The 120,183-nt window shown below is 32.3% G+C and overlaps 4 protein-coding genes across 10 annotated transcripts in view; 2 read left to right on the top strand and 2 right to left on the bottom strand.

The window, feature by feature from the left end:
* Positions 1 to 3,260: 3,260 nt before the first annotated feature.
* LOC124352809 (ferrochelatase, mitochondrial-like) lies at positions 3,261 to 32,597 on the bottom strand. The gene is given in 10 exon segments (XM_046802496.1): positions 3,261 to 5,955; positions 6,964 to 7,079; positions 8,562 to 8,718; positions 16,451 to 16,513; positions 16,515 to 16,617; positions 19,076 to 19,177; positions 20,619 to 20,737; positions 22,691 to 22,793; positions 25,104 to 25,281; positions 32,337 to 32,597. Coding segments are annotated over 10 exon segments (1,149 nt in total). The 5' UTR covers positions 32,350 to 32,597; the 3' UTR covers positions 3,261 to 5,760.
* A 2,107-nt stretch (positions 32,598 to 34,704) lies between these two features.
* Positions 34,705 to 46,734, top strand: LOC124352808 (adenosine 5'-monophosphoramidase HINT3-like). Of its 2 annotated transcripts, none has more exons than XM_046802495.1 (6): positions 34,705 to 35,129; positions 38,195 to 38,312; positions 39,502 to 39,568; positions 42,367 to 42,493; positions 45,398 to 45,499; positions 46,527 to 46,734. In XM_046802495.1, the coding sequence occupies exons 1-5, from the start codon at positions 35,052 to 35,054 to the stop codon at positions 45,422 to 45,424; spliced, it is 417 nt and encodes a 138-aa protein (XP_046658451.1). In that variant the 5' UTR covers positions 34,705 to 35,051; the 3' UTR covers positions 45,425 to 45,499; positions 46,527 to 46,734. The 2 variants fall into 2 exon arrangements, with proteins under 2 accessions (XP_046658451.1, XP_046658450.1); XM_046802494.1 differs by lacking the exon at positions 34,705 to 35,129 and adding an exon at positions 36,381 to 36,484.
* Positions 46,476 to 100,412, bottom strand: LOC124352807 (mitochondrial enolase superfamily member 1-like). 6 transcript variants are annotated; one of them, XM_046802489.1, is made up of 11 exons: positions 100,337 to 100,412; positions 78,912 to 79,014; positions 75,385 to 75,487; positions 70,370 to 70,485; positions 67,589 to 67,743; positions 65,143 to 65,261; positions 60,190 to 60,347; positions 59,915 to 60,049; positions 57,843 to 58,014; positions 53,102 to 53,283; positions 46,476 to 46,633 (listed from the first exon to the last, which is right to left on the bottom strand). In XM_046802489.1, the coding sequence occupies exons 1-11, from the start codon at positions 100,345 to 100,347 to the stop codon at positions 46,523 to 46,525; spliced, it is 1,365 nt and encodes a 454-aa protein (XP_046658445.1). In that variant the 5' UTR covers positions 100,348 to 100,412; the 3' UTR covers positions 46,476 to 46,522. The 6 variants fall into 6 exon arrangements, with proteins under 6 accessions (XP_046658445.1, XP_046658447.1, XP_046658449.1 ...); XM_046802491.1 differs by lacking the exon at positions 100,337 to 100,412 and adding an exon at positions 92,901 to 93,010; XM_046802493.1 differs by lacking the exon at positions 100,337 to 100,412 and adding an exon at positions 87,423 to 87,442.
* A 6,885-nt stretch (positions 100,413 to 107,297) lies between these two features.
* Positions 107,298 to 120,183, top strand: part of LOC124352806 (PC-esterase domain-containing protein 1A-like) — a 29,374-nt gene continuing 16,488 nt past the window's right edge. The window contains exons 1-3 of the mRNA XM_046802487.1: positions 107,298 to 107,565; positions 115,411 to 115,490; positions 118,149 to 118,235. Coding sequence (XP_046658443.1) covers positions 107,490 to 107,565; positions 115,411 to 115,490; positions 118,149 to 118,235 — 243 coding nt within the window. The 5' untranslated portion in view covers positions 107,298 to 107,489. The remainder of the gene's footprint in view (positions 107,566 to 115,410; positions 115,491 to 118,148; positions 118,236 to 120,183) is intronic.

The following is a 120,183-nucleotide window of genomic DNA, read 5'->3' as shown; positions in this document are numbered from 1 at the left end:
AAATATTCTTGTCCTAATTTTCTTCCTGTTTTAGATATATTGATTTTTCCAATCTTCTGGTTTTACTTGGTGCCGCTTCTTGCGTGTTTTTAACTGCGGATCATTCTCTAATATTCTGTCATCCCGATCTTCTTCTAGATCACTCTCATTTGGTTGGTAATCATCGGTCTGTGTATCTTCGATTTCCATTTGATCATCAGAATAACCAAGCTTATTTGTCAAATCCTCTAAATATCCATCAACTCCAGACATAGGTTTTTTTTTCTTGTATTTTTTTCAACAATTTTTTCTTCACAAATTATTTCTGCATATTTTTGATTCATCATTGACATTATATTGCTCCTCATCTTAATTTTCAATGTGATCCACACAAACCACTGATATTTTGTATCGTATCAGGGTCAATAGAGATATTACCAGTAGTAGCAATGTCCATTAAAAAATCATCGGGTTCATTTGGGAGAGGAGAAGGAACGATATTAATATATCACTACTTAGTAAGTTCAAATGAATGTCATTATTACTTAGGCCTAAGTTGGTTTCAGCATCATCTACATTTGAAGTTACATCTAAAATCAACTGTTTATTATCGTGTTCAAAATTTGAAAGTGATCCATCACTATTAAACCACGAAAGTCCCCCCTTCACAATGTTTCACGTTTGTAGCTAATTTCACTAGTCTTTCCCCTCTTGACAAAGTAGATAGGTCAATAATCGAGGATGACGAAGAAGTTTCACCGTCTTCTTGATGTTCTGTAAGATAAATACAGTTGTTGAAGATAATGTTTTTTTAATTTTTAAACCTATCTCCAATACAAAAAGTAGTTATTGACCTTTGCTTTTGTATTTAGTCCTGGGAATAATATATAGTAGGCCTACCTAGTCGAGGTTAACGATTAGCTAAATATAATTTAGATTATTCATTCACTAATAATGAATTATACAAGAATTATTTTGGGGAGTAATACTTATTAGCCAAATAATAAGGTTAAACAACATACTGATGTCAAACAGAAAACCTCTTAACTCCATAAAGTCAACTGGCATAAACCTACATTCTGAATATTAGCATACCTCCTAAGTCCCAGACAAAAGTTTACACCATTTAAGTAAGTAATGTAAAAAATAACTACTATACTACAGTAAATAAATAAAATTTAATACTTACATTTTGTAAATCTCTCCATGTGAGTAGTGAATTAACACAGGAACACATTAACAATTAATGTTAAACACAGCACCACGTTTCCTGGGTCACCAACAAATGGATCAACTGGGAGTTAGCAGGTGTGCCAATTCACAAAATGGAATCATGGACTTAGGAGGTTTTCTGTATTCACTTTTATTATTTAAAGGGGATTTTTCTCACATAGGAGGTTTGCATTACAGAAAAAGATATTTTTTTCTTGAAATGTTGGTATTAAAAGTCAAAATAACAAAAAAATGGACTTAGGAGGTTTGCTAATTAGTACGACGATATATCTATTAAAGGTTATTTAAAAAATGTAATTGTAAGTTACCAGATACATTGCTAAATGTTTAATACTTATAATCAATGGACTTGGTTGATTTATATGGCTTTGATTTATCATAAGTAAGGTTATTCCCTACAAATGGGGAGACTCCCTAGTCCCCCTGTTGAATTATACGATTACGGTTTTATTCTTAATCTCTTAGCAGTGAACGAATGTAACGACTGAAACAATTTTGAGGACCTAGTGTAACCTAATGCATAAAACTCTATAGTTTTAGTTAGTTCCATATGATGTTAAGCTGTTTTTCATGGATAAGTTTTTAAATGAACTAATATAATAATATTATAAGTTTTAACGATGATTAAAAAATAACATATCTGGTTTGAAAAAAATATCAAACTCATTCAGTTGGCAGGTGAAAGCGAATGAATCGTTCTAGGTGAACGTGTCTTTTGAAACACTCTGATCTGGATCACTTGTTCACTTGACTGACCCGTTCGAATTGAACGACACATCTGTAATGGCCACTGCCACTGCACGGCTAACCTCAAAACAAAATGCAAGCTTCCTGGATACATCTATAGCTACATTAATCTGTTCAATTAATAAATTACGCTTATACTGCGACACTTATATACACCTACACACAAAAAATATATAGTTATAGAACAGGTAAAGTATGTAGTTGCAGTGTAAACAAAACTGTGAGAGCGAGACACGATCCACACAGCTGACAAACAGATACAAGAAGGTGCTGGTCCACTCCCCACCCCAACTCCTCGAGGGGGGCCCCTCCTACACAATACTGCTAATAAATTTGCTTCTGCGCAGATTTCTTTAATAGTGGTTGACCTATAGTAAAAAACTAATTGCCAACTTTTAACCCTCGAACTAGTGGAGCCTGGTATCTGATAGATACTGTACCAGCACTCTTTTTTCAGCCATTTGTGAGTTTTAAATTAAACTATAATATACCTCTCCAAATCCTTCAAATATGCAACTTATCATATATCATTGTTTTCAAAATATTACAAATAATAATAAATGATCTTCATTAATAAAATTATTTTGATGTTTGAATGTGCTTGGTATGATTTTTAAATTTTTATAACTTTGCAATATTTTATCATATATGTGTGGAAGAATTATAAAAATTCCAAAATATATAAATAAAGCATAATTTTATACTTACCCAAAATATATATAGTTTTAATTCATTTACTGAAAAAGTGTACTTTTTTAACAATTTTTGAACTTTTGAGCAAAGTACGCTAACAATGTATTTTCAGCCTTTTTTTACTGATTTCAAAAAACTTTGCTATTTGAGGTTTTTATATTGTTTATTTTTTATCATACAATACTCAGAGTTTTGGCTATAAATAGGTACTACTCAATAATACATAAACCAGCTAAGAAACCATTTACCTGGTGCATAAAACCCAGTAAGATGTAATGATACACCAATATCATATCGTATCAATCATTTGGGTGTGTATATAAAGATAAATCTGCACGGTAACAATGTTTAGCTTTTCGCTATATTCTTTACTCATATAATATCACTGATCCCAAATGTTGTCTTTACTGTGTTTATCTATATTTAAATCTCTACTTAAATTAGAATGGATTTAAATCTCTATCTTCACACCACTAAACAATTAAAAATTTAGAAATATTTGATTTCATGCGAAAAGTGAAGTGGGAGCCAACAAATTATACCACTTATTATTAAGTTTTACTCTAAAGAACAATATTTCTTATGGGAGTAAAAATATCACATTGAAACTTAATTAAAAACAATTTATTAAAACCTTTGTCCACAACATAACTCAGAGCTAATCTAACACATAAAATAAATATTTCAAAAGTAACAAAATTATATTATTAGGTGTAAAATTCTTGTATCATTGCTTATCTTTAAATTATAATTTGTTACTGCAAAAAAATCTCAAGTTTAATTTGTATACAAAGTAAAAAAAGATCAATAGGTACCAGAAAGCAGTAGCCACAACGTAAATTTTGCTTTTAGAACAGAAAAAGCAACTGCTGAATCATAAACATTGTAAACAATGTTTTTATTATTTTAAAGTTGACTCTTAAAACTTTTGCTCAACTCCTGTGCTCTCTTATGCTACCAGGATCGTCAGTGTGACATACTGAAAAGCTGCCACAGCCTATTCCTGTCTAATTGATTATTATTTTTTATTGAAGTTGACTTTGTTTTTGTTAATAATTTAATTTTTTTGTTTTATTCATCCCATACCAAATGGCCTTCAGGAATGTTATCTATAAAATCAGTTTATTGATTTTGAGTTTCTGTTAATGCACAATGAAGTAAGGCAAAAATGTCAGATAAATTCTAACCTTATAGAACTAACCGGTATGGTACTGTAATGTTGGGTCAAGCAACAGTAGAAATTTAACTTAAGAAACTTACAAGATAGATATTTTTAATGAGAGCAGATAATGGTTACTACTGATTGCAGAGTTCATTTATTAAGAAAAAAGGAAAGGACCAGCCACTGTACCTTCAGTCAGCAATTCATAACTCAATCTTTAGATAGTTAATTAAATTATTAATATACAAAAAATGGTAATAGATAACAAAATAATCCTTTCATTGCAATGTTTATAGTAACATTTCCATTATAAAATATGTCTGCCATGTGTATAATTATTATTACTATGTAAATAAATTGTAAAATTTATGTATTTAAATATACACATAAAAAGCAAAGGTGAGAATTTAGCAGAAAAAAAAAACGGTATTGTCAATCCATACGTACAAATTATTTCCATTTGCAAGACTCAAATTCATAATACGAATTCATCATAAGACGTTACAGTCTGTTATGGTATAGTACAGCCAAATACAATGTTCATTACATTGAAAAACTTCTTATGGAAAAATTTGTTAAAAGGCAAAACGTATATAATAAAACAAAATAACCTGTTAAAAAAATTCATGGGCTGTATTTGTTAATTAATGTTACAAAAAATATGCAAGCGCTCTAGTGAATTTTCAATAAGTGCATTTCTAACTACTATGTGGCTTAGTGATGCTATAAGGCTCTATGAATGAGTCCTATACGTTGGATTTTAATCCTGCCAACTTTTAAATGTCTTTCTAAGTTTGCACACTCGCCGTGCAGTGTTATTTCCTGTAAAACTGTTTTTACATAGAAAGCATTAATATGCAATCTATTGGCACCAGTCACAACTATTTTAAGCAATTATTTGTCTCACTACTAAGACAGATCTTTTGTCTTTACTAAAACGTTTTGTTTGTTTTATTCAGCTGGCTTAAGTATACATTGCTCAGTGTTAAAATATTAATGTTTTAGTCAATACAGATAACAGTTCATAACGATGTCAAATTATAAAACTTTAGGTGAGCTATGGAAGATACTACAAAGCAAGAGTGCACTGAAATCGAATCTTTTCACCAATTTATTTACTGTCCACTCTTCTATGAATAAAAAATGTTTCATGCTGAAACCTCATATGGTAGTATTCGGTCTGTTTACAAATGTATTTATTCTGCTATTTTCCCATTGCTATCAAGGTTGACCAGTGTAAAAGTATTCACTAACACTCAGCCAAATCTCTTGACATGCACCAGCACCATCATCAAACTCAGTATTTCTCATATAAAAAAGAAGCTTCATGCAAAATTTCACGTATATAGGTCAGTTCAAGTGATAGGCTTCGCTAATGCTCAGCCAATACATTTTATAATTTTCAACTCATCTGCTTTTAACATGTATATTTAGTCCTTTACTCTTCTGAATTCTTTTATGTTTTGTAAATATTTCAACTCTTTAATTTTGACATTGGTTAACTTAATTACTTCTTAATTTTTCATACCATATACTTTATGCTTTACAGTGCCATGAGCCAATGGCTCATGTCTGAGAACAAGTTGCTAGTTGTCATGTTTATGCCACAGGCTTATAATTATAATTATTAAAACTTACTCATACTAGCCATCTTTACATATTAAATGTCAACATAGTACTCAAAAGGTTATAATATTGACAAAACCTTAAAAATATGAATCACAAAATAGCTGATTTTTTATGCTGAGGTAAAACACACATTATTTCACAGAAACGTGTCCATCAAGCTTTTACAACCTCATAGGAGTAACATTTTGTTTTGCATATTGATTTTCCATTTCATGAAAGTATCATAAGTCTTCTTGGTTCTTACAGATTGAACCACTTGAGATGAAAACTCCACCACCCTAACATTGAATCTATTGTATGGCCGGCCCTGCATAATGTCAGGCACACAGTTCAGCAAAGAACTTTTTGGATTCATGGCATCGGGCACTGGAGCAGTGAGGACACCTGATCAGAAACTTTGGGCTGACTCCTCGATCACCCTTCAGATGTGTGGCGACGATGTCTGTCAATGCAGAAATGAAGAGAGGGTGGTCGTTGGGGGCCGCAGCTCTTCTCATGTTCTCTACACACAGCTGAACAAAGAGAGACAAGTTAAACAAATTATAAAATCAAACAAAAGTACAAATTTATTTAATGCATAAATCTGTTGTATGTATTGTAAGAGAGTGTGTATTACAAAGTTTTCAGTTATACTTTTCATAGATTTAACAGATTTCTTTCATAGATTTCTTGTAAATTTAATTAAATTTATCATGCAAGATTGTACTATAATTGCATTTTAGTAATGCAAAGTTTTAATAATTCATTATATTAATTCTTAGTTCAAAACATGTCCATTAATAAAGAAATATTGGAAGTATGGCAAAATATTCAGTAATATAATAATAACAAAAACAATAAATAATACTACTAATATTAGCATAAGTGTAATATTATATTTATATTACAATAATATGATGTGAAACATAGTGTTGCTTTATTATCGATAAATAAAAAACACAAATACACTAGGGACACGATTATCTGGATTGCACTTAGTTATCCAAAGTACATTACATTAAAGGAAATACATTTTTCCATAATCCAGTCGTCATTGGTATTACAATAGAAAGTTATGTAACTCAAAGTTTTGTAAGGACTTTATTACCATACTGTGAAAATCACTCTGTCTTGAACTACAAAATGTCTGTTGTGAATGTTATGGCAGTGAACACTTGCTAGAAGTGACTGCTGCTAGAAGCAAGATATTGTTGGCAGTTGTAACAGTATTTCCATGTACACAATGGAATTTTGTAACATTTTAACCAAATAATGTGTGTTTTTTTGTAAACTTTCCTATAAAAAAAAGTGCTTTCTATCAGGAATTGATTACTTTCTCATATTATAAACAGCGAATCCCGATGCTAGCTGAAGGTGTGTAAGTGTGTACACAGCACTCCTTCTCAATTTAAAGATATCAATACCAACCAAAGCAAGTTTATAATTGGGGTCCGACTTTTCCGAAATTTTGATTAACTGACATAAGCTTGACCCTGTCGACTTTGTACAATTACATCCCTAGTGTCTTGTTTTCACCTTACCTCTTTTCCAAGATCATTGCAGTACTCAATGTCCATTTCATGAAGTGTTTCAATATGTTCGTTTACAAAAGCAATTGGCACAAGTATAAAATTCTTCTTTCCTTGCTTCACGTAACCTGAAGAAACAAGAAAAACATTAAAACTAATAATCTAAAAACAACGCTTATGGAAACTAACCATAGGTGAAATGTAGGAGTTCAAAATAGTTTCCAACACTGCAAGTCTTTTAACCCTTTGCACGCCACTAATAAATCCGTTAACTTTCTTATAACTCCAAGACAAGTAAAAAATTTTTGTTTCTTTAAATTCAAAGCTTATGTTTATTATAGCAAAATTATAACAGGTGAAAGCAGAAAAAGTATAAAAAAGGGAATTTTACTTAAAATTAGCATATTTATTGATAAAAATAAAAAAGAGCTATTTACAAAATTGTTTATTTAAAATAAATTTTAATTTAATTGTAAATTGTAATTAAACTGAAACGAATTCCATTTTGCTATAAAACAAGATTATACACACTAATCACAACACTACCACACTTTGAAGAATAATAAAAAAAACTTAGTAGATGCGCGCTCATGATGACTGAGAAACCAGTAATACTCGCCATCGATATGTTTGGTTATGGCTCTGTAGAAGACAAGAACTGATAAGCAAGTGGTCCGAGATAGACAAAGGGTGCTCCCCTCCCCCTGCTGCAGAGTGAAGGTCGTTTATAAATACTACTTCCTTGGCAACCAAGATAAGCATGGAGCGTGCACCGAGGGCCTTTTGTGAACTAAATAAAACTCACAATCTATAGTATCAAATATAAATGTATTTGGCATTTTGGTCAAAGCCTACCATTCTAATATATCCGTTTACAGTGTGGGAAAGGTTAATATCCTAAAACATACATACACACTTTTACTATGAAGAATTTAAACTATAATTAACACAGAAAATATTTGTAGACAGCAAAATTACTCTCTTCTAAAGAGACATAATTACTTTATGTACAAACAAATCTTTTATCTACGTCTAAAAATAAAGACACACGACAATTTGCTCATGTGTAAACTTTCGCGTAGTCTAATTTTATGGCAAATGTTAGTTACAGTACTTGTAATGTCAGTCTACATTTTATGGCAAATGTTGCACTACTTGTAATGTCTTTTTACTGACAAAGTTTTATAACAGAAAATTTAAAGTAGTATATTCTGAGATACAGTTAAGTCAAGCTAACTTAAACTGTAACATGGATACACAAGAATCAGATACACATCTACAGGCCATATCTACTTTAAGACCATATCTTGTCTTATTATTTTTGTAAGATAAGCAATGGTTTAATTGCTTGGGGTTGGCAATTTTACTTTATATTCATTTATCTATGAATGGCTACTGTGTGGCCATTCGTAGTTTGTTGAATGGTACAGTAATGTCAATAACATTACTTGAAAATAATAACAAGTGAGTGTGAGCAAATTGCCTTCAGGAGACTTCTCGCTTGCAGAACAAAGGTGCGACCTCTTACATGTTAATGGATATTCTTTTATACAGTGTGCGAATAGCAAATTACTTTTTGAAACTGAAAGCAATCTTAGTGCTATACTCACTTTTTATGGCATCATCAGTGTACGGCTCGAGCCATGGCAATGGGCCAACTTTGGACTGCCATACTAAGGAATAGGGGTTACAGTGACCCAACTCCTGCATCACCAACTGTACAGTAGCTCCTACCTCCCCTGGGTATGGGTCCCCTCTGTTGACAGCCTGCAATACAATATTGGTACTTTGACACAAACAAGTGGTGTACTTGAAAATTAAAGCATAAAAGTCATACTATCAGACTGCACTACAACATGAGAAGATAGAGCTTATAATGTGTAGTCTGAGCTTAGTCATGGCCATAGTAAAAGTGAATGTGGTCACAACCATTTAAAAGTTGCTGTAATCTTCAGTACAATAAAAGATCCTGGAAAGTTAGAAATGCACATTGACATTCTCAACTGATAAGGTATGGCAAACTCAATAAACCTGCAGAGTCAATAGAGACTAGAACCAGAAAAGTGGAAGAAAGGATTCTTTAATTAGATTTTTGACTCTTATTACGAATTAAAATTTAAAAACTTTTATGTACATTATGACCATCTTCAGTTCTTGTTCGTACTAGGTGCAACTACCACTTTCGGAGTTAAAACCCCATCTTCATGTTGAAAAATAATATATCTTACTTTTTGTTAAAATACTAAATGTATTCATGGTATTGTAATCATACCATAGATACAACTTAAAAATGCATTTTGTGATTTCGTCATTCTTTACGAGACAATTTACTTATATTTAGGATACAAAATGCTGTTTCTTCAATCGATGAAAATTGATAAAAGGATTTCCATGAAATTCCTTATTTATTATTTGCCATACAGCTTGTACGACATGAATTGAAACATTTTGATGAGATGTTCTGACCCATCCATCTCACATTATTTCTAGGAATTCAGAAATTTACTCCCAGATAAAACAGATTGGTTGGGCTTGATGATCAATCACTAAGTGGAAAAATAGATAATGACTTAAAATAGAACTTCATGTACTCCAAAATGTTTACCAAGCCTGTTATCCTTACTTTTCGAATAAGCTACATAGAATAGCAGCTATAACAACATTTAACTTCTTAAAGCGATTAGGTCTGATGTTCTAAGTAGACATGGGCATACCAAAGTAGGTTAACTGGAATAACTAAAAAAAAAAACACACATGAAGACCAATAACTGATTCAAAATCCTTGTTGATTTGTACTTACTGGTTTCTCTTATCATAAATACTTCAGGACCAGTTTAACTTTTATAACTTATAAGAAGGATATAAATAATGTTCTAACCTATAAGACTATGAATCAACTTCATGCTGATGATTCAATTCTAAATATAATACCAAACAGAATAGAACAAATTGTAATACAGTCTTTTGTGAAACTAGAAAATAATGATAAATACAGTAAAACCTTGATTATCGGGAATAATAGTGACTGAACATGTTTCAGACAACCATGATAACACTATGCATGTTATAATATACTAGGTTATGTTAATATGAAGAACTTCCGAGATATACACGAGGCATGTTTTCAAAGTAAGTACTGTTTTGATATAAAAAATCAACACGTAAATTTTTCAAACAAAACTTTATTTATCTGAAAGAGCATTCTTTCCTCTACTTCTCTACATAATTTCCATTATTATTAAGGCACTTGTCGTATCTTGGGACCAGCTTTTGTATGCCGTCGTCAAAGAAGCTTGCCGCCAGACTGGACAACCACTGTTGCACAGACGTTTTTACTTCTTCATCATTGGAATGACGCTTCCCCGCCAAATGCGTCTTCAAGTGCAGAAACAAATGGTAGTCACTAGGCGCTAGATCGGGACTGTATGGAGGATGGTTTAATTGTTCCCAGCCAAATGAAGTGATGAGCTCTTGCGTTCCGATTTGTTGAATGTGGACGAGCATTATCGTGGAACAAAATGACGCCTGCACTCAGCATGCCACGCCTTCTGTTTTGAATTGCGCAGCGCACTTTTTTTTAAGTTTCACAGTACGCGGCTGCATTAATTGTTTTCACCGCAAGGCAAAAATTTTACCAACAACATACCTTGTCTGTCCCAAAAGACAGTGCACATGATTTTCTAGGCAGAAATTGTTTGCTTGAATTTAACTTTCCTAGGGGATGTTGAATTTCAGCCGTCTGTCTTTCACTTTACAGTCCACTTTTTGAATGACATAATCGGTAATGACTGAAGGTCGCCCACTTTGTTCCTCATTATGAACGTTTGTGCTGCCATCTTTGAAAGCCCTAACCCATGTCCGCAACATTCCTTCATTCATAATGTTTTCACCATAAACTTCACTGATTTGACGATGAATGTCAATTGCTTTTAAGCCTTTAACACAGAGAAAACAAATCACAGCATGCACTTCACAGTCGGCCGGATTCTCGATAGTCAGCGGTTTTTTAAAACCACGTAAACAAATGAAGACTCGATCAAACGGCATCTGTGGCTTCCCAACTGATGTAGCTACACTACGCGCATGCGCTAAATGGCAACTGCAGCGCTGCGGCGGTGTAATTTAAAAATGGTACTTACTTTAAAAACATGCCTCGTATTTAGGTATACTAAAAATTAGTGTTATAATATATACAGATCAAGAAAAATATTTTACGGAATGTTTGCAATCAACTGAATATAAAACTATTTTTTCTTGAAACAAAATCAGTGATAAAGGTAAACAACACTGAACTCACCGCCATTGCAAGACAAGTGTTGGAGAAACATGCTTTGCTCTGAAATATATACACTTAACACGATGTCCTATTAATGTGGAATGGAGACACTGAGGCAATTTATTTAGATTGTAAAACAACCAAAAGAGGCAATAGGAATATACTCAAACTAAAATATGACCAATCAGCTAAAGGACATTTTGTAAATGTAAAATATCTACTGTGTATGAACAGTTTATTTTTCCAATGTAATACACTTCAGATTTTTCCATCCATGCACGTAATACTAAATATAAAGATAAAATTATTTTAAGTCATCACAGATAACAATTTTATAAAACAGCCAAAATACATGGAGAAACCTGCTAGATAATATTAAATCTTAAAGTAATATTTAAAAATAAAAAAAAAAATATATATACTCAAGGACTTTATAATCAATAATCCAATTTATTTTTTGATTAATTTTACACCTCTTCTGATCTCAAATCAGGGTAGGTAAGATTATTACGTTGTAAGAATTGTATGATAGTTAAATTTATTACTTTATATAACTGACATTATTAACAAAATTTATTACTTTATATGACTGACACTATTAACCCTTTTAGTGCCAACGTCCGAATTTTTGGACGTTGGATTATTGTGCGTAGTTTGCCAGCGTCCGTATTTTCGGACGTTTTGTAAAAAAAAAAAAATTACTTTAATTAGTTTAAATAAACATACTTGCAATGTTTTAGAATCGCAATACAACGATCTTTTTGATAATTACATTACCCAGTTTATAAGTCATACTAGGTAGCCATATTTTGATTTTAAAGTTGGCTATTCTGTGCATTTCGTTTCTCAACTTTCAACATTAGACAGCATTGTAGTTGTTGTTTACAGTTGTACTTTAGTTGTTCGTGAGTGTTTTGAGTGAAGTGAAATGTGCTAATGACTTCTTTCTATCAAAATGAAACGTTCTCATTCACCTGTTAGTGATAATACCATCCCTAGATTAGTAGAAAGTGAATATCTTTCTGATGGTTTCGTGAGTGAAATTTCAGAAAATGAAAACGTGTCGAGTTCAAGTTCGGTTGTTGACGTCGATACAGATAATGACCCGACCTACGATCCCGTTGGACCGACAACTTCCTCAGGTAATGAAGGTTTAGGACTGAATCGACTAAACTTGGTAATTGATACAAATTCAGATGAATCTAACAATGATTCATCTGATAGTGAACCATCACGTTGTCATAGGGCTAGGCCTAACTAACAAGGCCGTAGAGTGATACCTCAAAGATCTAGGCCTAACGATAGGGATAGCAGTAGTAGCTCTGCAGAAGACTCTGAGAATGAACCTGACTGGGTGGACAGTGAATGAAACCAATGATATTGAACACAGGCCTAACCATTCCATACACTTTCAGGAACAGCCAGGAGTCAAGCACTGTCCTCCAATGAACTTCTCCTCCATATGCTTATTTCAAAAATTTTCTTTTACCATTCCTTTGATTGAAATAATGGTTCGGTTTACATTACAAGTACGCCAGGAACTTTACTGATAAAATCGCAATAGAATGAAAGAACACAGTAGGCTAAAATCTTGGAGACCTGTGACTGTAAACGAAATGCAAGCTTCCCTTCTGGTGTTGATAAATATGGCTATCAAAAGACAAAAACACTATTTGCTTCTTTTGGTCTACTCTTAAAAGTCAATTGATTCCTTGGTTCCCTAGAATGATGACGAGGAACCGTTTTCAGGCAATACTGAAAATTTTTTCACTTGGTGGATACTACAAAATTTACCTAAGTCAGGCCAACCAAACTACGATCCTTGTGCTAGGTTCGAACCACTGATTGATCACATGAACCGGATTTCCCAAATTGCATTTTACACCCAGATAAAAATTTATCTATTGACGAAAGCATGATTGCAACCAAAACACATTTCACAGCTTCTTCTCCAGTACATGCCTAAAAAAACATTACCGGTGGGGGTGTGAAGTTATGGATGTTGGTTGATGCTTACCACTCATTATTGTGTAAGTTTTTTTGTATACAAAGGAGCCAAAGGCAATGAGAAGACATTGATGAAAGAAAAAGATTTAGGCTTTACAGTAGTGGATAAACTAATGAGTATGTCTAATTTGTACAATAAGGGGATACCACGTGTTTGTGGACAATTTTTTCACCTCCCTGACATTGGCAACACATCTACATTCTAAGGAATCCTTTATAACTGGCACTCTAAGGCACGTAAAGGTATCCCTGCTCAAATGATACAAAAATGTAAAGTTGGAGAAACAAAATACATGAGGAAAAGTGAAATGATTATTCTTGGCTACAGACAAAAGCAGGCCACAAAAAAAGAAGGTTCTGCTGTTGTCTACAAATGATGTCGCTGCTTCAGAGCGTAAAGTAAAACGCAGAGAAAATTTTACTGTCATATCTAACAAACCAAAAATGATATGTAATTACAATGCTTAATATGGGTGGGGTTGACGGATCAGACCAAATGCTATAACCAATACCTGGACGATAGGAGAAGTTTTAAATTTTGGAAAAAAAAATTACCTTCAATCTCTTATCCAGAATGCTTTTGAAGGCCTATATATTATACAAGCAAAACACTACAAAGCCTATATTACATCTAGAATTTTTCTGGTATCGATTGTTGACGAGCTAGGTGATCAGTGGCTTCATTTGCAGGAAAGTGCCACCAGACCCTATGGCAAGCATCCGTGGGTGGTGGTGGTAATGCTCACGTCAGAAACTTTTTTGAAAAAATTGGAGAAAAAAAGAAAAAAAAACTGTTTGTGTTATGTAGCGTAGCAAGCACTAAATCAGGAGGAAAACAAAAAAAAATCATCCTATATGTGTGTTAAATGTAAGAGAGGAATGCACACCAAGTGTTACCCTCTACACTTCTGCAGAACGTTCTCTTCAAATTTTCTATTTTGTACATTTTTATGTAAATAGTTACTTGTTATTTTAAGTGATCCCTAGAGAACAATTTTTATTTATTTCAAGAGAGTTACTAGCCTATTGATCTGTGAATATTTTAACTCTTGTGTTAAGACCTTCAAGAAAACAAGAAGACATTTAACAGATTAGGCAAAACGGAGTGTTTTTCCAGGTTAGCACACTTTTGGATATTCATTTTGTACTTTCACAAATTTTTTAATTTATCAGTTTGAAAGTTTTGTAAAATTTCAATAGAATAAAATTAGGACTTCAGTGATGTAATCAATGTTTTTCCAATGTTCTTTTTACTGTTGTGTATCACAAGTTAAAGTAAAAAATAAAAAATTTTAAATACTAATAATTTAATTTTTTTTTAAGTAATAAAACACAATTTTTTGTCAAATAAAGTGCAGGACACAAAATACAACAATGTAAGTTTAAAAACAAAAAAAAAACAAACCCATGAATTTATCTTAAAAAATAGTGTAGTTTGCAATTTGTTTAAAGAATTACTTGTACATTTTGGCTAAACGTGGCTGGCAATCTTGGTACAAACATGCATGTGTACGCCTGGCATTCCTGGTACAAATTTCAAAAAATTTTTGTTTGACACTAAAAGGGTTAATGACATGAAAACAACTTTATTTGAGCACATATTACATAGTAAATAACATACATGGAAAACAATAAGTATTACATTAATTACTAATATTACCCTTATATTTTCAATAATGAATGTTCAATATGTACGAGGGGTATCCAAAAAGTAAGTTTCCATTAATTATGAAAAAGTTAAAAAGACTCAAAAAATAACTGAAACACATTTATTCAACTTTTTACATCATACCTTATTTTTTTCTACATAGTTACCATCCCTTTTTTAAGCACTCTTGGTATCTAGGAAGTAGTTTTTTTTATTCCAGCTCATCACAAAATTCACCCGCCAATTTTTAAGCCAAGTATCCACCTCATTTTGAAGGTCATCGCTGTTGGCAAATCGCTGACCGCCAAGGTGTCTTTTCAGCTCCGGAAACAGATGAAAATCGCTAGGTGCAAGATCTGGTGAGTATGGAGGATTGACCAAAAACATCCCACTTAAATTTCCTCAAAAGTTCCATTGTTGCACGAGCAGCGTGTGGTCGGGCGTTATCTTGAATAAGCAGAACCGTGCGCGACAAAAGTCCGCGCCGTTTATTCTGTATTGCCCACCGAAGTCTGGTGAGAACTTCACAATACCTTTCTGCATTTATGGTTTCGCCACGAGGAAGATAGTCAATCAATAACACTCCACGGCAGTCCCAAAAAAACTGTAGCCATACCTTTCCTGCCGACTCAAAAACTTTGGCTTTTTGAGGAGCTGCCTCTCCTTTTTTTTTTGCCACACCATACTCTGGCGTTTGGTCTCTGGAGTTGAGTGGTGAAATCCATGTTTCATCACCAGTGACTATTTCTACTGAAAAGGTTTTCATCTTCATCGTCAAACAATCGCAAGAAAGACTGGGCAGCAGCCATTCGTTGTTGTTTATGGGCATTGCTCAATAAGCGAGGCACCCATCTTGCACACACTTTTGCAAGCTGAAGATCTTCTGTCATGATATTGTGCACAGATGACCGGCTAACTTCAACACTTGACGGCAGTTTTATCCATAATTTCATCGAGAGTCACTCGCTTATCATTGTCAATAACTGCTCGTACAGCATTAATGGACGTCAGGTTGCCGAGAATTGGCCGGTCGGCCACTAAGCTCATCGTCATGAACATTTTCTCTTCCTTCCAAAAAACATTGCACGCCAACGACGGACCATCTGAACGGACATAACATGTTCACCATACACTTGACACAACTGACGATGAATTTCAACGGCACAGTTTCGTTTTTGGCGGTCAAGAAACGAATAACACTACGGACTTCGCAACTGGCGGCAGAACGCAGTGGAGTCTCCATGATGTTTGGGCAGCAACTGACTGAGAAGTGTGACAATGGGCCAGTGACCGGCGCACACCTGTTGCCAACCGAACCGCGCTACATATCCCCGCCACAGCTGCACGCTGTGTTACGTACGCGTCTTTTTACAGAACAGGGAAACTTACTTTTTGGATACCCCTCGTAAGTACAAAACTTTTTTTCTATATTTGACTTATAGCCAACTCATAAATGTTCACAAAACAAACTTCCTCTCTTCTAACAACTTTGTCCTCCCTCTACTAACTTTAATTACTTAACTGTAGCATTTCAGCCAAAGCACTAAAAAATAGCTATTTCAACTTACCTTCAGTGGTAGAGAATGAGCTGAGAACAAAATGACAACATCCTTCTGTTTTTTCAGCAGGAAACTGTTTTAGCTCGGTCAGAATACGATCAGCAAACGTTTTTGCTAATAGAGGATGTACAGGCCATCTGTCAATTACACTCCATTTAACGTTCTTTGGTCGAGATCTAATGAAATGAAAACAAACAATAAACAAACTCAATCTTTTATTAGTGTTTCAATGACAACCGCATACCCCAAGCTTTGTTTGAAAACAATACAGAGATGAAATTATTAAAATCATGTTCATTTTTTCTAAGCTTTTAACTATTAATTCTGTTTTACATACACAAAGTTCACAATACTCGTTTCAAGCATAGTTCTAAATCAATGATCAAAATAAAAAGTAAAATGCATATCTAACATTTCGGGACTACTGTATAAAATATATTTAACTAATGGTTAACATGCAGGTTTACTTTTCAAATGATGGTACATTCAATCATTAATATTTAAAACCTCTTCATTTACAACAGTGTAGTTGTTACCTTTTCTTTTAATTTTTTTGAGATTTTTGTTTGTAATAGGTTATTTTTAAATGAAAATTGGGAGTCTGAAGGCCATATTTTTTTTATTTCATTAAAAAAAATAAAAATATGTTTTCTAAATTGGGAATTCTGACAACAATTTAGGAGACACTTATAATAGTTAAAACAATTATGCAAGGTTTCCTTTATTAGGTCAAAACCATAACCAGGCAATTGAGTCAACCAGCTATACCTGAGCATAATTAATATTTTTATAAATAAAAAACTTTTATGCTACAGTACATTTTATTTAAAAACTTCCTTTTGACATAAGTTAATGAAAATTAGTAATATTAAGACTTGCAAATTTAACTTGAAGTACTACTTAATTAGAAAGTCACTTTATTCATTTGATGAACTTTTTACATGATAATCAGCAATATATATTGTTCATGTGTTGTTTTATAGTTATATAATTTACATTGTTAGTATGTTTGAATTTAAATGAACTTACAATCGTTTATAAAATAAAAGAATACATTAACAGCTTTTACTTATTTCCAACAATTCTTCAATGAGAGCACACTTCATTCATGGCACACATCCAGTTAACACGTTCGCTGCGGCAAGAGCGGCCAATGATGTACCCGATATGCGGCAAAATTCAAACTTGCAATTTTCGTTGAATTGGCGTTATTTTGGTTTGATGCGCTATAAAATAATGATATTCGATTATATTACGTTCTTATGCGTTCGTAATCATCGGGACTGTCCGGACAGTGGCCCGCATTTTTGGCATGGCATCATTTATGTTAACATATGACGGGCTATATAAAATTTAACTATAACTAACCAAATGTGTTGTGTGATGTCCAAAAGTAGCAAGAATACTTCAATCGACTTTGATATGCATCAGGTCCCGTTGCTAGACAACGCTACTGTCCGGACAGTAGTCCCGCACATAGCGTAAAACACCCACAGAGCCCGCGGTGCAGATCGCCGCCGCGTGCTGTCCGCACAGTAAAACAAATAAAAGTATCGTTTGAATGAATTTACTAAGGAGACAATAGCCTACATACTGTATACAAAAAAGCAAAATATGTGTATACTATGTACAAGAAAAATATTGACACCACACATATAGATAAAATCGCAATACCGGTAAAAGATTACCTTACTTTTAATTTAGTAGTAATAACCTATCCAATTTGCAAACAAGCCTAGCTGCTGATACGTCTACTCACGAAAACAATAACACAAGGGAAAAGAAATTAGGAACACGTGTTTTATTGCTTTCCTACTGGTTCATAATAGCAATAAACATGTGAAATTTCAGCTGTTTCGCTGGCACTGTCGGGACAGTAGGTCCGCATTTCCAGGACGAACTGACGTATCAGAAAGTAAGTATACTTCATCTAGAACAAGCTTGAAAAGTTTCCGACAATTCCTGCAAGATCGCAGCACGTGACAAGCGAAACGAATAAGCAATGCATTGTGCGTATCAGCACTGTCCGGACAGTGCCTCGCAGTTTTGGCGAGGGTCACGGGACTGTCCGGACAGTGGCCCGCAGCGAACGTGTTAATGGAACAGGTTTTCCTAGACCTTAATCAGTGTTATGCAGTAATTATTGCAGCAACCGCTTCATTATATTTTTAAAATTGGTTATATTTATAAGCTGTATGTATAGCTTGTAATAAATGTGAACAACAAGAACGTAGTTGTAAGCATCCACTTAACCCTTCTGAGAATAAGACAAAAATATCTGCAAACCCTTCCTTAGCGAGTGGTGAACAGAAATATCCATTACTCGATGTTAAACTAAGAAGAATTGGATAATTACATCTGCTAAAACTCATAAATTTCATTTCATTGTTGTAAAGTAATTTCTGTAATTTATATGCAGTTTTAATAACATAATTGTAGGGTGGTTAAATAAAGTTCAACAAAAAAATGTTATTTATTAGTTGCAAATCTTTCTGATAAGAACATCAGAAAGAGAATCATTCCATACAATTTGGTTGACCAAATATGATACTACTCCTAGTCAGATCTCTTTATATCACTGAAAAACATTTGTCATCAAGTTTGATTTTGGAATTTAATAAAACTGTTACTTACTTATTCTTGAAGTATGTAAAGATAGCATTCAGGCTTGAACCTGTAGTGGCACAACTGTACTGAGGGTATTGAGAGAATACTACAACTCGTTCTGCTCCTTCTCTGAAAAATAAGCATGGAGTGAAGTAAATGTAACAGACATATCTGGCTATTGTATTCATCGCAATAACCATGATTAAATATATTTTTAACTTTGACCATATAATTGTAAGCCTATAGTTACAAGGTTCATAATTCTATCCATTCTTGATTAGGATTTTATTAATTTACTAACAAAATGTATTTTAATAAATGTTAAAAATTATATTGAACTTAAACTAAACATTTATGGTAAAGCGACCACAAGTTACCTAAAACCTCAGGAGGATTTGCTTCTGGCTGATTTATATTAATGATGGGACAAGTCGAATAATTTTATGATTCGAGTAATTCACATACGAGTACCTAATTGATGACTCGTACTTTGATGACTCAAGTAACTTGCATTTGAATATTTAGCCAACTTGAGTCATCTGACTAGTTTCTGTTCAAGTGACACCACCAAGTCATGTGCATTCCTGATTCTACCAGACTCGGATTTATTACTTAAGTTATATGCAAATTTGAAGTGTATGACTCCCTTCTGACTCACTCTCAACCTGATAGTATTTGAGTTGACACTTAGTCAACTTGGTTTTCTATAACAAGGTTGTGAGAAAATAATAATGCCTTGCTACAGAAATTAATATGTATTTCCTATGAAATATATTTCTAAATAAGACTAATTGTCTTTAATTTATTATTTGGATTTACATTGGTTGAACAATACTGAAAAAGTAATAATGTAATATAAGAAATGTAAAATATGAAAGTAAAAGAAAAATTCTAAGAGCTTAGATGCGTATTAATAATTTAAATTAATAATACAAAGTAACAAATCCTATAACCAGTAATAGTAATCCTAATAGCACAAAAATAGTATAAATTCCCTAAAGTTCAGAACAAGTCGGGCAATTTCAATACAAGCTGGGCGAATTTGTGCCGATTCAGGTGAATTCATACCGAGTCATATATGAATTCGTCTAACGAGTTGGGCAAGTTCATTTTGAGTCGTCAGACCTCAGGCTGACCTAGCAACAAATCTTTATTACAACTCGAGTAGGAACAAATAATGACCTTAGTCAACTCACAGAAGTATTTAACTTGTCCCATTACTAGTTTATACTTGCCAGTAAACCCAAACTGGGTACAGGAAGTATCAATGTGTCACATGTTCTAAACTAGCTATTTCAGTACGTAATTAATTTTTCATGTGTAATAATTTATCATAACAATATTCTCAGAAAAATAATATAATAGCCTGTCTTTACATATATTTCAAGGTCATTTTTATAGTCTTAATTCGCCTCTCAGTAAAGCCATTACCACGACATATCATTACATTTTCTGACATTCTATCATCCTATGTTCGGATCCTACATACAACTGTGAAATGATTTAATGTCTCCTACTTGGAAACTTTAAAAACTCTCCAATACTTCTCTAACTTGTTTCAAGCACTTACTTCTGTATCTGGTCCAGTGTCTGGTCTGTGAGAGGATCCACGTATCTGAAGGCCACATAATGTTTATGAGGTGCAGTCTGAGGTGAAACCTGGTCCAGTTTCTGACACATCAACTCTCCCTGGAATGGAATAGGACTTTAAGACATAAGTTTAAACTAGGACTTTAAGACAGTTTTATAAAGAACAACAAATTGAGTTGAAAATTACCGAATTAAATTATTTACTACACGCCTTCTGGAACTGAACAGAGATTTTGAAAACTTTTTTTAAACATAAGCTACACTATCACCTAGAACTACAGAACATACTTGATTTGTTAATCCACTGACACCTCAACGTGAAAAGGTTCCATAATGATCTGTTAACAATTCCACGCTAAGGAACTATGTGTAATAGCTACTTTTAGAAATATTTTTGTGACATAATTATACGTATGTGTAATTAGTGTATTTATTACTTAATTTAAAAAATTAATTTTAGCATCATTATATACAAAAATGCATAAAAATAATTCTTAATGTAGTTATATAGTTATATTTTGATATTTTTTTATCTCTTTATCTCATGTACATACAAATTTCATTGATTTATTACTCTCTTAACAATTAATTGGTGACCGATATATTAGTGATGGTCAAACATCGCTGCGAAATATCCAATTTGTAAATAAACAACAAAGTTTCTTAATGAATGTAATGGTATCATTGTATAATGGACAAAACAATCTATCAATTAGTGTCCATTTCGATGATTATATGTTTTTTTGAACAAGTTGGAGAAAGAGAAAAATTCTGTATCATCGTTATTGTTTTGTTATCACATTAGTAGTTTGATTGCTTACTTTCTTGTTTTGAATAAAGTACATTACAGTACAACCCTGATAAGTCGGCCCCCGTTAACCCGGAAGTCCGGCTAACCCGGACCGATTTTCAATTAAAAAATTGAAAATCAAACAAACATTTCAATAATAAAAACGTAATATTTTTGAGTGGTATAGTATCCGTGAATCGATGTTGCATCAGTATTTGATGGGACTGTACGACAGTGAGTGTGTGACTCATGGCACACTGCGGCCGAGTGGCGTCATTGTCCCGGATTCTCGGAAACAATAACAGGCAGACAACATTGGTACAACCAAAGCTGACAGTTTTTTACCAGGAAAGGAACAGTTATAAATGTACTGTAAGGATTAATAACAATTAAATGTGCAAATGTTTGATGTTTTTACAATTATAATGGAGTTTATCTGTAAGTATACCGTATTTTATTAATTTTTACCTAATTCTCCGGCTAACTCGGATTTTCGTTAACCCGGATCGGCCGCGGTCCCGATTAATCCGACTTATCGAGGTTCCACTGTATTTGTGATTATTATGTAATGAGGTGAAAATTAGACACTTTACAGACAGAATTGCCTCTAACATTTTAAATTCTAATATTACATATTACCAGGATAATACTAACTTTAAGTGAAAGGTCCATAAAAGCATGAATCAGAATCCTTTATTGTTATCAAACACAGACAGTGCTATAAACAAAAACTATTCTACTACACCCGTGGGATCAGACCTTAAGAACCGGCTGTATTGAAATGACATATTCGAATTTTTTTCCTATAAGAACAAAGTTAAACCTTAGTCATTCACTTCTACATCCTTATTTTTTATTGCAGCATTATGGAAGATGTCACACTTAAAAAGATATAAGATATAATTAATAGACATCCAAATAGGACTTCCCATGTTTAACACGAGAACTGATGTTTTTGTATTAGCTGACTCAAACAAAATGCCGTAGAAAATAATTTCCTCCTGAAAAAAAATCCATGCATAATAACTCACTAAAAGATAAAAAGTTTTTTTTTTTTTTTGTACAGTATATACTTTTATAATGCTGAAAAAATCAGGTACAACTTTTGTTTGAGATTTTTTTTAATAACCTATAAAATTATAGAAAACCAAAAAGGATTTGGATGATATTAATAACATCTATAAAGTGAGACATCTCCTATAAATTTATGACTGATTACTCGTAATGGCTAGTTTTCCTTAGAATCTATTTAATGTTGTCACCTGTAAATTTGTCCATTTAAAAATTGGAGACCCTCCACCAATCTCGGCATACTTCTTTTGCACTTCAGGTGTCCTTCGTTTTGCTATGTATGGCCCAAGAGTTCTAAAATACAAGGAAATATTATTTACTTAAAAATCTGTTTTGGAATATGAACAAACAAAAAGAAACACTCCTAACATATGGCACAAACTGTTTCCACATTACATACAAGGCATTGTATTTATATTGTATTTTAATATAATGAAACGTCTTATAAATTCCTCTTTTTTCTGGATACTTCTCCAACTTACTCATAATTTCAAAAATAATTCAAATCCTTCAAAAGAATTACAAAACCAAAAGATAAAATTATAGACCTATATCATTATTATCTACTTTTTCCAAAATATTTGTAAAACTAGTCTACAATCAAATGTTGGCTTTCTTAGAAAAACAGAATCTAATTGATTACATTACATAGTTTTTGTGCAGAAAATCTATTATAAGCCCCACAGTTTAATTTATAGAATCCATCATTAATTCCATTGGCAAAGGAAAAGCAACAGTAAGAATTTCTATAGATCTAACCATGACTTTTGACAGTGGTAATCATTTAGTATTTATTATTGAAAAATTAAAATTATTAGGTTATATAAAACACAGTTTAGAACGTTTTAATTCATATTATTTAGTTAAAACTATACAAAATGTGAAAGCAGATAACCCAAAAATAGCATTTGATAGCAAACAATTCAAATAAAATCAACAATAACTTTTTTGGCCTAACTACAGATTGACATTTGACGTGGAATTAACATGTAATTTTTATCAAAGATTAAACTGGAATATTTGTTAACCAAACTGCATTAAAAACAATTAACTATGTATACATACATTCCTAAATAGAATACACAATTTTTTTCAAATGAGTCAATAAGCAAACAAAATTTAGATAAAATATTGAGCAATAAAAGAGAGCAATTAAAACTGTTAAAAGAATATAAACCAGTCCAATCTACAAAAGAACACTTTAGTTTAGTACTCTTGAAATTTTAACAGGTTACAGACACTATGTGTGTATATAAATATATATATATAAAGTCCCGGCGGAGCAAGTACTTTTTGCGATTCAATGTTTAATATATATATATATATATATATATATATTCATTTACAAAAAACAATTCTCTAAACCATGGTAATCTTACAGTTCACCCATACAATACAAGAAAGAAATAATATAACACCTACACATAATAACATTAAGCTACATACTCATTAAGTTTAATACAAATATGCATCATACAAAGGGACATGGACATGTTTTTTCTTTAATTCTTTTGTAAACAATTCCCATTTACAGTGTTTATAAAAGATTGTTTGTAAAAGATTAGGTTCTATGGACAAGTGGAATTCTTTGGCAGAAATACATCAAAATTGTATACAATTCGTGTATACCTGTTGGTCTTACTTAGTCAGGGGGTTTTACTTTCTATCCTAAAAGGGTTCAATTTTAAATTTCCCATAACTTTTAAGCAATTTTATTTAAATAGAGAGATTCAGTTTGTTGCATTTTATTAACCATCTCATTCACTATCATTATAAAAAGGTTCACTAAAATCTTAATACCACATCTTAATAGGCAATTTTAATGAAGCAAAACACTGTAACATTATAAATTAGGATTACACAATCTCATAATACAATATAATTTTACTACTGTATTTACAAGAATTCTATAAAAGGCATAAGGGCTATCTTTAATGAGTTAATATCCATATTAATTTAATATAATATAAAATAATTAAGCAAAAACAATTATGGAATTTATAAAACTTCATACGTTAAAGAGCAGCGTAAAATATTAAGCAGAGCTGAATTTTATTTTTTCTATTTATTACAAGTTTTTATAGTTGAGATCACTGCAAATACGTTCAAATTGTCATCAAATGTGTTCATAGAATTTAAGTTAATTGGTTTATGAAATACCTCAAACAACATTATCAGATATGAAGAATTACTTTATATGTAAAAAAGTTGTGAATACATTTTTTTTAAGAAATTATGATGATTACTCTATGAATTTAGAAGGAATTCCAAGACTAACCTTGACCATAGAATTAAAGATGAAAAATGAGCAGAACTGAAGGTAGACTATTGCTGGCATAGAATAAAACAACTAATCCAAACTTATACTATAACTTCAAAACATACAAAATTAAAATGAGAGATTTTTATAATATTCATCAAACCCCAAGGCAAGAGACTCGTCACACTACAAATTATTACACTTGTTATAAAAATTACATCATAGAAAGTCCACTATTATTATTTCAGGACAGTTGTTATTTTATGCTTTAATGCTTAGGCTATTACAAACAGACTGCACAAAGAAAATCCTATATAAAAAAATCACTATATTACAACTCTTACCCTTGAACTGGAAGTTGGATCATGTCTCGATCAGTCATAATTCTTAAGAGATAGTCATGCACTTGGTCTGTGTTCTGAGGGCCTCCCATGTTTAACATGAGAATTGCTGTTTTTGGATTAGCTGACTTGGAGGAAGATACAGAAAATTGTCGAACAAAATGCCGTAGAATGTTTCCTCCTGAAAACAAAACCATGCAAACATGTAATATAAATAAAAATAGTAATAATAAAATCACTTTAAATATTAAAAGTTTTTAAACTTCATTACTTTAACTCTTTTAGTACCAACATCCAGGTAACTTCAATTCACATTAAAAATAAACGATCTTTCTGTTAAACATGTTATATGCTGCATAAAAACAGCTGATCAACCAGTAGCAGTGATGATATCCAATAATCAGAATGGTCTTGCAAAACTTTTTTTTACAAATGAATGCTTTAAATATTTTATTTTTTGGGATAAATTGATATAAATTGGTAGATATATTGAAAATTGTAGTGTAAGTTTGTTTAATTTAGGGTTATATTTTTTACTATTTCTTTGATATTTAATCCTAAAAACATTTCTTTTTAATTTCAGGGTTTATTTTCAGAGATTTAAGCTTTATTTTTGTATTTATCATATATCTGAAAAAGGTTTTAGTATCATAAAATGTCCATACACATATTATTGACAAATAAAACTGGTCAATAAATTGGTGGAGATATATGGATGATACCTAAGTAGTTTTTCCTCATGATCACACTAAATTGAATGAGTTTTTGGATCACATTAATAGTATTTCTCAGTCCATCTGCCTCACAATGAAAGTGGAAGTCCAAAACAAGCTTCCTTTTTTGGATGTGTATATATTAAGAGATAAGAATGTTCTTAAGATTATTGTTTTTCAAAAGAAATCATACACAGAAAAATATTTAAACTATGAAACAAACCATAAAAAATCTGTGGCCACCGAAGTAGTGGCCTATGTTTTATCTGATAAAGCAAAGATCTTTTACTGAGTAAGAGATGGATTAAAAAAGAAATTTGTAAAGTTCAATCGGATCATGGACGCAATAGATACCCTCTATCAGTAATAAACAAGTGCAAACGAAACAGAAGACCTGTTCTATTCATTTTGTTGACTAATGACTTCCCAGCTCTAATTCACAACTACAGTACCAGCTGCATAATGTATGCAGACGATACAACCCTCCTTTTAAAAAATGACACAGCTCAAGAATTGTACGACAACTCTGTTGCATCTCTTCAAAAAGCCATAGCCTACAGTAAACATAATGATTTAGCAATAAACCCTGACAAGACAACACAAGTACATTTTAGCAGAAAAAAAATTCTACCCACTAGTATCCCCAATGTAGCAGTGGCTGATCAGATTAAGTTTCTAGGAATAACTCTAGATAATGGACTCACATGGGCAAACCATGTAAAGCACATCTGCAATAAGATCAGCACTGGTGTCTATGTTGTTAAACGCATTAAATGGGTTGGCACTCAGGAAGCGGCAAAAATGGCATACTGCGCTCTAGTAGAATCTCATATTAGATATGCTCTTACAATCTGGGGAAGCTCCTCGGGAAATCTGAAGAGAGTACTTGTACTACAAAAGAAGGCAATTAGGACAATTGCAAACCTGGAGTCCCAGCAAAGCTGTCGTCAAGCCTATCAGACCCTAGGCATACTAACAGTACCTGCGCTCTACATCTATGAAGCCATTTTATATGCAGACACACTAAACCTGCAGACTCACATGGACCTTCACAGCTACCCCACACGCCATGCCTCTAGATTCGTCCTACCCCAACATAGAACAGCCCTCTTCGAGAAAAAAACCGTCATACGTAGGCCAAAAACTGAAAAACCTCCTTCCAGACCACCTCCGGACCCTGACTGGCAACAGACTGAAGAGCTTGCTTAAAGAATTCCTGTTAGAGAATCCTGTGTACAAGATAGAAGAGTTCCTGGAATTAATGAACACATCTCCTTAATTCTACTTATTGTAACTTGACAAATTACTGTTCTTAATGTTCATGTAATAAATAAATAAAATTAAAAAAAAAATAAAATAAAATAGTCATTCCTGAGTCAGTAAATCAGAATAAAGATAAATTTGTATTTATGTCAATCCCTTATGTGCCAGAATTATTGGAGAAAATTAGGAGATTAGGTAAAAGTAATACATTAAAACCGTGTTTAAACACACAACACTCTTAGACAGTTTCGTTAAATAAAACGAAAAAAATAGCACCAAATTCCAAAAACTGTGTTTATAATATAAACACAAAAAGACCATTAACCGTTAGCGTAAAAGAACAAAGAAATCATGAGAAAGGACCTACAGAAAAGTAAAAAATTGCACATCATTGTTGGCCTGAAGACATCATATGAATTGGGATGAAGGCAACATAATATTTCAGGAATCTCATTTCTTTAAAATTAAATTAATCAAGGCTTCAGACAATTAGCAGACCAATCGGTCAGTTAAATATCAGTTGAAATTAGGCCGCTTTGGTTGCCAATTCTAAAAAAGGACCAAACAAGGCAAACTAAAGTATCAAACAAGATTACAGATTTGTAATAAATCAATGCAGAGTCACAGTATGGTTTTGAGAAGTTCATCGAGAATGTAACCAATAATGTAAAGACCCTCTTCTGTTTCCTTTTTTACCACCATCTTGTTTTTGCAGTGAAAATCACCATTTACTATTCACATCTTGTTAGTTCTCTGTGGTTGTTAGGTTAGTGCAGACCTATTAGAAAATTTATCCATGTTATATAATTCTGTTATTGTAATTTCTGAGGCTGTGTTTTACTTGTTGTTGTTATTTGTTTATTTGTTACATACCTGTTTTAATTTGTTATTTATTTATTTATATTTTAAAATAATTTAAATTGTGGCGTGACTGTTTTGGCAACTTCATGTTTTGGGTACCAAATTTTCCTTGTCTGGACTTATGCTAGTTTTTATATTTGTGTCGATGCTATAATTACTGTTTTGTTTTGATTAGACACATGTTTTAGAGATAGTCTGTATGGAGTTGACACACAACATGGTTGTTGTGATTCCTGACTTATGCATATCACAATCCTCCTGAATGATTTCTTTATGATATGCATTAGGTTAGTTATTAATCTGAGGAAGAGATCAGATTGCTGATCTTGAAACAGTATTACTGATTTTTGTATTACTGAACAATGGCAAATGTCCTCAAAAATCATATTTCCTTCAAAATCCTTCCATTTTTCAAAAACAAACTCCAAACAAAGAATAATAGTCTAGTATAAAGTGCACTGACGAAACTAACTTGTATACTGAATATGCAGAAAAACATCACTCACTATTCTCTACCACTACAAAAGAGAAAGAACAGCATCAGCCTCTTGAAATTAACCATGCAACAAAATGTAACCGATCAAGAAATGTAAACAATGAATCAACTTGGAGATGCCCAAAGAAATTAGGCAATGGCAAACAAAACTGAAATAACAGAGGAAAAATCAATGAAAAGCCAACAACCGTTAATTTAAGGTGGATCCTCCCACTGGCTTTACCAATGACAAGTGACTCGTACAAGTGTACACCTGACCGCAAAAATACCAACGTAAGGTGCGGGAATCTAATCCGCGGCTCCAAAACTATCTCCCACATCTGAGAGTAGCATCTTAAACCACACAGCAATCCTGACTTGATGTCTTGAATGTGCAGATAGCTCATCTAGGATACCAGTTGTTCCTGTTCGAGTCAACTGTATTCCATGCCAGTTCTAAGGTTAAACGCAGTTGGTAGACCTCTTCCCCTACTCAAATTCCCTGTCCTTTTTCACATGAATGTTGATAACCGCTGTTGACCCAACTCTTATACCTGCCCCTCCTTAGTTTGTTATCATCCCAAGTAAATGTGAAATTAATGGCCCGAGTAACAAAAGACGAGTTTCACATTATGTTTCTATCGCTATTGTTCTCCTAAACAAAAAATAAATAAGGTTTTAAGAGGTAGGAATAACAAATAAGATGTTATAGAACACTAAAAGTAGAACTACTTTTCTCACGTGGAGTAATAATTCCTTTTTTTAAATCTATGCCAGGCATCACTTGGTCTTGTTATGACCATGAGTTAACCTCGTATTGGTTTCTACTGAAGTCAGAGCCGTTGCACTATCTTTCGATATGCAAAGACAATAACAATAGTGCTAAAATCAGAGGAATTTGATCTAAATAAAAGACGTTTTGGTTAACTTTGACTTTCTAAGAATAAAACTTCATATCTGCCTGACACAAGTGTTTCTGGCCATGGGGCAGCAAAGAAGGCAACAAACAAAAAACATCCCGTGAGGTGGCACCTATCACTATTGATCAAATTCTAGAGGGTCTGATCATGAACACCTCTGGCCATTACTGCCAGCTAGGAAACACAACATAAAAAAAGCAAACAAATATTTATTGTGAATTCACCTAATCATACCGTCCTACTATTTTGCAAGAAAAGTAGTTCCACTTTTAAAGATATAAAATTCATCAATTTTCATTTTCTTCCCCTAAAACCTTATATTGTTTTGTTCAAACAAACAAGGTACATAACTATATGTGTATACAGAGTGTTCATTTGAAAACTTCAAACTCGTATTAAAAGACTTATAGTCCAAGTATCAAAAATCTGTAAATGGGAGTGTATAATTCTAATTGTAGGAACAAACAAATTATTTTCACAATGGGGTGCTCACCCCATGCCTCGTGTACCCAAAGCCAAAATTTTGAAATGGCAACTAATACCTTGTGACACCTCAAATTGAAGCTCATAAAAAATGCTGCTCTCACTAAAACAACAGTAGGGGAGACTTTAATAAGCGGCCTAAACTCGTTATTCGATTGCTATTATTGAACAATTCGATATATTATTCAACTTCGATGTATGTAATCGTACACAATAAGAGTTATAATAAAGTACCATTACTAGAAGAATCTCGTACATTACAATTTTAAATACACAAACTTTACAATAACATTACAAAACAACAAAACCAACTATGGTCTAGACTTAGATATCAAAGAAACCTTACAATATTTATAACTTGCCAGCTCGATATCAATAAGTAACCCCTTTGGTGAAATGGAGGAAAGAATTCTCCCCATGTGTTACTAGGAGCCAAATCCACATAGTGAAGCTACTTAAACAAATCTCGTCATTTATGAGAAATATCTAACATATTTTCTCATATTCATCGCCATTTCCAAAGTCTCAAAATATTAGCTACTTCTTGTTTATTATTTACATTAAAATAGCTAATAAGCTGAAATCATATTTATAAGTTAAATAAATTGTAATATTGAATTATCCTTTGGATAAAAACAATCGAACCATTCGATAATAGCAATCGAATAACGAGTGTAGGCCACTTATTAAAGTTTACCCCAACAGTATCCTGGTAATAGGCTACCAATGAATTACCTGTTACTGACACTAATACCATTTGCAGAACTGTAATGGCAGCAAGTGCAGTGGTTTTGCACATGTTTTATTTGTATCAGACACGTTTATCCGTCAAAATAGTAAAAAGTAAGTCATTGTTATACTATTTTGTTTGTTATATTTTATAAACACATATTCTAGGTTGTTTTTTATTCACCATGATATTATTACTTTTGGTACTTTGGGATTATACCGACCACACCCAGACATGAATCGTTATTTGACATTTTGCTTCTACTGATTACTAGATTAGCGTAGAACAATATTTCGTCAATATAAAACAGGAATTGTCTTATCGCAAACCCCTCCCCACCCTCAGACAGAGGTCAAAGTCGAGCGGTCTAGTAGATAACGTGATTGCAGAGTCTCGCCGCCCGTTCAGCTGGTACGTCGCTTTGTTGTACTTCCGTGTTTTACCTCTACATTTCTCCAAACACAAAAATTCAACAAAAACAAACATTACCAAACTAAAACTAAACTCTTTATTGAAAAACCACTCAAAACTTGTTTTTATTCTTGATCACACTCCGCCACCCAAAATGCGAGTGCCTCCGGCCATCAGCGCGGGGCAGCACCGAAGGTCGACGAAAGAAAAACATCCCTCGAGATAGTACCTATCAGTAAAATATCAAATTCTAGAGGACGAGCTGATCAGAAATATAAATTGAATTGTAATGGAAAGGCAATTATGTACCGTGCAAATGATGTGATGCCGCGCCCTGCCCTAATCGGGATTCTTCGAGAAAGATAAGGTAACAGCGACAACAATACCGATCACAATACCTGGGAATGCTTTTAGTTTTGTAATTAAACAGTTGTTTTTTCATTCTATCATGTTTGTTTCTATAAATTTATATTTTTGTGTTCTTCATACTGGTGTGGTCGGTATAATCCCAAAGTACCTTACTTTTTATACTGTAATTTAAAATACAATGTAATTTTGTATAAGTAGTTGTAGCGAGGATTCTTTACTCATGAATATTGTAAATTCTATATTATCGATCACTCAAGTGTTGGAAGCTTATTATACTGTGGCCCCTAATAGTTGCTTAATAATGTTGAAATTTTGACTGGCAACTCTGGTCACTAACTTTACTGTTACCTCCTCCTCCCCCAACCAAAAAATCCCGATTTTCCCTGGCCCCCACATCGATGGACTTAATTAAAATACAACCTACAAACTCCTTCCTTTATATATCGAATAACAGAACTATCAATCAATATCAACATATATGAAATACTAAATTAAAGACACAAGATTCAAATTAATAGAAATAGTAAAAACAATATTACATAGGCCTATTGTAATAAATAATTTTAAAAAACCACAACCACTAATCAAACAAAACATTAAGACAGTGACTTAAAAAATTACATTTAAATAATAAAGAAAACGTAACAAACGTCTTGGAACCAAGACACAGTACGTTATCATTTGTGTTATTTTTCAGTTTTCTAAATATAGCCTAACTATTTTTTATTTAATAGCAGTTACTTATAGAATAAATTGTTTTTAGAATATGTAAATGTGTGTACAGATTCTTTTAGTTATTGTTCAAATTAATTACTATTGGTTGAATATAGGCTATCCATGGGTATAATTATAGTTTGATAATTTCGATTTAAAAAAACCGGCCCCCTTATCACACTCTACCCAAGCGTACCTAGTCTAATTATTTTTATATAACCGTTTAGCCCGCTATATTGTATTACAATTCTTTCTATAACTTGAAATTATCTGTTAGCTATAGCCTAATAAACTTACCAGTGGAATGCATTTTTTATATTTTTTTAAACAGAATAACTCAAATACAATGTACAATTATTTCTGTGTTAATTCCTGAACAGAATTTCATCCACTATCAAAATTCTTCACAATTTAGTAGTGATACAACGAACGATACAACTACGATTATATTATATCAGCACGAAGGATACTGCTTCTGCCAATAAGAGCAGAAGCCAAGATTTGAGAAGCGAACTTATCCACCAAATTGATGAGATAACCTCTTGGATGGAGTCAACGAACTCAGTGAACAGATGTTTGTACTGGTCATTGATTCTGTTCACATCGGCTAAATTATAACAACACTTTTTCACATCCAGTGCAGTCATTTATCCTCCATGTGAACATTGAGGGGATAGATGGAAAACAGACATATGCCAGCATAGGCCCTAATTTTGCGTAATTAATAACATGTTTTGCTTCATTATGTTTATGTTTTAGTACAGCCCTGAGACGCTCGTTGGTATGGCCGGCATACATAGTTTTATCTCTTTGTTTGGACTTTTTGCTAGATGTCAAGATCACAGTTGACAACGCAAAAGCATAAATAACCCCAGATGATAGTCATACGTCGAAATTAAAGTGATAAGTTTGGATAGTTTGGCTCAAAATGACTGAATCACATTAACGTCAGCAAAAATGTAGTGTCCTTCATATCGAATCGAGAAAAAGTATAAGACTTTAATCATTTGAAGATAGAGTAAACAATAAAAATGTAAATACTCTGTGTGATAGTAATAGGCCACACAGTGTAATTGAAAATGTATGAGAATTAGTTCAAATCCACCTTCAAACAATATCTAGTCGTGAATCTCATTACTGTAGAGATAAATCAAAATCAGTCCTAAAATGTATGTACCTTTAAGCTTATTTACAAGGAAATATAGCAGAATATTAGAATAAACTCATTTACCGCAAATTGTATATACACAATTACTATGTTTTTTTCTATACTATGCACAGATATGTGTGATACTTGCTCTCAATGTACAGTAAAACTGAAGACCAATCCAAACTACTAATGCAAAACTATCTATAATATTCATAAAAGAAGGTATAAACCATTAAAATTTAAAAGATGGCCTTCTTAACCACGTCGTTGTGGCGATAGTAAAATTTTACTTTTAGAATTTAATTATGCACAAACTTTTCTGTTGCCGAAGACAAAATGAAACTGCATAGTTCTAAAAACGACTATAATGTATGTTCACCTCTTTAATGTACAGTGTCACACTGACACGACGCCGCGGCGGTAGCAGTGTTTTGTTTTACTAACTTAAGTCAAAGAAAAATCCTGATATTGTATTTTCTTTGTGTACAACTTTATTAACAAAAATTGGAAGAAAATTTTGAATTTAAATAAGTAAGGAGTCTTTCTCTCAGACAAAATAAAAAACAAATTACTGTTAAAGTTATGTAGCTGGTTGGCAGTGGATTTTGGTGCATCTGTGACGTTTTATTCTCCGTAAGAGGTCATAGCTTTCGCCAGTGTGACCGATTTTTTTAAATTTGTTGAAGAAATATAAATACATAAAACAATAGGTCCACCTCTTACAAACTATGTTGTTATTCTTTCAAAAACAAAATGAAATAGCTCCTTCATCATAAAAAAGTAATCAGAGGGATTAAAAACAACTGTGAAGAAAAACGATCCCAAACAAAATTCATTTAAGATACAATAGTACTCCAGGTTGAAGTACCCTACCTTAGATTGTGTGTTAGTAACTCCTTCTTTAGACCTTGCCAACCCTTTTTATATAAAATTTCCTGTTACCAAACACGTTTGAAAATCTTCTACTATCGGGCAAGATAATAATGAATCCAACAAAAGTAATCAATGTTAAGAATTTGCTTAGATTTTTTAATAAAGCTTATGTATAGTATTATTAGAGTTTCTTTTAAGGCTGTCATTAACATGAAGATATACGTGTCTCTGAAGTTATCTTTCCATTTATGTCTGTTGAAGTATATACATTTTACTTATATAACGTATTGACTTTTGATGATAGATAAATGTTGGTAAATATATTTTTATGTTGCTTGTCATTTTAAAGTAAATGTATTGCTGGCTAAGAAATTATTGTTGGTTTCACTGTTTTCTTTATTAGGTGTGGAAAATTACTGTTATTTTATTGAGCCCCAATTATTTATGTTTTGAAACTGTTCAATATTAAAAAAACTCGGAAAAAATGTTTATTTTAACTAGAGATTCGAAATCATAAACTATGTAAAAAAGTTTTTACATATTACTACATTAATATTCTGATTTGAAAAATTTATATTGTATGGTAACTGGATTTTGATTTGTTGGCGACACTGTTTGTCACTAGTGTCAGTGTTACTGTCATCGTCTGCCCGACTCAGCCCAGTCGTCGTCTGCTAGAGCTAGTTGTGGCTGTCCAGTGTTTGTGAGCCAGTTTGTTCGTGGACAGTAAAAATTTGGTAGGAAGTATTCGAAAAAAAATATTTCTGTTTATTGATTAGACAGAAAAGGCATAACACATTAAAATAAAATAACATTAATAAGTACAAGAGTTACGGAAGTGGGACATTTTGGACAAATAACATTTGAGTACATTACGTAGTTAGTATAGTCAGCCTGTTCTTAAATTGATTTTTATTCAGTCCATATTGAAGCACATTAAATTTGCAATTAATATTAAAATAAATTGTCCATAGTAATTTAAAAACAAAATGATGAGTAATTCTCAAACTCCGTGTGTCTTCTGTGACATAATACAGACCAATGACAGCTCAAAAATAATATATGCAGTAAGTAGCCCTACTGAAATAAAATGTAATAATTGCAATGTATATGTTATTTATTTCGTATTGTTGATTGACATTACTTCTGTATACGTATTTAGGGACCATTAGTATCTACTTATCATTGAACAAAGTATGATTTGGAGTATAACTGCATCTTTAAATATGTTAGTAACCAGGATGACCGGGCACAAATTTCTAAAAGGAAGATAATAAAGCAAAGAGGACTATATTAAATATTCTTATAAACTTTGTGAAAAACATTTACTTATACGTTACTATAAAAACGCACATTATAAATTAGTACTGTATTGCTTGTAATGCAAATAAAAGAAACTCAAATTGGATTTGGTTTTACATATAAATCGAAAAATAAAGGGATTAATTTTATTAAAGTGTATATTTATGGAAAAAGTCTATTTAGGCTATTATTTTGTATGTGAAATAAGATTTAATGAATTATCAGGCTATCAGAATTTTTCTCTTTAATACTGTAATTATAACTGATTTACCAAAATGTTAAAAATATATTAAAAATAATATTTGTAAAATAGGTTAACTGAAATTAATTCATTTCATTGATTCATTACATTAATAGTAAGCCATAATCACAGACATATATAAGAAATTATCACTATAACAGAAAAATATGTAATGTATTATTAAAATATTAATCTAGGCTATCATTCATAATACATGAAAAGGAAATCAAGGGGTACTAGTGTCAGTGCAGCTGAGCGAATAGAAGCAACAGTGAGTCAGTGACACTATACACACTACTCAATGTACAACTGATGTGTGTGCTGCAATAATGTTTCATGGCCTGTCTTGGGGACTTCGGAAATCGGAAGAATATTTTAACATAATGCTACTATTTTTGAAAATTTATGTTCGCTAAAAAGCTGGACATTTTACATAATTTTCAAAATCTGGGAGGACATGTCCTCCTAAATCCGGACGTATGGTCACCCTGTTTGTAACTTAGACCTATTTACTTCTTGCCCTGCACAATGTCAAGATTTTTCTGAATTCTTAAATTCCTTACTTAAGCTGATTTTAAAATGATGCTTACTTCTCCAAGCCCTGCTTGACTCTGTAATACAAAGTATTTGAAGTAACTTTTCCCTATAGCAGAATTTTTTATTAATAAGATTTTTAAAAAGATTATTATAATTAAAGAGACTTAAAACTCACTTGCTAGTTTGGTAACTAAGGGTATGCACCAAATTGAGTTTCTGCATGACAAATTCATTTATGGATATAAAACAGCTGACATCCGATTTTTCACACACTGGCAGTTTATGTGTAAATTATTTGGTGCCAAAAAATCAGACATTGGCAGTAAAAGGGTAAACATGGCTGTAAGTATCGTTCATTATTGACTCATGCATATTGTGTATAACCAGTATTTTAAATTTTAATCTTATGTGGCTGGTATCATAACTAACATCAAAGTCTTCTGGTTCACATTGTGTTGAAACACTGCTTACACAATTAACTTCATGAAATATTTTTGGCTTCACTATAGAGAACCATCTTCATTTAACAGATGCTAAGCCAAAACTGTTTGTTATGTTGTGATCATGATCTAATAAAACAAAACTGTTTTTATGGCTATCAGTATGATGCATGTTAGCAAATTTGGAACTATTAAGCCTAATAAATATAGATGTTCTAAATTATAAATTAATTTTATATGTGTTTGTGTAGCTTACAAACAGATTACATAGTTTCAGCTTACAAATAATTTGTAATATTTCCTTTGATATCACTAGTGTGGTTTGTAATTTGTAAATTTTTAGGGTTTTATTTTTTTTTCAGGAAAAAAATTTGAGCAATTAACCTACTTTCTAGAATTATTAACCAAACTGTACTGTGAAGTCTTTACAGCTTTTTCTTTAAAGAAGTAATAACGGGGGTGAAACTTTAGTTTTAAAGTTTTTGGGTAGCATACGATGAGCATACCTGCTTTGTTTATATGGAAATTATCAAACTATGTATATTTATTATACCCATTGATATAATCAACCAATAGTAATTACTTTGAACAATAACAAGTCATCTGCACTGACTGTACACACATTTTCACATTATAAACATAATTTGTTTGTTCTATACTTAACGTCTTTTAAATAAATAAAGATACTTAACTTTAGAAAACTAAACAAAATAACACTAATAAAAATTATTTAACATGTTTTTCTCGATTTCAAGGTTTATTTTTCTGTTTAGTTTTCTTTATTATTTAAATGACATTTTTCTTGTCGCCTATCTAAATTTTATCGTTTGATTAATGGTTATGGTTCCTTTATTATTTATGACATTACGTAAATTTTTAAACTATTTTCATAAATTTAAAACATGTGACTTTAATTTAGTATTTTAGATACGTTGATATCGATTTATAGTTCTGGTATTCGATATATAATGTTTTGGTGATTGTAATAATCGATATAAAAACTGGCTCCGCTTATCGTACTCTGCCCAAATTTTTATTATAAATGTAAATATAGAAAAATGTAAATATAAAAATACATTTAACATGTATTCTGGAAAAGTGTTTACCTAGTTTCTTGTATCATTATCATATTCAAAGAACTGTCTATTTAAATTTTAAGGAGTAATTTTACCCCACAATGTGAGGTACAAATAAAAAAAGACCAGGCTATAGTCTCTACTGACGTTCCCTTAGCTGAGGATGATACATCCACCATTTTTAATCTATACATAGACAGACAGTTCCCATCATGTCATTGCCATAGTCTGTCACTGTATTTGGCTTTTTAAAGTATTTTTGTGCAATATTTTTCTGGCTATTTTGAAATTTTATAACCATTGATATATGGTAAAAGTACGAATAAGATTGACAATTAGTTTTAGATTTAGAACTATTGTAATATTGTGGTTAGTAATTATTTTTTGTTTTAAGAATGTTTACTTAAAACACCAAAATCATTATGCAAAAAATAATCAAAACCTCTCAAAATTTGTTCTGAACTCCCAGGTGATTTTAATTCAGGACTTCTTGGAGGCTTCAGAATCGTGCTGCAGGAAACTTGTTTTTATTATAGGATGATGAGCTGGTGGTGTTCCCTGATATAAAACCTGCAGCTCCTCATCACTACTTGGTTGTGCCTAAGAGCCATTTGTTGAATGCCAAACAGCTCGGTCCTGAACATAAGCCGTTGGGTAAGTTACTTGCTTAACATTAATTCAATAAAGTCAAGTCGTACTTTGGATAATAAAATTAAATATGAAATTAAAGATTTACAAATGCTGCTTGTTCCATGTAGTAGTAAAATTTACTAAGGTTAAGATCCAAGTAGTTAAAGAGATCGAATAGACACTCTTAGTTCCAATAGTTCAGGTGCAATTCAACCACAGAGTAAAAAGAAATTCAGAAATAAGCTTTCCAAACTATACAGAAAAATATTTTAAAATATAAGTAATTGAATGTAAAAAGAATTAGATCACACAATGAACAAATAAGGAATGCCAATTTACATCTAAAACAAACATCCGTCAGCTATAAGAAGGATGAACACTTAAAAATTGTGTGATTTAAGGTACTTGAAATGAAAGGAGAATAAGAATTACCACTAATTAAATTGTCATACATCTAAGTATAACTTTGCAATAGATGAATAATGTTCTCTACAAATAAAAAAAATAAAGAAATATATAGTTGATCCTCTACAGACCTACTCAGGATGAAAAATTATGTGTTGAGGGACATGAGGTATATTAAGTAGAATATGTGATGTCTGCTGTGTAATAAATAATAAAAAATCTCTTAGAATTTAAAAATAACGATTATGGTTATGAAGAAGAGGCATATTTTTTAATAGTAAGACACCAAAATTTGAAGTTCAAAGGATAGCATACCACAAACCTGAGTTTCACTCCATTTATTATAATCATGTAAAGCATAGTAAAAAAATACTTTGAAAGTTCAATATGCCAACTGATCTATACTGTATTAAATTAGAACTGTGGCATATGAGATGTTCAAAAGTCAAAGAATCATATATATATATATATATATATATATATATATATATATATATATATAATTATATATATATATATATATATATATATATATATATATGTATATATATATTCATAAATTTGGTTCTCAGCTGGCCAGGCATAACTGTTTTAAAGACTGAACATTTGGTTTTCATTTGGTTTAGCCTTTTTGTCTAATAGTCTAAACGTCTTTTCATTTTTAATTTAAAAATCATAATCATGTAATGAATACAGTAGTAAAAAAGTACCATAAAGGTCATCTGGAGGGGAAAATATAATAATCTTCCAGATACACTTCATCACTCTTATTTGATTTTTATTAATTATCAACACTTCATTTTTACAGTGGAGAATATGATAGAAACAGCAAAACGGATTCTTGAAGAAAAAGGATGTGATCTGGCCAATGCAAGGTATATATGTATTACTATTATTATTTTTAATAGTTTCATAGTTTGTATGCAATTAATAATTGAAGGCAAGAAGAATAATCATGTGAGAGTTGAGCAAGCAGTTTTCTAACACCTTAAAACGCTCTGAGAATATTTGTGTAATTCTTCTTTTTTGTAGCTAAAAACAATTGATTTAAACAGAATGGTTGCGTTAAAAACAAGTAAGATACAGCTTCCTACCTGTACAATATGGGACCGTACAGTTGTGCTTTGTGCTCTGTACTTAGCCAACCGCTTCCCAAACAGTCCAATATAAGCATGCTACTGAACAAGCAATCTGTCCACTTTAAGTGGCATAAGAAAGTGGTGCTATTACATAAGTACACTGATTCTTTATACAAGAGGTAATCTTATTGTCTTTAACTAATTATAGTATATTTTTTAATCTGGGTGTCTCTGATGTTGAAACAATGTAAAGAGTCCATTTTGCGCAACTTTGTCACAGACTTTTTTATCTCTTCAGATGAACCAGATTCCAGGATTTAAGTCCGTGACAGTGTCAGATTTCAGATGCTGCACTAAGAGGAAGGTGAACTGGAGCTAAACTCAACATTCACACCAGTCATGTACTGACTTTAGGACAGCCGGGATAGAATCAGCGACTGTGCACTGCAGTCAACGTGTTAATCTATTGCAACAGTTAGGTTATTTCATCATAATCATGCAGAACATAAACAGGAGGAAAAAACCCTTAGATCGGTTAATATTAAGTATTCATTAAGTTTCAATTGGCTGTATACGGAGTGTTTAATTATATTATATTATTTAATATGATAATTCACTTGTATGAATATTGTATTTTATTAGGTCCAGTTCTAATATCTCCAAGGTAAATAATAATAATATCAACATTACAGTCATCACAAAAGTAACATACGATAATAATAAGTATTAAGTAAATCATATGGTATATTTAATAATAATATTATATTATAATATTATATATAATGTTAGAATAACTAACATTCCTCTCCTTAAGAAAATCTTACAGTTGAGTCTTTCAGGTTTGATAATAATTCTCTTGGGCCTAGATGGAACTGCATAAATGACTCCGGAGTAACAGGCACGTTCTCAACAGGTGACTCAACTTCTGTTGGTTTATTCACTGGCCAATAATAAAACACTTCATTGCGTACCATTTGATTATTGTTTATATTTATTTTTTATTTATGGTTAAGTTATTTTTTTAATTTTCTTATGAAGATTGAATTTTTTCTTTAAATTCTCCCATTAATCTTGTATGAGTGAAATCTCAGTTTTTCTATTGCTTCTCCTTTTTCCCAAATCTTTGAGAACTTATCTAGAACAAGTATCCTATCATTATTATTAAATACATCTTCTGATTTTCAAGATATATTATAATAATACTGCGGGTAAACCTTAGAAATAATCTAATCATCTTGACAATGGAGGGCTTTAGATGAGAAGTTTTAACAGGAAGTTTGGTTCTTAAATGACAGCTCATAAGTAACTGGGATGGCGAGTAGTCCAATCCTGCCACTGGAAAAATCCTGTAGTTTAGTAACTAAAGATCTAAATCCCTTTTTTCATACTGGGCCTTCTTCAACATTGACTTGACAATTCCAACACTTTTTCAACCAGCTCATTGCTTTTAGGATATAAAGGACTTGATGTATTAAACACAAAATTCCATTTATTTCCAAACTCCTTGAAATGGAAAGAGTTAAATGAACTGTTATCAGCTATAACCATATGTGGAATATCGAATCTTGCAAATATAATTTCAGCTTATCAATGATTGTAGCTATAGACTTATTTCTTATGGTTTCTACTTCAATTCATCTTGAGTAGTAATCTACTAGTATTAAGTAATACTTCTAACTGCAAATACTATTATTAAGAGCAGTCCACTGCCAATATGAGCCAGTAATCAAAACTTTCAAAATATATCACTTACATTTGATTTACAACAGTGTTACTGACTGGAAAAAGTCGCTTAAAGATGTTGGATTTTTCAATAGGGTGATCACTGGTAATGAATCGTAGTTCTACAAATCTGACATTAAAATTACAAAGCAAAAAGGGAGAAGCAAAAGATAAACCTCAAACCAAAAAATCAAGAAAAAGCCAATTGAAAATCAAAGTCATGGTCCTAGTTTATTTATGTTGAATGTATAGTTCATAAAATTTCTTCCTGAAATATAAACAATAAATGGTGTCATTCAAATTTGACTCAAGGCGATGGATGTATCCTTCACCGTGACAATGCACCTGCAAATTCAGCATTGAGTGCTCGCCAGTTTCTGGCAAAAAATTAAATCAACCGTCCTTATTCACCAGATCTATCTTGTCCCCTGAAACTTTTTCCTATTCTCAAAGTGGAAAGATGTGATGAGAGTACACCACTGGGAAGATTTCGACTCCCAAGGGTGCTTTAAACAGTGGAAAAGAAGATGGAATAAATACATAGCAATGAATGGAGAGTACTTTGAAGGGGACAAATATTGATGTAGACTAAGTTTTGCAAAATAAAGTTTTTATGGCCTCAGTTCGTGCATTCATTGGACAGACCTCATATTCTGCGCCTACTAATTATAGAGAATAAATGAAAAGTACTGAAAAATAATAACTGTAAATACTGGCTGTTTGATTTTACTGTTGATTGGAAAAATATTTAGTTCAAATTTACACAAATAACTAAGCGTAATCCAAGGAAATTCAGTATTGTTCTTTGAGTTATTGTAATATAAAAATAAACATAGTTCATTTTAATTCTTACTGTGTGTTAATGGTTCCAGTCTAGGATTTCATTGGCCACCCTTCAATATGATATCCCACCTCCACCTCCACGCTATAGCCCCTCAGTCGGAGATGGGGTTTGCAGCCAAACTCATGTTCCGACCTGATTCTTGGTGGTTTGTCACTGTGAGTATACTTTCGAAATTATTGTATTTCACCAATTGTGGGTCACTGATGGAATTTAATATATGTTCTGAGATATGCACATATTATCTAGTGACAAATAATATTTTTACCTTTATGCATAATTTATTTTACATTTTACATTAATAATGCTTTAATGTTACCAAAGAAAATATATAGTTTTTACGTAGAGAAGACATGCTATAGTATTGAGTATGGCTCATTTTCTTGACTGGAAATGGCGTAGTCTTGCTGAACCAAAACAACGCTAGTGTTATGCTATGGTGGGAAGTGATTACTCCACCTAGTAATTCTGGCACAAAACTATCAGAGTCCACTAATTATTAATTTTGGTCATACCATGTAGTGTAACATGCCTTCTCTGTATACAAATAATAACTAAGATTCTCTTAGTGCTTAATGCAACACATGAAGCTTCAATAAATTACTCATGGATTGTAGATGAAACTGTAGCATAAATTATGGATCCATTGGATGAGTTTCAAACCATGAGAGAAATTTCAAAACTGATAAATGAATGTTAAATGTTAAACTAATCTATATTTTACATTATCACAAATTAGTTTAGAAATCTTGCCCACCGATTCAGAAGACTATCTTTTCCTTAGTAAATATATACTCTTACTTTTTGTTATGTTCTAAAAACTCCCAAAAATCTCCTTATTCCAACCCTCTTACTGCAAATAAAAATCGTCTACTAACCATACAATTTACATGTATTTCAGTTTACAACACTATGTTTTTTTTTCTGAAATAATAAATTTTGTAAATTTTATTATTACTGTCTGAAAACATAGGTCATTACAAATAAAATTATACACAACACGTTATGTATTAGTTATAAATATTTATGAATTTTACGAAGAGAGCCTGTAAAACCTCAAAACAAGTGTTCATTTCACAAACATGATTGATATCCAGTGTTAGTTGTATACTTTTTATAGCACTATTCTTTGTATAATTGTATATTTCTAAGGATAAAGGATGATTGAACACAGGAGAAAAAACTAAAACTCATGATATAACTCAGATATAATATTGAAACACGATGCACACACTAAAGCATGCAAGATGATAACTAAACCAGAAATTTCTTAATGATGGCATATCACATACCATTAGGATGGCTTGGTTCAATGGTTCAGCCAATTCATTGATTGGCAACTCTGGAATGGTGTGGTTGGGAAATGGTCAGATACCTATTACTCGTATCTATTACTAGCACATACCTGTGGCTTCACCCGCAATTTTTATGAAACAAACATCCCATGTATTTGATTGAATAGCTCCCACGACTTCAGTAACACTTGACTATTTTTGACCAATTTACAGAAACTCCAAAGTCCAAAGTTCATAGCTTTCTAGTGAAAGTACTTGTAATGTAATATGATAGGATCCTATCATATTTAAAAAATGAAATTAGTCATATATCGTGCGTCAGGTAGTAATTTTTTAGTGTTCATGATTAAGAAGGCCAGAGTTTAAGCAAAATTGTGATTAACTTCATATTTTAGTTTTTGCACTTCTAGTTCTAAATTAATTATATTTCCAACACAAAATTGGAGTTATTTTACCCTGGAGAAAATATAAAAACCTATGTTTAATTTTGAAATAATATTGGATTCAAAATATTACAACTGTCTAAATTGTATGAATGTACAAATTGTTATTGAAAATTAAAAACTAAAATCAAAATCAATAATACTAACACACACATTATACATTTTATCGTACTTACATATGACAGTTGTCATCCATCTTTGAACATGATACACGATACAGTAAAGTAGATGTCCTTGCTTCCCAATCCATGTTTGCTTTATCATACTATTTCCTCTGTCCAGTGTAGTAATTACAGAATTTATATACCTAATCAGTATCGTATACCTCATCAGTGAGAAATGGATGTGAAGTCCCCTCACGATTTTCTGTCATAAAAATTGCATTTAATATCTCGTGTATTGCTTTGTGATTCCACTTGCTGTCTAAGAAAACCAAATTCAATACCTTACATGTACACATTCAAATTTAGTTCAGTGAGGTAAAATAAATTAATTGGTTAGCCTTGTTGCCACAATGTTGAAATAGGAAAATGTTGTTACTTTTGTTATGCTTTCACTCTATAAATGTAAACTAATTCAAAATTGTACTTAAACTAAGTAACATATTATCGTGCTGTACTAATACAATGTCTACACAGAACAGTTTATTACATTTAACAGGCTCTGTTTCGCAACTTTATTGACCAAGATGAGATTTTTAACTGCTTTAGAGACCAGTGGGGGTTAGCCAGAGGAATTTTCGAAATAAGAATACATCTATATTCATCACAGAGACCCTAAGAATGTCCATGTAAAATTTCAGTACAATCGTTGAATAGTTTATGGGTGAAAGTAAAAACAAACAAACAAAGGCACTTTTGCATTTATAATATTAGGATTTTTCTGGATTTCAAGGTAAATTCTGTGTGTTCAAGTTTTATTTGGACAAGGTATATTTTTCATAAAATTTTGGTTTATATCCTAGTAAATACTTTTTTTTATAATTGGTTGTCATAGTGGCTTGATTTCAACAGAAAGTTAACTCAGCAGTTGGCCTGCTAATTTTGTGTATTAAACCTCACTTAGTTTTTGTGTGGAATACTTCTATTCACAACATATTATGCGGGCGTCATGCTATGTCATGTAATGGTTTCCAAACTAGAAATCTTGGACAATTTTAGACGTTTTTCAGTAAGCCTTTCCCCGTAGTTTTTTTGTGTTTTGTTTTTGTAACACACAATGATGGTAAATGTCTGTAATCCTGGTATCCTTTCACAGCCCCAACATTTGACATGGTGTTGGTTAACCGAGATTATTAGTAATTGCTGTATTTCACTTGTTGCAGCCTCAGTACGTGCTGTCTCGGCTGTGATTCTACTCTCTCTGATCTGGTCTTAAGTAGCTGGGAATTATTAATATAGCCTAGACTGTAGACATTAGAGAATAGGTAAGTGGACATTTATCTTTAATATGGAGATAATTTTGGTTAGTTGTTTTATAGTTTGTATGAACACAGTATGTTAGTTTGCTACAAGTGATCTTCAGAAATGATAATTTAGATATTTCAATAAGTAAATATTTAAATAGTATGAAATAAAATCCAGTTAATGTAATGTAGAACTTGATATTTAATCTTTTAAGTCACGTACACGTAAATGGCCTAATTGTTTAAGCACTGCAGTCTGAAGCACAAAATTGTATAAGCAGTCACAACTCATTTTTACTTGTTTTCCACTGGATTTACATAAAGTTGTTGTCACAGTGGATCCTCTGTGCTAAGGAATGGCAGAGTAACCTAGTCCCACCATATACAATCTGCTGAGTAACATTGTTCTTATGGGGCTAAAATCAATATGGTCACCAGTACAGCTAGCTTATAAGTAAGCAAGCTCAGGCTATACACTTAGTGTTTGTAATTGTGTTACTTTATGCTTAAATTTAATCTGCCCAAACTATTAAAATTTCAAACTCGAATTCTGTTTTATAATTATTGAGGATACAGATAACCAGTCATTACTCCCTAGAAATACTGGAAAAAGGCATAAACATGACATCTGCTAGCTGCTGTTCTGCTTCTCCTAGTCTATTCTCCTTGACCCTCATTCTCTTGTCTACCAACAATTTGATGCTAGTTAAACATTTTGAGGTGGAAGAGATGGTCATGTGGCAAAATATTTGTGTAGAAACCCAAGGATGCTTTACCTTCATTTTGATCCGATTAACTATGAATAATCACTATATTTTATTGATTTAATTGTATTTTTGCAGTATAATGGGATTAAAAGGAAGGATGTAAATTCATTAGAACATTTGTTAAGTTTATCAATACTGAAAAATTTGGACCAACATATATGAATAACATAATTTAAGAAAAACTATGGCCAATCACTAATGTAAGGTTATCACAGAATAATTAAACAAAGTTAACATAAAAATAAGATTTATTTTATAATTTTAGTTTCAATGTATTTCAGGGTTTCTTGTAGATGCCCTCCTTGAATAGCTCCTGCCACCTGGCTCCGTACGGGTACTCGAACTCTTCGGTGGCCGAGTACTTCAGGTGCGTGCTGAACCCGATAGTCTACAACAGAGTTTTATATTTTGTTATTCTCAAATATATTGTTTATATTTTGTTACCATTGTTTTTGCTTACTATTCATTAAATATATGTGATATCTCTAACTGACTTTATAATTATCTTCCTAACTAACTCTCAACTAATGAGATTCTATTAGCCTGTAAACTTTGCTTGTTGTAAATTTCACTCGTATTATACAAAGTTTTTTTGATATTTAATCACACTGTTATGTATAGTCAAATTAAGATATAATTTGTTACAGATTTTGGTCATTAGCCTTTAGGCATTTTTTAAATGTTTTTATTATTAATTAAAAGGAATTATTTTAAGTTTAACCAATCCTCTAAATGTAACATTTTATACAATATTCTTTTCAGAATGATTTGTAAAAAGATATTAGAACCCAAAAAGATTCCAAAGTTTGTTTGCAATTTTAAAAATCAAACTATGTATATAAAAATAGTAAAATATAAATTTTGTTTAAAATACTATGCTGATTTCATAAACATAAAATTTGTAATACTTTACTTTAAAAAATAACATGTTTATATCAATTTATGAAAATATACGCACTTATTCTTTTCCTCATTTAGGGAAGGGGCTACAAACAAATAGCAATACTTATAAGTAAGTCTCTTGTTACAATTATTAGTATGATACATGGTATAGAAATTAACTAAATATATGAATGAATTTATATAATCAACCTATATTTAAAATAAGCTAAATTATACAACCATCAGCTGCTTGTTTACAGACTTGAGCGGGAGTAATTTTTTTTTCTTTGTTTTATGGAAAAGATATAATTAGTTTTTCCTTCTTTTAGAGAAAAGATAATAAAAAAATCATACTACCCATGTTTATTTATGAAATATCAAACTCATATTAACATTTTATGAGGTTTATAGCTTACTGCTGTAAAATCAGTTAAGTATGTATTACTACGCATTATAACCAATCAGCTAGCATTGAGTTGGTTAATGGATTGGTAATAACTGTCTGAGCAACACATGTTTAAGTAATCATGTGTTTTAAATTAAATAAAAATAAGCTCATAAGATTTAATTTTAAGTACATTTCATAGACTGATTTAATCCTCATAATGGAATCTCCAGATTTTTTTTACATTGTCATTAAAATCATGGTCCCCAGAACCCTAACTACAAAATTTATATAAAAACAAAGTAGGAGTACGATACATGTGTTGCCTTCTTACCATGCATAGCTGTAATTACAGGTTATAGACAATAGACAATATTCCTTATTCATAAACCTTGAGTTTAGAATTTTTGTCAATACAATACAAAATCAAAAACCAAGTTCTTAACCATTTCATTCTGAGATGTATTGCGGTCAGACAGAAGAGAAAATCTGCCAGCCTACTGAGTTATAATACCAAATATCATGGATAGACATGCACCTTCATCGAACTAATTCTTGTCTATTTAGAAATGGAGTTTCATGCAAAATTTCAAGTCTACAGGTCTGTCCTATTTCAAAAGATCATGCAGACAATAAGAAATGAAATTTTTCTGACTCTGAGTGATTTCTCTGAGTGATAACCTTTGCTAACGCTCAGCTAATGATATAGTGCAATATAATGTAGGATTGTGATCACAATAACTGCCATAATGTTTAATAAATTCAAACTAAACCTGGTACGGAGACAAACCAATACACACCAAGACTGGCAGTACTAATCAATATACACTTAACGTTACTGCTGTTTGCATTGGTGCTAAGTTTTTATCTAGACTATTGCATAGTCTAGTAGTCTGTTCTATTTAGTTTTAATAATATGGTACCTGTTGAATGTTGGCTGGGGGAAGGAGAGGAGGGGTGAATATAGATGGGTTTGACCTTGTACTGACGGACAAAAGACGGAACCAGAACGACGGTGTAATTGTATATGTAAACAAACGCTTATCAGTGACAGCATCACAAATAACCTTAGGAGACGTATACGGAATTTCACTTGACTTTACTTACTATAATAAGCACTTTAACTTTTTAGCAATATATAGAACTTTTGATAGTGATGTAAACAGTTTTATTGAAGCTTTCGACAACTATTATATGAACTTAGAACACAACAAAAAATGCATTATGCTGGGAGACATTAACATAGACCTTTTTACAAATAACGAAATTTTAGATAAATAATACTTGAATTGCCTCACTGGCCACGGACTTGTACAATGCGTGGACAGAGCTACTCGGGTGACAGATCACAGCACGACCTGCTTGAACCATATCTTTGTGAGATACGACGACTGGCAGCAGTGCTACAGACCACTACAGCACCGCACTTAGTATTACACTCGGCAGTACTGCCCAAGACACCCCCTCACTGCCCATCACATACACAGACCGAGCACTGTTCACCGACAATCTTACTAATACTCACTGGGAACCTGTACTGAACTGTTGTGATACAAATGAGTGTGCAAATAGTTTTGCTCATATTGTTTCAGGTGCGTTATCAAGTTCAAAAAAACAAATTAAAAATCCTGTTACACGTAAGAAAAAACTCAAGCCATGGATTTCAACCAACCTAATAAGCACTATACGGAAAAGAGATAAAATAAGCAAAATTCTTAAAAAGCAACTTTTTAATTGTGAATTACGAAACCAATTTAAAAACCTTAGGCAGCATTTGAGCAACACTTTGAAATACGCAAAGCGGCAGTATTACAGGAATAAACTGAATGAATCAAAAAGAGATGCAAAATTGTTTTGGGAAATAGTGAATGAATTGGACGGGAGGGTTAAAATTAGAGACGTGTTTCCAATAAAAAATTTTCTTCCTGGAACGACCACAAATAACAAAGAAATATTAAAACAAGTTAGTAATGATTTCAATACGTTTTTTTCATCTGTTGGTAAAAAGTTAGCAGACGATATCATTGTAAGTGGGAACCCAGTGGTGAGAGACTCTGACTTTAGATTGAACACGGACTTCACAATACACACTGTGACTGAACAAGAGGTTGCACGGCAAATCACTGGACTGAGAGGAGGATCCGCACCTGGATGGGATGGGGTTTCGGCGGACCTGATAAAGTCTAATATGCATATTATTTTGCAGCCTTTAACACACATAATTAATTTAAGCATATCAACTGGCGTATTTCCCCAAAAATTCAAATTGGCTAAAATTTACCCCCTTTATAAATCAAATTGTTTTACCAACAAAAGCAACTACCGCCCTATTTCATTGTTAAGCGTGTTTTCCAAAGTTTTAGAACGTATAGTGAAGAATCAGCTAGTCTCATATTTACAAAACAACAATATATTGAGTGTGTGCCAATATGGATTTAGATCAGACAAGAATATTAATGATGTATTGTTTGACGTAAATAAGGAATTGAACGACAATATCTCAAAAAATAATAGGTGTTTACTCATATTTTTGGATTTAAAAAAAGCGTTTGACTCAGTTGATCGCGCAATCTTGCTACAAAAAATGGAAATGATAGGAATCCGCGGTACTGCTCTAGCATGGTTCACTAGCTACTTGAATGACAGGAAGCAGGTTGTGTCTATATGCGGAGAAACTAGCGATCCACAAAGTGTAGACTACGGGGTAATACAAGGCAGCACATTAGGCCCAATTTTGTTTCTAATATATATCAACAATATTGCAAAAATTCAGTTACAAGGCAAACTTTTTCTGTTCGCAGATGACAGTTTAATATTTATTTCAGGAAGAAGTTGGTTAGAAGCACAGGCCAAGGCATTGAACGATTTGATGAGTATAAAACAGTGGTTGGATCAAAATATTCTGTCATTAAACATCTTAAAAACAAAATTTATGCCTATTTCTTTAAGCATTAACTCAGAATGCCCATTCAATGAATTGAAAATTCATAATTGTGGAACTTACACAAATGTAATATGTGATTGTAAGAGTATAGAGAGTGTAGTGTCCTATAAGTATTTAGGTGTGGTTTTCGATCATCGTTTAAAGTGGACGGAACATGTAGCTTATTTACAAAAAAAAGTCAGAAAATACATTTATGCATTCAGAAGATTAAGTGATATTTTAAGTGACAAAGAAATTAAAACTGCGTATTTTGCTTACGTACAGTCTGTATTATCATTTGGAAACATTGCATGGGGAGAAGCTCTAAAATCGGTCCTTGAACCTCTTTTTGTTATTCAAAAAAGTATTTTAAAAGCAGGGTTTAGGAAAAGTAAGAGATATCCAACTTACAATCTTTTTCATGAAACATCAATTCCTTCCTTACGCCAGTTGTATATAAAAAGTATATTAACCCTTTTAAGGCCAATGACCAATTGAGTTGCACTAGTCTCAAATGCCAGCTCCTGATATTGCTCAGGTACCTTGAAGGCCAGGCTATTTTTGTTCCTTTTTGCATAGTTTTAGTAAATAAGCTGTAACTTCCATATTGCTTAGTAAAAACTGATAAATCTTTTTTTAATTTGTTTGTAAAATTATAGGCTTAGACAGGAACTATAAGGTTGGTGATAAAAAATAAAACATATTTTTACATACATGTTTGTATGTAACATTTGTAAGAGTAATTTACTTTTTTTGGTTTAACACCTCATAAAAAAATACAAAAGATTGTTTTGCACCCAACTAACACTTATTTTCTAAAACTACATATTATTTACAACAAACATGCCAATTTTCAAGTGCTTATCAATAATAAAAGTGAAGTAGGCACGAATTATTCAAAATCTGCAACTGCGGCTTATTTGTGAAAATTGTAGAAAAGCTAGTCTTGTCTTCAGTTTATACACAAAATATCTTTTTTCTTCATACAACTCACAAGAATCCATACAAAATAAACACAAAACACTGTTAGTAATTAAAAAGTTTTAAAATTATTATTATTAGGCATATTTACATTGTTTGGTAAATAAAAAGTTTCTTTAGTAACAAAACTGACCACCGGTACCACTAGCAAGTAAATTGTTTACTAAAGTGTTTTCACTTGTAGGTGATTTGCCTCTCGTTCTTTTGCTCATATTTACACTTAATAGTTCACTGCAAATACTCAGAAATACCTATAACATCGTACACAATTACTGAATTGCATCAACAAATTATAACCACAACAACTTTAACCTATACACCACAACGCCGTTGTAGTAAGACAGACGATTTCATCGAAATGCATAGATGTATAATAATAGAAATGATGCAAGAAACGGCAGTGTTTGCGTTTACTCATGAAGCCCATCTAACCCCAAACAAGAAAATATCATATTTTGGTGGCATTTGGAAAGTTTACTGGCCAGTAAACCGGAAATAATGGACGGCTACCTATTGTAGCCGTCGGCCGCGAACGCCATTATGATCACGGCTACCTATTGTAGCCGCTGGCCTTCAACGCTATTTTAACGACGGCTACAATAGGTAGCCGTCGGTCTTATAAGGGTTAATAAACATATATAAACATTTTTCTACAATTTTCTCTTTAACGTCACATTCTTATAATACCAGGCACTCTAATAGAGTGGGGATCTCTGTCATACCATTAATTAAGTCATATTCAAATACTAACTCATTTTATATATCTCAGACCTTATTTAGAAATATATGTAACAAATTTAGTAATTTTTCTTTATTCGAAACCTTGTCTATTGAAATATTCAAACATAAAGTTACAAGTTTTCTACTGCATATTGGACTTGAGGAGGCAGAGACCTTGTTACTGTCCGGGTGTGGGCGGTCATGACCATTCTCGTACCAACTGTTTGCTCATGATTATGGTTTACCTACGACTAACTGCTACAGTAGACATTACTGAATACTACATTATCCCCCCCTCATTCCCATCTTCGGCTGTGGACTTGAAAAATAACCTGTTGGCAGGTACTGGAATGCACTGATGGCGATGAACATTGTATTAATGGAGACACCTTTGGTTAGAGATATATCAGTGCTACATTCCTGGGAGATAAGTTTGTAAATACATATTAGGTATTAATAATACGACTCTAGCCTACGCACAGGTTGCTTGCCCATGTAGGCTAATTTCCAAACACTATGTTTAATACTTTTAGTTATTTATTGTACATATATTAATTATCAATTTATATATTAATACTAATTGTAATAGTATTGTAATTATACAGGAAATAAACTTTCTTTCATTTCATTTGTTTATCGCCAAATTAACATTGTTTTGTAATATAAATGAAGTTTCTTAACTGAACAATAAAAATGACTTAGTGTGGGTAAAGCAATGTACCTTAAGATTATAGTTTATTTTATATCTCATATTAAATTATGTTACGTGTTTCAATGCAAATATCATCACCACACATTACTGCAATATTTATGAATAATAAGTGACTCTAGTTAGTATACTCCAGTGACACACAACACTATCTTTTTACAAAAAGTTCACAATCTAAAAAAAACATAATTTTTACTAAAACCCATCTAGAAAACCATGCCATTGTAGTATTATAAGTTGAGGAATGTTCACTTACCTTGGGTAGTAGATAGCGAGCTTGCTTCACCTTGACAGGGTCCTCAAACTGGTCATGTTGTTGATCGACATACTCAATCATTCGATGTTCCATTGTACCCGACAGGGAGATGAAGTCAAATATCTGGAGATGTTGTACCATCTCGCACAGTCCTACTCCTCCCGCATGTGGACATACTGGCACTGTAACATCACTCTTTACTATAAATATTTGGAGATGTACCATTTCCCAAAGTCCCACTCCTCCTACATGCGGATGCAACATCACTTACTGATTAGTATTCATTTTGCTATCATCATCTCAATTTTAACTGTACACTTTTAACAGTCTACTATCCCTTCCACTGAGAAACGTTAAAAAGATAGAACTGTGATATAACAATATTTAGTATTTCCGGTTTTCAAGGTTACACTATTTTATTCTATATATCTTGCAATAAATGTTTTATAGAATAAAAAAAGTTTGAAGAACATTTTATTTTACAAATTTTTAGAAAGCAATATTAAATATATAACTTTGTGCAATGTAGGTGTACTGTAAAAAATAAAACACTTTCAAGTAAATAACAAATCATGAATAATTAAAACGTCTAAAAATGTTCAATCTATTTGTTTAATTTACATATTTGAGGCATACAATGTCATTACATTGTAAATTCAATTATTTAGGAAGAAAAAACTCTTCTAGTAGAAATTAAAATAGCTTATACTATTACTTACAACTAATTTATTTTTAATGTATCTAATGCAGTAAAAGGTTCATAACAAATATGTTGAACATTGCAGTTAAATTATGAAAAAGTTACTTGTTTGTGCCTTGTGATGTAAATGCTTAAAATTGTGCAAATGAAAAATGTTAGAGCCCATAGAGTTACCTTGTTTTTAATCTCTAAAAACATGTATTTATTTAATCCAGTGGCGTAGCGAAGGGGGGGGGGGGTCCAGGGGGTCCGGACCCCCCCCCCCCCGAAATTTTAAGACAAATTAAAAAATAAAGCATGGAGCAGGAGAAAAAAGGACAGTTATCATTACTCTTGTCTACAAACATTAAATTGATTGATTTCACTGATTGAAGTGACTGTTGTTAAAAATATAATTGTCCTTTCGTTTAAATCATAAAGTATCAAACGATACTTTTGGGCTCGGTCTTTCGGATAGTGTAGTGTAATCACGGTATTTCTATAGGGCGCGGTCACGTGACGTCGCAAAGTAACCTGAACCGTAACACGGCGAACAGTTTAAATTAGCGACCACTTCGTTCAAATTCGTCGTGGGGACGTAAAGTGACTACATAGAATTAAGTTTAGACGTTGATTTTAGGTGTCATTAAACTGTAAACGTGTATATAATTATCGAAAAAATCACTTTCGGTCGGAAAATACACTTGAAAAACTCTACTGATTAGAACTTCAACTAATTTGGACTTCGATGATTGAGGTAAACGTGGGGTTTTCGATTGAGTTAGGCGACGATTTTTGTTATCATTAAACTGTACACCATACCTATATAATTAATTATCGAGAAAAAAAATCACTTCCGGTCGGTAAATACCGAAGAAAAGCTCTCTACAGATTCAAGTTTTGCCGATTTTGGATTTCATTGGTTGAGTGGTTGAGGTAAAAGTGGTACTTAGGATTATGTTAGGACGGTGATTTTAGGTATAAATTCAACGCCGACTAATACATATATAATTATCGAGAAAAAAAACAATTAAAACATTTTAAATTAGCGACTTTCTTCCTATGGAGTCCCACAGGGATCTATACTTGGACCAGTCTTGTTCCTTGTGTACATCAGCAGGCGGAACTCATCGCTCCTGAGAGGGAAAATGGTCTAGTATGTTGACGATACAACGCTCTGCATTAAAGCTCCAACAAAACATGAATTAGAAATCATTTCCTTTTTATAACTGAATTCATGTATTCAGTTTTTTTCTAAATTAAATCTGAGGACCAACAACTCCAAATCAAATGCACTAAATTTCTGTTTGCGGCAAAGAGAGATTGAGGATCGCGCTGCTGTGATGGCGGACGATGTCCTCATAGAGGAAACTGATTCCACCAAGTTCCTCGGAATGTACCTTAATCGAAGTCTGACTTGAGACAATCACATTGAAAGTACCTGCTCAACGGTTTCTTCAGGCATTTATGCTCTACGGAACCTTTCAAAATTTTGCTCCCGGGATGTACTAAAAATGGCCTACTTCGGCCCTGTACACCCCCATCTAATGTACGAGTTGAGGCTATGGGGCAGCTGTTCTAAATACAAATTTGAGCGAGTATTTAGAAGTCAAAAGAAAGCTGTCCGCATCATTTCAAAATTGAAATCCCGAAATTCATGCAGAGATGCCTTTAGGGAGCTTGGATTGCTAACTTTGCCCTGTCTCTACATCCTCGATGTCGCCCTGTTCTGCCGATTTAAGTGCGAGTTCGTCCGGGGCAGGGACGTATATCAATACGGGACAAGAGGCAGGGACAACCTTCGGTTACATCCGCACAGAACAGCCGCATTTAAACGTTTGCCATCCGAGGTTGGTGTTAAGCTGATCAACAAGCTCCCTGATGAAATCAAAAATTTGAATGAACCAACAAAATTTAAAGCTCGATTGAGACACTTTTTGGTGTCGAGGGTGTTTTATTCAGTGGAAGAGTTTAAGATGAGCCGCTGGGATGAAATTTAAAGTAATTCGATCATCCTCTATTTCTGGTGGTAAAATTTAGAAGATTTTAAAACGTATGGCTGTAAGTATGTATCAGTCTTAGGAATGAGTGTGGACTGTGTATGAACGGGTATGAATGGGGGCAATTTAAAATAGATATACATATTTCTAAATAATTTAATTTGACGATTGTATGCAATTTTTATTATTGTTGACACAATAAAAAGTATTATTATTACCTCCGGTCGGAATATACCGAGGAAAAGCTCTACTGATTCAGATTTTGACGATTTTGGGTTTCACTGGTTGAGTCGTTGAGATAAAAGTGGTACTTAGAATTATGTTAGAACATTGATTTTAGGTATCAATTGAACGCCGACTAATATCTATATAATTATCAAATAAAAATTGAAAAAATCGCTTCCGGTCAGATAATACACCAGAAAAACTCTACTGATAAGAAGTTCCGACTACTTTGGATTTCACTGACTGAGGTATTATTTCATTTTCCTTAGTATATTCCGATCGGAAGTGATTATTTTTGTTTTTTTTTTTCTCGATAATTATATATTTATTAGTCAGCGTTGAATTAATCTCTAAATTCAATGTCCTAACATAATTATAAGTACTACTTTTACCTCAAACACTCAACCAGTGAAATCCAAAATCGTCAAAACGAATCAGTAGAGAGCTTTTCTTTGGTATTTACCGACCGGAAGTGATTTTTTTCTCGATAATTATATAGGTAGTCGAGTACAGTTTAATGATAACAAAAAATCGTCGTCCTAACTCAATAAAAAAATACCACGTTTACCTCAATAACCGAAGTCCGAAGTAGTTGAATTCTTCAGGTGTATTTAATTTCCGACCGAAAGTGATTTTTCCGATAATTATATACTCGTCTACAGTGTATGATACAAAAAATCGTCATTATAACTCATTCATAAATACCCCAATCAGTGAAATCCAAAGTGGCCGAACTTCTAATCAGTAGAGTTTTTCCGGTGCATTTTCCGACCGTTAGTTTGATCTGTACCCGAGCAACGCTCGAAAATCGCCCTTCTTTTCTAAAGGGTTTTCGGCCGTCATCAGTGGCCCAATGTCTCCGAAGGAGTATTTCATTTTCTCCACAGAATATAGTTGAGTCAATTATACGCTTGAGTGAAGCTCTGTTTTGATCTTTTTATTTCTTATCCAGTGAATCCAACATCACTTTGGTGCCTTCTACTCGGCCAGAATCGAACTTCGTAAAGTTTCTGTAGCTATACAAGAAAATTTGTGGTACTAGAGTTTAATTTGCCTATTACTTCTTTCCACTTTCTATAAAGCGTAGTTACTAAAGCTCTATATTTTTGGTATTTACCTTTTACCAGTGAATTCATTGGCAAATAACACACAAAACGTCCCCTGGATCCCCCGGTTTCGGACCCCCCCCCCGAACGAAATTTCTGGCTACGCTACTGATTTAATCCATTCTTAAAAATAATAGCCAAATTTACTGCAGTGTAAAAATGTGACACATACACACACTGGTATTTACATTATGACTTATGTAATAGTTTTATTTCAAAAAACGACTAGGTGCGCCTCTTATATTTTTAATATCCCTAAACAATATAAACTATAACATTTAAAACCCATTGATGATGTTAAATAAATACAGTCATGTCATATAGTAAAAAATGGCACATGTCATTTCATTGTACTCTTTATTTAATTTATCTCCTAAAATCCTAAATGTATTATCCAATTGAAATTGCAATTTTGTTGTTCTTACTAAAAACTAGCTTTTAAAAACACACAGAAAGCTGCAAAATATGTTACACCTAAGATCTGAAACTATTCTAGTTTTTTAACCTATATTTATAACTATCCAAAAAAAGATGCTCTTCAAAACTGAAGAATGGGAAAACGAACCAGAAAAACCTTTGATATGTTTAGAAAAAAGGTACTGTTGGATTAAAAACCACTTTCCATGCCCATATATGGAGGAAACATGCAAACATTGCTGCTAAATTTGATGAATAATTAAAGCTTATCTTGAAGCTAGCATCTTTAAGCTTAAGGTTGAATGTTACTTTACCTTTAAACTTGTGAGCCATGAGGTAAATCGCCAGCAGCTCATTGACCCCACCCACCCTGCAGGCATCTATCTGGCAGTATTGCATGGCTCCAGCCTGTAGGAACTGTTTGAACATAACTCTGTTACAGATCATCTCACCCGTCGCCACACCAATACCCAATGGAGCAAGAGCCTGTGGAACAAACAGCAACGATCACAAGACTTGTGATGTACAGATTTATGTTAACAATCTGTCACTAAAAGAGATCAAATAAAATGTAAAAACAAATATATACACTTTTAATATTCTAAGAGTTTTATGCTTCGCTTACAATACAAAGGAAACCCTCAGTTTTGAACCAGATTTCTGATGGCCCTATGTAGCTGAAAGGTATGGGTGTTGTAAGTGTATTCATAATTACACTTTGAGGTTGGTGTAAGATGTTGCCTTTGCATCCAGTGTGAACCGTGTTAAAACTGACAACAAAGGATTATTGGCATTATCACTGTATTTCCAGTATAAGATGAGTTCCACATGAGATACACTGCTCATAAATTGAGTGTTTCCCAATTCCGTTACAAGGCTGATAAAGATAGGTTACCATTGAATTCAGTAAATTATGAATACCACATAGAGATTGGTTTTAATATGTTGAACGTGTCAGATCGCCATTGGTTTAAGATTAGTGATATAGAGTTGCAGGCAACCTGATATCATCAATACAATCCCGGGGCTGGAGGAAAACGGATTGTTGGCAAACTGATGACTCTCAATGCTGCTAAAAAACTGATGGAGTAACATTATCAAAGAAGCCAATGAAGTGCCTCAGTAATGCTTCAAGGCTGACAAGACAAAGCAGGCTACTGTAAAATATTTTATATAATTGGTTACTGTAGCAGTGGTCATAAACTGTCAAGAAATTTTTTGTGATATTGCTTATGGCATGGGAGAAAGTTTGTGTCAGTAATGAGGCAACATTTATTTTTAATTTCGGTGAGTTTTTCTATTTCCTCAGCTTTCATTCTCATCTCTCCAATATACAGCTTCCTTGTTTCACAACCCTTTTAGTTGTCATTGCTACAGTAAATTCAGGACGTATTAAGAATGATAAGTCACCGACAATATGGCGGCCTCAGGAGTTTTTGGACAGTTGAAAAGTGGATTCAACATGGACTCTAGGTTCCTCAAGATCTAGGTCCATTAAGTTAAGTTCACAAATAGTGCATTTTGTCTTGTCTTTGCAACAGTATGCAATGTTCAATATAGTGTTGCATTTGGGTTTTTCATTCTTTTGCTATTCAATGTTATTCTCTTTTTTTTTTGTAGAATGGAAAATGTCTTATCAAGTAAGAATTGAGTTTTTAGTTAGTACCTACAATTATACACAAAAGTGGGTTCAATTTTATATAAAAATGAATGTTTGTATGTTTGTCCTTTATGGAATCAGAAACTATTTGACTGATCATTATGAAAATTTGTATGTTTATGTATTTCTCCACGGAGAAGGTTTATGTGCTATGCCCATTGATGTAACTAGCCACCAGGCGTCACTGCAAGATAAAAGTTTTCAAAGCACCTGCACATTATAAACTGCAATTATGAGACAGTACGTATATTAAATAGCCAAACACTATTTGAAGGTACTAGGTTGTGATGTATATTTGTCTTTAAAATATATTTCTGGTTGAACTTAAAGCTTGAGTGTTAGAACACTTTAGAATAAAGTACATGTACGTGTACAATGGCTACAAACGTATACTTATGACATATTTTCTTGATCATGGCAACAAGGTAAACTATAAAACGGCGTTGGAAATATAGTTCACTTGAACCAGAAGTGCTCATACACGGGCAAAGCTTATGAAAAGCGTGCGAAGCCGCGGGAAACAGCTAGTTTTATATAAAACTTAAATCTCTTTTATGTTATTAACTCCACATTTTAAATCCCTTTGTTTCCCTGATCACTAGGTAACTTGTTTTCCAAATAACTCGAAGTCTGAGATACTAATCAAGTATAAGGAATTACAATATCCACAAAGCTATTTAAAAAAGTAAATTAAGGTAACCTACCAAATAACAATGGTTTTCGCACCTTAGATATTTGCGCATGACCCAAAATGTCATCAGGAGAAGTTGGCTCTTCTATCCACAATGGCTTGAACTCTGCAAGCTGCTTCATCCAGTCAATAGCCTGATCCACATCCCAGCGCTGATTGGCATCAACCATCTGGCTCAAACACAAGTATGGGTTACAATACATGGCCTCAGAGAACAGATTCAAAAAGAGCGGTTTCTAAGAAACCGAATTCTTATCTTTCCAAATATGTAAAATTTTTATTGGAATGTGTTTTATATACAAAAACTGACCAGTTTCCGATCCCAGCCGATGATTTCCCGCACCAGCTTGCAACGCTTAATATCATCCTGCACATTCTCGCCCACCTTGATCTTGAAGGCGGTGAACCCTAAAGCGATGTACTGCCCCACTAGTGATCTGACCCTGTCTGATGAGTAGCCTAACCACCCTGTTGACACCAACATGCTTCTTTTAGATCTTCTGTATGTACATTAACAAGTCGTGTTCTGTACAAAATGTTACAGAAATATGGTCCTGTTTCATGACCAACTAGGATACTGGGGTCAAGTTTAAGTTTAATAACGGAACAAAACTCTAGAAAGACATATCAAAAATGAGTTAATGCCATATTGTCACGTAAAATCTGTTTTTATTTATTTATTATTATTTTATTTATTTATTTTATTTTATTTAAGCCAACAGAGATGTTGGCTTTTACATTCCAAATTGGAATTCTCACCTATAAATATTCCAAAGAAAAAAAAAACCATTGATTTTTATCATGCAAAATATACAATTTTCTTCGGATGATACAAAATTGCAATATTTAAGTGTATTTGAAAATTTTTGTGCAACTTCACACTAGAGAGTTGGCTTGCATTTTGATTTTAGTTTACCCTTTTAGGACCATGTTCTATGCTAAAAAGACTGTTTGGATTTTACCAAAATTGTAATGGTTTATAAGAATTGCATCTTAAAGACTAGTAAAGACATTCAAATGATATTTAAAACATTTGTATTTGTACGAGGGCCATCCGGAAAGTAATACCCGTTTGTGAAATAAAGACACAGAAGTAAATATTAATAAATATAAACATTTTTATTGAAAAGAGCATATCTTAAACTACTTCTCCACATAATCTCCAAGCAAATTTAAGCATTTGTCATAACGTGAGACGAGTTTTTGTATTCCAGCGTCATATTCCTCCGCCGCCAGCCGATTGAAATATGTAGTCACGCCTTCTTTAAGTTCTTCATCGCTGTCAAAAACTCTTTAAGTTTTGTAAAGAGATGAAAATCTGAAGGGGCCAAGTCCGGGCTATACGGTGGATGGTCGAAAATTTCCCAATTGAATTGCTGCAGAAGTTGTTGTGTTATCCCCGCTGCATGAGGCCTGGCAGTTGTCATGGAGGAGAATGACGCCATCAGACAATAGACCTCTCCGTCGATTTTGTATTGCCCGCCGTAATTTCTTTAATGTTTCACAATACGCATTAGCGTTAATAGTGTCTCCACGGGCCATAAAATCAATAAGCAGTACACCACGTCGATCCCAGAAAATGGTTGCCATAAGTTTCCTGGTGGACAGAACAGTCTTGAATTTTTTTTGGTTTCTTTGGTGAATGAGTATGATGCCACTCCATTGACTGTCGTTTACTCTCAGGTGAAGCATAACAAACCCACGTTTCATCACCAGTAACTATTTGATTCAAGAACGTGTCTGCTTCATCAGAATAACGTTCCAAAAATGTGAATGCAGCAGCCATACGCTTGGTTTTGTGCTCATCTGTAAGCATGCGAGGGACCCACCTTGCACAAATTTTTGAATAATGCAGATGGTCTTTGACAATTTCATGAACAATTGTTCGAAAAACATTAGGGAAATGTTCACAGATGTCATCAATTGTGACGCGCCGATCGTTCCTCACGAATTCGTCTACTGACCTCAGCAGTTGATCTGTAATGACAGATGGTCTCCCTGAACGCTCATCGTTGTGTGTGTTCCCCCTCCCCAAGTTGAAATTACGACACCAGCGCTGAACAGATGACTCTTCCATCACATTGTCTCCATACACTTCCTTTAAATGGCGATGAATATCACAAGGTCGAACGTTTCTTGCGTTAAGAAATTTTATTATAGCCCTCACTTCACAACTGGCGGCGTTTTCAATTTTTTTAAACATTATGAACTGCCACAGAAACAACACAGGCAATGCTAGCGTCACGGAACTTGTAACAGAGAAGGCAGACAAGCCACTGAAGCGATCTGACCTTGACCGGCGGCTACTTGCGTCGTCAGCGCCTCACGCGGCGGAAACGGGTACTACTTTCCGGATGGCCCTCGTATAAAATAAGAGACAATAAAAAAATTAATATTATTTGTGCAAAATATACTTATACTGCCAAAAACAATGTTTATTTCTTAAAAGAACTATTATTTTTGTTTACAAAATTTGGAAAATATAAAAATATATTTGAGTCAGATTGTAAACATATATTTATTTACAGACTAGGTATTAGGAAATTGCAAATTATTTAACAAATTTTATACAAAAATTGGTTGAAATATGAGGAGAAATAATAACAATAAGTCTGCAATTCTGAGCTTATAACGAAAATGTTATCAAGACATTTATAAATGTTTATTTTTGTCTTTTAATGATTGTAAAACATTGTAGTTCAATATAAGTACAATAAACAATGACGTAAACAAACAACATAATATCATGTGCTAGAGCAAGCCAGGATTACTGGAGTTGATCATAGAAAATAAGCGCTGTGGACTGGGTAATTATATTTTCTCACGTTAAGATCTTCGTCATTACAGGATACTTCACTGCCAACATACTAAACTACGAGGGGTATCCAAAAAGTAAGTTTCCCTGTTCTGTAAAAAGACGCGTACGTAACACAGCGTGCAGCTGTGGGCGGGGATATGTAGCGCGGTTCGGTTGGCAACAGGTGCGCCGGTCACTGGCCCATTGTCACGCTTCTCAGTCAGTTGCTGCCCAAACATCATGGAGACTCCACTGCGTTCTGCTGCCAGTTGCGAAGTCCGTAGTGTTATTCGTTTCTTGACCGCCAAAAACGAAACTGCCGTCGAAAATTCATCGTCAGTTGTGTCAAGTGTATGGTGAACATGTTATGTCCGTTCAGATGGTCCGTCGTTGGCGTGCAATGTTTTTGGAAGGAAGAGAAAATATTCATGACGATGAGCGTAGTGGCCGACCGGCCAATTCTCGGCAACCTGACGTCATTAATGCTGTTCGAGCAGTTATTGACAATGATAAGCGAGTGACTCTCGATGAAATTATGGATAAACTGCCGTCAAGTGTTGAAGTTAGCCGGTCATCTGTGCACAATATCATGACAGAAGATCTTCAGCTTGCAAAAGTGTGTGCAAGATGGGTGCCTCGCTTATTGAGCAATGCCCATAAACAACAACGAATGGCTGCTGCCCAGTCTTTCTTGCGATTGTTTGACGATGAAGATGAAAACCTTTTCAGTAGAATAGTCACTGGTGATGAAACATGGATTCACCACTCAACTCCAGAGACCAAACGCCAGAGTATGGTGTGGCAAAAAAAAAAGGAGAGGCAGCTCCTCGAAAAGCCAAAGTTTTTGAGTCGGCAGGAAAGGTAATGGCTACAGTTTTTTGGGACTGCCGTGGAGTGTTATTGATTGACTATCTTCCTCGTGGCGAAACCATAAATGCAGAAAGGTATTGTGAAGTTCTCACCAGACTTCGGCGGGCAATACAGAATAAACGGCGCGGACTTTTGTCGCGCACGGTTCTGCTTATTCAAGATAACGCCCGACCACACGCTGCTCGTGCAACAATGGAACTTTTGAGGAAATTTAAGTGGGATGTTTTTGGTCATCCTCCATACTCACCAGATCTTGCGCCTAGCGATTTTCATCTGTTTCCGGAGCTGAAAAGACACCTTGGCGGTCAGCGATTTGCCAACAGCGATGACCTTCAAAATGAGGTGGATACTTGGCTTAAAAATTTGGCGGGTGAATTTTGTGATGCTGGAATAAAAAACTACTTCCTAGATACCAAGAGTGCTTAGAAAGGGATGGTAACTATGTAGAAAAATAAGGTATGATGTAAAAAGTTGAATAAATGTGTTTCAGTTATTTTTTGAGTCTTTTTAACTTTTTCATAATTAATGGAAACTTACTTTTTAGATACCCCTTGTATTAAGTAAAAAACTCAAATGAATGTTAGACAGCGGGTTATGGGAAGTGGATGTCAATTCCAATTGAGCAATTTCTTTTTCTTACACTACTGCAGATTGGATCATTGCAGAATTCATAATTCACATTTACGATACAAAAACTATTAATAGGTTAATTTTCAAACAAACAGTAGTAATTACCAAACTTTATTTTTGTAAGTTCTTTTATTTTCGATGAAAAACGTTGTCAAACCATATAAATGAAATCAAAATGGTTACAGTAATAATACCATATAAATGAAATCCAAATGGTTACAGTAATAAAAAAAAGCAAATTTGAACTTAAATTTTTTTTAAAATATTAAAAATACAAGGAGATAAAATGTTTTAAAATAAGAAAGTATGTCTAATGTATATGTGAAAAATAAACTTAATATTTAACTAGAAAACGAAAGGCCTCACACAAATAAAATTTAATTATTATTGGAGTGTTTGTTGTTACATTAATTAATAAAATTCAATAACAAATTAACAATATTATTAACTGGTTTGGGATCAAAATTTACCTGAATTATAATTTTTTTAAACTAAAAACCCAAACTACCGATACAATGTTAGTTTGTCCTAAAAGGGATAAATCTATATGTTTACTGTGAATAACGCGTGTTCATCATGTCTGCATCACTTACAAGATATATCCTAGGTTTTTGTAGATATTTGATGTATACAATTTATGCTTAGCGTAATGTCCAACTGATTGCTATTTCTAAGAACTATCTTTTTTTGTGTTGCAAAGAGTACAAAACAAAAATAAAAGAAATGTTTATAAAAAATTGTTATTTGAGTGGTGGCTGAAGGATTAGTTTTGGAATTAGAAATAATCGTATTACCACTATGCAATTTTCACCTTGCTTTCCTACAAAATATTCTAAGATCTTTTTAAACCATTGCTGATAATGTAATCATGGTGAAAGAGAAAAGAAGTTAAAAAAATTATCCTTATGAAAAATGACAACACTTTTTGAAACAAAAGGTAGAACCTATAGGTTCGGGACAACTAACCTGCCTGAGTCGTATATGCTGGGTAGCCTTCCAGCTTGACTTGTTCTTCTCTATGACCCTTGCCTTCCTGTGCCTTGTACAAGATGTCAATAGCCTCTTGTTTAGTCAGCACATCTGATCTGACAACCACAAAAATTACAGCTACCGACAAACAACATCGACCATTGCTTCTTTGCCAACTAAACAATTTAGGATAAAGTTATACATATTGAAGGAATCAGCAAGGATTTGCCATTTAGTTGCCAAATTGCAGTTTTGTTGTGAAGTACAAAAAAATTGTACCTTTTATTGTTCTTCCAATATGAAAACTGAATGTTTTTGTTTGTAAATAATTCACTTTGTGTATTGTTTGCAAATAATTTACTTTTATTTCCAAACGTAGAAATAAACAAGCTAAATTTTAATTTAACTCCTGTTATTTTAGCTCAACTAGGTAGTTTGTGGTTAACGTTCATACGGGTATCTATACTTTTTGATCCGAGAATAGATGGCAACACAAAGCAGAAAAGTACCATTTAGTAAACAAGGAACGCATTACTATGTATGAATAGATTATTTCATAAGAAGTTGAAGAAAAACTGCAGATTGGGAGGTAGCACAAAGCAGAGAGCGCTGATAAAACACATCAAGACAAATTATGGCATTGTGACTTAAACACCAGTCGCCCTGGGAAAGAGTTAATAGTACTGAGAATCTGTAGAATAATTATGAAAAACTTCCTAGTAACATGGTTTGAGGATATCCTTAAACCGTACTTAAAAAAACTTCACAAAATAAAGTACACCAAATATACTTAGACTTCTAAACCATATCAACATTAGATATCTTCTAAAGGATTGCTTGCATTATTACCAAAATAAACAATTTAAATATATATCCTATTTAATTATTTGTATCCCAGTGCTAAGTATTTACAATTTACATTATAGACCTGGTACATATATGTTTTTATGACAAATCAACACCAACAACAAATCAATTTTTAATCACTAAATCAAGTTACCAGACGAACCCCTAATAACAAAACAATATTAAGCTTTTAACCCTGAAACTACAAACATTTTATCTAAAATGCTAAGAAATTTTTTACACTATTGAATACCTTAAACATAACTATTAAAAATATGTCATTTGATATTATATAGTTATGTATATTGTTTTTTAGCAAAAGATATAGATTCTAATGGTGTTTGTCTTATAACTAAAATGTGTAAAAAATATGATTTTTTCCATAAAGGTATAATGTCATTTTTATTCAACAAACTTTTTCAAAGTTTTTGATTACCTCAAGGGTATTAAAAATTGGAGAAAAAAAATCCAAAATAACCAAAATGTAGTAAAATTTGTTTTTTTTTTATTAGTAATACATCAAAAGCATACATAACTACTCTTTTACACTATGCAAATATTTGTCTATTATACATTACTTGGTAACAAAAATGACTTTTAGGAACACATGTGAAACTAATGGAAAAAATAAAAACTATGGCTATTAATACACTTAATTTTGAGCTATAAAAATATAAACATTTTTAATAACAATAATAAGATAGTGTACATAATATTTGGCTTACTTCAGCACTACTAACCTCAAAGTGTGGAATCAAAATTTGATCGAATCTCAGACTAAACAGTGTCACAGCTCATTAACTCGAAACTCAGATCATAGACAGTGGAATAAAAACTTGAGTACCAGTAGGCTGTAAAATATGTATCTGAGAGTTACTACACAAAATTTCATATAAAAATTCTGACTTACATTCGAATGAATAATAACGTGAGTCGGTGTCAGATGATACCGATGGCATTTTAGAAAAGTCAGAGTCGGTACCAACCGGCAGCTCCAGATTAAATTGTAGAAGAAATTGTGTGGAGGTTATTTTTGACGATGGAAGAATTGTGAAGGAAACAGGATTTTTTCCTGACAAGAGGTGCCACAACGCTTTGGTAAGATTTGTTTATTTTAACCTAGTTTGTAATTATTTATTAGGTTAGTTCTTTACCTGAAGAAGAGATCAGATTGCAGATCTCGAAATGTAGTGTTACTGATTTCTTGTTTCACTGAACGATGGCAAATGTCCGGAAAAAATCCTGTTTCCTTCACAAATTGTGTGGGATAATTCACTACTTCAAATTAGTTTTGCCAATTAACATAAATAAAAATGAAACATTTAAATGCCCCAAAGGAGACAATCTAAAATTTATAATATAGGTCTAATCTAAAACTAATCTAACCAACACAAACTGATTGTAAGTATAATGTTTGCTGCAGCTCTGCCAGTCACAGCATGCATTCTATAGGTTCTGAATAGATATAATAAATAAGAACTCTTAAAAACTCAGGAATTTCTCTATAAGCATCCTTTAAAACTCAGGAATTTCTCTATAAGCATCCTTTAAAATCTTTAATAATGAGGCCTGTAGTAAAACAAGAATGTAGACTCACATGTATCTGAAGTCAATAACAGAGACGAGATCCTCAGGATCCAGGTCCACTAGTAACTTCCAGAGAGGTTTATTCTCCATACGAGCCCACAGGTCCCACAGAGCGTTGATTATGGCTGCTGTTGCCAGGTGTATCACACCTTTCTCTGGCCCTATCTGTCTTTCCAGACATGTTTAAAATAAACTTGTTAGTATCATTACTTGACAATTATATTGTAGTTATACATAAACATTGAGTTATTGCAGGATTCTATGAATAAATGCTTAATACAGTGCCAGGATTTAACTTTACGGATTTGATAACAAGGTAATCTGTAAGATTGAGATCTGCCGTTTATTCAGTTTTTTTTATTGTTGGCTGTTTGCAGAGAACCTCAATGTGGGCCATGTCTTGTCACAGTAAATCTGCTCTAAATCAGTTATTTATTATTCGATTTAATAATTTTTGTGTCATTTGATTTGTGATAAAATCTTCTAAAAACTGGTATTCTTGTAGAGAAAAATTATTGATCTTTAAGATATTTAATGTTTAAAAGTTGTAATGGTCGCTTTTTTGAAATTACTGAAGATAATTTCATTATATTTTTTCAGTAACTTGCCTTATTATCATAAAAGTTTGAGCCAAACTCAATATAATTTAATGAATTAGTTTTTGAAGATATTAATTTTTTATAAAAAACACATACAGACAGACAGATGAGAAATTGATGAGCAATAACATGGTATACCTTTGTCCGAAGAGTTACAGTACACCCTGTATATAGAAAGACTGGAAATAACAACATTTTTCACTTTTGTAAATGTTTTCTACCGAGTTCATATTATTTAATCCAAGCGTAATTCCTCAATTTTATGTTGGTAAAACTTAAATATTGTTCTGATTTTGTTTTTATCTAGATCCAAAACCATATGTCAAACATAATATTAGATTAAATATGAGAAAAATAAAGAATTTAAAATATATAATTGACTCAAGTCTTCTCAGGGCTTAAATACCAAAAGAGACTGTTTTACAAAGATTTTACATGGAGTTCCAATTTAGACTTTGTTCTACAGTCGTTCTTAAAAATTTTGTGTTCTCAGTATTCTTTAATGGCTAAAGAATATTCTAGTTTTTCTTATTGTACGTAATATTTGGATAATAAATATTTTTGTTTTGATTAGTGTTGAAATTTATATAATTTATCTTTTTTAAGTCAGAAGAAGATTGTAATGATCAAAATATTCAAATTTTCAACGCCTTTGGCTTGAAATTTTTGGAATTTTAAGACAAATATTTAATTTCACCAATGGATTTTGCAGAAAGTTTGTTATTTGTATCATCTGCATACAGACCATAACGAGCTATTGTTGTCAACTACATTAGGTATTCCTTTTAGGTAACAGAAGAACAAAATTGACACTGAAATAGAGCCTTGTGGAACACAAAATTTTACTTGGAGGAGAGGTACCGGCACATGGATCATTAAGTATTTTTTTAACTACCTCCACAAACAGAAATCTATTTGTAATATACGACTGGATCCAAGATAAGTTAGATCTTTTATGCAAAGTAATCCAAATGTATTTAACAATATATCGGAAGAAATAATTTAAAAAGCATTTTTAAGATAATTTTTCCTATGTGATTAAGTTTTACCTTATATCTCCCTTATTTGACAGTTAATTTTGGTTGTCTAACATTCAACAGAATAAATCTAACAATTGGATAAAAGGTGGATATTTTACAGGTCATTAGGCTAAAATATTGCAAGTGATTATAATAGAGAAATTTTATAATGGTGTCAATAAAGAGGCAATGAACCAGCAAAACTAATATCTAAGCTTGAGGCTATTGTATTAGCAGTGGTATAGTAGTTTTAAAACAATTTGTAAATTAGGTACATGATTGGACGTGCTTTGCATTTATGTATATATATATATATATATATATATATATATATATATACATTCAAAATTAAGAAATTTAGAACAAGCATGTCAAATTGTCACAAAATCTAAATTCCCCTATGGATGAAATCTTCGATAAATTTGAATCATCTGGACACTCATCACATCTTTACACCCACAGTCTGAACATATGTTTATCATTTCAAGAATATTATGCTTATTAATTTATTTATCTGTTTACATGTATGTTTTTGATTATTTTATGTGTTTCGTTATGTTTTTTTTTGACCTGAAGAAGCGTAATGCGAAATATAGTTAATCAATATTAATATGTTGGCCTTTTTCTACATATATATATATAGTTTTATTGCGAATACAATAAAACATCAAACATAAATTTATACATAAATAAATTCATTAACTTCATTTCTCTGTCCACATTCAAACTCTAACACATTTGTGTTAATCCATCATTCATAATGTTTTTTCCGTACAACTTACATATTGTGAAAGTGAATTTCAATTGTTTTCTTTCCAGAATAAGAAAACAAATACATTGCATATTTCACAGTCTAAATGATTCTCAAAAGCCGGAGGCATTTTAAATATGCATAAACAGATGTAAAAATTATAGATTTTTGTCATAAAGACTTCTGTGGCTTGCCAACAGATGCAGGTAAACAGTGTACAAGAATGGAACACTAACCACAGCACTGGAATTTCAAAATGGTACTTATTTTTTTTAAACATGCCTTGTAGCATAATTATTACTGACTACTTATGATTAAATAATTTTTGTAGATTCATGAAATTTTTTCCGGCAATGTCATGTGGAAACAAAGCCCAAAATACGTAATACAGATTGAAATCGATTCTTATAAAAGTAGCTTACCCATCGCAATTGTGACTCACTGGTGAGTTTTCGCCAAAATCCACCAAAGTCTGAGAAAATATTGGTGACGAATTGTCCCACCAGCAGCGGACTGAGAGCTTTAACTGCTGCCACCACTGCAACAGAGTTCCTTCCATAATAAACTGATATAACAGAGTATTAGTGGATTCGACAGAATATAACAAAAGTCTTACCAACCAATCATCACATGTGCTACTATATCACATGATAAAATTTCATGTGATTGTGCTCAGTTGGTTTACACATTTTTTATTTCTACAATTTTCTTGTTGCCAACATGGTTACACATAAGACCAATGTACAAAATTTATAATTTTACTTTTATCTTTAATTTTGATCTTTAAGCCTCCAAATCAATAGTTCTTCCTTGCACCAAGAAGAACCTATGTATCAACTCTTCAGCTTTTCGATTAAGAGTTATCGCAAGGACGGACGGGCAGTCACATGGCCAGACAACAGATAAGATTTTAAGAAAGCCCTGTCAGGTCCTTAATAACATGAAGTATAACATGTTTTGGAACAATCTTTGGTAGATTTCTCACAATATAGTTTGTGTATGAAGTTGTCTTGATATCTAACAATAGGGAGAATAGCTTCTACCTACACAAACCGAGTATTGAAGGACCGTATAGTAGGGTCTTTATTACATTAAAAATTATGATGCCATTGCTTAATGATTGTAAATGTTTGTAACAACCCTATAATGTATTTAAACTTGTCATTGTTAACATACTAAAAGTAATTATGAATTCTATATGCTATATCTAAACATCTATGTAATAATATAAAATTAATAATATAGTTAAGTTTTTGTTTTTTGTTTACTACATCTATTCTATTTATTAAAGGTTAAAGATTCTACCCCACCCCCCTCTTCTATGTCAAGGCAATAATGGGGATACACCATCTCTACACAGAATACACTGTTTTTCTGGCGTTGAGATTGGTGATTAGGAATTCATTCACAAAGTTTGGGAATACACAGGTTTAACTAACTACCAAATCTCATATTTTAAACTTCTAATTCAGTTGTGAAAATAAAATTTTAATCCTAATAATTCCATTGGAATTATGAGCTCTGCATAATGGTCATTAACAAAATTAAGGAAAATTTTTAATAAGTGTAAATTAAGGTTTTTCATGATATATCATTGTAATGTGGGTGAGTACATATTTTGATCATTTATATATTTATATAATTTTTGCTGTTTTTTAAATTGTATTTTTTTTGTAAATTCTATTATTTTCTATACAACTGTTCTATTTCATGTCATTTTTAACAGGGAATTGTAAAACCTCTTAATTTTAAAATGATTTAAGGAATTAAAAATTCTAATTTTTAATTTGTAGCAGGAACAAGGGAGGATTTCGCTAGGTCTTTTCATCCTTCCTTTTTATTAATTACTGGCTACAGTATATTAAACCACAATTTGTTTTCAAAACATATTTTAAGAATAATTTATCAACAAAGATTTGGTTTCTTGTATATTAATATTGTTTATTGATACTAATTCTGTAACTCTACGTTTTCAAGAATACAATCCTTTCTAAATCTGTTTCCTAGTTTTTTGTTAGTTTTCCCATATTAATAATAAAAATTACAAATAATGTTACATCATACAATCAATTTATCGGAACCTTTTATTTCTCTTATTATAAGGATCATGGTTAACAGACATAAATAATAACTTAATTAAAAAGATCTCTTAATTTAAATATAAATTCTTTATAAAAAGAGATTTAAAACATCATGACTACAATAATATTGAATTAAAGTTGGTTTGGGCTTTGGGAAAATAACATTTATATTTCTTTCTTTAAAATGTTATAAAAAACTGAACATTACTTATCAATACTGAAATTACATATCACATACTTTTAAACCCTTCACCACGCGGGCAAATCGAGATAAATCCGTGTCAGGCCTAACTTTGGACTGGTAAACGCGGGGTAAACGGATATATCCTTCAAAAGTAATTTTTGTTTATTTAAATATAAATTTTTAGTTGCCTTGGGAATTCCGCTAGAGTTCAATAAGGGACAATAGACAATTATTCTTTTATTTGTAACATTTCTTAGAGGAACTCTACATTAGCGGTCAAGACAAAATTACATAAGATTTTCATTAATTGGTTTTATTTTAGTCCATTGGAGTTTCTCCAGCTCAGGAAATTTCTTCCAATGATAGAAGGGATGGACTCAGGCAGCCTATCTTTTTAGTTCCTTCTTAAAGTTCAGGCTTTCCTTCTTGGAGGATTTTGATGTTTATCAGGCAGCATGTTGGAATAACTTTGCTCCCCACTTGTAGGAAGGTTTTTTTCTTCAAAACAATTGCTAGCCTGTGTGCTGACGCAAATTGAACGTTTGCAGCGTGAACGGAATGTTTGTGACTGTGTGAGATTAACTGCCTCTTGGGTCCAAGTTTTTGTCTAGTTTGCATACATTATCACTCTTTGAAGAATGAAGAGTGCTACTACGGTAAGGATACCATACTCGGAAAAAAAGCTGTTCGGAACAACCTCTCTCGTGGGGCATTTCCAGCCCAAAATTCCAAGCACCTCTTTTGTAAAAAACAAACGAGGGTCTTTGTAAATTTCCGTAAACTAGAATTTCCCCATAAACAAAAGGACCATATCGGAGGATTGGGAGTCGGGAAACACTGCATAATATGCAACAGTTGCTGTTTTTTCTTGTCACTAATTTCTTTTAGTCTTTTCTCCACCACTTACAGTTCCCAGTACTTAGTTTTTTACACCATTAGGTTGTTCTATGTGCTGAGTTCCAAAACTGGAGGTCATTGTACAATAACCACTTCCTAAATTTACTTGGCTACAATCCACAGGAATCAATATTGGGTTAATAGGCCCTTACTTCCGTGTTTCCTTTCTACCCATTAACTAGTTGATTTTCGATTTAAGCCTCATTTTTAACCACCAGGTTGGTTTATTGTTTGGCAGTATTGGAAATTTGCCATCCTCCATGGGCAAAATGTTGTCGATGAAAACCTCCAATCCTACTAGGCATTTTGTCACTTAGTAGGAGGCACCGTATCATCAGCATAACATTGATGGTAGTTTGAATAATTGTTCCAGAAATCCAGAGAGGTCACTGGTGTGAAAAAGAATTAAACAGTTACAGGGCCAAGAACCGGACCCCTTGTGGTACCCCTCTTGTGGACTGTTCAGGGCTTTTGATCTCACTAATTGTTTTGTACACCTCCTTATCCAAGTTGGTTTCAGTCTCAACACATCTGTTTGTCTGCCTGTCTAAGTAGCTTCGAAACCAAACTAGCCGTAAGTCCTCTCATCCCAAAAATGTGCCATATTCAAATCCAATAATTTTGGTGTGGTCGAGGCAGTCGAATGCCTTACTGAAGGCTAGTAGAATTGAAGTGGTGGTGTCTCCAGCTTTCAAAGGCTTGTCAATAATAGCATTTCTACTAGACTTACTTATTGCTGGTTGTTGTAAGATCTGCCCTTTATTAAAAGCCATGGTTGATTTGTGCTGTTAGTAGAATCGTAGTATTTTCATAATGTTCCCAAAGAGGCGGGGCACCAGGCACAATTTTTTTTCAAAAAACTTTTGGGACCATGTGTTGATTATTAAAAGAATATTGGGCGTGATTAATTACAAATTTTCACAGAGGTGCCTTCCTTGAACAAAGGTATTACTTTGGGCTAAATTTTTTAGGTAACATCTGGGAGATCTTACCCCTCCTTTAATGTGACAAAATTTATGAGAAGAGTCAGTTGGCCTGTGCAAGCTTCATTACAAGCAGGGCCTTAGAGGGGAAATTTTGGAGGGATATGTTCGTTCTATTCCTGCAGATTGTTCCTTGCTTTTTAAAGACATTATAATATGGTTTTTTACTTCCCTAAACTGTAGTAGGTTGTAGGTAGAGGTCTGGAGTGTTTGGAAAAAAACTTACTAATTGCAACAGACTTGATTTGATTGGGGGATTAGCCTTGCAAGTGCTTTAATCAGCCAGCTTTATAAATAGGGATATTCATCCAAATCTTGGCTGCCATCTTCTGAGGGATTAGTAATGCACTTCTCCTGTTGGGCTCATAAGTTCAAGGGATTGTGTTGAAATTACCTTGTTCCGAAAAGCAGATGTTACTGTTTGAACCTCATTGGCGCGTCGCAGTGGTGGGGAGGGCGTGGCTTTATGCCTTCGTGGCGTTGATGTAGTCTCAGGGGTCTGGCAAGCGGAACCATTACACGGTTAAACGGATATATCCACGGCCGCGGCTTATATTATAGGTGTTTAACGCTTGGTTTTGCCATATTTTTTATTCTTTATTTTACTGTTTCGTCGTTCCTTGTTGTTATTTTAGGATTTATACTTATCTTTTTTATTTTGTTTGTTATTTATTTTTTTTTGGTTGTGTCGTTATTGAAAAAAATATTTTTCGAAAATTTCAAGTAAAAAGGTTGTTTTTTCAATTATTTGTTAAAATTTGAAAAACTGTAATTACATAAATAATAGGGGGTCTGATTTTCATTTGTGATACTGGTATTTAATTTTTTTTATTTCCTAATTAGGGTCACCACTAACCTAAAAGAAAAATTAGGAGGTTGGTAAAAATGTAAAAAGATTTTATAGTTAATTACGCGTTTATGAGTCACAAAATTTAAAGATAAGATTCCCGCGTGGGAAAGGGTTAAATTTTGGTGGGAGGGGGCCCCAAATTTGTTCAATTCATCAAACATTACTTTAAGCATTGTATAAAAATTTATGTTGGATTTTGGTTAAAACGTCTCCCACTTTACAAATGAGTGGAACAGCCATTCTAATAAATTCTCGACTTTGAGGAGGAAGTGAGACAAAATAAATAAGGGTCAAATTCATTACTTTTAACTTTGGCCGTAACTTGATATTTTAAAATTTTCCAAATTAATACATTTATTATTCTACTATCAATATAATACAATCTTAAATGTTTAATTTCAATGACAGATAGACAACTTATGGTAATTAAAATTCATGTTACCTATCTCAGTACCCCTTCCTAATGTGAAGGCCAGTCCATGACCTTCTGTATCCTTGTCAGTATATATTACAACATATGCGCAGGAATAATCTGGATCCTTATGCTGAAACAAACCACGATCCATATAAGTAATAATAAAATGCTGTTTGATGGTAATCAGATCTAATCTTTGTAATAATCCAAATTAAGGTTTTAAGAAAAGTAAAATTTAAAAACTTAATATGTAGACTCAACGGAAAAAATAATTTCTGAGCATTTCAAGAGTTATTAGTATACTGCAAACAGCATGACAATTAATTTAGTATTATCTGACTTTCACCATACTAGACACCAGTGATGAATTCAAATCGCTTTTATATTCTGGATATCACTTAAATGTTGCTATAAAATTTAATTTAATAAACAAAATTGTGCTTATGTGTACATAAGGTACTTGAAATTGTGTTTTGACATTGTGGCATGTAATATAAATAGTAGCTGAAGGAATAAAAACAGAGAAACCACACATTAACCCTTTAACCACTACACCCAAGATATATTGTGCAGCTCTAGTTTAGTGAACCACCATGCCCAAGATATGCCGTGCAACTGTAATTGTGAGAACAACCGATACACCTGAGTATACTCGTTTTCATATTATCAACTGTTATATGGTATTACTTAGTGTTCTATTACGTTAGAAATGTCTAGAAGATAGCTGTCCAGTTGGTGTTGATTGCACCATTACTCAAACTAGTTGGACACCACTGCTTTGTATCGTACACAAGTTCGGGAACCACATATATATGTTGATATTTTACAAAGTGTTTTCTGATGTTTATTCATAAATAGTTGTGTGATAGTGGTAATATGTTGTAATTATTTAACAAATTGACATTATTTCAAATTCAAATGACTTTATTTGTATTATATATACAAAAGGGCGAATTATTTGAGAAGTTTGTAAATATTGTTAATTGTTTTCTATATTTATTAAACTTTAAATAACGTGTTTTATGTGTTATGTCAAAAACTCCTAAAAATTGGAAAAATACTCGTCGCTGGGGGATCTTAATATAACTAAGCTCGGTGCTTAGGCTTCGCAGCGTATTTTTCAACAAGGTGGTTAAAGGATTAACTTAACCCATTAAGCCATTCCTCCCATAAGTAAACTTTGACAAAAAAAGTGAGCACAAAGAGCATATACCAAGCAATGCAAATAGAAACACAGAGCAACGAATCGTTTTATTTTTGAAAAGTGGTAGAAACACATCTAAATTTGTTACAATTAAACTAAAAATTTACACTTAAACTTACACACTTTATTCTTTTGAGCACATTCTTTACCTTTATTTACACAAATGACCAATGATCATATATTGCGATATACAAGATGAATATATTCTCGAATATGGATTATCTCTTTATTCTCCTACAGAATGAGCCCCACATTATTACACTTTTATGAAACATTATTTAGGTGGAATGATACGTACATAAACTTTCAGGCATATTTAACATTTTATAATGACAAACGGAAAAGAAATACATTAATAATCCCTCAATCATGAGAAACTGATAAGATAATACTTTTGTAATATGGAAACACCAATTTAATGGAAAAATTTAACAATTATCTTCCTACTTTTTTTGTTTTTACTGAAGTAGTTTTAGTGTTGTCAATGCATATAGGATTTTAAATGAAAGATTCAGAAAACCCTGGTGTAATATACATTGTTTTATGTTATTAACTCCACATTAAAAGGTTATCTTTATATTAGTATATTAAATACAGAACATCAGTGGGAAATGACCTGCAATTTTGCAGGCCTGCAAGGACCAGAAATCCTGCAAACATTGGAAGTGTTTGTACAATAACGAATAAAAACTGTCGGTTGACTGTACAGAATTTCAACACAAATACAAGGTCAGACAGTTAACAAGTAATATTCTCTTGATGCTCTAAATTGACTACAAGATACAGTCTGAAGGAAACAGCCAGAACTGTGGACAGGTCACATGACTGGATCTTGCACAATGACATTGCACCAGCTCATTTATTAAATCTAACTCACCCCCTTGTTAGAACAACACAATATCAACATAGCTTCAACAGCATCCCTACAGTCCTAGCATAGCACCATATGACTTTTAGCTCTTTACAAAATTGAAAATTCCTCTGAAAGGAAAAATATTTGAAGATGAGAACAAATCAGATAAAATAAAATGAGTTCTAGGACTATTTCCAGAAGTGGGACAATGGAAGTAGCTTGTAAACAGGAGTACCGTACTTTGTAGAGGACTGGGTCATGGTTGCAACCAAGTGACTAATGTTCTTGCCAAAAGTTAACGTGGAATAATCTCCAATCTCATACACGCCATATTTCAAGCTTAACAATTAAATGGTTGAGATATTAAATATTTTGTGAAATTATATAGCCTATAGATCAACTCTTTGTAAAAAAATAAGCAATATTTACTTTGGAAAGCAAAGATCTACTTTAAAGACCCAATTTTCCATCACTATTTTTCATTTTTGTAGTACAATGAAATTGTATCCCAAGGGAAAAACTACAGTTACACATTAAAACACTGTGACTTAGCTGTTACCTTCAGTGTCTGAGAAAATTATAGGAAATAACAAAGCTGTAGAAGTGAGGTTGTGCACCTGCTGTTACATAGATTTTGGTGTAGATCTGATAATAACTTGGTGTTAGTTAATATAAACCAAGGAATACTACTGCAAAAAAAGGAGTTAAAATAAGGCAGATAATAAAAAATAGAAAAGTTTAATGATAAGCACAAGGTAGAGTAATTCCAAATTAAGCTAAATTGAGGTAGGAGTTCATCACACTTCATGTAACAAGCTTTCCTGAGGTTGCATGAAAATTTCAAGTTTATAGCTTATTTCATCCTGACGGTTAGTCTACATATGCTACTATGTCATACGATAAAATGTCATGTAACAACATTTTCTCCCATAAGACCATTTGCAACATTTTTACTAACACTCATCCAAATCTCATAATGTGACATGCATCATTATCGAACTTGATGTTACCTTTATAAATAACAAGCTTCATGTCAAATTTCGAGTTTGGTCTTTAGATATTGTGTGGATAGACCGACGGAAGTAAAATTTCCAGCCTCTTAGGTAATAGGCTTCATTAACGCTCTGTCAATAAATTCCTGTTGTTGACAGACTTGGTAGACAAAGAAGAAAACAAATATTCTAACCAATATTAGAATATTTTGGGAAGATAGATACTGTGGTAGAAATCTGTGCCAAAAAGAATTCTTGGTTTGACCATGATTTCGAGCAGACTCTGCATGACAGGAAATCTTTGTATGGTGTTGAGAAATTTATCAAATGGTCTACAACAAATTTATCAAAACTTTTCTTAGTCTTATTTTCTGTAAACCTATAACAATAAATAAATAAACATAAATTATTCTTAATTTTAACAGTTTTAATATTATGAATAAAAATATTGTACTATACTAGTATGTTACAGAACTTAGAACACTAACATACTTAACATGCTTACCATAGCGTCAGAGCCATGTGCCTCTAGGGATGTTGGAAATCTGATGTCTCTAGTATGAACTGAACGAATCATCATTGGGGATGTCACCGATCTTTTCCTATAACTGCACAGTCAATACAGATATGTGAAACACTTCCTGAGATTTTTATAAATTACGGCTTACATAATATAAGAAAACTGATTTAATAGGATAACTTATGCCATTTTTATCAATAACATGAAAATGATCTTTTAATGTGTAGAAAAATGAGTTCTTCTATTTTAACCCTAGTGCTGGTGAAGCAATATGCACGTGTTGCTTATCAATAGGTTTTACTCTCTCTTCGTTTGCATAAAAAGGAATATGATAAATTAAATACTATTACATTACATTTTCCTTACAAAAAAGGTGTATAATCAATAAATAATTTAATTTAGTTGCCTATTTTTTATAGTATTTTTTTAGTGCTAAAATAGCATGACCATTTTGAACTTGTAGTATAGCACCAGATCTAGGGTTAGTGAACATACAAAAATTTAAATTTCCATAGTAGATCATATCAATTCCCAAATTTTGATATAGCACTAAAATTAAAATTATAATAAAATGTACTTTACAAATTGAAACCAACGCAATGAGACTTCCAAAGAGTAAGGGTTCCGAGAGAAATAATATAATATTAAACTGTATAATTTAAAAAAAAAAGATCTAATAGTATCATTCTTAATAATTAACTAAACATCAATAAACGTACAATAAGTTTAGTGTTAATAATAAATGAATAATTTAATACTTTAATTAGTACAAAAATATCTTTGAATGATAATAATATTGTATGACTAAAGATATTTAGTATTCAATTTGAAAATAATTCTCACAATTAAATGTTGTAACAGTTTGAATTAACGTTCAAACCAAAGATCAACAGAACATTGGTCACAATGGTGATAATCACCGTATCATCAGATCATCTGTGGATTTGCACCATTCCCTGTTGTCACTTAATATCTAGGTGAACAATCATATGATTTATATATAATTAGAAACATGATGAATAACCGCGATGCCTTTATTATTCCTTTATTTTAATTAACAGCCATCAACCAATGACAATCAGATCCTCTATCCATACGTTGAAGCTAATTTAATTTTTGTCGGCAGCTTTTCGTCTTGTTTGTGATAAAGTATGTTTTGATAATAAAAGATGTGTTTTATGCTGTGTAATTATATACGCTAAAATATTCTTCACATGATAACAAATTATAAGTTGTACATACTATTTCCAGATTATATACTGTTTTAAGTTATACAGTTAAAACAAATTGATTTCAAATTATACATTTTCTAAAATTATAATAAATTTAGAACATTTAGGCTATCTTGGAATTTTTAATTTAATCAGCCCTTTTTATACAGAACCGGTTATTACTGACTAGCAAAGAAAATTTGATATATTTATATTATGGACAGAAATTATATGTACATCATATTGTTTCCTAACTCATTTTAAGCGTTAAGTGTGATATAAAATTTAGAAAGATTTACAGTAAAAGAGATTTTTGTATACATTATACTACAAAACAGACTGCAAATCACCTAAAAACAACCAGTTACTTACAGAAAAATGCCGGTTTGAAGGTTAAGTAAAATTTAAAAACTGAACTATTTATATAAAAGTTTAAAAAAACTTGGGAATAAAAAATATAAGTAAGTAAGCCCTAGTGTTGTTTTTATAGACAATTTTAACTACAATGAGGTATAATAAATTGAGCCTTAGTGTACAGTCTAGAAAATTGAGTTACGTAAGGCAAATTACCATTCAGATTTAACAAGAAACACCATCTATTAGCCTATATTAATATTATGAGATCCAGGTGACAGTATAATTCCCAATAAGCATTAAAACTATTTGTAGACAACAGTAAAATTATCATTGGGTTCAAGGGGGTTATATGACATTATCAGACCAGCTAAAATATAAAAACATAAACAACATTGCGGTCCTCTGAGCTTCAGACAACAAATTGCCACAAAGCTTCACGTAAAACTAAGTCGAAGAATTATTTTCATGATAAGTATTATAAATATACTTTTCGTTCATCAACGTTTTTTAAATCTCTAAACTTTTTATGGACTACGAAACTTTTTTATACTTTAAATTCTTTGTTTTTTACAACCTAATTTTTACTTGTTGACCTCTACTATATAGCCTATTTGTAGGAAGTGAACTTCTTTCCGGGAGGAAGAGTTTTAGGGGAGTAACTTAATAATAAAAATTGTATCTAAATTTAAATACAGAAATGAAAATGTACTCATGAAACATTGACATAAAATATACTATTAGTAAGATTACATGTTGACCCATTAAAAACTGTAGGGTTTAATACAATAATTAAACAATAGACCTATTCCAGAATATTTTTCTTCTAAATTCATAAATAATTTATTTCCACTCAGCACTACAGTGAATAATATCATATAATAAGACTCTGATGTAGCCTAAATAAATGTATAGCTCTCCAACTCGGAGTTGTTTAATCCAAAATTGAGGTACATAAAAGTGCTAATTAGTTTAGACCAACTAATTTTCAACGTGTAAAACGACTCATTTAAACAACTTGCCAGCTTGCGTTAGTAGTACCTAAAAGGCATTTTTATTAATAATTTATCCCTTGAAAATATTTTGAATAGTCCAATAGAAGTTTAAATTTACTTTGGCCTATATTGAATGCATTTTTAACTCATTGTATGTTATTAGGCATGAAAATGTTGTCCAGAGTAAACATTTATTTAACCCACTTGATGTTAATTGTTGTGTTTTCAAGTGGAAAATACTTTAAAAGACAATAGGAAAGTAACAGAAAACACTTAAATGTGGAAAGCCTTAAGATATAAAACAATCATGATATATTGTATATCAATTGATATCAATTATAGTACATTATAATCAAAGCTAACAGTAAAGAACCGTTATTGTTATAGATATACACTTTCCTGAAAAGTTTTATTTGAATTTTAACAGAATTTGTTTGAAATTTATAAAAAACAAACAATCTGTTCTGTTAAATCCCTAATGGTTGCTATAAAAATATAAGTTACAATTCAGTTCCAACAATATATCCCCTCCCCCTACAGACTCTACAGTTTCTTTTGCTGTACTATTGTATAATGAAAACTTTACCATTCTCTTGAACTTGTATAGTTTATTCGTTTTAGTATAGTAAATAAATTAAAAAGTTCAAACTTAAGTACAAATGTGCCATATACTATTTTATGCATTTAAAGTTTTCTTACAACCACTTTTCCTTCTGAACAAAATATTAAATAAACAAAACAATTGGCCATCTACATACTGAATAAGATAAACCATTTTAACTGATAAAGAATATCTTTTCTTGTATGCTTGCCTGTTCTCCAAAATACTTATTCCGCTTCCGCTGCCTGTTGTGCTCACTCTCAGCTGATTTCACAATCACAGTCCAACGAAGGCATTACTCTAATTAAGCACCGGTTATCACTCAGTTGGTTTACCACAAACCACGAAACTACTGCACTACACCGATTTTGCTCAGCTTATCTGAGTAATGACGAGAGTGACCTTTTCGGCACTAGCGCTCTTGGTTAGTGTAAAAGGGTGGCATTACATTACACAACATAATATATAATTCTAGAACTGTGACATAGAGAATATATAATTCTATAGTCTTTTAAACTTCCATTGGCATTGTGTAAACAAAATGTGCTTTTTGTTTACATTTGATTATATTAACGAGAATTGTATCAAGTAATAACTCTTATGTGTCTGAAATATATTATTTATGGAAATAAGAAATAAAAAAGATTGTTTTAAATCTCCTCCGTAAAAATTATACGTTTTTATTATACAGTTAACGTTCAAGCAAATAAAACAAATCTTAAATTATTTTTATATTGTATATTTTCAAAGTAGTAATAATAAGTAGTCCTAAATAAATAAGAGCTAAATTGTTTTTCAATTAGCAAAATATTCTCACAATTAACAAATAATTAAAATTGTGCGCTAAACTCTACCTACAGTAAGTTAAATGTACAACTCTGAGCGGAAATAAAAGTAATGTGTCTAGATTTTAATTTCAATATTGAGATCACAATCTATAACAAGTCATTTTTATTTTGCCCTCTAATTATTTTACATAATTTTGTTGCGTTATTTCTTCAGTTAGTAAAAAAATTGTAACATGATGTAAAATTAAGCATGTGCTTGTATTGCCGTATATATCAGTATCTGATTTTTTTTAAACGTGTTTGTGATGAAAAATATATACTGCCTGACTCCAATTTACTTTTCAATTTAACAGATTCAAATAAATTCGTTTTTATGACTAGGGGCAAAAGTGCTCAACAGTGGCAGAAATGGAAAAATACAGTTAAGAACTAATAATACCCACTTTTAATTGTATTGTTCTTTGGGATTTTTAATAAAATTGAAATAGATTTTTGTAATTATTGCTACGTTTTTAATATCTATATCAATATTAATTCTCTTATTAATTTATCTGCAATATAGAGAAAAATGAAGAATAAAAATGGTCTTCTATAGCATTGATTACTAGAAGAGTTTAGGAAATATGAGTGGATACAAAACGAATAGGCCTATACCAGATCAATATTTTATATATATTTTCCCAGATCAGGGATTTCCCAGATTTGGAATCAAACCAGATCACTCTCTGAAGATAGCTTATCTGCCACAATAAAACATGTGTATTTGCTGAACTCCACTATACCTCCCTCATTGTAACGTCACGCCAACTTTTGTTCTATATTTAAACTCCGTCCTTTACGCATTAGCTATCGTGATCTGATCCAATGCAAGGTGTGATTAAAAGTAATCCATGTAATAATAATAATAATACTCCATATTCTAACATCATCAAGACGAGAAACCTTCTGAGCATTTTTACAAAGTCCTAGAAATGTCGGTGAAAATTTAAGAATAATATTCTTTTTCTTTACTGAACTTTCACAAATGTATTTTTCAAACATCCTTTATAATATTTAGTTTTTCCTCTTCACAATTTGCATTTACTAGCACTTTTAGTAAAAGTCAATATTAGACTTAAAACACTGAAATCTTTGGATGGAGAGATTAGTTTGGTGTTGGATCCTTGTCTGCAGTTTTCACTAGCTACACAGAGCCCCTGCCATTATCATACACCTAGAAACTAAACTTGCAGGTCTGTAGTCGGAAACTTCACTTCTTGCAGTTCATAATCCAAGGTGTGACGGCCATTCATCTCACTTATTATATGACGCGTCTCATAATCCTGAGGTTGGTAATGATGGTATTATTATATATTTTGATCAAGTTAGCTGTGGCATTTTAAGGGGCTTTGTAGTTTCACACAGATAGGTAGAAATTTGTGTTTGCTGGAATATTCATTGATAGGCAGTTTCTGAAGGAAAAAGACTATAAAAAGTTATTATGCATTATATACTGGGTACATATACATTTGGATACACAGCTGGATCCTAACTACTAACTAATAAGTATTAGTGCTTGATCTAAGGCAATAAATACTCTTGGAAATGAAAATTAAAAGTTATTTCTACAAATGTTAAGAGTCTACAGGCACCAATCCATGCTGACATTGACTGCGCGATAGGCATCGTAATAGAAATACTGAACAGGCCTATCATATCAAACAAGAAAACAATGCTTATAGACAATAAAACATTTGATTGCCTACAATATATGATAACAAGAAAATATTTGGGGAATTTTTGGCGTGCTTCAGTAAGGTAAGACTAAAGCTATTATCATCATTTGTTACTAGCTCTTTTGTACAGTGTAGTTTGTCTACGACTATCTTCATCACAGTCGTGTAGTTTAAAAATTGAAAGATTTAGGCATAACAGGAAATTCAGCAAATTGGTTTCATAGCTATGTGAACTTGTGTAATAACGGGGTACTTCCAATAATGATATAAAGAAACACTTGTAACACGTACAGCGAGGAATTCCACAGTGTTTTGGGTCCTTCTACTACTTAATGATCTGACAATTCACTTAGAAGGGCAATTTTATTTACATAAGAGTATGATGATGATGATGATGATGATGATGATGATGATGATACACTAAGAGAAAACAGCAATGAGCAACTGACTATCATAGAGAAGAATTACAGGGTTTGTCCGGAAAGTAATAGGACTGAGTCAATTAAAAAAAAATGTATTGAGCAAATCGTTACAATTCTTTAAAAACTTTCAAGATAGGCTCCTTCTGCGTCGATGCAGCGCTGCCAGCGCGATTTCCAAGCATTGAAGGCGTCACAGAAGCCATTCTCCGGAATAGCCTTGAGAGCCGCGGTACAAGCTGCTTGGATCTCCTCTGTCGTCTCAAAACGCTTGCCTTTACAGGCGAGAAAACAAAAAAAGTCTGGGGAGGCCACATCTGGGCTGTAGGGCGGCTGTGGAAGAGTTGGGATGCCGGCCTTGGTCAGGTAGCTGTTCACAAGAAAGGCGGTGTGAGCCGCAATTTCTGGTCGCCAGTGAGCACTTTTGGGACCATCTTCGCACACACTTTGCGCACGTTAAAATGCTCCGTCACGATTTCATGAACGACAGATTTCGGTAAATGTAACATCTGGGCAATTAAACGAATACTTAGTCGACGGTCTGAGTTCAAAACTTTGCGCACACGAGTCACATTGTCGGTGTTTGTTGAAGTCGAAGGTCTTCCAGCACGGTCTTCAACAGCGACCTCTTCCCGGCCCTCCAAAAAGGCCTGGTGCCACCGAAACACACCACTTCTTGCTAAAGCAACATCTGGGTAAGCCTGCATGATTATATCAAATGTCTCTGTCACAGATTTACCGAATTTCACACTGAATCTAATCGTGTACCTCTTCTCTAACGAACGCTGCATTTTCAGCTTGCACCACTCACAGAAACACGTCACGTGAAAATGCCTGTCCTGACTCTTCAGGTGCTCGGAGACAACTGACCAGCCGCTTGTTCGTTAGCTAGGAACGCCCTCTACCGAATCCAGTCGTTGCGCGCACGCTCTGAAGTATAGTCTCGGCGAAAGAAAATCAGTCCTATTACTTTCCGGACAAACCCTGTATGTGCTATGGTCAAAGTGTATTGTACTTCTCTAGTTTTTAACACTAATAAAGTCAAGTCGAAAACCATTAATCTATATAAAATAGTCCAAATGTTATAATTCGTCGTCGAAAGTCTTCATATATACAAGATTACTATTTCAGTAATGATGTCTAAAACAATTGGTTTATTTAAAAATACAGACAAATTCGTATACGTTGCCCGTCAACTAGGAGAATTTTAATTTCGTACAAATCAGATTAAAATACAAAACATTGCGGTTCATGTTATTTTAGTGAAGGCGAGTTTGACTCGATATGGCTAATGGTAACCATTTAAGTTTCTTCTGAATAAAAAAAACTATATTGATGAAATGTCAGAATATATTACATTTATAAGCAAGACAAACACTAATAACATTTAAAACTATCCCGTTTACAAAAAACAAATTATAAAATAGACAATGTATTAATGAAAAACGAACGATACTCAAACCTGTACAAGAATTTTTTAGAACTGTTTTAGACCAGTTCAGTATACTTAAAGAAGGCGATTCAACATCCGCCAAGAGACTAAGAAATTCCGCGTAGTTTTGGCTCAATCCACATTGGGAAAACAAAACTGTAGATATAAACACAAGCTTGCGAACGCAGAACACAGTCACAAAAACGAAACAAGCATTATTATAAAAAAGAAACGTCCGCTACTTGCAAAGAAATTCCGTATTATTATCCAAAAATAGAAAGGAAAACCTAAGAAATAATCTAGAAAGGTAACAGCCTCAGCAAAAAGACAGTATTAGACAATGAAAAGGTTGGCAGCCAGTACTACAGAACTCATATTGACCATTGATTGGTTAAGCTGTAGACAATCACGAGATATCTTCGCCCCACTCTACTCACGTGTATAAGCGTACATGCATGACTGGCTCAGCAAGGCTAAGTACTTAGGTATTTAATACACATGTTGTGTTTATTGTAATTTATTTTAAATATAATCGTTTCTTACATATTTAAAATTGAAAAATTTCAACAGCAGCAACTTTGAAACTGAAAACAGATATTTTTATTTTTTTTACGAATATTTAGTTCCTTGATAGGCAAACGGCCATGCACAATTACAATGCTGAAACAGTTTATTAACTATGAATGTTTAAGAAAGAAATTCTAAAACCCAGACAGACGGAAAAATAAACACCGGAGATCCATTATCGTGATTTAAAATATTTTTATCTCATCCCGATGATAACACCGCAACGTCTGTCCAAAGAGTTCAGGAAAACTCTATACCTCGGTATATAGAACAAAATTCTGTGCTCTGTATAAATATAACATGTATGATATAAAGCAACAGCTGTTTGAATCCATCTTGGCTATAGTATTATTTACAAGTTTCATTTCTGCAGTAGAATGGTACAAGATGTGTTTTAATACTGTGTTTACTTACAACGTGAGCACTTGTGAAGAAAGAACACTAATCTTAGTTGAGCGTGTTTAACTCATCAATATCTCGCCGCTTTGATGAGTAGGAATTCGTTTATCACTTCTCTTGCACAAATAGCTTTAAATAAAAGAAGCAAGATAATTTGGTTTACGAGCGTTACTCATAGTTGAAACGCGCAAGGAATCAATAAATTTGTACGGTCGTAATTCTATTCACGAAAACCCACATATATTATAGCTAATATCAGTCCGTATAGTCGTAAATTGAAGTATCTTTTGTTTGATTTACTCTCTAAATGCACCAGTGTACAGTTTCTATTTCTAAAGAAATTTTACATGTTGACACATAACACCATATAACAGTGAACCACATGGCATGTCAGTTTTAAACGCCTATAGTAAATTAATATACGAGTATGTACAAAGTGAGACAGCTAATTTATCCTAAACGTGTTTTAGGAGAACGGTAAGAGCTATAACAAAGAAACAAAATGCAGCCCCTATCTTTTTAACGTAATATTTTTAAAATAATTTCATCATATTTAAGGAACAAGATGTGCCTAAACTCAAGGTCACGGGTTCGAATCTAAAAATTTCAAATCTAAATATTTGGCACGTGGCACATTATTTTAAAGTGCTATTTGACAGAAACATTGTAGGAAAATTTCTTTTCAAAAGTATTTTTCCATTTCAAAATGGTGGACCAAAACATAACAAATTGAGGTTTACATAAAACCCGGTATTTATAAAAATTAAAAAAAAACAATGACACAAATAAGTTCGTAATATGCAATAAATACCCTTTATAATGTCCCTTTAATAATGTGTGTTTTGCCACATGACCATATTTACTAAAATGTTTTAATCCCTTCCCCTCCAAAATTAAGTACTACAGTATTACAAAAAATTTAAAATGGGCATAAACAAAAAAACATTTAAGAGGAAGGTTATATCACGATGTTCCTGTTTTTAAATGTAATCAAAAAATATTTGTTTTTGCATTAAAACCATGTATTAATCTTTATAAGTTTTTTAGTAAAAGGCAAATAAGTTGTTTAATGTTAAAAATTAATAGGTATCCAGTATTATTGGGTTTATTACACTTTATAACGTAACTCTATGGCACATGAAACGTAAAACTCTATGCTTAATAATCTTGTGAAAAGAAACAATTTGCAGCAACTTTTTCAATCAGTATTTAACTATTTTAAAAATGGTGGATAAAAAGTAATAACTTTTGAGTTTAACAAATATCCACTATTTATACGCTTTTCCAGTATAAATAAAGTATGAGACCATTCAAATAGCAATTTTTGGGTTATGGCTATTCAACTTTAAAACATTATAATTTTTAGTGTTATGGGAATTTAAAAAAATATATTCTTGTGTCATGTAGTTTTGAGATAAATTCACTGTAAATTAACTACTGTACATACAATTCTTAAAAGATAGATGCATATATTTACATAGTACATAACATTCTGCTTACTCTAAATCATCAAAGAATAACGAACAAATTACAAACTAATAATAAGTGTTCAGTTCACCTAACGAGTTTAGTAACTGCAATTATTACCATATGAGGGAAAAATTGCACACGGAAGCCAATTCGAGTTGCTATGTTGCCGATATGTACATAAATTTTATATGCATTAAGAGTAACATCTTACTTAATCCAAATTTAGGATATTTTAAAACTAACATTTACTGTTTATACAGTGATTGCGTTTGTGTTAAGGATCATTTAGCAGGTTTGTCGGGTAATGCCCAAGTTTAGTTTAATATTGTTGCCTCATTGATAACATCAACATATTCCAGTCTGTAAATACTGTATATTCTTCTCGTACAAAGTGTCTTTCCTGAACAGTGATATCGATTAGCTTGTTGAAACTTTTACTAATCATAGAACTTTTACTAAACATAGAAGTTCTATAAACGTTTTTCAATGGACGCAACTGTTCATGATGTAATTTCATTGATAATTTCAAACAGAATGATATATCTTTTATTTACTATGTGAAGTTCATGCATAAATACGGTATTATTTTCAATATAAGTTGTAATCTGAAATATGTTATTGCCTGAGCTTTAGCGAAGCCTATTACTCGAGGGGCTGGAGAAATATCATTTATGCCTGTCTGTCTGTCCGCACGATATCTCGAAAACGAACTGACCTACTGAATGTAAATGTTGCATGAAGCTTCATTTCTATATAGAACACTGAGTTCGATGATGATGCATGTCACTCCGTGGAAATCGATTGAGCGTTAGTGAAGCTTACTTAAGGAAATATTTCGATACCTAATTGGTATATTGCATTTTGGATTGGGAGGAAATAAAAATTTCATTTCTGTATGATTGTCTGCCGACATCACAGTTCGCACGACATCTCAAGAATATGAGCTATAGGCTTAAAATTGTGCTTGCAACCTAAGGAAGGCCTTTCATGCGATACCTGGTGTGGAGCTCTCCTATCTTGTTTTTAGTATGTGCCCATAAGGGTTGTTTGACCATTTATGACTTTTAGCTATTTTATTATTCTGAGGTCAACGGAGACACCCGTTTTTAGTTATCAGTTAAAATTGTACCAAGAAAAAATTGCTCAAATCTGTAACTTTTATTTTATTATAGTACAATTATCCAGAATTGAACTATTATGCCAAGTTGCTTCTAAAATACGAAACTTGCATTACGCAACTCTTAAATTTCAAGTGTTTAAATGAAATGGGAGTGTAAGTGAATGTTTAATATTTTTAAACGAATGGGGTCATTTAATCAAATTAATTTGTACTATAATAATATCAAAAGTGTTACATTTTACATTTAGGTAGATAATAATATAAGGGTAGTTGAGGTAAAGTACAAGCTGCTTGTTCTGAAAAGAGACGTTTTATAACATTCTAAAGTGAGGACACTAATTTAAAACGATTATTAGTTTAATTGATGCATAAATAAAACAAATAGCTCATTGTGATTTGACTATGGCAAAGTCAAATTTAAAAAGCAAGTTACTTTTGGAAACTAGAGACATTTCCTGGAATAAAATAAAGTAATTTGTGATACAGGAAAGTGATAAGTGAATTCCTGCTACTGGGACTAAACAAATAAGATAGTGAAAATTTCAATGTACCACAAATTTTCACCTCAATTAGTTGCACAATAAACCACTTACGTAGTGTCCACTTATTTTCATTTTGGTACTTACTACTTCATTGATAAGTTACAATGTCTCAGCCGTAACGAGGAATTATAAGTCAACTTTAAATAACACAGTTATTAGATTCAAAAGTTGCATGTTCAAAATAAATTGTAACGGATTCAGATATGAAAAACTGTTTTCACCATTGAACTAAGGATAAAAAAATAAAATGGTCACACAACCCCATTCGTATTTAAAATATTAAACTTACATCCAAGATGGCCACCAAAACTCTAAACTGGCCAAACAAAAAGTATTTTTTATGACATATACTACAAATTAACGGATAATTTAAGTCATTATTGAGATTTTCCATGATACATTTCATACTTTATGGGCATATTGCATAGTATACTCGTATCTTACGCAGTTCTGGAATATTTGCAGACGTTGCAGTGTACATTTGTCTCAATATTCAATAGAGCTGTGTGTTATGTTCACACAATAAATGCAAACTATAATCTAAAGAATACGTGTAATTGTATAACATTGTAATTACATTTATTAAACGTGTGATATAATTGTTAAATATGCCAATCACAGTTTTAGAGTGTAGTACGCTCAAAACATACCTACGATTTAGTATAATAGCGCTAGTTATGCGTTACGGAACAGTATTAGCTTCATTGATCAAAATGTCTGCAACACAATCTCCATATGGATGGTACGTCTATCCTCTCGAAAGTCAAACCCTCCGTGTCCCAAGGTGCCCAAACTGGTCATTGACTAATAAACTGAACAAAGCAGTATATTTAACCCTTGGTTATACTAGTTACCTATTGTCAAAGCTATAATAGTTGATGAAAAATGACGTAACAGATTGAATAGGTAATCTATATTTAGCGGCGTTCTTATAACAGGTTTTAAGAAATTGTGTTAAGTAGTTTCATAATCATCACATCTCCAGCTAAAGGATAAATAAAAATAATAAAAAATATAATAAATGAAAAAAAAAACAATGAGCACAAGCATAAATCTTGAGAACAAATAATGTTTTATTGTAATTAGTTTATTGGTAGTTATAATATAGCCTATGTCGATTTGTTGGAAATGTCGTTTTTCTTTTTCGTTTAGAAATAACAATCTTTATACATTACAATAAATTACTATAAATCACTCTGTACTTGTAATCTACTAGATTTATATCTGTTAAATATTGAATTTAGAAACGTAGCAGTGAACCTTTGCTTTGCTATTTGGTGATTGCAAAGCACTGAGTGATTCATTGATTGAATTGTATTGTCACTACGTATCGACTAAGACTTGTCTTTTTTAGTTTCTGGTAAAACAATATTCTGTTCAGATTCTACTTTAGGTAATATTTAGTTAAAATCAAGTTCAAAACATGATTCTAAAATTTTATTCCTACACGTGCATTACTAAAATATTTATATTTATTTTCTTTTGTACATAGGTAGATAATTTTATTTCCCCCGAATATAAACCAAACTAAAGTAACGTAGTCTGTAAATATTTAGATGATTAGCCTTAGCTACAATACGATAAATTAAAATTTTAAATATACAAACGAACAAAACAACGTGTTTTCAATCTGTCTTAATAATGAAACAAGATAAACGCATGGACTACAAAAGCTACAACATGATTGCTAACTTGCATTTTATTAGAAATACAGTACAGTTTAATGGTTATTGGCAGTTTGGTTGTGCAACGTACCCTTTTTAATGCTGTTTATGGGTGTTGGAATCGACGTTAGTCTGATATATGTTTTTCTTTATTAAAATTTGACCATGTTTTGTAACCTCCCCATCAAGGAATCAAATCAGTGACTTATGTTTAGATTGTACGGGTAGTTGTATGCTTATTCCTTCTTTAAGTGTAGAAGTAGATTGTTATTGAGGTTTTTTGGATTTTATGAATATTTTTGTGGCAAGTATGTTATAAGAATGCAAAATGGACAGTACTTAGTTTTCAGTATCCTGTTGAAAAGTAGATTTAGATGAACATAAAATACGCGTGTTAAGGAAAATCTCTATTATGAAATAATCCACTAAACACAATTTTCCCTATATTTTTAATCTGATATTTTGTTTTAGTTGAACTCATTTTTCATCTTGCTATCTGTCATACGATACAACACAAATACTAAACAGTGTTTTTTTTAAATGGCTTAGTTTCCCTAATTGTCATTAAAACCTGGAAAAACTTGCACTACTGATACGCAATACATTACTAAAGCTATAATAAACTTAATGAGGCAATAATTAAAGTATTATTCAACAGTGTGGTATTTAGGTGTAAAATCAGGTGATATCTACCTACCTATTTACTTGCAGGCGGCTTACACGCGTCTGACGAGGTAAACCTCGCCTATAACAGATAACATATCAGCAGGTCGGTGTCGCTCTTCGCGCTCTGTTAGCCTTGGCTGATTAGACACTGTACAGTCACAGCCAAGTAACATAGTCTACTCGACTCGGTTGTCGAAAATACGACCATGAAAAATAGTTCGGTGGAGAGAGAATCCTTTATTTAGTAGCAGGTGACATGTTTTCGTATCGATTATAATCCTACATACCCACCGAAGGTAAAAAATTATATTTAGATAGGTATCGGAAGAGTTAAAAATAACATACTATAATATGTTTTATATATATATATATATATATATATATATATATATATATATATATATATATATATATATATATATATATATATATATATATATATATATTCACTTCGAGTGTATAAAAGCAGAATTGCTCTGTTATATCAATTATTACAATTATTAGACTTCTTGATATAAAGTTCCTTTAATATTTCGGTTTTTTTGCCGTTTTCAAAAAGGTATAATAAGGTATAATACAAAATAAAAAACACAGCAACAAAATTTACAAAAGTAAATAAATAAAAACTGACATAAATAAATAAACAAGAATTTTTGAACATGTGGTTAACACCAAAGAGAAATAAATAATATCATGAACAGAGAATGAATTTAGAAAAATAATTTACAAAAATAATATATAATAAAAACAATTGATCATTTCATCTTTTATTCAGACCAAAGGGTACTTTTGATTTTAATATTAACTGATGTGCCTGTTCTAAATTTTCTAAGTTAATTTTGTTTCTATCTTCGGGTACTTTGCAAATACCTGTCAGTGCATAACATTGTTCAAAATTTTGTTGGTGGCCTAATGCGTGTTGTGAAACCAATTTTTCATCCTGTTTTTTAGACGAACAACGATATATTATATATATATATATATATATATATATATATATATATATATATATATATATATATATTTTACCTTAAAGCACAACTTATAAACAAGATATGGAGACTAAAAACTCGACTTCTTTGCAAAATACTCAATCTTCATGTGTTTGGTTGACTCTGATTTTTAAATTTATTTACGTGGTTGACAGTTAATTTGAAGGGTGTGTTTTTTTTTATTTAGATATAGAGCCATAAGGTATCGGAATATGAGTGTATATATTCACAGCAAATATTAACCCTCGAAGTTAACTGGTTAAAAAGTTTTCGTGTACACATACGGACACACACAAAGACAGAAATCTGATTTTGTCATTAACTGGCGGGAAAGATTCCTCAAAGCATTCGTATTGGTTAATTATTAATATAAGAATACGTTTGGGGCGCATATCTATATTTTAATTCTTACATGTATTCTAGCATTCCTTTGTACTCGTACATGTTCTATGTCCAAGTAGATTCAATCCGAGTTCACACGCGTTTGGAAAACTATGCAAATAAATAAAACTGTCTTGTCGAGTGAAAAATCTCTAATGGTTTTGCTATTCCCTTTGTTTTAAGAGAAGCACCATCCTTCACATATGCATACACTTATAATAAATAAATAAGACCTTATTCATATATAAATATAAACACTTATCCGGGTTCGAATCCAGGCGGAGCAAGTACTTTTTGTGATTCATTGTCTATTTAAATTAAATTAGGCTATTGCCATTTATACACATTTTATGAATGTGCATATGAGTAAAACAATTATTTAAATTTTATTTACACTGTATTTTCAAAATATAAAGCTTAAGTTAGTTTCGAAATCACCCGAATTGAATAAATCTGCATTTCAAAACAGAATATAATATTATCTCCATGCGAATGTTGAGTTTAGCTCTAATTCACTTTCCGCTTTGTGTAGCGTATGAAATCTGACGCTATCGCAGACTAGGCTCTGGGATCGTCTCTAAAACATCGTAGTGCACTCAATTGTGCAGCTGAGGAGACAATAAGAATACCTCTTCAACTACATTACACTTGATATTGTAGTCTTGCTGCATCTTATGTCGAAACAATATAAAGAGTTCGTTTTGAGCTGCTTCGTCGATGGCTTTTTTTGGATCTCATCAGACAGACGTGGACTCCAAATTCCAGGAGTCTAGTCTGCAACGTCAGATTTCAGCACGCTGCACTAATTGGAAGGTGAATTTGTGCTGAACTTAAACAGCACACTATTACGTATACAAATATTTGAATGTGCATTCCAAAAAACTATATATTTTAGTGGTTGTTACCCGTGGTTTCGCACGCAATTTTAAAAATAAAAGTCCTTATACTACTTAGGCAAAGAACATATGATGTACTATGATAGCCCTCTGTGATCTTTTTCAAAGGTAAGTAGGCATACGATCGGATACATATTCTTTCAGTGTTCATGGTTACAAGATGAGAGGTTAAGGGATTAACTCTTATATCAATATTTGCGCGTATATGAGAATTTATGGTTCAAATTAATTATATTCGTGATGCCATAGTTCAATCTGCCTTATTGAGTCGATCAAGAATATGTGTGTGTGTGTGTGTGTGCGTGCGTGCGTGCGTGCTCTCTCTCTCTCTCATATATATATATATATATATATATATATATATATATATATATATATATGAGGTGGTGAGAGTCAAAGTGGTATAACTCCATTTTTTTCTAAATTTTCACTTAACAGCTGTTTTCAACCCCCAAAACATGTTTCTGTTTAGTGTAAAAGTGGGATAAATTCTCGTTCATGATTTCTCCTAAAGAGAGCAGCACTGTTTGTTTACACTTACAAAACCTAGTTTTTGTTAGAAACAAAGTGGTATAACTCAGACTTATCCCACTCGGACTGTAACTTTTTGGGCGGTTATATGGCAAATCCCATCAGCTTTTAATGCCTTTCTATCTTGATAAAAAGTTTGAAAGATATTCTGGTAATGGAAGATACAAGTGAAGATAAATATGATAGTGATAAGGATAAAGAATATTAACCAAACTACAGTGATAGCAGCTCTTATTCTGCAGGTAAATGAAATCCATTTATCTTATTCAGCATGAAATCCATTTGCGTAAAGCTGAAAAGGCTAGATCTGCAATGAAGAATGAAGGGGAGACACGGCCAAAGAAAAAAGATGAACTGTTAGCATTAAGTATAGATCTCCAGAAAGCTCTTCCCTTTCCTAAGCTGACAGTGTCTGATGCGTACTACAGGCGAATCATGTATTGTTATAACTTAGGTGTGCATGACCTTGCCAAAAATAATGCTGCATTGTATGTTTGGGATGAATGTACAGCTTCTCGAGGATCTCAAGAAATCGCTTCTGCAATTTTAAAACACTTATCGTTGCATTTTAGCAACCAAAATCATATAATAATTTACAGTGACACTTGCACTGGACATAATTGGAACATAACGGTTGCCCTAGCTCTGATGAAGTTTGTTCAAGACAGCCACCCTCTGTTAATATAGTAGAACAAAAATTTCTTGTATCAGGACACTCCTATTTGCCCAGTGATTCTAATTTTGGTCTCATTGAACAATGTGCAAAAAATGAAATCCATCTACGTTCCTGATGATTGGTACAGCGCAATGGCGTCAGCAAGAAAAACAAATAGTTTTATAGTAGTTCAGATGGCAGCACCAGATTTTCTTTCCGCTGAAAATTTAGAAAAGGCCATTGTTAGGAGGACTAAAAACACAGCTGGAGATAAAATTTGAACGGCGGTATGACAAAAGTAAACCTTTTGAGATCTTGTACAAGACAAGACTAGATGATGACGAACCTTTTAGTACTTTAAACGTACGCCCTAATACATCCGCCAAGAGTCGTGCTAGGTCTCTCTTGCCCGATGAAGACCAACTTTACAAGGAAACCCAGAATAATTAATGCTGTGAAAAAAAGAGACATGATCTTTCTCCTAAAGTATATTCCTCCAATCCACCATGCCTACTTCAGGAGCATAAAAAGTTCGAACACAGCGGAAGACACCAACTTTCTGAATGTCGAAGAGGACATCCTAGAGGACACTCCAGAGGAGGAAGAAAATTTGCGGTGAAGCCAATAAGTTTTCTTCTATTGTAAAATATTTTTTGTAATTTTTGTTTCAATTTTTCATGTAAATACAATCAGCTAAATACAAATTAAACAGGTTTAGTAGTTAAAACTTATTTTTACCTGTTACATTTTGTGAGTTTTATTTAGAGTAAAAGTGGTATAACTCATTTGAACACTATCATTACGGTTATCTGTTAAAGAATTAACAATTTCAACTGTTCCATTAGTTAAAATAGACTTTTGTTCACATCATCCAACAATTAAAAAATTTCTCACATGAAACCTAATTTTTTTGGACCTGACGGGATAAAACGCTCTGTCCTGAAAAGTTGTAGTAAAGTGAGATATACCACTTTGACTCTCAACCACTCATATATATATATATATATATTATATATATAAGAAAACAAAAGAACTATTTTTCACTTCTATATTTCGGGGGATTTAATACCCCCGTCTTCAGGAAGTTTTAAATAAAAAAAATTATGGTTGCCTGTAAAGTCGGTTTTACGGGCGAAGATTTTACGTGACAAACGTCTTTTTCTCGGTAGAATATTTATTGATATGAATATTATTAAATTGCACAATAGGAACAAGGAATTGAATGAAAATAAGAATTGCACAAATTTTAACTATAGAAATATATTTTGTTTACTAAAACATTGTACATAATTTGAAATTAATTAAAATTTGTTATTGTAAATGGTAAAGTTGAATAAAACATTTACTAAAATTGGAATTTGAAATTCTTGCTAAACACAGTTAAATTCTAACTCCGCGCGTGGTGATTGGTCGGTTTAGTTCGTTTGTTTGGTCGCACTGTTATGACAGGTTATAGGTTTATAATTTGTTATTTTAAATGTTTGACTAGCAATACGCGCTGTTTCTTCTCAATCGACTGAATTACGATTGATTGCAGAGTGATTTAAAACTAATAATTTACTTAACACTATCAACATTTGTCAATAGTATGACATAACCTATAACTCAGTTTCTCAACTTTTGTGTCAATCTAACAATTAATCAATCAATCATAGTTTACGATAATGAAATATCAGTGTACAATTATTTTACCTTTATTGTTGTAGTTGTTGTAAATGACGAATCTAAGCACTCCACATTTTCACGAAATAAACATAGTTATCTGCTTTATATCCCGTGCGACGGACCCACAGTTATCTGCTTTATCCCGTGCGGATCCCGTGCGGCGGACCCACTGGACGGGCATCGTAACGTTATCGGGCGTTACACTTTTTACGTGAGTGACTCCGAGCCGCAACCTAATTTAAGACGTTGTCACGTCAAAATGAATTCAGAACTATAACATGTAAACAAAAATTAATAAAACATAAATTTAAACACAGTGCATAACATTTGATAAAGTCCAGCTGACTTGAAATTTTTCTAATTCAATCTTGTTGGAACAGTTGATTTTTATAAAGGGTGGAAATGCAACTTGTAATTTATGGCGAATTTTGGATGTTTTTAAAATTATTTTAAAAAGTTACCTTAAATTTAGACCAAATGGATTTTTTGTCTTCAACATAATTTGATGTGAGCTTGCTCCATGTGCTTTAATTTTAATCTGTTGTTGAAAAAAAAAAACATCGTCTATATAACGTAGCCATTTCAAAGGTATTAAGCGTTGTGTATCTAAAAATTCTTTTTCAAATAAGCCCATAAATAGACTTGCGTAAGATGGGGCATATATATATATATATATATATATATATATATATATATATGAACTTCTGCCAAAAAGCGTCAACTTTAGGCCGTTTAACTTCCTATCTAATGTATTTATGGTGTCATTTATGAGTTTGCTTTACTGTCCCAACCAAGAAAATGCATGTGCATGTTACAGTAAACTACTTCTATCAAAAAGAGTATTTACGTCTCCTGCATTTTGTAGGGGTCTAAGATAATTCAAGTGCAGTAGTTGAGTTTTCCGTGTTGTCAAAATGAAAATGTATACATACATTTAGGACTGAGAAGTCTACTACGGTAAAAAACCACTTGCTTCCAGTATAAGGGAGAAATCCTTAGAACGTATATGCAACATTTCAGTAATAATTTATTATAGGTTTTGAGTTGTAGAAGTTTGGTTTTTTGGAATGCAGTTTGGGAACGAATGGCTTGTTGAAAAATGTTAATGTAAAACTACCACACCGTGTCAAGAAAGCCAACCAGGGCTTGAATATCGAAACATTCACTCTTGTACATAAGCATTCACAATTTTCCTCGTTAACGTGGGTCTTATAAAAGTGTTTTAATAGTATCTAAAAAAATCCAATAGACAGACAATCGTACAGAAAAAGAAGTTGGCACAAAAATGACGTATCATAGAACTCATTCTTCTAGAAATGAAGTTTAATGCGAAATTTAATGAAATCTTTCTTGATGTACGAGTACCTTGCCACACGATACATTTAGATTTTTCTCATAAAGTTGGGTTCCATATCAGTGTTGAAAAAATAAAATTCTACACAGCAGATCACTATAAAAGGATAATGGGATGTTAATTTTCGTGTGTTAATGTGTAAAATGTTTGAATATCTTATGGGTATATTGAGTTAGTTAGGACAATTATTTCTTCCGCATTTTCTGTTGCCATCATGATTACCCATAAGCCCAATATAAAAATATTCGCCAATGCTCAGCCAAATTCCATCGAGTAATATCCATCATCATCGATTCAGTGTTCCTCATGTACGAGTAGAAATGAAGCTTCATGTACAATTGCATGTCTGTAGGTCAGTTCGTTTTCGAGTTATCGTTGTGAAAAGATAGACAGACAGACATTTAATATTTCTAGCCCCACGAGTAATAGGCTTCGCTAAAACAGCCACTTATATAGTAACATATTTATGTATTTGTGTAGTTGCCTCTTATGAAGGCTATAAAAGTTAAATACTCAGCAATTGTTTTCAGTGATCTACCGAATCACCATATAAAAATAGACTTGGCGGCGTGAGGCCGAACGCAATTTGATCACTGGGCTATATAAATAATTAATAGATCATTGCATACTACATCCTTGTTTCTATTTCTGAAATAATGATTTAATTAAAGTAATTTTGATCTAAAATGCCTTACCCCAAAAGTTACCAGTTTTGTTTAAATTTTGTAAAATATAACGATCAAGTTAAACTGTCAAATCTGTCATTGCACTTATTGACGTACATGTTCGTTAGGCTAAATATAATTCCTGATAGATTTGATCAAATTATTTGGCGTAATTTGATAGCAATTTGAATTAATAATTGTTGTCAATAGAACTTTTATTGCAATATATAATCCATTCTTGGACTGTTTTAGTACGTTCATTACATTTCCAGGTGTCATGCTATCTATTCACCAAAGAAGGTCGAGCCGGTTGTATTAACTGACTCACCTGTGTGCCATATTGATCAGCAGTCACGCTGTATTTCCTTCACTGTTGACACGATTGGTTACAACTGAGACCACACAGTGGACTGTTGCCAGGGATGAACCTCACATGCCAACTCCCTCACAGCCTTGACATTTCCTCACTTTAAATTGTTGTCTGTTTTAGTTTCAAGTACAAACGTGTCATTAAGGAATTCAATTTAATTTGTAGCCATTATTCGACACAGAAAAATTAAAACAATCTAATATTAGTAAAGTATAGATTTATAGTACAGTTCTAGGATTTAAAGATTACTGGGCACTAGTACGAGTAAGAGCATTATTAGCATTATTATTAGCATTATTACGATTACTGGGCACTCGTAATAAACAGGCATGTTCAATTATGTTGAATAGAAACAGTTTTCTTCCTATAAAATTATAACTTATCTTTTTCATTTCTAAATAGTCCTTTTTTACAAGAACAGTTTAATTTATGTATTTACTTACTTTTTGCAACAATAGAAGAATTATATTCTATGAATTCTTTTAACTATTTAGTTTTTTTATTTAACAATATTATTGTTTAACTGTTATTATTTGAGTAAAGTTAAATATAAAGATATTTTCAGTATAAAGATTTTTTAATTTTTAATCGTACATAAGGTATTATTAATTTTGTTGATTTTCAAATACTCGTATTAATCTTAACAGTGGTTCAGCCTGAAGTAACCAAATGTTACATAAGTTACCCATATTACGTTGGGTAGTTTATGTATCGTTGGGGAAGAGGGTATACACAGTGGAGCAGTAATATTTCTTTCTGTTCCATTGTGGTTTGTGTGTTTTACCTCAGTGATAATCCGTTTTAAATTAAATGTCAGAAATAAATGTTAATATACAATTTTTCTTTTCTGAACTTGAAAGAGTTCTCCGATTAGAAGTAAAAATATAAATGAATGTGTTGATGCCGTATGTCTGTATATTTTATTTGAAATAATGCAGTAAATTATGAACTAGGGGTAGTAATGTTACCATACAAGCTCAGTAATTGTACCCCTGTTATCTAATATTTAAATTTTTATATCCTTTTTCTAGTTTTTATTTATGTTCTTACTTATCGTTTCTTTGATATTTAGCTTTGAAAATAACATAGAACTTATAGAACTTTTGAATACATTGTTGTCTTAATAATGCTTATTTTGTTATTCAAATTGTATACATGTCTTACGGTACTTTTAGATTAGAAGTGTGTTTTTATATGTGAATGCATATGTACAAAATGAACTTCATCGTGTGTAAACCATGAGTTCTATATTTTTGAGCAGACGGGCTGATACTATTATCATGACAATGATAGTTTTGTCGTACAATAGTAAAATGGTTTGCGTATTGTGTGTGTGTGTGTGGTGTGATGTGTGTATATGCGTGCAAGCATGCGCGCGCACGGAAGAGTGTGTATGTGTGTGCACCATTTTGTCCTCTGGGATCTGCTTCTCGCTAGCTCATCGCTGCGTCTGGTTGGCTGAGCGACCAATGTAACTGCCCTTCGTGGTGATAATTGTAACACTGGAACGGCTCCTTTCTCTTCCTCTACTGCCGATATTTTCTCCTCCCGCCTCGATCCAAATCCAAAACAATTCAAAATAGCTCACATAAATTCCTAATCGCTTATAGGACATACTGATGAGGTCAATTCAATATCCCAATATAATAATTTTGCCTTAATAGGTATTTCAGAGACTTGACTTCAGCCTGCAGTTTTTTCCCATGGCGTAGCGATCCCTAGCTTTTTCACTCTTGCAAAATTATAGGATAAATAAAAAAGACGGAGGTTTTGCGCTTTATGTGTGGGTTGGTTTTAAATATAAACATTTATATTCTTCACCTTCTGATAAGGCTGGATTTATCCTAATTGAAATTATATTTCCAGATTATGAGCATCTTCAGTTAGGCGTCTGCTACCGGCCTCCTAAGGTAGGTTTCATGACTGATTTCGAAAATGCTCTCTTGCGCTAAATGCCGACCTACAGTCGTGTTTTGGTGATGGGAAACTTGAACTCAAACCCTCTAATGACTAGACATAATAACGACTACAATCAACTGACCACTAAGTTTGATTCGTGCAATTTGACTAAACTGCAACTGAATGCCACACATCACACTGCCACGTCCCATACCCTATCTTAAATATAAAATTCTCGTGTCACAATGTTAGTTACCTTACTCCTCCGAAACGGCTTTACCGATTTGTATTACATTTTTATATGCATATCCAGTAGGTCTAAGAATCGGCTACTATCTAATTTTGATATCCCGAAGTGTCCACCAATCAAATTTAGAAGAGCATAGTTTTCAAAACACCTGCATATTGGAGACTGCGAATACGAGACAGTTACGTTTATGAAATAGCCAAACACTATTTGCAGGCGCTAAGTTAAGACTTATATTTGTGTTTTATCTATGGTTGAATTTAAAGCTTGAATTGTATACCACTTTACAATAAAGTACATCTACGTGTACCTTGCGTCTTTTTAATTTTGTTGTTTTTCGCAGGACACCTCAGCCTACAAAATATGTTAATCTTCTATCATTAAATTTTTAAACATGAACAGTAATTACCATCATTAAGTAATTTTAAAAACGTTACTTGAATTATTATGTATCTGTAAAATTAACTTGATTTTGTATTCAACCATAAACTATTCAAACGACTGCGCTGATATTTGACATGGAGATTCTTAGGTCCCTGGATGGAATGTATGCATGTTCTTATTTCTAAAATCCTTCCGGGCTACGCCCCACTGGTCTTTAAAGTAGCAACATAATCCATCTAAAATTCTGAATTATTACGTAATAGAGCATTTCTAATGTTACCAACTGTTCTGTGTAATCATATTTGATTATTTTAAATTTGTATACATTTATAGTGAGTGAAAATATTTTTAACCTCGTTTTAGATTTCAGCGATTAGGTAGGTTAAGTACTTATCTATTTTACAAAATATCTCAAAACATTAGATGGTCAGAATTTGACACCGAAGACTCACATTGTAGCAGTCGGCAAGAACTAGGCTAGATAAAAATTCGCTGGACTGTGCTTTTGAACTAATGTACTAATTCCAGCTCTAACTGTTCTAAAATATTAACAATGTTTTTCAGTTAAAAAGGAAATAAACGCGTAGTGTCATTGTTAACGTAGGTACTTTTAGCTGTACATTTTAATCAAATATTAAGTATTGGATCTATAAGATAATGTTATCGTCTAACAAAGTAAATATGAATGGCCATAAATATAAACTTTTAACGTATTTTCTTGATAGTGGCAACAAGGCAAACTCAACATTGGCGTCGGAAATAAAATTAACTCAAACCAATAGTGGTCATACACGCACGACGCCTACTAAATTGAGTGCAAAGGAGCGGGTTACTGGGGAGCGGAGAAGAGACAATGTAGTCTGACATTTACTTTACATTTAAACACTGTTATTAAACCTAAATTATTTGTCTTTTTACAAAAGTGGCGTTATCAGAACTGTGCATGTATATATTATTTTTCTATGAGAAAAGAGGCAAATTCAGCAATGCAAAAAAACACTAATATCAAAGTAAATTACAATGACCATAAATAAACCACTTTTAACAATTTTTTCCTAATCTTGGGAAGAAGGGAAACAACATTAGCGTCGAAAATATAATTCACACGAACCAGAAGTCTTCATACAGGTTTGCACCGTACGCTGAAGAAAAGCATCCACGTAGAAGTATTGCTTTTCACATGGGCAATTATATGGCATACTCTGGAGCGGGCAAACCATTCAGTTTATTTGTATTAGCTTAAGATTGGCTAGCAAAAAATATTGTAGAATCCATTGTTTTTAAGGGATTAATGTTGTAACTAGTAGTAATATTATCATATTTATTATAGATATGATAATTATCTACACAGAATAAATTATATTAAATGAGAAAAGATGAATGTTTAATGTTTAATGTTTTGTAATTTTTATATTTCATCATCGTTTACAGCGCTCCATGCTTCTTCCACTCATACACCACATTCGCACTTATAATAAGAATTTATATGGCAAAACAACGTTTGCCGGGTCAGCTAATATATATAATAAGCATGAATTAAAGGCTTTGCTGACGCTCATCCAAATCATATTGAAGGTCTTGCACCATGCAAATATGACTGATAAAATTACTGATGAAAAGGAGTATCCTTATAGAATGCAAGGATAGTCTTACAAACCAACCCACTAAATATCACCTGTTAAAATTTCATATGAGTGTACTCAAGTCTATTTGCAAATATGTTTATTCTATGATTTATTTGTCATCATGGTTACTCCATGGTTACTCATGAGATAAATGTAAAAATATTCGCTAACGCTCAGCCAAATCCAACGGCATGCACCATCACCGAACTCAATGTCCCCTGTATAAAAATGAAGTTTCATACAAAATTTCAACTCTATAAGTAAGTTCATTCTCACGAAAACGCTTGACTAAGCTTTCATTCTTTTTACAGCTGAAAATATTTGCAAGCCTTTCGACACTTTCTAAGGTGCGTAAGATGATTATACAAACTTTTATATGTGAATGTAAATAATGCTTTATCATCAACTGGGTTTTTATCTGACTACTTCACGGTTGACGAGCTATCGAGAACATTTGGGGACATTATTTCATCGATTTGTTTATAGACGCGATCAACCTTTTTATCAATTTTGCTATAATTACGTGTTATTTAAACGGAAAGAATCCGGTATCCATTATTATGTACTCAGTTTTGAATTGTATCTTCAACCAGACCAATGCTCTTCTCTTGCCTCATCTAGCTAGGTTTTTCCAGTGATGACTTTGTTTGTATATCTATTGTATCATTCAATTAAGTTTGTATTGCACCTTGTTGTTGTCATTAATGATCTCTCAGAGATTATATAAATTTATTACTTGTTAAATATTAGTGTTCTCAATTTTTATATTTATCATAGTTCTACATTGTTTACTGTTGTTTTATAGTTTATTTTTCTTATTTGTTATTGTAATTTGTCTTTCTCTGCACAGTTAGTACTATAACAGCACTATGCTACTTTCTTTGTATTTTTGCATTCTGTCATCTTAAGGCGCGTTCACACCGCAGTCTGCAACTAAAAAATCGGCAACTTTTGATAAAAGTCTGCAATTTTTTAAGAAACGCCAAATAAATTTGTTGCCAACTTTTCGTGTTGCCAACAAAATCATCGAGTTGCAGATAGAATTGCGTGTTTCCATTCAGAGTCGGTAAATATTGCAACTTTCTTTTGATCTTTGTCTGCAACAAAAGTAAACGCCAAAAGTTGCCAACATTTTAGTTGGCGCGCAGCGCCTCCACTGGTCTCTCGTTGCGTCTGTCTCTGAACCTAACCCATTTGTGCGTTCTATTCGTTGTTCTCCTATTTGTGCTTTTGTGGTTGTGTTGTGGTTCAGTTGTTGTTATATTATATATTCAGTTGTGGTTCAGTTGTGCTGATGATGGAGGATGATGCTGAAGGAACCTTCGACGAATTGGTTTGGTCTAAGGACAAAGTATTAAAACTAATAGAAATGTACAGGGAAAGGCCGCTTCTTTGGAACGCCACAAACAGCTTCTACAAAGACAAAAATAAGAAAAATTTTGCTTAGCTGGAGATGGCTGATGAACTAATTGCAACGAAAGCAGATGTCAAAACAAAAATTCGAAATTTAACAACTCAATTTAAGCGAGAAAACAAAGAACGAAAGAGTGGCTCTGGCGTTGATTCAGAAGGGACGAGTTTGATGCTTTTGGGGAGTACGTCGCTGGCCAATTACGTAAATGTACTGATCTATGGCAAATGACAGTGACAAAACACAGGATTAACCAGACACTATTTTATCTGGAAATTGCCAACCTTCCCTCGAACCAGCCAACTCCTAACATCTCTACGCCTTCAAGAACGTCATATGAAACAGACGAATCTGTGTCTTTGCTTGATAATTTTCTTTCTGGCGATACAGAAACTCCAACTTACACTTTGACTAATTTGTAAATAACTGTATATAACTATTTTGTTCATTTGATTGAATAAATACCATTTTTAAAGTAATTACTGTACTTACTTTTATGTTGTCCTTCAGCACATCTATTAATGCCTAGCACACTTGTGAAACAAACTCCGAAATAGCACTTTTGGAGATTTTAAATAAGTAACTTAGGCTTGTGTAGGAATCACCACTGGCTAAAAGACGTAGTGCCACTGCTAGTTTTTCTTTTGCGGGAAGGCAAGTCGATAATTAGTGTCTTTTCTGACAATCCTTGGTCCAACTGAAAGTCACTACTTGCCATTCTTAAAAAGTTCTTGAAACTCCCATCGGTTTTCAGTTCACCTGACATAGGATCAGTGTCATCCTTTTTCAAATCATCCAAAAGCGCACTACCACTATATCTACTTCTAGCCCGTAGCGATGGCTATACCCAGAATCTTCTTGGCGTTGGTTGCGTAGCTAAAATGTAGCAAGCACTTGCAGCAGCAACCACATCCTGCACTTTCCACATCTTGATAGAAACTAGCCTAGTTCCTAAAAAAGTTGCAAACAGTGCAAAATAGCGCACACTATTGTTGGCAATTTTTTGTGTTGCCAACAATTAAATCTGCAACTAAAAAGTTGCAAACATTCCTAAAAATTGCCGACTTTTTAGTTGCAGACTGCGGTGTGAACGCGCCTTTACTTTATATTATTATAGTAAACTGGCGTTGCCGTAGGAATAAATCAAATAAAAGCAAAAAGTAAATAATAATATTTTAGTTAATAATATTAAGTTTAGATAAATTTCTAAAAAAAGGACATCTAGAAAAACTTGACATAGTTTATACATTGAACATAATCCCGCACATTACATACCACGTTAGAAAATTACAAACACAATTATTATCGTGGCAGTGATTTATACTGGTTCAAGTTCATTCCCGCTCTAATTTCTTGCGGAGTTAGTTCAAAGTCCAATTTCAATTCAAACTGAAACTAAAACTGGTTGACAACAACTGTGAAATGAAATGTTTTTAGTTAATACGTAGTGTTGGAAGGCAAAACGTAGAAGGAAGAAGACAACATTTAATTGAAAATATTATAAAGTAAAACAATTTTAGTCAGCAAGTTTAATTTTATAAAAATATGGCTGATGCTTTTTCACAATTTGATACCAAATCCTTGCTGTGGTCTAAACACATTTTGTTTTTAGGAGACTCTAGTAAGTATAAGTTATTCATTCATTTCAAATAGTTGTTACACTACTTACTTTAATAATTGTATAATCTTATAGTACAAGAGCTGAAAGCGATTTGCATTGTAACCTATAAGCATGCAATTTGGGTTTCTGGAAATGGACAGAGAAAATATAGAAGAAATCGGTCCTTAGCCACTCTAGTTTTTGTGGAAGTGAAAATTGGAGGGTCTGAAAAGTGTTGATATAAAATTATAATATAATTATTATTTCAGATCATATTTTGCTTTGTACAAAACCCTAGATGCGATATGCAGGGCATTATAGGTTAAAAGTAGTTTCAGTTCAAACACTGCATGTGACATTAAGATAGTTTTATATGACATAAATTTTAAATTACAGTAGACTCACTAATCCGGCAGATATTACACCACGGTATTGCCGGATTATTAGAAAGCTATCAATAAAAATGCTTAAAAAGGAGAAAATTTGTGTTTTATTACACTGACCAGTATTTAAATTTACTATTACAGTACTTGTGTACTAAATTTAAATGAAGGGTAGGGTACGATAAGCGGACCCGGTTTTTTATATCGAAGAATATAGTCATCGATGACTAATATTCGCATCTCAAAGCCTAGACTGTCAATCGATATAAAAGTATTTACAGTCCTCAATAACAATCATATGTTTTAAATTAAAATATGAATTTAATATTTACTGTGATCAAACAAATTATTATAACCAAAATTAGGAAAACTGAAGATGACTGTTATTTACTCCTCTCACAGTTACAGTTGTTTCTTTTCCACAAATTTCACATAATGGGTTTTTCGGTACGAGTCCAACATGTTGAAGCCACGAAAAAGCAACATCGTGCAGTTTTCTAAAATTGACTGCCATTTTTAATAATCAGAATTACTTATGTAAAATTGAAATATTATCTTACGTGTATTATTTAACCCTTTGAGTGCCACAGCATTTTTCCCAAGTCATACGCATAAATTGCCGGAGCATTTCCTTCTGTTTTGCAGTCGTGTGTGGGGAAAAAACTATATTAAAAAAACTATTCAACCGATTTGAATAATTTTTTTTATAGTTTGTGAGTTATAAAATAAGGTATTTTTTCCATATAATATTAAGTTAATTTTATTTTTATTTACACAAAAAGATATATAGGTTATAACAAAAAACTAAAAAATGAAAAAAATTACATTTCAAGTTTGAACCAAAAAAATTATATATACAATATTTTTTTAATTTTTTTTTTAGCTATACCATATGAAAGAGCATGAAAAAACTGAACAAAAATCATGCATAATATGGTGTGTTACAGTAATATTTAACCAGATACTGCAATATATACAAAAATACAACAAAAAGCAATTTTTGTTCAAGTTTGTCTAAAGTTTAGAAAACAATATTATAACTATTCTATTTCACTCAATGAAGTAAGACGACTGTAAAATACTAATTATATAAAAGTACACAAAAATATACACAGGCCTACAATATAACCTTACTTCACCTAAAATCAATAGTTTGATTGGAACTTGCGTTTTACTTCATCACCAATCCAACAATAAAAATATACATCACTAAACAAATAAACACGAAAAAAGAAGTTTATAAATGCATTGTAAGTTTTTACTGAACACAATTGCAGAATTAGCAATAACAACAGTTTTCAGCATAAACACACGAAACTAGCACAATGTAAACACCCAATGAACCAAAACTGTGTAGTTAATGGCAACAAGTAGCAGCTGGACCAACTATTGGCGTCATCTGTTTGTTTCTGATGGCAAATAACTACAAGGGGTAATTCTAAGCAATATATGGGTCAACCTCGATTTTTCTCATATTACAATATATTGTTCCAATAGTCAATTAGAGAAGGAAATGACTAGAATTTCTTGCCGGAAAAGCAGTTATAGGGAGCAGGCAACTGCCAGACGGTCATATATTGCTTAGAGTTACCTATAGTGATCAGGGGCACTGACGTGATCTGGGCTTCAAATTTGGAACTACTCGAGTTAATTTTTTTTCTAAAAGAGCAAGCAGCGCGAAGCGCTGCCGCAGCGGGCAGGGCATCGTGCGTGATCCTTTTTTTTTATTAAAAATTTTTGATAAATTGTTATTACATATTACAATATAATGTAGGTAATGTATGTAAAACAATTTTAAACACATAATTACATGCTGGAAAGCAAAGTAAACCATATAATCCGCCAATACAAAATCTCCGTAAAAATCTGGTAAAGTAATCTGTGTCATTCCTTTGGGCCTGAATCAATTCAGTATAGACGAAGATCACGCACGATGCTTGCCCGCTGCGCAGCGCTTTGCGCTGCTTTGCTCTTTTTGGAAAAAAAATTAACTCGAGTAGTTCCAAATTTGAAGCCCAGATCACGTCAGTGCCCCTGATCACTAATAGGTAATTCTCGCGGTTGCCTGCTCCCTATAACTGCTTTCCAGCAAGAAATTCTAGTTTTCCTTTTCTAATTGACTATTGGAACATTATAATGTAATATGAGTTGCCTGCTCCCTATAACTGCTTTCCGGCAAGAAATTCTAGTCATTTCCTTTTCTAATTGACTATTGGAACATTATATTGTAATATGAGAAAAATCGAGGTTGACCCATATATTGCTTAGAATTACCCTACAAGGAGGCGGTGAACAATAAAAATCAATCACAATCGATTGTTCGAAACTTGTAGATTGCCGTGAAATAAGTTATTTGTCAAAACAAAAATGAATTATTATGTGATATTAATTAAAATACAAATCGTTCTACTGGGTAGATGCCGGCAATTTATGCACATTTCACAACATCTACTATGTAGACGCTGCGGCACTCAAAGGGTTTAAGAGTGTTTACAGCTGTTAATATAGATTATTTAAGTTAATAGTTCAAAATAATTAATCAATATCGATTGATTATATCGATGGTTATGATTAAGTAATATCGTTTGCCAATTTCGATATAAAAAATCGGGTCCGCTTATCGTACCCTACCCTAAATGAAAGGCATTAAAACATTTTTTTTAAATTCTTTTTTATTTAGTATGTAATAATTTGTTTGTTAACACAGTTTTTAATAATATGTCTCAACTTGAATCCCCCACTTCACGCTCGTCAAAATACACAGGATTACTGGAGTGCCGGAGTAGGGTACGATAAGCGGACCCGGGTTTTTATATCGAAATTGGCAAACGATATTACTTAATCATAACTATCGATATAATCAATCGATACTGATTAATTATTTTGAATTATTAACTTAAATAGTCTATATCAACAGCAGTAAACACTTTTAAATAATACAAGCAGGATAATATTTCAATACATAAGTAATTTTAATTATTATTAAAAATGGCAGTCAATTTTAGAAAACTAAATGACATTGCTTTGAAAAATGATAAAACATAAATAAAATGTATTGTTTTTGTGGCTTCAACATGTTGAACTCATACCGAAAACCCCATTATGTGAAATTTGTGGGAAAGAAGCAACTGTAACTGTAAGAGCAGAAAATATGGTCGTCTTCAGTTTTCCTAATTTTTGTTATAATAACTTTTTTGATCACTGTAAATATTAAATTCATATTTTAATTTAAAACATATAATTGTTATTGAGGACTATACATACTTTTATATTGATTAATAGTCTAGGATTTGAGATGCGAATATTAGGTATCGAAGACTACATTGTTCAATATAAAAAACTGGGTCCGCTTATCGTACCCTACCCGAGTGCCGAACTGGTGCTATGCCGGATTATCGAGGATCAATTGTAAAAAATCAGACAATAAATATTGTGTAGTGTAGATAATCATGAATATCGATGATTTGTTGTGGAGGTGGCCGCTTATTATAATGGAGCTATAATTTATAGTTTTATTGGATTAATTATGCAATTGCTGTTTTTACGTTGCTATCATGTATTGTGTAATATTACGTCTATTTTGTTAGTAACTCAGTTCTCTACTAGAATGAGGAGAAAACACTATTAATCAATCAATAATTCTTTATTCATTAGTTGTACAATAAGGTACATCGAATAGTGTCAAACATTACATATATATATATAAAAAAAAGTACTAAACATATTTAAGTTCATCTATTGAATACAAAACTAAATCAATCAAATAGTTTTTTAGTTTTCTTTTAAATTTGGTAATATTATTTTCCATCTTTGTGCTTTGAGGGATATTTTTCAGAATTATTTTCCCGAAATACATAGTTTTTTGTGCGTATATTTCAAGTCTATGATGATCACTGATGATTTCATTCTTATGGCGTGTTATATTTATGCACATTATTTTCTAAATAAATTAGTTGGCCATGATTGTTTTTTAAAATATAGGATGGTTTCAAAAACTGTTATTATTTTTAATTCTTTAAAGCAATTTCTAACAGATTCTGAGAATTTAAGCTTAAAAAAAGTATACTTCTAATGGCTTGTTTTTGCAACTTTAAAATGTCAGTTAGGGTTTTCTTAGTTGTAGCACCGAATATGGCTATGCCATAAGCAATATGTGAATGTATATGAGCATAATAAATCTGTTTTAGCACTTCAGTAGTACATAAACAAGACATTTGCCTAATTGCATATAAACCAGAACTAATTTTACCAAGCACAAATTTAAGGTGCTCATCCCAGCTCAAGTGACAATCAATGATCAGTCCGAGAAATTTAATATTTGATGCATTTTCAATCTCTGAATCGTCTATGAGAATATCAAAGTCATAATCACTAACTGTATTACATCAGATTGTCACAAATAACAATTGGTGACTTGCATTATTTGTTTATTTTTGTTTCTCAAGGCACCTGCATTTTCATTAAAATATGTTCTAAACCCCATTCAAGTAGACCACCCATCTGTTGAACTGACAAACCTATCTTTTTCGTTTTAACAAATACCCTCGTATTTTGACCCCAATTAATTCGGGCAAATAATTGTTAACACCTAAAAATACCTGAAAATGGCACTTTTGGGAGGTTTGGGGGAGGGTCATTTTTGAAAGCTCATTTTAAAAACCTCATTTTAAAGGTCTCTCTATTCACTGATAATTTGATAAAAAATGTTTTAATTTATTTTGCTTCTTGTGTACACGGTGGTCTCAGTGTTATTTTCCATTCGTCTGTGTATCACTACTCCTTCCCTTCTTAATAAATCTTCGCTGTTAAACTTTTTATTAATGTAAACCAATTAAATTATAGTTTCACTGAAAATGTTTTTGGTTTCACTACTTGTTTCAATAATGAAAAAGTAAAAAGGTATAAAGGAAGGTTTTAAATACCACCTTAAGGAAAAGTACGTCAAGTGTTATGTATTGTTTGTTGACACATGTTAAATACTTTTAATTAGACTACAAATTACTTGGAAAATAACTATATGATGGACTGACCTACATTAACCTATCTCTTTTGCAAGACAACTGAATGGCATATGGAAAATGTTTTTTACTCATTTATTTTTTCAAAAATGTGTGTCAGTTTAACAAAAAATTGGAATTGTATTTTTTTGTTTAGTGTTAATTTCAATTTTTATTACAATTCAATATAACAGCACATGTGAAATCTACCTTTCTTCCAATCAAGCCAGAAGGGAAATTTGATCTCTTGAAGTAGTTTCAACAATTGTATTATGGCTGTCATAATAACAATAACAATAATATTATAAATAAATGCGAAAGTATCTTTGTTTGTTTGTTTTACTTTCACATGTAAAGTATTCAACCGAAATGCTAAAATTTTACATGGACATTTTTACGGTACCTAAGATGAATGTAGGCCTATTCTTATTTTGAAAACCCTCCGGGCTACGGCCCACTGGTCTTCAAAGTAGCTGAACATCCCCATCTCGCTCTCTTAAGTTGTGAAATATTAATTTAAACGGCATGTCCAATTTAATCAACTGTTCTGTGTAAACATTGTTTATTATTTTCAGTTTGTTTACATTTATTGTGAGTAAATTCTCTAAGGAATAACAGATATTTTTAAGGCCGTTTTAGATTTCAGCGATTACGCAAGTACTTATCTCCCTTACAAAATGCCTTTGAAGCAGTTGGCAAGAACTATGCTAGAAGAAAGATCTGTGCTTTTGAACTAATGTACCAATTCCAGCTCTAAATGTTCTAAAAAATTAACACTATTTTTAAATTTATAAAGAAACAAACACATAGTGTGATTGTTACTGTACCTTTTACTGTACATTTTTATCAAATCTTAAGTATTAGATCTAAAAGACAATTAATTTTACTATAAATTGAAAGACTGATATAAAACCCATCTTAGTTCACTTTAGAGAAAAAGTCAAACTCAACATTGACGTAAATATAATTCACTCAAACCTGAAGTGGTCATACAGGTGCAGAACCTACGAAATGGTGGGTGAAGCCATGGGTAACTGATAGTTCTGTAAAAATTGATTTAATATGGTAAAATAATTCATTTTTATTTCTTAATCATCTTGAAACATACAAAGATTATAATCAGCATTTAAATTGTTTGTTTCAAATTGATTATTGACTTTGGTTGATGGAAGATTTGAAAGAATAACAGGATTTTGATGCTTTTAAGTACTCATTTGTCTAGACACTAATTTAATGCTCATAAAATTATGTTGTGATATTGTGCAGTGTGAATAGTAACCATTTTGAAACATTCTATTGGATAATTTATATTGTCCAATAGAAATTGGACAATATAAATTGTCCTTATATATTTATATTGGATAATCTTATTGGTTGAGAGACTTTATTGCTAGAGATCTTATCTGAGTAATATGTCAGTATTATCTTAGTACCAAATTTAGTTTGAATTGGCTAAAAATTAAGACACTTCACTACTATTTCCGCTATATTACTGTATATTATTCAACACTGCACCATTTAATTCAATTATTTACCAATACAGAAACAATATTACAGTTTTGAATACACTTTAATATTATGTAATAGTTGACAAGTTTTATTATACTTGTACTTTTTGACAAATCTTAAGCTTTAAAGTTGACGGCCTTTCAAAATTTGTGGGAAAAATGGTTATATCTAAGTTTTTATTTGTGTTTTATTTTGAAAGTTGAAAAAAACTAATTTAAGCTACATTCTGCTATCTCACATTGTTTTGCCAAACTTGAAGTTTTTGTTTTTTTGTATGTGTTACCACCTGTTACATTTGTACATTCAACCTCATAAAATTAATACTTAACAAGACAAGTATGTGTGTGTTTGTATATATATGTACAGAAATAAACTTTGAATTTTTATGAAAACAGCAACATGACAATCTGACACTACCAAAGTATGAGTAGGTGTCAGTTTTACCAAGGTGTTAAAACACCAAATCTCAACTGAAGATTGTTTTCATACACAACAGTCTCTCAATATTTTGTGTTGGCAGCTATCTGACACTGTATGAATGAGAAAACTTAGAATTTGTTATAATAACAGCAGCATAATCCTGAGAACTAAGAAGTGGTACCATATTCACTATTACTGTACTTCAAATTCCTCTTGAAAATAACTATTGTGATTTAGACTGTATAAAAAAGCAGTGATTTTTGATACCTTAAAGTGGAAGCAAGTTATAGATAAGCAGGATAGGTGAAATTATAATTTTGAATCTATATTATAATTTGGAGCAATTATAAAAGGATGATTTAAATTCTTGCAAATAGTTGTTAAACAGTAACCTTGATTATGAATCTTCAGATGGATAATGATGGACATTTGGCCTACACATGGTTCGTGTCTCTCATGGAATTGTACATCTGAAGAATTTTATTTTTGTTATGTGTCACTAATATAAAATACAACGCTTTTGAGGATTTTGTATTGGTGATCTTGTCTTGTTCCAGATATCCGTGCTCAATACAAAGATATGGTCTGGCTGCTCAACTCCAACACTCTCATACAATATTCTAAACTTAAAAGCAGAGTAAGTTATTTGGCCTCAGTTATATCAAGTTATTAAGTAGATTTCATAGTAATCTGCCTACTGCAATCACCCTCACAACGAGATTTTCAGAAGATTGTTTTTCTCTCATCATTGTCCTCAAAATCATAATTTGAAAATGTATATATGCACATATAAATGGGTTTATGCAATATAATGAATCCCTAAATTTTTAAAACGATAACTGCCGTAATTTTAATAGATCCAGTTTAAATTTGGTACATAACCAGTAATTTACACATAACTTGAATGAGTTTGTTAACCAGTTGGTTAAAATAAAAAATTTAAGATGGCAGCCATTTATATTTGTGTTGAAATTTTACCCCAGCAATTTTCCAATATAGGCCCAAAGTGGCTTATAAAAGCGTGTTTTATAAAAATATTAGGTAATTATAAACAGCTTTTTAAATGTCACTTAAGATTTCAAGATGGTGCCCATTCAATTTTTTGAAAGAGAATAATTAAATTTCAGTTACTATGTATCATACAGCAAAACAAAACAGTGTTTTAAATTCTCAGGAAGTTCACAATAATGTTTGTTCTTATGTGGTTTTTGACATCACTTAAAATTTTTCAGATAGTGGCTGTATAATTTTATAATAGTAGATAGTGTGTATAACGTACAACATTTCTCAAATAACTGTGAACATGGTAATTGCCATAGTGTGTAATAGATACAAACTAAATTTGGCACAGAGACAATATTTGCACATAGCTTGAATGAGTTCATTAAACAGTTTTACTACTAAAAAAGTTAAAGATGGTGGCTATTCGAATAGAGATTTTAATTAAACACCACAGGCCCAAAATCACATGTTTCTAAAAAGAAGGTATTAAGTGAAATGTTTTGAAAATTTTTAAGGCTTCGAAATAGTAGCTTTTAAGTTGAATAAATGCAATATCATTAATTTGAATATATTTACAAACATAATTGACTGTAACTAAACCATGTCCATGGTTTTGCATACAATTTATATGCTTTAATACTTGTAATGATTTTTGTCTTGTAAGGTTTCTAAATATTTGGAAGTGTTGTATATAGTCTATGAGGTGTGCTAGAAAATATCTGTATTAATATTGTTGTAGCCACAGAACGAATGCAATAAGGCTAAACATCGTATGGCCGGTCATGTGACTACTCCCTCCATCTGCTACTCGAGTTTTGTCTGGCTTCTGCACCTATTCTACCCATAGCGTCAATTATATTCTGTTAATGTTTTGTCACTGCACCGGAAAAATGTCGAGTGTCCCGAAAAAAAAGAGTGAATATCAAATGTCTTTTTAAGCTTGGAAAATTTGAAAGTGAAACATTACAAATTTTACAAGTGTACTGTGATGATTGTTTATCACGAACTCAAGTGTTTGAGTAGTTTAAACAGTTTAAAGATGGCCATGAAGATTCAAGTAATGTCACATGTACTGGCAAACCATTGTCAGCAAAAAATGATGGTAACATGGAAAAAATCGGTAATCTTGTTCGACAAGATCGCTGTTTAACTGTCAGAGCAATGTCTGAGTTAACAGGAATCGACAAGGAAAGTTTTAGGCAGATTCTTGATGAAAATTTCAACAGGAACAAAGTGTGTTCAAAAATGGTTCAAAGTGTCTCAGGGTTGAACAGACGGAATACCAAAGAATTTGTTTTGTCATCCTAGAAAATTAACTGATTCTTCACAGCAAAAAAAGTACGAATGAAAAAATTGGTGATCAATTTTTTTTTTTAATTATAAAAGCATTGATCATTGTTTTTTTATAGCAAAGGGTGGTGCACATTGATTGGGTACAAGTGGCAAACAGTGAATCAGCATTACTACATTCTGACAACCTTACGTTAGGGTATGTACAGGAGAAACGGAATAATTTGTAGAAAAACAAATTCATGGATCCTCCAACAGGACTATACCCCAGTTCACAATGCTTTCTAAGTCAAGACGTGTTTAGCCAAACATAATACCCCGTCTTTGACCATCCACCTTACTCACCTGACTTTGGTACCCTTTGATATTTTTATTCCTTACTCAAGTTAGCTTTAAAAGAAATGAGATTTGAGACTGTTGAAGCAGTTAAGAGAAAAAAATAACCGAAGTCATGAACGGGATTACAAAAAATTATCTGTAGCATTCCTACGCACAGTGGAAAATTCACATGGAGCGATTTAGAGACTGAGGAGGGAGTGCGTTGAAGTGGATAATATAAAATTGTAAATATTGTTAGTAAAATATATTCAGCCTTAGTCTGGTTTCTGTCCAGCCACACTGCGTATTAACAAGCCACCCTTGAGAGTTATTGTACCATCAGTGTTGTGCAAAATAAAAGACTAAACTAATAATGCAGCTTCAGTGACATTTTAAAATGATAAGAAACGTATGTGAACTCTACTTTTCTACTGATATAGCTGGAAGGAGTATTTTTTTATTAAAAAATAACTTTTTTTAACAAAAGTAGATTTCTTTGCTGCCATTAAACATTGTTGTAACCAAGAAAAGTTTTAGTGTCTGAAAATTTACTAGATTCAGCTGGCAATTTCAATTAAAATATAATATAAAGTGCAAAGTTACAATATTAAAAATGAGTTACTTCCCTTCACAATTTCAAATGCTTTTATACTGATCATAAACATCATTTAATACATTTTTTTAGCTGGAAGAGAGCTATCTTGGAGACAAGCTGATTCAAGGGAGTAAGCTGCACAGAGGCCGAAACTTCCAGGAGGTTAGGAGGTATATTGTAAGTGTTTTGGATTGGAATTTTTAGTCAATGATTGTCATTATTAATTAATAGATATTAAGTTCTTGGTTGAAGTATGGATTTTTCTGGACATTTGCCATCGTTCAGTGATACAAAAAATCAATAACACTGTGTTACTGATTTTTTGTATCACTGAAGATATTAAGTAATATTCAGTATTATTGGCATGGTTTGAGTAAATAAACTGGAGATATATGTAAACGTATGAAGCAGCTGATGCACATATTGTGTGGTTGAGACTAAATGTTCTGAACTATATGGTTTATTAATGGTTTACTTGTTAGTTAATTGGTTAAATTACTTAATGATGAGGGTTGTTTCTAATGAAAGTAACAAAAACAATAATCCTCTTTTGCATATTTATTTTTTTCACTATTTCACAGGCAGTATTTTAACCAAAACATTGATTTTCACATGAAATTCAGTTCCTGTAAATTATAGTTTTACATCTGTATGTGTATCATAGAACTCATTCTTGTCTACGGAGAAATAAAGTTTTATGCAAATTTGAAGTATATAGATTAAATTTATTTTGAGATATCTCACAAATAGTCAGGTTACATGTGTTACTATTTCAGATGTTAAAATATCATATGATTGCACTCAGTTGGTTTACAAATGTATTCTGTGAGTTTATCGTTGCCACCATGGTTACCCATAAGAAAAATTTAAAAATGTTCACCAACACTCAGCCAAATCCCATGGAGTGACTTGCACTATCATCAAAATCGATGTTGCCTGTATAGAAATGAAGCTTCATTCAACATTTCAAGTTTATAGGTCAATTTGTTCTCAAGATATCATTCTGATACAAAAATAAATAACATTTTCTAGCCCCTTGGATGATAAGCTCTATTAATGCTCAGCCGATTACTTATGTCTGTGTATTTTTGTAACTAATTGCTTTAGTTGTCAGTACTGTACTGTCTTTATTAGTTAAGTATTTATATTTCCTTGACATGCCTAATACAGAAAATCATTATTAGATGAATTTTTGTAAATTAATTTATGTAGATTATGGTCACCACGTTAGGTGCCAAAGGGATTTTGTAACTTTAATCCCATGGTGTATTACTCAAGGTATTGGCGAAACAATTTTTATTCATTAATGGAATATATTTGATTACTATTTCAGCAGTTTGTATACTCATATTTATAAAACATTAACATCAATATCTTACGGTTTTTACAGCATCAAAACATTGCTTATACAATTAACTTCTTGAAATAATTCAGTTTCGGTTTAACATCTGTTAACTGAAGATTACACTCGACAGCAAGGCTGAAATATGTCAAGAAGTTAATTGTGTAAGCAATGTTTCAAAACAATGTGAATTGGAAGATTTTTATGTTAGTTATGACTCGGGTAGTTTATTATATTTAACATTTATATAAATTGTTGACTGAATGGGCCAACATGTTATTTTACGAAGTTTAAAAGATGGATAAAATTATAACCGATTGGTTGGATGTATATTATGACTGTATGCACTTATTTATACTTGATTTTCTTAGTTTGAGAGCGATATGCCGTCCAATACTGCTGTGACGTGTGACACATGTGGTTAACAGCAACAGCAGCTTAACTGTTTAAGTATTCTTTAGTAAATATATGACCAGTCAATCATTTGTATGAGATGTATTATAATATATGTTCCGTTTCATTGTACCGCCTTTGTGTACAGCGTCTCGTGCATGCGGACTCATTTTCCTTATTTACTGGCTTTCAATCAATGCAGTTTTAGCTTTCGTGTTTTCAGTGGTATCAGGAATAGTTTCAGAGCTTTATAAATAATATTCCTGGTTGCAGTACTGTTACCAAGATAGTATAAATACATGTTGTTATCTCCTATTTCAATTACCACATCAAAGTGCTTTTCTGTGGTAACAAGAAAAGTATCAGGGTTGTATGAAATATATTCTTTAT

The sequence above is a fragment of the Homalodisca vitripennis genome, chromosome 1 (assembly GCF_021130785.1).
Source record: "Homalodisca vitripennis isolate AUS2020 chromosome 1, UT_GWSS_2.1, whole genome shotgun sequence".
NCBI classification, from domain to species: domain Eukaryota; kingdom Metazoa; phylum Arthropoda; class Insecta; order Hemiptera; family Cicadellidae; genus Homalodisca; species Homalodisca vitripennis.
Note: the sequence above shows the minus strand (reverse complement) of the source record. Positions and strands in the feature narration are given on the sequence as shown.

What these genes read in the sequence shown, in the direction of transcription:
- LOC124352808 (XM_046802495.1), top strand. Translation starts at nt 35,052, where the DNA reads ATGATGAGTAATTCTCAAACTCCGTGTGTCTTCTGTGACATAATACAG. An exon ending in GCTCAAAAATAATATATGCA is followed by an intron (nt 35,130 to 38,194) that starts GTAAGTAGCCCT and finishes TTTTTATTATAG; the next exon opens with GATGATGAGCTGGTGGTGTT. An exon ending in TCCTGAACATAAGCCGTTGG is followed by an intron (nt 38,313 to 39,501) that starts GTAAGTTACTTG and finishes TCATTTTTACAG; the next exon opens with TGGAGAATATGATAGAAACA.
- LOC124352807 (XM_046802488.1), bottom strand. Translation starts at nt 82,170, where the DNA reads ATGCATAAAATAGTATATGGCACATTTGTACTTAAGTTTGAACTTTTT. An exon ending in AGCATATACGACTCAGGCAG is followed by an intron (nt 60,348 to 65,142) that starts GTTAGTTGTCCC and finishes TGGTGTCAACAG; the next exon opens with GGTGGTTAGGCTACTCATCA. An exon ending in GTCATGCGCAAATATCTAAG is followed by an intron (nt 58,015 to 59,914) that starts GTGCGAAAACCA and finishes TTTGTTCCACAG; the next exon opens with GCTCTTGCTCCATTGGGTAT.